Source organism: Pantherophis guttatus, chromosome 1 (assembly GCF_059756535.1).
Source record: "Pantherophis guttatus breed Tessera chromosome 1, ASM5975653v1, whole genome shotgun sequence".
NCBI lineage: Eukaryota > Metazoa > Chordata > Lepidosauria > Squamata > Colubridae > Pantherophis > Pantherophis guttatus.
This window is the reverse complement of record NC_142063.1, coordinates 46653339-46797517: the sequence shown is the minus strand read 5'-3', so window position 1 is coordinate 46797517 and position 144179 is coordinate 46653339. Positions and strand designations below refer to the sequence as shown.

The window sequence follows — 144179 nt, the reverse complement described above, 5'->3', positions numbered from 1 at the left end:
AATAGGTTTGCCTCTTAGTTCACCACTTTTTTCTTTTCATTACGTGTGTGTGTGTGTGTGTGTGAGAGAGAGAGAGAGAGAGAGAGAGAGAAACAGATTATCTACATATGTTAGAAGGAATATTCACCTGTCATTCCTGAGATTTGAAGACTTGGGGATCAGATTTTTCACGTGTCTGTTCCTCTTTATGTAGCATTTTGTTTGGTTCCTTGTTCCAAGCCTTTGTTTCTTGTTTCAGACTCTTTCCTAAGTGCTATTTTGAAGCATGCAGATAAGTCCTTTTGGGGGTTCTTCAAAACTTGTGGTAAATAAAAATTATTTTGTTGCTTATCCCATGTATTCAATGTATTCAATGTATTTCTATTTGCATTCAAATCAGTGGTGGGTTTCAAAGTTCTATGAGTATGGCTTGGTGGGCATGGTGTGGCTTAGTGGGCGTGGCATGGTGGGCATGACAGGGAAGGATACTGTAAAATCTCCATTCCCTCCCCACTCCAGGGGAAGGATACTCTAAAATCTCCATTCCCTCCCCAATCCAGGGGAAGGTTCCTGCAAAATCCCCATTTCTTCCTGATCAGCTGGGATTTGGGAGGCAGAGAATAGATGGGGGCGGGGCAAGTCAGAATTTTTACTACCGGTTCTCCAAACTACTCAAAATTTCCCCTACTGGTTCTCCAGAACTGGTCAGAACCTGCTGAAACCCACCTCTGATTCAAATGGCTTAGCTGCCTCTTTCTTGCAATAGAAATACTAAGACCTCTAGGGAATATTAAGACCTCTAAGATCTTTTCTATGGAAATATGTGTCACCACTAGAACTATTGTCTCATCCTGGAATATATCTTGGAGAATATCCCTTGACTGTTAGGCTGGCATTATAGTATTGGATGTTTCCCTTTACACTGCATTTTTAAAAACACACTAAACACATTTGCATCATTTGCAGAGATTAAATTGCTTCCATACTGCCAGCTGATATTTCTCCAGTATTTTACCATTGAAAGCCTCCTGGGCTTTCTCTGGATCTTCTTTTTCTTGGGCAATGTAGAAGAGTCTTTGGAAAATAATTCCCTTTTAGGGGACCTTCACTAAATATTCAGTTAATGTAATATTAATAAATTTTATTACAGACACAGACTGGCATTAAAAGATTCCATTCCTTCATCTCTTTCTTGTTCAGAAGTGTTGTCTGGCTCAAGGCTGATGATGAATTTTTCTATTGGCTGCTGCTGCTGCTTTGATTCTCTCCCTTTAATTGGACAACAGGTCCAGAAACTGACACTTTTGTTTGTATTTGGCTTCTCTTCTCTTTCTTCAAAGTATTCTATGCTGGAAATCTTGATAGTTTCTCTGGGGACATTAAAATTTTGTATCTTTAAATGTTCTCACATTTTATTTAATTGCCTTAGAAATATTGAACTCATATGCTTGGATACAAACAATCTGATATGGACAATATTAGGCATATGTTCTGCTTTATGTTTGCTGCCCCAGTAATTTACACTAGTGAATAGGCATGGAAGAAGAGAAAGCCAAGGGAAGCAGCACTGAGAATAGTACAATATTAACCCACATTTAAGATTAGGCATACATTTGCAAAGCTGGACCTCACTCCCAGTTGTTGCCAACTTTTAGCTTAAAGTGCTTAATACATTATCATTATCATTCAAACAGCCTCAGCTTATTCGTCTCTTGGGCCAGAGGAGATGCAGAATCCAACAATTCATCATGTCCAGAGGTATCCTGTTTGGGAGAAGTCTTCCCCTATAGCCTAAGATGACACTATCTTTTGCATATTCTCTTCCTTAAGAGACACTAAATCTCTCCCATTTATTATAAGCAGGCATGACACTATGTCATTGTATACAGGGTGTTTACTATTGTGCTTTGATAGGTAATCTGCTCTGCAAATATGAACCAATCATGAGTATTTTGCCTCAAAACTTGCTTGATGGTCCCATATCAGAAGTTTTTCATTGTCTCATTTCTGTCATGGGATAATTCTTCCTCAGTGCCAGTTTGTTTAGCTGAAGAATATATGGCACCAGAAGCTGATGCTCAGTGTGTCTTGATGGAAGTATTCTGCCATATTGTTTTCTGTATACTTACCTTTTGTTTCTCAATGCAGAATCTGAGATTTCCCCCCCCCCACAATGCATGCTAATTTTTGCATGCAGTCTTTAAACTTCACCAGCATTTGACTTTTCTCACTAATCAAGTAAGTAAATATATTCCTGGAGGTCCTCAGTAAATGTCAGCAGGCACTTCAGTAATCCTGGATTAGAGCTTCTGATTTGTTCACTTAATAACAACCACTAGAAGGCAGCAAAGAATTATTTTCTGTATCTCTGCTGCCATCTAGTGGTTTTCGAATTTTACAATCCAGATCTATTGGTACTAGTAGAGCAGGGGTGACAAGCTCAATTTCATTAAGGGCCGCATCAGGGTTGTGTTTGATCTCAGGGGGCCAGGTGGGCATGGCTAGGATAGGCGTGGCCAGCTCGATGTCACTCATGTTGGGGGTGTGCCTGTGGTGGCCCGAGTGCTCTGTCAGTGAAAATGTAGCTCAGGACGACTGCACACAGCCCTCCTGAGCTCCGTTTTTGCTGGCAGAGGGTTGCAGGAGGCCGTTGCAGCCGAAAATGGAACTCAGAAGGCCGCACACAGCCCTCCTCAGCTCCATTTTTGCTTGCAGAGGTATTGCAGGCCGGTCCTTCGCTGTTTCCAGGGTGGCTCCATAGCTCAGTTCTAAACACCCCGCGAGCCAGATCCAGCCTGCGGGCCTTGAGTTTGACACCCCTGTAATAGTGGATATTTGTAGTTCAAGGTTGTACTGTAGAGTTCTTGGTGCCTTCTGATCTTGATTTTTTTCTTGCCGATGTCTGCAAACTAAAGAAAACAATCGTCAAGGACCCTACAGGTCTACTAACCCTAATAATAATCGACAAATATTGTATTTAATCCTAAGGGAGTCACTTTCTCTCTCTCTTTCTGTCTCGCTCTTTTGCTTTCTTTTCCCCCCCTTTCTCTCTCACTCACTCACTCACTCACTCACTCTCTCTATCCCTAACACACACACACACACACACACACACACACACACACACACACACACGAGAAGCAGGTCTAATTCCCTTATAAAAATATTAATTTAGATTTTAAACTTCAGATATTTTGCTCACCACTCTTCTCAAGCTGAAATACTGATCTCATATTTTCTGACACAAGCGTTAATCCCTTTATCTGGGCACTGTTTGCAGTTTTGGCCTTTTCATTCATACAATTCTGTTTAAATAGGCTACCTGCCTTGTCTGTCCTTTTCATAACAGCAACAAAACAGTGCTGTCTTCTAAACTTAATCCTTCAGTGACATACTACTCTGACATCAAACTAGCATTTAACATTGGAATATATTATGCATCTTCCACGGCTTCCAGTTTTCAGCTGTGCTGCAGCTCCTTTGCCTTTAGCAAAGACTTGTTTTCCATCTGTTAGATAAATGGAGTCTGGCAACCCATGTCCAATTCAGTGAATCTCTCCCTTTCGTTAATCCAATTACTGATTACATCAAAACAGTGCAGATCCCTTCATAAGGCTTTTCATAATCAGTTCCTAAACCTTTTCTTTATCAATTCGATACAGTTTCTGGTGACCAATTCTGTTTCTATTGTCCCTTGATGACCTGCCCCTTTGGATTGAGGTTGGCTCCCTTTTCCCTGGGGATACCTTATCTGCATCTGCTCAAATCTTGCACGCCTGCGCCTGGCTTCAAATGCACTTTTTCATCCCTTTTTGATTTCTTTTCAGCATCTTTGCATATATTAAAATATTTTAAGTGATTTACCATAAAGTGCCAATTTATATCTTCCCTTGTGTAAAAAATTTTCTGACTACTTGTGGTTGAAGACATTTTGGTTGAAGACTGTTTATCCACATACAATTATCCACACACCCATATAAAATTTCTTTAGGTAAAGTAATTCAGTTCTAGTTGGTATGATATCTCTAGCATCTCATTACTATGCATAGTGAAATCCTTCACTTTCTATTCGCAGAGCCTCATAAAAAGATAATTTGAGTAAGAAGGGTTTTTTTTTTTTCTTACAGAGAGCCAGCAGTATTTCACACATCTCCTTGGCATTTCTCTTATTCCTTTAAAGAACCAAATCGAGTTGCTTGTCCTCATCAAGGAAATAACTTCAGTTGCTTTTTCATCTGTTCCAGTCCAATCCTTTTGCACGTCCTCATGCTAATCTCATTATTTGCAAGATGTTGCCTACTCCTTGACATCTAAAAAACATAAAGGAACCTGCCTCGAATTTGGGACCTTCAATTTTCCTAATGGCTGGACTTCTATACTGAATGCTCTATTTTTCTCTCAGACCTTATTATTCAGGCCATTTTCATTCTTTACCCCACCATTCTTTTGAAAGGGAAATGTGTTGGAGTAACCCTGTTTGGATTCATCTATTTCATTCGCCAGGTTCCCATATGAATGTGGGATGGGCTTCTTGATTAAAGATATTTATTTTTATACATGTCATTTGCCTGTTAAAAAAAAGGGTGGGACTTCAATTACACAGTCCTGGTCGCCATCTTGATTTTTTGGCACACCCACCTCCCATGATGCCTCTATTCTGAAGTTGTATCTCCAACACGGCAATAAATTATGCTTCATTTCACATGATTAGAAATCCCAGATGATGATTTCCTTTTATTATTTTCTTCAGATCCATTCATCCATTTCTGAAGGTATTTTCTTGTGCTGGACAGAACATTAAAAAAAATCAACACTGGAAAAAATGCAAGCATTTGGTAAAATTTAATTGAGAAGGGCATGCCAAAGGACATTAAGATGACAAAAAAAATCTTCAAGTACATTTGGTCCCCAAAATTTGAAAGTTGCAAAGTCGTGTCCGACCCATCACGACCCCATGGACAATGTTCCTCCCGGCCTTCTTGTCCTCTACCATCCTCTGGAGTCCATTTAAACTCACGCCTACTGCTTCAGTGACTCCATCCAGCCACCTCTTTCTCTTCTCTTCTTTTGCCCTCAGTCTTTCCCAGCATTAGGCTCTTCTCCAATGAGTCCTTCCTTCTCATTAGGTGGCCAAAGTATTTGTGTTTCATCTTCAGGTTCTGGCCTTCTAAAGAGCAGTCAGGGTTGATTTCCTCTAGGACTGACCAGTTTGATCGCCTTGCAGTCCAAGGGACTCGCAGGAGTCTTCGCCAGCACCATAGTTCAAAGGCCTCAATTCTTTGGCGCTCAGCTTTTCTTATGGTCCAATTTTCACAACCATACATTGCAACTGGGAAAACCATAGCCTTGACTATACGCACTTTTGTTGGCAGGGTGATGTCTCTGCTTTTTAGTACGCTGTCTAGATTTTCTATAGCTTTCCTCCTTAAACATCCCAATTTAAACTAAATTTCTGTATTTAAACTAAATACAGAAACAGAGGCATTGCTTTTTATTCAAACCAGCTGTACTGTTATTCCTCCCTTCAGTCCTGAAAAGCACTATTTATATTTAGTTTCTTCATTCACTATTTTAAACTTTTCAAAGAAAGGAATTCCACAATGAAAGCCAAGAGACAGACCAGGGTCAGTTCACGGAATGGTGGTTCTTAGAGCATTCATGAGCCATGGTGCTTCAGTGATTACAACAAACTATTGCAGGCTGACTCTGCCCAGGAGTTTGATCCTGAATAGTTCAAGGTTGACTCAGCCTTCCATCCTTCCAAGGTCAGTAAAATGAGGACCCAGATTGTTGGGGGAAATATGCTGACTCTGTAAACAGCTTAGAGCAGGCTGTAAAGCACTATGAAGCAGTATATAAGTCTAAGTGCTATTGCTATTCTGTCATTAAAAGTTGTGAGAGACTGGCACAGATACATATCAATACCAGAGAGCTACTGTGGTGAATATGAGTCTGTGTGTATGAAGATGAACACTGGGCTCTTCAAATACTGAACTGTTTTGAAATAAACCAAAGGCATGTCTGGCAATATGACCTGCTCTGTTGTCCTTATTTCCAGCCTTTCTTTCTGCTTTGGCTGCTCTGGGCTTCGATTTGGCAAGAGTCTCTTGCTGATCAGAGAATTTCTTTCTGTTGGTACTTGGCATCTCTTGCTAATCAGATTTCAGCAGTATTCCACTGGGATCTAGAAATCAAAGCAAGTCACATGGCTTGAGATCAGCAAATGCAAAATGAAGGTATCCTTTTCTGCCTTTTCAAGATTTCTTTCTTGAAGGCAATGCAATCTGGAAACCTAAAGCATTCCTAGTGCCTGATCAGGACACTAGAGATGCATTAAGTTTGAAAGAGTTCTCTGGGGAAATCATGGTCACCATCTCACAATCTAAATTGTCTGATGGATTATGAGGAGGGGTACAATATTATTATTATTATTATTATTATTATTATTATTATTATTATTATTAAATTTGATTTATATGCCGCCCTTCTCCGGAGACTCAGGGTGGCTTAAAATGCATTAAGCAATAGCCTTCATACTTTTGTATATTTATACAAAGTCAGCTTATTGCCCCCACAATCTGGGTCCTCATTTCCCCTACCTTTGAAAGGATGGAAGGCTGAGTCAACCTTGAGCCTGGTGAAATTCGAACTTACAGTAATTGCAGACAGCTGATGTTAATCACAATGCTTTTTTAGTTTGCTGAGCCACCAGGCCCACATTTGTCCTTATCACTCTCAGTTGGAAGGAAGGAAGGAAGGAAGGAAGGAAGGAAGGAAGGAAGGAAGGAAGGAAGGAAGGAAGGAAGTCCACAAGATAACTTATGGATTCACATTTTTCATAAAATTTATCTGCAATCTATTAATTAAAAATTGTGCTGTTACTCTTGATTTTTTTCTTAATGTCTGGGGGGGGGAACCAAGATTATAACCATGGAAAAATTATAACCATGGAAGGAGGACACTGATATGCATTTTTCTAAGTGGCACTCTTCTAATATAGTGTATAAATGTATGTACTGTACATATGCAAGTTAGAGAGGAAAAGAGAGAAATCTGTCTTCCAGACAAGCATCCATTAACCTCAATATATTTTCATGTTTATAAAAACATATGAAGAATGCAAATGACATTATTATTATTTAGCTCCATGAATGTAGCATTTTTATAGAAATAAAAGTGAAAAAATATTGCATTCTAATCACTGTGTGGTGGTGCTGTGGTTATAATACAATATTGCAGGCTGACTCTGCCCACAGACCGGAGTTGGATCCTGACCAGCTCAAGGTTGACTTCTATCCTTCCGTGGTTAGTAAAATGAGGACCCAAATTGTTGGGGGCAATATATTGACTTGGTAAACCACTTAGTGCTGTAAAACACTGAGGTGTGGTATATAAGTCTAACTGTTATTGGTATTGCTATTGCTATATAAAGCATATATAACAAGAAATAAATAAATGTATATACAGTATGAAATGGCATAGAAAAAAGAGGAAAGGGAAAAGGAAGCTGTACTGGCAAAAATACATTTTTCTTTGCGGCTACAAGGTAACTTGTAGGACTTGTACTCCAATTCCTTCAAAGTAGACCAGAAGATCAGTCTTAGTTGTAGAGCTCTAGAAGTGCAGAGATGCAAGTTCCTACAATATTAAAACATAAATTGATCACATATATTACCGTATTTTAATGTGTAAAATTAGCCTCACCTTCCAGTGAAATATAATTAGAGTGGATGATCAAAAAATGATATGGACCTCCTCTTCTGAGTACATCAAGAATGTCCTTCATACTTACACTTACCCATAATTGAAACATGTTTATTTAAAATGAGACCAACTGAGTTCAATGCAAATTTCTCACAAGTTATTAAATTGTAATCTTAATAGGAGGAGTCTCTACATTTTGTACTCAAATCTTTACAGCATAAAAGGAGCACCAGGGCACTGATACAGTTCAATTCCTGAATGAAGTGTGTGAAGGTTACAGACAGAGTGATCTTCATAGAAGGCCATCTTGAAAGGCCAATGCAAGGAGACAGGAAAACTTCACAGTTACTTTGCCATGTTTATTCACTAGAGATTTAGGGTAATTTAAATTCGTCTTATGTAAGTTGAGTGGCATAATATACTCTTACCCAGACCAGAACTGAACTATGGAAGAAATTCAGAACTCATCATTTGTTACTAAGAGATCAATGGGTTGTCTAGGCATTTTTGCTAGGTCAGATCTAATTTTTTGCAAAGATCATTTGATAACAGTGTTAGGCAGAAGTTCTCCAGTCCTAAGAAGGAAAGTCAAGAACTGAATTTGCGGATTTTTTATACAAAGTACACACCCTTGTAAAAGGGCAGTTTTAACTAATCTAAAGATGAGGCTCAAATGAACAGAGTGTCAGGGTTCCGACGGATGCCCTAATTAAATCTCAAGCCAAGCTTCAAAAGAAATCTAGAGATCATCGTTGGCCAGTGTCCTGCATTTGCACTAGTGTCTCCAATACTAAATTGGGCTGCTGTACATGATTGGAGAGAGCATATCTTTAACCCAGAATATAAGCTGCACAGTTCCTAGGGCTAACATAATAATAAATCAATAGCCTTGTCCGCTGTAACCAAGAACTAATTTACTAATGGCTCATTGCCTATGTTCTACTTTTTAATCACATAAACAAATACTTCCCTGTGCTTGGGACCTGAAAGCAAAAAAGGCAATTAAAATTCTCCACATGTATCCCTGTTTTGCCTGCAGAAAAAGAGTGGTGGAAATTTGTTTGTGCTGAGTCAAATAAAGCTGACAATGGAGGATGTCGTTGCTGTGCTCCAGTGAAGAAGGTTTGTGCCCTTGCAATAAACTGGGTGCCTTGGAGGGTTGTTGAAATATACTTGACATGGAAAGCAAGCAACGGTTGAAAGACATTTTTGAAACCTAGGTCAAGTGCTATGAAAATATCAGGTGCCACAGAACAGACTCGGCAGCGTAATAGCGCAGCCAAGCAAGTGTTGTTGATTTTCTAAGAGTTTCTGAGGTTATCTATAACCTATTTGAGAAATTCAATAGTCTCCAAGCAAAAGAGCATTCAGAAATGTTATTTAGGCAAGTATCAAGGCAGCTACAATATTCTCCAGTTGTCTACCTCTTTCATTTATCTTCTTACAGCTATGATCATATCCTGAACCAAACCAAAGAACAACCCCCAGAAAGGACTACATTTTCATTAAGCTTCTATCATACTCTTTAATATCCTTTTGTCTGGAATTTGTCTTCATGTTCCCAAAATTCCCAAATGCCTTTACAACATCCCAATTTCTACTTCTGATGCAGATGCTCAGGGAAATGTTTCTGTCATGTTTCAGCATGACAGAATAGTAAGATGGCTGCTTATGCCATACTGAAAAGGAGATGTAGATCGTAACAAATCTGATGGTCCATGCTTACAAGTATATCAGTAGTGGGTTTCAAATCCCATCGCTACTGGTTTGCTCGTGAGTGCGTGCCCTTGTACTTGTGCATTCTGTGCATGCGCAGAGATGTCTGGGCAGATGGGCGGAGCCTCCTGCCACCGCCACTACCAGTTCGCCCGATCCAGGGTGAACCGGTAGCAACTGAAGTATATGTAAATTTAGTAATAAGTAATACAAGTTAATTATAATACAATAAAATAATATCATAATAGACAAATATTATTTGTGCCTTTTCACTTTCGTGTCGAAGTTAATTAGCAGCCTTTTTAGAGTCCTCTTTTTACACAGATCTTCAAACGGAAGATGCCTTCAAATAGACAACTTTTTCTTATGGCTTTCTATGATAGGGCTCAATAAAATAAGGCATATGATCACCCTGCAGCAGGCCCTGATATCGGTTATTCTAGCCCAGTTCTTTTTATCTTCACCGTTTGCCACTTTACAGGACCCTCAGGTTTCTGTGTCATTGCTCTCTTTATGATTTCATTAATTCTTTTGCCTTAAAACTTATGTCCTCCTAAATATCAATTGCATTTCTTCACATTTTGCAATTTTTCAGGTAAAAGAAATCAAGATACTACTGGAAGCATGCAATCTATTCATTTTACCAATGTGTCATATGTGCCATACACCTAAAAGGGGATGGGGTTTGATCATAAATTGCAGCTGCCATCCTGGCTGTCTCAACTATTTATATTTTAAAATTGTAGGTTTTCGTTTCCTTTCCTTAGTCGCTAGAAGGTATTCCGCTGAGCCTGTCACTATTACTTATTTATTGCACAACCAGAATGGCCTGGAAACTCAGGGTTACCCCCTGAGCTCATGACATTAGCCTTGTCTCATCCACAGGCCACAGTTTCCTGCTTTTTTCTACACACAAAACACCAGCCAGCAGCAAAGAGAAACAGGGTAAGGCATCATTATGCCAGTATCTCTTTCTATCATTATAACAAGGATTGAATCAGCTAGGGATAGACAGGAGGAAAGGTTGTCTGAGAATCAAGCAAATCTCTGGGATAAAGTATGTAAACGCACACATATGCAAGAGATTGTATTTCACAGTCAATTCAGTCAAAGAATAAGACTAAGTAATAGTAATAATAGTAGTAGTAGTTAAAAATTCAACTAGAATAGAATAGAATAGAATAGAATAGAATAGAATAGAATAGAATAGAATAGAATAGAATAGAATAGAATAGAATAGAATAACAGAGTTGGAAGGGACCTTCTAGTCCAACCTAAGGAAACCCTATACCATTTGAGACAAGTGGTTCCCCAATCTCTTCTTAAAAACTTCCAGTGTTGGAGCATCCACAACTTCTGGAGGCAAGTTGCTCCATTGATTAATTGATCTCCGCTCCTCCTGTCGGGACCTGAAGACTTGGCTGTTCAAGCAAATAGGCTGACTCTGATTCCGGATTTTATTATTTATTATTAATTAGTTATTTGGTTTAAAATGGGATTTTATTGCACATGTTTCTTAACTTGTGTTCGCCGCCCTGAGTCCTTCGGGAGAAGGGTGGCATATAAATACATGTAATAAATAAATAAATAAATAGTTCTGTCAGGAAATTTCTCCTTAGTTCTGGGTTGCTTCTCTCCTTGATTGGTTTCCACTCATTGCTTCTTGTGGAAACTTGAACTCCTCTTGTCTCCAAATTGACTCTGGGTGGCTCCCAGTATACAATCTGATGAGAACAAAACCAACAGAGGGCAATTAGGGATGCCACAAAGGAAAAGCTGAATACAGGTGTGCCCCAGAGATTCTTATGTCTTGGCTACTTCTCGATGCACTAGCTGTTGTTCTGTTGCCTAAATCTGCTTAGCGGGATGGACTGTTGTCCTACACCTTTGGACAAGAGCTGGAGGGAGGAAGGAATGGTCTGCCCCAGAATATGAATGTGATCCAGGTGGATGGAAACATTATACCTGGAACTGATGGAAGTAGCTCCATATAGAATACTAATTTCCATATTCTTTCAGAGGGATTAGAATTTGTTGGGGGAATGTTGGAAATTCAGTTGTTTTGAATATGGTGTGGGTTGTGGGTTGTGAAAATGTTGACTCCATATAGTAGTGGCCAAAATTGTGGAAAGTTTTTGGGAAAAGTGTATTTTCTACAACTAGCTAATAACACCACTTCTTTTTGGAGTAGTACCATAAAATTATATATCAATGGAAAGATAATTTAATCAAGAATGTAATGCAATAACTTTTATGAAGGATTTGGTATAAAAATACTGTATAGAATATACAGTATAAAGAAGAAAAGTGAAACACATAGAAAAAATGAGATATACAAAAATTATCACCATAGAAAAAACAAGCTATACAAAAATTATCACGTCAATTAATACTTAGTTGGGTAACCTTTAGTATGAATTATGGCCTTACAACATCTTCCCATGGAGTGAACCAAGTCTTTTAGTTCTGCAGCTGTTATAATGTGAAACCAAGATTGAATGATTGCTTCTATTAACTGGGTTTTATTGCTGGATTGCTTCTGACCACGGGTGAAATCCAGCAGGTTCTGACAGGTTCTGGAGAACTGGTAGCAGAAATTTTGAGCAGTTTGGAGATCAGGCAGCGGAAATTTTAAGTAGTTCGGAAAACCAGCAAATACACCTCTGGCTGGCCCCAGAGTGGAGTGGGAATGGAGATTTTGCAATATCCTTCCCCCAGGAGTGGGGAGGGAATGGGGATTTTGCAGTATCCTTCCCCTGCCACGCTGACCAAGCCACACCATGCCCACCAAGCCATGCCCACAGAACCAGTAGTAAAAAAATTTGGATTTCACCACTGCTTCTGACTAACAAGTTTCTTTAGTCAGCTCCATAGATTTTCAATTGGGTTAAGGTCTGGGCTGTTCCCAGACCAATCTAGCAGTGGAATATGATTATCTTGAAACTCCCCCAAAAAAGTGGTGTTATTAGCCATCAAACCTCACTTTTCCCAAAAGATTTCCACAATTCTGGCCACTACTGTATATAGGTTGGTGTGAGGGATGACTGCTGTAGTAAAAATATCAGAAAGCTATCATTACTCTAAACAATAAAGAGTATATAAATAAATAAAATAATAATTAAAAAACACCAGTGAGGCAGAATCTCGATGTGGCTGTGGGACTTGCACGCTCCATGGAGGATAAGAGACACACACTCTGCTAGAAAGAAGTTTGCTGAGGATGGGCTTCAGCATGAGCCTGAAAACTCTGAAGACAAAATCTCTGGTCCCAGTGACCGACCCAGATTGGATCCTGCAACATTATTCTGTGACACATATATTTGCCTTCATTTGCAATGAGAGCTATGTTAGAGGTTCAACCATATTGGACAGGTCTTACCAGATGACCTGCCAATGCCTCCTTGAGGTGTTAAATAACATCCCAATCTCCAATATTTCCTTTTTGGCAGTGGTTATCGAGATGTGGTGAAAAACCACAAAGTGTCTTTTATGGAAAAAGGTTATCTAGACTCTTGTCAAAGCTCAGACTGGATATGAGACTGATGATCTCTGTCAAGATCTGGATCCTGTAAATGAACCTGTACTGAACTTTTGCAACTTTTAATATTGTATTCTTCTGGACTGATTTGAGGGTTGGGGGATTTGGTGCATTGTTTTGCGGTAAGTCTTCTTGTTCCTTGATAGCAGGTTCCAGTCATAGTGGTAGGAATAGAGAGGTTGTCCCTGTGGCTGCTTCCTTATTGGGTGCTGCAAAAGTTATATCTCTTCTCCTTCCTGTTTAATATTATATGAAGGCAATAGTTGAGGTCTCTTCTCCAGGCCATTCTAGTGAGGCAACTGAGGTCCTGCCCTAAGGTCTGGGGGCTGTAAGTGTTTAGACCAGTGGTTCCCAACCTTTTTTTGGCCATGCCCCATCTAAGCATCTTTAAAATCCTGATTCCCACCCCCCACCCCCCGGTGACATATAATTCTTACTGTTCAAAAAGTGAACTCCTACTCACACGGAGGAAGCCTAAAAGGCCATTAACTTGGTTCAAAAAAGGTTCCAAATTTCCCCCATTAAAAATCAAATTGCCTCCCCCTGTGGGGCGTGGGCCTCACGTTCGGAACCACTGGTCTAGACACTGTCTAGAGAAAACCAGCTACAATTGAATCTCACTGAATCACAAATTCTGTGGGATTGTGGTAGGATATAAATGTAATAAGTAAATTTGATGGACATAAAAGGCTGTTTGTATTAGGAAGAAAAAGATGTATTAAATGAATGTGCTTAAACCTACCATCTTTCCGGATTTTAAAGGCAGCTGCACTGCTACCGTATTGATCTAGAACTGTTACACTTAATACAGAAATGTATTCAGATATGCTGTTTAACATGTTCCTGGAATTGCTCTTGAGTAAGCAGAAAAATATTTTGAGTACTGTCCCAATGAGAAGTGTCTAAAATTTTGACTACCGTATTTTTTGGAGTATAAGATGTACTGGACTATAAGACGCACATACCTTTTTTGGTGAGGAAAACAAGAAAAAGAAATCTGCCTCTGCCTCCCAGCAATTTTGCCTCATTGCAACAAACAGCAAACAGCCTGCTTTACTTTCATTTTCGTTTTCAGCATAGCTTGATTACCACAAGAAAAAAAAAAAAATCTGCTCCCAGCAATTTACCTCCTTGCAGCAAGCAGCAGTGGTCTGCGCAAAACAGCTGAGAGCAAATCAGCTGAGAGTCGGGAGGCCGATCTAATCAACTTATGCTAATTAGGCTGTGCTGAAGCTGAAAGGAGCTGTTTCTTCTTGGTGCTTGCTGCAAGGAAATAACTGCTGGGAGGCAGAGGCCAAAGGGTGGGGGCCAGTGGGTGGGTAGGGCTACATTTGGTGTATAAGACGCACCTAAATTTTCACCTCCTTTTAGGGGGGAAAAAGTGCGTCTTATACTCCAAAAAATACAATACATTGTTTTCCTTGCCATAATAAAACTGTAAGGCACAATAGTATTAATATTCCGACTTCAGAAAAAGGAAACCTAGGATAGGCAAATGGAATTATCTATGAAAGGCAACAACAATGAGGATGTTATAAAGTAGTATTCTAAAAAATGAGGATGGTAAAATGAATCCCCAGGTACAGAGTGAGTATTGTAAAGGTCGAGAGACAGAGCAATAAAATAGGTTTTCACTTACACACCCGCCCCTACCTTCCACCACCTTTTTGATTCTCAGGACTATCAGGTGGCTGCTGTTTTAAACAAGCTGCAGAGTCTTTGGTCTGATCCCGCCAAGCAATGTTTTACTCAAGCCAGAACTCTCGTCACTATGTTCCATTGGCTTTCAAGCACAATTACATCACTTGACTTTCAACAATGAGCAAACTCCTCCAAGACATTCATGTTCAAAAAACAAAGCAGCTTCAGAACATAGTGCCTCACTTCCACAAACACTGTACATATTTCCTTTCCATGATTAATTGATAACTGACGAGCTTCTGTGTTAGACAACTGGGATACAAGTAGCAACCAGCTGCTTGGAAGAATAACATTCTTCCTGACAGGAAGAAGAAAAGGGAGCATTTGATTGAAAACCTTCGTACTGTTCCTTAAGTGTTACCAAGGACAATTTGGCTTGCAAACCCGTGGGAAAATAAAGTTTTCAAAGGAGTGTTGCAAAGGTCTCTCTGGGGCAATTAAGCCAGAAGCCTGAGATACAGAACATTTATTTGGGCAAACACCTCAGTGAATAAGTGAGATGGGGACTGTGCAAAAAAGAAGGTAAACATGTTGGCCTTTCTGAAGTTAGGCCACAATGAAGTGCAATATTTTGTCTTATATTGCCTTATTGACAATCTGGGGGAAAAAGTGAGCAACTTATGAAGTCAAACCGCCTGAGGTTACACTTGAGCTCTGAAATCCTTCTGGTTCTTTAAGAGGAGATGGTCAGGTAATGAAACTCTTTGGGAGTTGTTGGTATAAAACAGGGGTGTCAAACTTAAGGCCCATGGGTTGGATCGGGCCTGCAGGGTGCTTAGATCTGGCCCATGGGGTGACTCTGGAAACAGTGAAGGTCCTCCCCACGGTGTCTCTGCCAATGAAAATGGGCTCCTGAGTTCCGTTTTTGGCTGCGATGGCCTCCTGCAACCTTCTGCCAGTGAAAATGTAGCTCACGGCCCTCCTGGGAGCCCATTTTCATTGGCAAAGTGCTCGGGCCACCACAGGTGCTGACATGAGTGATGTTGAGCTGGCCATGCCCACCCTGGCCCCCTAAGGTCAAACACAACCCTGATGCAGCCCCCAATGAAATCGAGTTTGACACCCCTGGTATAAAACAACAGACCATGTGAAGAAACATAGATTTCATAAACTTTAAATGAAAATATCTACTGTTCTTTCATCCCTTCAAGGTCATAAGGTGGCTTATATTAAAAACAAACTGGTCAAATGCCATCTTACTGGAACTGCTTCTACCTCCCTCAACGCATGGCATTCAGCTGTATCCTGAACTTTAGAATGTGAAGAACATTAGATAATGGAATTAGTGGTGAATCAAGATGGGGTGAAGAACTGCTGTGGCTGCCAACATCCTATTTGGTGTCACAATGGATTGGAGAAGATAGTCTTAACAATACCCTTGTTCGTTGTGAAAGATGAACTCATTGGAAGTCCACTGTGGGGGCAGTATCATTCTGTCACTGCTTTGATTAATATGCTGCCACACACTTCAAAATCAATTTTCATGAAGTTGATGCAGTTATCGTTCCAAGCCCATTTCTTTGACTGCTTGAAAATATTTGAATGAATGTACCCAAGGTCAGAGAGGAAATGACTGGGGACTGATAAGCTGCCTGAGAATAAAATCTCTCTTCAAGGTTCTACTCCAGCATCTTTCAAAGTGGGAAAGATGTGGAACTCTTGGTATTGTCACTGCTTCTTCATTCATTGTTAGTCAAATATTTGGATTATCCAAGTCATTCATTCATTCATGTATGTCTGGCTTCATATTGAGTGGGCTTGGGTTGTCTGCTATATACTGTTCTTTTCTTTAAACAGCTACTGCTAAAATATTAAAGAAAGAGCTTGCCCTTAGCTTTTTACGCTTAACCATAACAGGTAAATTGTGCTCTTCAAAATATCTCTTATTTATTTATTTATTTATTTGAGCCATATCTTTCTAACATAGTTCTTATCTAAGGAGCATCAACATTGACAGGTTGTTCCATTGCTTTGTGTGATAAAAAGCCGCACAAAGCTGGATGTTCTCATATTTCAGATACAAGGCATAGTGCAGAAATGACATAGGTGGCCCCTAGGTTAAGAATGTCTGACTTATGGACAACTCATACTTATCCATTGATTGATTATTACTAAAAATGGTGGATGACGTTCTCCTTCCTCAAGCCAATGAACTCAGGGGTAGTTCTACTTACCTTTATCACTGGTTCGCATTGTGCCTATACGCGTGCGCACAAGCGAAGCATGTGCGCAAGCATGCTCTTCTGTGCATGCACAGATCACTTATGATGATGTCCAAGTCAGTAGGCGGTTCTATAGAACCGGTCCGAACTGGGGGCAACCCACTACTGAATGAACTGTTGAAGCCGCACAATAATTTCATGAACCATTGAAGTCACATAGTCTTACTGTTTTCATGAGCATCACAAAATTGCATGTGCATTTTTAATATATAGCCTGTTTTCAGTGGTTCGGGGAAACATTATGCAGCTTCAGCAGTTCATCAGCTCAAGGAAGGAGAAACACAATTTTAGTTGGGTCACATTGCTCTTTCTTAAGTGTTTTATATGTATAGAATGGTAAAATAAATATTATATACTAAGACAAACATTTGACTAACTGACACTAAATAAACTGTTCTGATTTACTGGTATATACAAATTTGACTTAAAGACAGATTTAGGAAGGATCATATTCTTAACCTAGGACTGCCTATATACAGCATGAATAATAAATTAGGACTGAATCTTTTTCTAGTTTGATTTCATTTAAGTTTGTAATAACCTGATCTGGATGGAAGTTACCAGCTCAAATAAAAACAAAATCCAATTAATGATATTTAAATCTTACAAGCATCCAGAATGTGTACTGCATGTGTCCTGTAGTTGGCGTGATGCAGCAACGGTATATTATCTCTACAGATTAGAGACCTTAGCTTGCATAGAATTGTGTGATTGTGCTCAGGGTGAAACGGTGCTCTGGTTGTGCACTGGACAAAATATGCTAAATGGATTGGCGCTGTCTTAAATGCTGCAGGTAGCATGGGTATGACAAAAGAGGTAAGCAAATCTAAACTTTATATTACTAAAAAGGGTTAAATGGAAGCCTCAAATGATCCAATACATAATGAGAAGCAGAGGCCAATATCGCTACGAAAGAAAATTACCGTATTTTTTGGAGTATAAGACGGACCTTTCCCCCCCAAAAAGAAGGTGAAAATCTGGGTGCATCTTGTATTCTGAATGTAGCCCCGCCCAGCTTCTCAAACAGAGGTTTCAGAGGCTGAAAAAAGCATCAGAAACAAACATTCAGAAAAGAAGCCCCCAAAAAGAGCTTCAGAGGCTTTTTTTCTGAAGCTCTGTTTCGGACGCTTTCAGAGGCAGGAAATTTTTTTTTTTCTGAAACAGAGTTTCAGAGGCAGAAAAAAAAAAGCAAAAAAAAGCAAGGCACAGAGCTCACAACCAAGGAACCTGTTGCTAAAATTCACCTCTGGGAACAGCTGATTGGGGGTATTCCGGGAGGCCGATCATCCCACCAATCAGCTTTTTTCTTATTTTCGTCCCCAAAAACTAAGGTGCATCTTATACTCCAGTGCGTCTTATACTCCGAAAAATAAGGTAGATTATTTTTCCACTGTTAAGCATGCTTTCTAATGGGCCCTACTAATTGCTATCTCAGAGGAAAATAGCATGGCCTATCTGAGAAGAAGACTGGTGAATAACTACTGTGCTTTTGCAGACAGGCTGAGAATCTGAGCCATTTCTGCTAACCGAAGAAATAAGAAAAGAGCTACAAACATATATACACAGCAGGCTATTTAGATAGTGATGCTCCTTTTGGCATTTCTTGGGAAAAGCAGCTGCTTTAAATTTGCCAAGATGCCACCAGACATCTGTTTCTTTCCCCCTGTGCTTTCCTTCTCCAGGTTGGCATGAGTTTAGGTAGACAACCAGCCAGCCTCTGCAAGAGCCTCCCAAACAGTAAGTACAGCAGATATAAGGGAGCAGCACTCAAGAAAGTGCTAGTCAAATATTTAGAATAAAAACTTAATGTATTTTCTTACAGTTTATTTTTTTTGTCTTTTGCTCTCTGGACTTGTAGTAGTGTTCCTGAGAACTGGATAGAGAGATTGGTAATAAATAGTTTAAAACAAACAAGAACAACTTGAAATATTGAATTAAATACCTACTCAGCTGGAAGAAGGAAACAAACTTGGTAAGAACAGGTAACAAAACAGCTATAACCCCTATATTTAACATATATTACTACAGCTTCTAGCTTAAATTTTTGAACATTCTGCATCTTCCACTCTGCTTTCTTTTGTACCATTCTGCTGAGTCCTCTGGGGAGTACTACAGATAATAGAATAACAGAGTTGCAAGGGACCTCAGAGGTCTTCTAGCCCAACTCCCTGCTTGAGCAGGAGACCCCATACCATTTCAGACAAACGGTTGTCCAATCTCTTCCTACAAACTTCCAGTGTTGGAGCATCCACAACTTCTGGAGGCAAGTCATTCCACTGATTAATTGTTCTAACTGTCAGGAAATTTCTCCTTAGTTCTAGCTGCTTCTCTCCTTAGTTTCCATCCATTGTTTCTTGTCTTGTCTTCTGGTTGGAGAATAGGTTGACTTCCTCTTCTTTGTGGCAGCTCCTCAAATATTGGAACACTGCCATCATGTCACCCTTAGTCCTTCTTTTCATTAGACTAGACATACACAGTTCCTGGAACCATTCTTCATATGTTTTAGCCTCCATAGGACAACACAACGAAGCCTGCACTACACATGCCAGCTTCCGCCTTACTGGCTCACTGTCCTCTTCTTTCTCCACCCCGTTAGTTGAGTACAACCAAATCCCTGCTTTAACATCAGCATAACATTTGCACACACATTCCACTATTTAGGAAGATACCAAACAATTGCCCAAGAAATGCCCGATCAAGGAGCTTTCCATCTAGCCTGTGGCTTCTTCAGTCAGAAATTCAGTTACAATATACCGGAGATCAAATATTATTTTATGCAAATTATCTGGGCTTCAAATATGAGGTTTATATTGGTCTATATACCTACATAATGAAGTGCATTTATGCACAGACACTCAATAGACACTATTTTAAAAGAGCAGAAAGTTTAAATTTGCTAGTTGGTTTAAAAAAAAAAATATTCTGCAAAAAATAATCTGGCTCAGTCTCTGCTCATCTCCAGTCTCTTTCTTGTCCTATTTTTTGAACATATTTCAATGTCAAAATGCTGCAGAAAGTTCATAATGACATTACTCGAAGAAAGGGGCTAGAATTCCAGTGAATTTCTGCTTTTATTGGTGGCTTACAAATACCCTTTTTCATTCTCTTTTTTTCTTATCACTTTATTTATTTTCTCCAATTCCAGAGGCTTCTTTAGGAAGTCTCCATTTAGCCCTTATGGATCTGGGCAAGCAGTTCTTCTTTCTCCCTAGACTCATGAATATAGATTGTTCTGTCTTTCTTAAAGCCCAGGAGACTTTTTATGGGTGATGACACCTTTATCCATAATGAAGGAATGGCATGAAGCAGACAAACAGGGAAAGGAACAATGACAGCTATGCCCAATGGATTTACATACCAATTCAAGGCTTAGAAATATTTGTCCTATGGGTGACTGAAAGTAGCTTGGTTTTATTAAACTTGTAGCCTGCTGATCCTTTTGCTTGACTTTTGAGGTTTTTACTGTCAGAATGGGAAGAAACTTCTTTCTATTTGGCAAGGCAGCAAGAGCCATCCTTCCCATTCCTCCAAAGGGGTAATAAATACTAGGAAAGGAACAACAATAAATAGCACTATACTTTTTACTCAGTTAGAATAGTAGTTGTTAATAAAAGTGCACCATGTTTCAAAATATTTCCTGTGCTATTGAGTGATTGTGTTTTTAAATTTATTCTTTTTAAAGTTTTTTTTAAAAAGTACTTTTGCAATCTGCTCAGAGAACTTTACATTTTGGAGGGATTAGAAGAATAAACATATTGAAAGGCTGTGAAAAAAACGTATCACAATACAATACAGGTTAAAATTTTTTTTTAAAAAAATTGCTTAAGGGAAAACGAGTTGTAAAAGCCATTGTTAGTAAAAGAATAACAAAGATGTTTATTCTACTCAAAATAACTTTGGCAGATTTAAGAGAAAGTTCTGCTTTAGGGCTTCTTCTACCAGGAATAAATCTTAAAAAGTAATGACTAGCAGCAAATCATTGTAACACTGCCTTGATAGCCAGAACTGTCAAATGATTACAATCAGATATGGTGCACTCTGTCAGGGTTCTTTCAAAATTAAAACTCTTTAGATGGGTCCATAAAATATGAAGTACATATGGAATGAAGATGTATTTGTTATTTCTTAATAGGCGGTGATAAGCTGTTAATATTGAATATACTTGCTATGGATAAAGGGGGAAGTTCCTTCTTTTTTTGTTTTTAAAAACACCCCTATACTATTAAAACTCTTTCCAGTATCTTTTAACAGGGTGAATAATAATAATAATAATAATAATAATAATAACAACAACAACAACAACAACAACAACAACTACTACTACTACTACTACTACTACTACTACTACTTTATTGTCATTGTACGTGTATACACAGTATACCCATACAACAAAATTCACTTAACACCCAAAGACCAGGTCCACACACATAACAATCCCCAAACACACTCCCACCCACCACAATTCCCCACCCCTAAACCACTCAAACATCCACACAACAGATCAAGTAATACTGTCCAACAGCTCACTGATGGTAGCCCTTTAGTTCATTGTTGAGTGCAATTATAGCTCTGGGATAAAAACTATTCAGAAAACGTGTGGTCCGAGTTTTAATTGTTCTGTATCTTCTGCCAGAAGGCAACAGCCCAAAAAGATTGTAAGCAGGATGGGAAGAGTGATGAAATGCTACACCATATGGCAACAGTTGTCGAACCAAGTATCATAAATGGACTAATTTACAGAGTCTGTCTAAAATCTGGGGCCCATGATATAGGTGGAATTGAAATTTGGCAAATTTTATAAAACACTTTATAACATAAAAATTATCATAAAACAGTTGTGATATAATAGAATGCGAGATGTGACTGAGACTTGCTCACGTGATTGCCGTTTGCCAACTTCACAGCTGGCTTCTGAAAAGCAGAGTCAGTGGAGAATTCGGCAGTGCAATCGTAGTCATGGGACTCTTATAACAAACCACACTGACTCACTTAGCAACCAAATGGGAAGTGACATTGTATGCCATGATGATGTGATGTTTTGCTTAGCGATCACGTTCTTAGCAGTTGCCGGCCCCATCTGGGGTTGCTAAGCGAAGACTACCTATAGATTAATAGGAGTTGGCCATTCTTTTGCTTGAAGGAGCACTATATATCATCTTCAAAAGTTTTTGCAAAGTACCATGTTATCTGGATTTAACAGATTAACAGAGTTGGAAGGGACTTTGTAGGTCATCTAGTCCAACCCCCTGCCCAAGCAGGAGATCCTACACCAGAGGTGAAATCCAGCAGGTTCTGGAGAACCGGTAGCAGAAATTTTGAGTAATTCGGAGAACTGGCAAATACCACCTCTGGCTGGCCCCCGAGTGGGGTGGAAATGGAGATTTTGCAATATCCTTCCCCTAGGAGTGGGGAGGGAATGGAGATTTTGCAGTATCCTTCCCCTGGAGTGGGGTGGGAATGGAGATTTTGCAGTATCCTTCCCTTGCCACACCCACAGAACCAGTAGTAAAAAAATCTGGATTTCACCACTCCCCTACACCATTTCTAACAGATGGCAGTCCAGTCTCTTCTTGAAAGTTTCCAGTGATGAAGCTCCCACAATTTCTGAAGGCAAGCTGTTCCATTGGTTGATTGTTCTCACTGTCAGAAAGTGAGAACAATCTCACTTATTATTTCTCCTTATTTCCAGTTTGAATCTCTTCTTGTTCAGTTTCCATCCGCTATTACTTATCTGGCCTTTGGGTGCTTTGGAAAATAGCTTGACCTCCTCCTCTCTGTGGCAGCCCCTCAAATATGGTACATCTTGTCAGTGTGTAAGAAATTATGAACTGGGATAGCCATAACAAGTCAGTCAATGGGAACAGTTTGGTGACTAAGAAACAGGATCTGTTGTGAGCATCATGGTTTATATTACTGTATATAAAAAAGTTTCTTTTATACATGAATCCTGCTGAATTATTTACTTGTGTGCTGGTTGGATTGCTGCAAACTCTAACATCTCTCCCCTGGTCCTTCTCACTAGATTAGCCATGCCCAGTTCTTGCAACCGTTCATTGTATCTTTTAGCCTCCAGTCCCCTAATTAGTAATATGGTGCCTATCAGTGGCATGTTGTCCATCCCCTTCTGATCTGCATATTTTCTAAAATGATTTTAAAAATGTCATTAATAACTGTTAAAACTTGTTCTTGTTGATTTCAAGTGAAAACAGGAAAATACTGGATGTTTCTCAGTGAGAACATCTGTGATTCAACACAACCTGGGTTCTGTTCAACTGTTGGCATCCTGTTTGTGTGAGACACCTGCAGTATTCTTGGGAACTGTTGCTGTAAGGGCAACATTACAATGCTATGCAGTTTTTTTTTTACACTACATTAGTTGAACTAATGAGAGAATTGGCATTAATCAAAGAAAAGAGCCAAATGAGTATTTGCATAAGGAAGTAGAAAGAAAGCATAATCAGGAACTGGGTGGTCATTTATTTAGAATACTCTTGACAGATTGAATCAGTATGTTAGTACTAAGGACTAATGATGGATCTGGCCTTTTACTTGAACCAAATATCTAACTTGCATTTTAGGATAAGAGCACATAGAAAGAAATTGTATTAAATCAGAGATGAAAGACTACAATCTTTCAAATGGCTTTTTTTGGTTGCAATTCTCTGTCTGAAAGTATTTGTCCCTGAACATAATGGCTTTTTTAATAAAAAAAAATGCATAGGATTGTGCTAGGCAATACTAAAATATATATCTACATACTTGTATTACTAATGGCACAGCAGATGACTCAAGGAATCCATTCAAATCTGTCAATGCGTTGCTATAGGAGTTGCCTAAAATTTTGAAAGCTCACCCCCCCCTTTTTTTTTGAAAGGGTTCATGCCTGGATCTGAGGGGTCTTGTATAACTATTAGCTGGAACCCAACCTTTCTTTTTGGGTGGAATGTTTTTGATTTGGCAGTGATCAATCTCCTATGCAACATTCTAGAAATGGATTATCTTGATCCCTTTTAATCAGGGAATCAGGCCCATGTGTGAGGTGAGATGGCTTTAGTCATCTTAATGAATTACCTGTGTCAGGGTATGCATTCTCCTGATTTCTTGGACCTCTTGACAGCTTTTGATATGATTGGCCATGTATCTTACTTGGCTACTTGTAGAGGTTGGGAATTGGGAACACTATTTTAGAGTTCTGCTCTTCTTAAGGGGGAAAAATTCAGTCTATATTGGGGAAGGATGAAGTTTGGCCCAGTGATTTATGACTTTAGAGGTGCCATTATGCTCTGTCCTCTTCCCCCTGCTTCCAGTTTGAGGTACAGCATAATTAATATGCTGATGATATCCAGATGTACAGGTAGTCCTCTACTTAAAACAGTTCATTTAGTGACCATTAGAAGTTACAACGGCACTAAAAAAGTGACCTATGACCATTTTTCACACTTATGACCATTGCAGCATCTCTGATGTTAGGAATAAGACTATTACCTAACTTGTTGGGTTGGCAATATATAAACCATCTATGTATGTTTGCAGCGTATTGCAATTGTATTGTATAGCTTTAAGACTGCTGTATTGCATCATACTGTGTCCTGATTGGTTAGCTGTGTTGCCAATGTCCTTAAGAGGGAGCTAGAAACATGGTTTGTCTCTTTTTGCTGTTCTTGCTCTCTGATATCTCTGAATGTTACTGTTTGCAAATCCAGAAGAACTGTTTATTGTGAATGACTACGACGACTGGTAAGAAGACTTTGTTATTGGATTATCCCTGGACTGTCGTTTTGCTATCTCCTGCTTTATATGTGTATGACCTGGACTGGTTATTGGACTGTGCCTTACTATTTCCTGAAAGTAAACACAACTCAGTGTATCTGTGTGTTGACTGTGATTATTCGTACCTACTCTCAATCGCTTTCATGTGCACACCCTTGCTATTCAAGGGTTACTCTGCGAATTCCTTAACACCCATGGTCACATGATTTACATTGGGACGCTTAACAAGTGACTCACATTTATGATGGTTGCAGTGTCCCTGGGTCATGTGATCCCCTTTGGTGACTTTCTGATAAGCAAAGTCAGTGGGGAAGCCAGATTCACTTAACCACCGTGTTACTAATTTAACAACTGCAGTGATTCACTTAACGACCATGGCAAGGAAGGTCATAAAATGGGGCAAAACTCACTTAACAAATTTCCCACTTAGCAACATAAATTTTGCACTCAATTGTGGTCGTAAGTTGAGGACTACCTGTATATCACCACTGTAGGCTATAGGGGCTGTACTGAAGTCTTATCCTGGTGCCTGCAGGCTGCAAAGTCTCAGTGTGAGATAACAGGCTGAAGTTGACTCAAGCAATATGGAGTTGCTATTTATACATGGTTGTCTATCAATGGAGTGTTAGTCTGCATGGGCCTACATTAACTGTAAAGCAGCAGGTTCATGCTTAGGGAGACCTTCTGCATTCATGGCTCTTGTTCTAGAAGCAGGAGGAAGCTGAGACTAGAAGATTCTTTGCTGATATGCCAAAGGCAGCCTTCACTGATAAAGGAAGATCTGGATTCTAGCAGGATATAAATGCGAACAAAACAAATATAGAGCTATGGTGGCGCGGTGGTTAGAATGCAGTACTGCAGGCTACTTCTGCTGACTATTGGCTGCCTGCAATTTGGCAGCTTGAATCTCACCGGGCTCAAGGTTGACTCAGCCTTCCATCCTTCCGAGGTGGGTAAAATAAGGACCCAGATTGTTGGGGGCAATAGGCTGACTTTGTAAACTGCTTAAGAGAGAGCTGTAAAGCACTGTGAAGCAATATATAAGTCTAAGTGCTATTGCTAAGTGCTATTGCCATATACATTTCAGGCAGTGAGAGAACTCCAATTAATATTGCTGATACAAAATATCCCCCCAAAACGTGAGAAATGTACACTATGTATAAATACACATTATGTCGTGATAATATAGTTAGTGAGTAAATTAATAAACACTTAATCAATATTAAGAATATAACTATTAGAATACTGTATATATTATGGTAGTGCACATATAAAAATGATTCAAAGATGTGGCTTTAGCACTATTATTCATTAAAATATGGATCTTTTTTCAGGATTCCATGACAGAACCAAATGCAACTGCTTTAAGAATTTTATCAAAAGTATTTGGCTTTAATGATTTAATCAATTAATTAGCATTAATGCATAATAAATATATAATGTACTATTGTTTAATATACTTATGCACAATAGTAATTCAACTAAGATGCACGTAATTTGGCCATGTCATGAGTCAGTTCTAATTATTTTCATCCAGCTATCAAATAAAAATGACAAGCATTATATGCATTCAAAAATCATTTTATTATTAACATAATCTTTCCATTGAGCCAAGGTAGTGTATACTTCATAAGGAATGTCGGTAAATATTCTATTTTTAGCATCTTTTTTACATATTTCCATTGATAAATAAACTCTGGATTCACATAAAAAAGTTAAACTTAAATAACTAATATTTTCATTTCTTTTTTGTTTCAACAGGCATACGCTGGTAAAATATAAATATTCTTGTACACAACCTTTCTTCTAAATACAAGAAATAACGATTAGCTACACATCACAGCTATTAACAACTCAAAACATAACCTTTCAGCTGATTTGCTGGGCTGGACTACCATAGAAGATGGAACACAGCAAATTTCACATTTTGATTCTGAGCTCCAGAGAGGTTGAAAGCCATGAAGAAAACAGGTCTTTGACAGGCTTGGTTAAAAATAGGCTTGCTCTGCCACTGAATTTTAACTTGAATCTATTATCTATCACTGATTCTATTTAGAGTTTTTACATAACACTCTGATGTCACCTAACAAAATATGGCACAATATCCATTTGAACAATAAGCATCAGGTTTCGAAATGACTATGTGGCAAAAAATGTAGACAATACATACATGGTGGCTTAAAGTGTGCATGTGTGTTTATTTCCTTCTCTTTTCCCATTTTTCTTCACTGATTTAGATCCTATATTGCTTTCCCGCGTTGACACCCGACAGAAACGAGCAGATTGCCTGCAGTTGTATTTGTTACCTCTCAGGGTGAAGAGCTGCCCCTTGGAGTCAGAAGGAAAGATTAGCTCATAGGCGTCCTCACATTCTCAAGTTCAGCTGAAGCAGGATGAGCAGTCTGCCTTTCAAAGGATTCGAGGGATGATGGTGAAAGGGACAACAGGGCTACTGGCTTCAAGCTCCAGTGCCGTCAGGAAACATTCCGTGGCTGCATCATCATTACCCTGAGCTTGCAGAACCACCCCGAGGCCATTCCAAACCTCATGGGCTGTTGAGTTCACCTGGACAGCGTCCCGAAGGATCTTCTCGGCCAAGCTGTACCGGCCAAGCTGATGAAGAATTAGAGCCTAGAGGGAAAAAAAGGAAGTAGCATTAAAAACAACCGCAACCAAATCCTAATAGGAAAAAGAAGAGTATAATTATACCGAATACAACTGGTAAGTCCACGGCAATAAGGCTAGATAGCAGGAGGGCAACCATTTCCAATCTGATCCCCTTCAGCATAAGCAACTCATTTCGAATTCTTGAAATGTGAATTATTTATTTATTTTATATTTCATGTTTATTATTATTTTTATAAATAACTCAAGATGGCGAACATGCCTAATGCAACTTCCTTCTCCTATTTTCCCCACAAAAAATTCTTATGGGTGACTTGGGCTAAGAGAGAGTGACGGACCCAAAGTCACCTAGTTAGCTTTCTTGGCTAAGGTGGGACTAGAATTTATGACCTCCCAGTTTCTAGCCTTGTGCCTTAAACACTAGCCCAAACTGGCTCTCTTATATTATTGCTTTTATTAGTTTTTTTATTATTTATTTCATGATCTTCTATATTTCATGTATTTCCTGGCTTTACTCTATATTTAAGCATACTGTTAATGATACTATATAGTCCAAAAGGAATACTTCCAACAGTTTAATGGGCTTTCTGTTACAACATTTCAATTTCAAGAGCTCTAGTGGGTCAGGAGTTACAGGCAGAAAAGATAGGAGAAACAGCTTACTTTTGCAGTGTCACAAATATTTCCCATCTACTTCGCAAATAAGTGAAGTTAGTAACTTGCCGTATTTTTACCATACCAACTACTATATTGTAATAGGCTATGAGAATCACCTTGAGACACAGAAACTGGAAGAGCTGCATCCTCGATCCATAATGGCGAACCTATGGCACGTGTGCCAGAGGTGGCATGCAGCACCCTCTCTGACGGCATGCAAGCCGTCGCCCCAGTTCAGCTCTGCTGCGCATGTGCACGCACCTCCCACCGGCCAGCTGGTGTTTGGGGCTCTGCCGTGCATGCGCAGGGGGCAAGGCGCATGCGGGGGCACATATGCATGCACAGGGGTGCATGCGGAGGGCTGTGCGTGCATGCGTGGTGTATGTGGGGCACATGCACAGGGGCTATGCGCACATTGCATTTTGGGGGTTCGGGCGTGCATGCATTTGCGCACACGTGCTTTGGGCACTCAGTCTGGAAAAGGTTAGCTATCACTGGCCTATATAATGGTCAGAAAAAAAAATCTCAGCCCACAATAAGGAATGGGGGCAGGGAAAGCATCCCAGAGGAAACTCTTCCTACCTGTCTAGAAAATAAAGGCAAGGATGGGAGAAGTATTTTCAAACTTGCAAGTCTGATATCAGCCTTTCAGGAGTGATCCAGACAAGAAACCAAAGCCGGTACTAACTATTGTAGTACTAACTAAAAATAGTACTAACACTATTTTTATTGTAAATTTACAGTGACAAAATCTTCTGGTTGGGTGTTTCTGGTTTAAAGAAAAGTAACTCTCTGTAAAGATTTTTAGTTTTCTTATTTGTTTATCATATTTATACATCCACCCATCTCACAAATGTGTCTCTGGACAGTGTACAAATAACAATTAAAATAAATTAAAACAAATATAAAACAACAAATTAAACACAATTTAAACACAAATGCAGTGGTACTTCAGTTCTCATCCTTAATTGGTTCCAGGAGGCACGACAAGTACCAAAAATGATGAGTACCAAACAAATTTTCCCTATAAGCAATAATGTAGTGAGTCACATTGACAAGTTCTAGCTTGTGTGTTGAGTACTAAACAAATGATGAGTACTGGGACAAAATTTTCATGTCAAAATGTGTTGTGTACCAAATTTGATGAGTTTCAAAGCAGTTGAGTACCAAGGTACCACTGTATAAGATTGCGGGAAATAGACCAGCATGCTACACACAATATAACCATCTTGCAGGGTCCCTATTTCCCTGGGACCCTCAAGCCTGTCAAAAGCCATATTTTGAGGATTTCCTAAATGCCAATAGGGTCAGGGCAAACCTCATCTTGGGGGGAAATGAAGCAGTAGGAAATCATTACAAACTACAATAAAGTATTTCTTAGGAAGAATGTATGAAACTAGACATTAAGTACATTACAGGTTGGCAGTTACAACAGTCACAAGGTCACAGTAGGAAAGTACTCTTCACATACTCTTCTTCCATGACTGTCCCAATGTGCCTGCAAACTGTGTGAACAGGGCAGTCATATGATCAAATTAGATATGTGTTTTCTTCATCCGATTGAAATCTTGTAGGAATTCTGCACTACTCCATTCACAATCATGCCTCATGTTTATATCAACGGGGTGTAATGAATCTCTTGAACTTTGTGTGCAATGGAATGTATTGGGAAATAGAAAGCTCTGTTGCAGAAACAGAAATTAATTTGTTTTGGTTCAGCCTGAAAACCAATTATGGCAATTTGAGGCTCCAGTTTCCTTTTGTACAGCTCCCATTTGCTGCTCTGAACTGAGCACTAAACAATGACACAGCTTCTTGTTGCTGTGCAGAAAACATGCACACTGCAATGTAAGTCTAAAACAAACGTTGCACTGTTTTTTTTATAAAAGAAAGGAAAATCTCAAAAGTATCCCCCAAGAAAACATGATTTTGCATGTTTGTCTAATACAATATAGTCCTCACCCCTACCAAAAGTTAAGGGCAGTTCTTGGTGATAAACAGTTTGCAATCAATGGCTACAGGCTATTATAGGGACGGAGAACCTAGAGGTCCTCGAGATATTTTGGACTTCAACCATGAAACAACTATCAACATCTGCTCTGTAAAGAATAAGGATGGGGCATGGTTCTAATTTAGATTGGTCCTTGTGATCACACTTCCTGGTTGTCAAAGGCTTGAAAGAGACACAGATGATCTTGTAAGAAATTTTATGACAGTGAGAACAGTTCATCAGTTGAATGGCTTGCCTCCTGAAATTGTGGATGCTCCATTGCTGGAGATTTTCAAGAAGAGATTAGATAATCATTCGGTATAAGGTCTCCTGCTCAAGCAGCAATTTGGACTAACAGGCCTGCAAGATCCCTTCCAACCCTATGATTCTATAATTCTAAGGGTAACTCACATGGTGATTTAAAATAATCAAATGCTGCATTCTTTTAACTTGCCATTCTTAATAATTCATTAGAGGTTTGGAATGGCTGATTTGTAATCTTCAAGACTCCATGTTAATCCCACATATCATTTATGTTAAAAGTCATAATCCTGACTTACACTTCTAATGTTTTCAACTTTACATATCACTTATGATCATAAATACAAAGCAGTATTCAAAAAAAAAAAAACTTTAAGGAGCTTTAGGTAGACATGTATACTCCCTTACCTCCAAATACCAGTTCATGTGGAGGCATAAACAGGAAGACACATATTCACATAAAAATGGAAATGTTTCAAACCATAACTTTAAAGGTTTCCCTTTTATGTCTGCCAAAAACAAGGATCTAACCTTTTACAGCAGGCTACTTTTGGCTCAATAATACTACACATCCCTTATCCTTCCAGACCTTGAACAGAACAGTAATCCTTGTCCTCCAGCTATCCTTTCACAATTCAAAACTAAGCTCCCTTGCTGCTTGCCAAACCAGCTCCTAGGTATTCCCTTTCACAGCAGCAAAATCTCCCGGGTAAACAGACGACCCATTCTTTGGTGGGCTGCTAGGAAAACATGTGGGGAAGCTTCTTCAACACAATAGCCTTCAACAAACCCTTCTAAATAGCTGTTTGCTGAGCTGCAGGTAAGTACAGCAACCTCTGCTTTGAATCATTGTAGCTAAGAGTCTGCCCAGTCAAACCAGAATTATATATGGCTCTATTGTCCATTGAATCCATTGAAGCAGACAGAATATTGTTTGCACACAACATATGTGTTCTCTATGCTCTTCTGTTTACTTAGCATGCCTATTCTTGCCTTTTTATCTACAATGCAGCCTCTAGTACACTGCATACATTCAGCTGTGTAAACGCATGGGATGGTTAATTTTCCATTCCTCTCCCCGCACTTCCCCCCCCCCAACGAATCTCCAAGGCAGTGAATTGCTGTTCCCTTATTAGTAAGAAGCAACATTTGTTTCGGAGGGGAAATGCTCTTTAGCTTGGTAACACGAGTTTTAAAATGTCAACCTTAATGTTGTTGCTTATTGAACTTTCTCCTGCTCCAAAAGGGTAATGAATGTGGGAAATAAATCAAGACAATTTTGGGCATTCCTAGGAGAAAAGTGATTGCTTGAAGGAAAATGAAAATCTACTTCAGAAACCTATCTACAACTTCAAATAAAATTAACATGCTTCCAGAATGCTTCTCTCTCTCCCCCACCCAACACACACCACATGAATTCCTATTCAGCTAAAATTTCTACTCATGTCAAATCAAGTGTCAGTTTAGAAAGACCTGAAAGACCTAATCAGGCGACAGCAAAGAGAATGTATGGAGGCAAAATGTTGAGACTACGTGTCATTCTAAGGCTTCCACTCCAATCCTTGGTTAAGTGAAATTTTGAGGCCAGGGGATAACTGCACATGTGGTTAAATGCAGTTCAAAGTTATGACAGCTCTAAATGAGCAGTGGTGAGGATCAGTTTTCATAATTTAGCCATCCCGGCAACCCTGTGATGACATGATCGTGATCTGGGTGTTTGGTAACCAGTTCCTGTTTATAATGGTTGCAGCGTTTCACGGTCACAATTGTGATTCGCAACCTTTCCTGTTGGCTACCTGTAAGCAATGGGAAAGCCATCAGGAAAGGTCCTTCTTTTTTCCCATCCTACTGGTTACGTGACTTAAAAAAAGAGCCATGAGAAGTCATGCCTACTCTTCATTCTCATCTTTTGCTTTTGTTGTGATGAATTATGGGTGGAATAGACCTGTAATGTTCCTTAAAGATAGAAGATGGCCTTTTTCACATGGTTTGTTTGTGCCATCAAGTTGTTTTTGATTCCTAACAACCACATAGCTAGATCTTCTCCATGAGGATGTATCCCTAACCTATTCTTTTAAGTTTTCCCAATAGTGTACTCATCACACTGTAATTGAGTCTATCCATGTTGCTGGTTGTCTTCTTCTTCTCTTTCTTTCCACCTTTCCCATCATTAGATTCTTTTCCACAGAGCTGGATTTTTGCTTGATGTGTCTGAAGTGTCATTTGTGCCTCAAGTGAGAACTGGGTTGATTTATTTGATGATTCAGTGGTTTGATTTCTTGGCTGCCATGGTATACTCAAAAGCAAAACTCAAAGGTGTCAATGCTTTTCCTATTTTGCTTTTTTATTTTCTTTGTAATAATTTTATTAAAGATTAGAAATACAAAGATTTTTTTTTTAAATTAAGAAAAATTAAAAAGCAAAAAAAAAAAAAAAAAAAAGCCAACAAAAAAACCCCCCACTGTAGAGTAAAAGAAAAAAAAAGATAAAAGAAATGACACCCTCTGTTTTCCAGATATTATAAATAACAGTATCTTCCCTAGTATCTCTTGTCAATAAACAAATTGTAAAAACTTGTCATTCAGTCCTAACTGGCATTTTAAAATCTATAATTATTTATAGATGTTGTTGTAATACTGCTTCTTGTCTCTTCTAATAATTCTCTGAAATTCTTTGTTAAGTTGCTGTCTGAGATATTTGTCTTTCTTGTGTTCTCTTCTTGGCAATTTCCATCTTGTTTGCTTTCTTTTTCTTCCTTTTCATCAGTCTCTTTTCACATTCATCCTTAACGACGTCTTTAAATCCATTTCATAATTCCTCTGGTTCTCTATCAATGAAGGTCAGGACTTGCTATATACCCTTCTAATTTTAAAAGCAATAATGTTTCTTCTGTTTTTGTCTTCAGTAATAAAACAATTTGATCTTCTGACTGAAAGTATCTCATCCCAGTCCATCTCAATTTGCTGATGCCTAAGATTGCTAATTTGTAGTTGTTTCATTTAATCTTACTATGTTGAGCTTTTGTGTGTTTGTAATTAGGTTCACTTTCCTACTGTAATTCTATTTTTGCAGCTTTGGATTTTCTTCTCCTGTATAGCAACTAGATGTCCCAAAGGCTTTAATCTAGTCACATCATAAACACCATTAGTACTTAGAAAGATCCTCAGTGCTTCCTCAGTAGTATGTTGAGTGCCATCGACCTGAGAGGCCCACTATCCAGCATCGTATCGTCGATCATTTTTTGATTTCCATATAAGGTCTCCAATTGCTAGTCCAGACCACACTATTGTAAAGTGAAAATGCTTTAAGAATGATCAGTCTTTATAATTAATGACATCTCATTCAGGCTACCCCTTCTTTCTCCACCATTTATCTGGGATTTTTTGGGGGGCGGATGTGTGGTTGTTGTTAAAACAGAATAGAAGCAGAAAATGTGAAGGGATTCATCCATCCTATTCATCTATCTTTCAAATGTACCTGTTTTTTTAGCATGCCATTATGTTACAACCCTGCAGGGAAAGTAAACAAACCTCTTGTACTATAATGTCTTCCCAGACTTTCCTTCTTCAGCCAAAAGCAGTTGAACCTAAAATGATTAGAGAGGAGGAAGTAAAGGAATCAAGCAAATTAGTCAAGAATATACTACGGCTTCCAAATCTGGGCTACAAAAAGTTCTGTATCTCTCTGCTTCCATCTAATGGTCAGCTGGGTTTTGCTTGCTGACAACTGGTAGATGTCTTTCTATTATAACTGTGACAGGAGAAAAGAAGAGCAACTTAAATTACACTGTTCTCCACAGGATCACCTGTAATGTGCCTCAGCAATGAAACCAGACAGAATTTAATGTGGGGTAGTTTCAAATCAGAAATTGGCAAACTCTCTGCCATCCTTTCTCCTTCTACCAAATGACACTGATCAGGGGCAAAACCAGCTACCAATCACTTTGCTGAATGGATGATGAGGTGGATGAATTTGAGAGACAAAAATTTGATGTTCATTATTTATTTATTTATTTATTTATTTTTAAATTTGTATACCGCCCTTCTCCCTGAGGACTCAGGGCGGTGAACAGCCAAGTAAAAACATAAACTACAAACATTAAAATACAATTAAAAAGATATATATAAATTTGGCCCCATGATTAATAACAATAACAGACAATTAAAAACATTAACAGACAATTAAAAACATTTTAAAAAGTGTTAGGCCAGCCCGGCTTGCTGGAAAAAGAAGGTTTTAAGGGCACGGCGGAAGGCACCGAGGTCCTGGATTCTCCTTATCTATGGGGGCAGCTGATTCCAGAGGGTAGGTGCCCCCACAGAGAAGGCCCTCCCCCTGGGGGTCACCAGCCTACATTGTTTGGCTGATGGCACCCCGAGGAGGCCCTCTCTGTGGGAGCGCACAGGTCGATGGGAGGCCGTCGGTGGCAGAAGATAACTAGGTCCTATGCCATGGAGCGCTTTAAAGGTGATAACCAACACCTTGAAGCGCACCCGGAAGACCACTGGGAGCCAGTGCAGCACACGCACTAATTTAATCTTAATTTTTATTATTTACCTTACACTTCTATTATATAACTTCTATATCTTACATGCTGCCATCTAAAGGTTGACCAGTTACTGCACAGTCCGATCGGATTAGAATTCTCACCAGCAGTAATCTAGAGGATTTCGACTTGGCCGAAATTGTTTCATAGGACTATCAATCTTCTAGGAAAGCAACACATTGACAGAGAAATAGGAGATTCATAAGCCTATGTCAAACAATGTTTGATAAGCCACCTGGGAAAGCCAAGGAAAATCCTCAAATCCATAAAAAAGCGAAAGTTAGAATATTTTGGACATTTGACGCAACACCCAGAAAAATATGGCATACTTCACTTAATCCTCCAAGGAAAGATTGAAGGCAAATGAGGTCCAGGCAGAAGAACATCATGGATTCAAAATCTAAGGGACTGGTTTGGACAAAACTCAACAACACTTTTTCGTGCGTCTGTTGATAAAAATAGGATCGCCAACATGATCGCCAACGTCCGATGACAGATATGGCACAACAAGATGTCAAACAATTCTCCCTTAAAAGAAAGCTGCCTTGGGATACTGGTTGGAGATACAAAATCACAAAGCTCAAACCAGAGTTTTCAATGCTATTGTATATTTGGAATGTTATTTCTTTTTTTCCCCTTTATGAAACCAATTTTCCTCCTGGTGGGGGAAGGCAAAGTGCCTCATAATAAATATGGGATGCAGCTGAGAAATGGCTGTTCCTGAATGTGTCACCTCTAAGTTCATCTTTTCTTTTTTGGAAGAAGGAAAGTGTAACTTGCAAATTGGAATAAATAAGTTGGCTTTAAGCTGCCTTAGTAGCACACAGAACATTATTTTATTTTATTTATTTATTTAATTTGATTTATATGCCGCCCTTCTCCGGAGACTCAGGGCGGCTTACAGTGCGTTAAGCAATAAGCAATAGCCTTCATACTTTTGTATATTTATACAAAGTCAGCTTATTGCCCCCACAAACTGGGTCCTCATTTAACCTACCTTAGAAAGGATGGAAGGCTGAGTCAACCTTGAGCCTTGGAGAGATTCGAACCAGCAGTAAATTGCAGGCAGCTGTGTTAATAACAGGGTGCTTTAAACCACTGTAGTACCAAGGCTCTGTTAGATGGACATCATGATGATGTGTCCCTCAAAAATAGTAAACTGATTTTCTTCCTCAGTAAACTGAACATGAGGATAAGCTCTTACTGTTAGAAGCATCTGAAAATGAATTAGTATTTGAAAATTCACATGGGTTTTCAATAGCTACTCTGAGAACCGGTTGAGGGCAAGAGTGAAGTGAATTAGGAACCTTGAATGCTTCAATTCCATGGAGGATGGAAGTGAGATGACTGAGAACGAACTAGTGAGAAACAGGTTGCAGAAAATATTAATTAATTCTGACATTACAGAAGGACTGCCATCCAATAGGAAATAAATATTTGCAAATGATAGGATATTTGGTTTTACGAATGGGATCGATTGTAGGTTTTTTTCCAAATTTAAAAATCCTAAGAAAAGACTAAATTGCATTTTTAATAGTTTGAGAACTATGCTGTACACAATCATGCGACAGTGAGTTGGGCAGCATATAAATTTAATAAATAAAATAATAATAAATATAGTGTACAACTCTGAGTGTACAAGAAGGCATTTTGTTGCCACTCAAGTGGAAAGGATTTTTCAGCAAATGTCTCTTGGTTTACCTTGGTCTACATTCCTGCAAACAGATTTTGACAGAAATTAGGACCAATGTATCCAATAATCACACCATCCAGTAAACAAAAGAGGGCAGGGCAAAATAATTGCTATACATTTAAGGAATAGGTACCAGGTGCTTACTTAATGCTTCTTTTTCTCTGCTTTTCCTTTTTTTTCAGCTGGTAATAATTGGCAAATACTGGTAGCTGTTTCCTTTGACTGCTCGTCTGACTACTACGATTAAAATGGTCTATCTCATGAAGATCATGATGTGACTGTATTACTGTATATTAATCACATTTATGGATATTTATAGGGTCTGGAAATTGAAATCTTCAGGTTTAGTCCTGAAAATAATCCCAGTTTTTGTTTAGTGACAAAATTTTATCAATTCAAGGTATATAATTACAAAGAATTCATTTTTGTCCCCTGCAGCCCTATCTTGCTAAGCTGCAAACTGATTTTTATACTTGGGGATGCTTATAAATCACAATTCAGAGAGATTATGCTATAATAAAAATGATGTGTGCATGTAATTTGCTTTGCTGATATTTTATGTTCCTATGCTAAAAGGCCTATTTGCTTATTGACCTAAGTTCTATTTCTGTTCAAATCATAACATTTCCCTCAATGTAGTTACTTCCACCTACACAACTCAGCTGCATGAGGACTGATTCATACATGCTTTAAAACACATCTCTGCAATTATCAGAAGTAGAAAACAGAAACTAGCTCCACCAAATGTCAACATTTAAAGTCCAGGTGTTCAATGAAGCTTATGTGAACTGCAACCTATCATACTTCCAAGGGCTACAAACTATCATACTTTCAAGGCTTTTATCCCTTCTGTTCTGTACAAAACTAAAAATTGCAGCCACATAGTTGGCTTTAAGTCATAGTTTATTTTCCTGGTATAGCAGCAAGCTGCTGCCATTGCTAAAAGTCCTAAAAAAAGGCTGGATTAGTTTACCTAACTAGTATGCCATAGAATGAAATTATAGATTTATAAAAGGTTTTTGCATGTCTATTTCAAGAAGCTGACTGGTGCAATGATTCTGTAACTTGTGTGGGAAAAGTAAGCTGATGACAGAAATTAAGCTCTTTTGCATACTAAGGGTAAGATTCAATGTGCATATACATATTTATGTAGAACAGCATATGGGAATGCATGTCCATCTGAGTATCTGGCAAATTTGTGTATGTTAATGGAAAACACTGGCAGGGGCTGAGGGAGATTCAGAAAATAACAGAACAGAGGTGAAAGGGACCATGGAGATCTTCTAGTCCAACACCCTGCACAAGCAGAGGACCTTATAACGTTCCAGACAAGTAGCTGTCCAATCTCTTCTTAAAAGCCTCGTGATGGACAATCCAGTTTCTGGGGACACGCTGTTCCACTAGTTAATTATTCTCACTGTTAGAAAATTTATTCTTAGTTCTAGGTTGCTTCTCTCCCTGATTAGTTTCAATCCATTGTTTCTTGTCTTGTCTTCTGGTGGTTTGGAAAATAGGTTGACCTTTTCTTCTGTGTGGCAACCCCTCAGATATTGGAACACTGCTATCATGTCACGAGACTAGACAAAAGATACTGAATTCCAATACGACATGGTCATTCTCCTCCAAAGTTCCAGCAACAACTCCCTCTTTCACTTCTTCTCTATTAGTTAGAACCAGGTCCAGTATAGCTGTCCCTCTAGTTCCCTCCTCTACCTTTTGGATGGCAAAGTTGTCAGCAGGTTGGTCAGGAACCTGTTCGATCTTCCACTTGATGCAGAGTTTGTCTCCTAGTTGATGTCAGGGTAGAAAGAAAAATATTCTTTTGCTTATATTAATTTGTTTTACTTGGGCATATTTTGTTTGGGGGACAGCTGTAGTTAGTCCAAGTTGGGATTCTCATAAATATATAGAACCCTAAAAATTTAGATAAAACGTTTGAATTGCATATTGAGCAAACCCAAAATTTTTAATAGTCATCTGTTGAGTAAATCTAGTGGTCTGAACAATATATAACATTAAGCTGTAGTAGATGAGCTTACATACTAAACAAAGGCAAAACTAAGTAAACCACATATACATACTGTATGCAAGGCCACACATAATTTTGTCAGTAGAGCTACAAGATAGAGATACATATGTAGATTTGTTATCAGTGTCTGTATCTACTGTATTAAACAAGCAATTCTTCCACAACAAGTGGAAGAATTTTGGCTAATACTTCCACTTTGAAATAATTATTAAATGTATCTTCTCAGATAAGATCAAGTGCTTGAATCTCATAATTAATTGTAAATACATATATTGTATTCACTGTATTCACATAATTCACTGTAGAAACATATAAACTCAGAGTCACTTGGGTAGTGAAAACATATACATATAATAAATAAATAAATATTAGTTGCAAACATATACTATATAAAGTAGCATCTCTGAAAATTATTTCTACAATTCATGAAAGTATGCGTTCTGTAAAATACTGACTGAAAAAAACTCGCTAATAAATACAATAATTTCATGATAGATATGAGTGACACAATTAAAAGAAATTCATATTACATGGAAGTTATTTTCCTTCCTTTTTGTTTATTTGTTATCAGTTAATAGAGAACGACAAAGCTTTTCACATAAGAAAGAAAAATGAAACATATAGATAGTGGACAGGCATTTCTAGTTTAGTAATAATTATGAAAAAGAAATTAGGAGACAGTGAGTCATAGCATTAAAGTTGGCTAGGTGGCATGGGGCCGGTTTCTCTTTCTCAACCCAACCCAACCCACCTCACAGGGTTGTTATTGTGGAGAAAACAGGAGGAGTGTGCATTATGTACTCAAACCTTGGGACGTGAAAAGTAAGGGTAGGATATAATCTAATCAATAAATGCTGTATTGGTCTTGAATACTGTGCCCAATTCTGAGCACCAAGATATAAAAAAACCCTGGAATAAGTGTGAAGAAGAAGAGGAGTCCCGAAATTCCTATGAAGGAGATGAAGGGATCAGAAAGATTTAGCTTTGAGGAAATGACAATACTTCAAATACCTGAAAAGTTCACATGGAAAATCAAGACCTGCTCCTCCTCTATTCAAGGTGCACAATAATGGATTGAAATGACAGGGAGAGAGATTTCAACTGAAGCATTAGAAAAAGCTTCCTAACTATAAGACCAATTAACTGCGGAGACTGTAAGAAGCTCTTCACTGGATATATTCCACCAGAAGCCAGAGAGCCATCTGTTTGGGTGACTTTAATTCATACACTTATAATGAGCTGGGGGTAAACTTGATGGTTTAAATGGCCTGCAATTCTAAGATACTATGACTGGATTTGCACTTCAAATAATGGCAAATGACCTGGATTAGGAAAGCACTTTAATACAATCAAATGCAGTGAAGCAAGGTGAGTGAATGGTGAGAGGTTTTTCCCTTTTCCACTTCTTTTATGTAAGAAAATGGATTCTTTCAAGTTATATATGAATTATGACGACAAATAGATAAAATATATGGGTCTGCTTACCAGGCCCGCTTAAGAATTACTGCATTGATTCCAAGCCTGTTCCCAATCTGTTCCATTAGGTGGACTACAATAATGTAACTGAAAATTATCTACCGTATGGATCGCCACATTAGCTAAGGTCAGCAACATGAGGTCTAGGATGCCATAGCAAATGTGATTTTAACATGCTGACTGCAAAATCCCCGTATTTCATTTTTTAAAAAAGTTTTAAAATAAAAAATGCCTCTAATATCTTAAGACTTTGAATGAAGAGGATCAGTATCTTCTGAGATTTTCCACTGTAGATTATTTGTAATATCCTTCTGAATTATGAGTGATCTGCCAGTTGACAGCTACTGCTACAATTAACAGAATAACTCATTACATGGCAATTTACATTTTAAGTAATAATGTTCATGCTTTGAGATTGGAAGAATGGGAGCAAAAATGTGACAGATGTAAAAGAAACTGATCTTCCTAGATCAAACAGACGAATGATGTCTCCACATAATTTTTCTGTCATACAGTTCTATTCGCTTTTTACTTCCTGCTTCCTTATTTAGTGCTCAAAAATACTTAAACAATAATTTATTTCACAGGTACTTACAGCTCCAACTCATTAGCTCTATAAAAACAAAGTTAGCTACTGTATTTATCTTTTGTTGTTCAACTATGTTTATGTATATCATGCTACACTAATTCTTAGAGTGAGCCATTCATGAATCAAAAAGTGCCTAACTCAGACATGTTTGTCTACTTCAATTTAGTGCAATTTATAAATTGGTATCAGGTAGTGTTTAAAGCGAGCCAAAATTCAGTTAGTGCAACATTGGGATTTTAAACACTAATTGTTGCTTGTGCAAAATGGAAGGTTCCATTTGAGGAAAACTCAAAAAAGAAGAGGCTTATTTTGAAGAACTGCAGCAGAATACAGGAGATTGCAGATATACTTTGGATATGGATTTGTCCTCTTATACTGTCATAAAGCACTTCATTAATAAACATACAAAAACTTAATTGCCTATTTCCATCGAGCTGGAACCAATTACCCTATTTTCCATAAACATATCACTTTGAATAGTGCAAATTTGAACAATGCAGCCATTTTGTGAGATTAATTAACTGCACTAATCAAGACTTACACACGCACACACAGTCATATATGAGTGAGTGGTTATATAAATTTGAAGAAATAGTTTAAAAAACAAAACAAAACATACATTACTGAAGAATAAAAAGCTACAAGCAGGTAACTTTTTCCTACCAGCCTATTGTGGGGCAACCTTTCCAGGAAGTGGAAAGCTGATTAAAAGTGCAGAAGTCCCTTTACATAAACAGAAGTTCGCTATCAAGAATACTGGATTGTGCTTTTAACTGTAAACATATAGTCAGAATCTTTGCCAATCTTCAGAAGGACACCAAGGAACTGTTGCAGGTCCCATCTATTAGGGATGTACATTAATGGAACCATGAAAAAAGGCCTTCCTGGTGGTGGTCTCTTCCCTGGATGAACCTTGCTGCATTTCAGAAAGGCCCTGGAGATGGTCTGGGGTTTTGTCAGTGGTCTGGGGACTCCAAATGAAGGTGGAGCCAATCAAGTGGTTTTACTGTGTTGCTGCTGCCGTGGGAATAGGGTTTTATGGTTTTTATGTTGTGAATTTTAATGTCATAAGCCTCCCAGGGTCAACTTTATGTGAGTTGGGAGGGGATATAAATTTGTTCAATGAATCAACTTGCATTATAGAGTCAAGGTGTAGGTATCAGAAGAATTAAACAAACTAATTATTTCATCCAATTTTGGATTTTGGCTGACATATAATATTGTAAAGATGGTAGCATGCTGTAGCATAGCACAAGACATAGGATAAAGATTTTACAAGGCTATCCAAATATTGCAATTGCATTCATAACAAAAGTTCAGAATGCAGCATAAGAAAATTATAAACTTTTTGAAAAGTACCACTAATGCTGTTCCTATTTATGATAAAAATAGCATCATTATCTATACTTATAAACTGTGATTACATAATTAATCCCAGATGACTAAAACTGCTTCATCAAATGATTGTATGTAACATTAAAAATGTTAAAAAGTTAAATTTGAAATGCGAAGACTGGTGCTGATATAATGAAGAAAGTATTTGCATTAAGCCACCCCAAGTCACTGTACCAGTGAGACAAACAACATAAAATGTAATAAATAAATAATAAATAAATAAATAAAATAAAAGTTAAGCATTTTTTGTATTATGTGGAATTGGTTAGATTTTTTAAATCTCTTTTTTTAGACAGCACACATCATTTAATATACTCATTATAAAACATCAAAAGTGAATTGTAATCCATAACAGAAATCAGGTAAACCTCAATAAGAGCCATTTAAGATGAGCTGACACAAAATAATATCAAATTAGAGTGAGTGGCTTTGTATTCTGAATGGCAATTATTCAATTAATTCAATATAATCCAAATAATCCAATTAATCGTTGTCCTACTTTCTATGTTATTTCATTAGTGCTGTTAATCATTTTTCATATACAGGAACAGATCAGCATAAAATTGCTTCTGTTCAAATGACCATGAAACTGATCAGCAATGCAAAATGGTTTTTCCAAAGATAACATATAATGGACACAATAAATGGAAAGGTAAATTACATGACTTGCCATGTAGCATTTTAGATTTAGGGACCATTAAAAAAAACACTACTTCCCAGATGATGGGAATCTTTTTGATTAAAAGAAGATAATAAATTCATGGTATTAGTTGAGCACTGTTGAGAAAAAGAACAGTGGGCATTAATAAGAAAGATGTTTTTATTTAGAGCAAACACCTTATCACTAAGTTAAGGGATCTGCAATGCACATTGTGTCTCCAGGTAGTTCCCCCCTCATTTTTAGATTGCTTACTTTTAACTACTGCTATTTAAAATAAGAATTGAATCATTCGTTATATAGAGAATCCAAATCTTATCAGACAAATGTGATAAACTGTATCTGTATTTACTTTAGAATGTTAAAGATTTGAGTGATTTATGTATCTATACATTCACAGGTAACATACAAACATAACCAGAGATGAAAGCTAAGTGTTACAAATTTATGCAGGTAGTCCTTGATTTACAACCATTCATTTAGTGACCATTTAAAGTTAACGGCACTGAAAAAGATGATTTATCATCATTTTTCAAACTTACGATTATTACAGCATCCCCACAGCCACATGATCAAAATTTGGGCACTTGGCAACTGGCATGTACTTATAATAGTGGCAGTGTCCCACTGCCACTATTATAAGGGTCATGTGATAACCTTTTGTGACGTTTTGACAAGCAAAATCAATGGGCAATCTAGATTTACTTAACAACCATGTGTAATTCACTTAACAACATAATTTTTCGGCTCAGTTGTGGTTGTAAATCGACGACTACTTGTACTGCATTTTCAACAGGATGGCATGCACAACTGAAAATAATTACTATGCTATTCTCAGTGAAGCAGCTTTAGATTTGATCCCAAATTCACTGAACATCATTTGGATGGTCAAGACAAGAAACTCTACTGGGTTGGAATTGTTCAGTCATTAATTCTTTTCAGCAGACTAAGAATATTGACTCAGATATTAATAAATGAAACGGACCTTGTGTATGCTTCACCCTTGCTCTTCTTCCCATATAAACCAGTTACTTAGGAAAGAGAAATTGACAAAGTGGGGAAGGATAATGAAAATGTCTCTTTATAACAGAAGTCATAAATACGAAAGGCAGTGAACTAAAAAAATGTGGTTAAAAACAGACTGTATCTGCTAAAAATTGACAAATATCCCTAACCAATCAAGATTTATTTATTTATTTTATTTATTTATTTATTTAATTTGATTTGTATGCCGCCCTATCTCCATGGGACTCAGAGCGGCTCACAACAATTAAAAAATACAATCCCAATCCAATAAAAACATGTTAAAAATACATATTAAACCCATAAAACACATTAAAAATAATCAAAACCCCATCAGTCCAGGCTGGGCAATTTGAACAGCCATGTTTTTAGTTCGCGGCAGAAAGTGCGAAGGTCAGGGGCCAACCGGAGCCCCAGGGGGAGTTGATTCCAAAGGGTGGGTGCGCCCACAGAGAAAGCTCTACCTCTGGGGGTCGCCAGCGGACATTGTCTAGCCGAAGGCACCCTGAGTAGGCCCTCCCTGTGAGAATGCACCGGGCGATGGGAAGCTGTTGCTGGTTGCAGATGGTCTGACAGATATCCTGGGCCTAAGCCATGTAGGGCTTTATAGGTCATCACCAGCACCTTGAATCTCACCCGGAGGGCAACTGGCAACCAATGCAAGTCGCGCAGGAGAGGTGTAACATGGGAGTATCGGGACCCTCCCATCACAACCCGCACGGCCGCATTCTGTACCAGCTGAAGCCTCCAAGTGGTCCTCAAGGGCAGCCCCAAATAGAGAGCATTGCAGTAGTCAATACGGGAGGTGACCAGTGCATGAGTAACTGTGCATAGGGCATCCTGGTCCAAATAGGGGCGCACTGGCGCACCTGGGCAAACGCCCCCCTGGTCATGGTTGTTATATGATCTTCTAAGCTCAACCATGAGTCCAGGAGGACACCCAAGTTGTGTGCCCTGTCTACAGGGGGTAACACCTCGCCCCCTATAGCCAAAGATGGAACCTCTCGATTGGACCGGGATGCCGGTATCCACAGCCATTCGGTCTTGGCAGGGTTGAGCCAAAGCCTGTTCCTCCCCATCCAGACCCGTAGCGCTTCCAGGCACCGGGACATCACGTCGAGGGCATCACTGGGCTGGTTCGGGGTGGATATAAAAAGCTGGGTATCATCGGCATACTGATGATACCTCACCCCGAAACCACGGATGATCTCTCCCAGCGGCTTCATATAAATGTTTTTTTTAAAAAAATTGATTTATATGCTGCCCTTCTCCGGAGACTCAGGGCGGCTTTACAATGTGCTCAGCAATAGCCTTCATCCTTTTGTATATTTATACAAAGTCAGCTTATTGCCCCCACAACTGGGTCCTCAATTTACCTACCTTAGAAAGGATGGAAGGCTGAGTCAACCTTGAGCCTTGGCGAGATTCGAACCTACAGTAATTGCAGGCAGCTGGTCTTAATAATCAGCTTAATAACAGGGTGCCTTAGACCACTGTACTACCAAGGCTTTTTTGAACAGAAGAGGCGTGGTTAATTAACACAAGAGGTGTGGTTAATTAAATTTCTTCCTTTTATCCAAAGTTGCTCTAAAACTGTTTATTAAATCTTGTGCTACTGCCAAAACAAAATGATTTCTCAATTGCATAAAATCTCCCATGCTCTGTCTGATCAGCATTTCCTAAGAGCACCACTGACTTAGCAAATTAACTCCCTGTATCTGTTGTTTTCCATCACCACCAGTAATCTGTCCATCTAAGATATGGAGTCCTAAACCAAAGATTTTTATATTTATGATAAAATAAAACAATGTCTTTGTCTGCATTAGTGAACTGATTTCATTACTTCGTTGCGACCCTGAAAATTTAATTTCTGATTCATTAGTAAATGTGTGAATTTGGTAAATATGGTAACATACTTTGAAGCTTTCTATTTGTTAAATCAAGCACAGGAAATGAAGAGTCCAACAAATTATTGAGCGAGCTAGTAGATCACAGGTTTCAAAAAAACATGGAGGCAGCCAAGTGAAAACAAGAGCAAGGACCTTTGACCTGTTTGAAGATACATTTTTGCCCAAGTGAGATTAATTGCATTTATTCAATGTATTATCAATTAAAATCATCACTTTTAATTACTACTGCAGAAGCAGTATACCTTCTCCTCCCCCCCCACCCAGACTAACAGCAGCCCAGGAGCCCCAAGGCATGTTTTCAGTGAAAAGGATAAGTTTATTCAAATAGACCAGTGATTCCCAACGTGGGGCCCACGGCCCACAGGGGGGCAATTTGATTTTTAATAGGGGCAATTTGAAAATATGTGGTATCTAGAGTCTAGACCTTAGCAACACTTTTTAATATATGCATAGACAAGACTCGAAGAATTATATGTCACGGGGGGGGGGCATCAGGATTTTAGAGATGCTTAGATGGGGCATGGCCAAAAAAAGGTTGGGAACCACCGAAATAGACAGAGAAATATGATATTCACCACAGGCCACAATAAAATATTCTACTTAACGTTATACTAGGAACTACCTACAGGATAGGTATTGATTATATAAACAATGAATGAAAGACACATTAGCATCCATTTTAATAAATTGGGAAAGCAACAGTTTTGGAATAAAACATGTTATGTGAAAATTTTGGGGGTTCTTTTGTGCATTTGTGTCAGCGCTGATTCCTGACGACTGCCTAGACAAGTCAGTTGTCAGAAAACAAAGCAGTTTGCTTGGGAAAAGTTTTGGTGATGGTTCGCCATTGCCTTCTTCCTAGGGCTGAAAGTGAGGGACTGGCTCAAGATCACCCATCCGACTCCATGTCTAAGGCAGGATAAAACTCATGGTCTTCCACTTTTTAGCCTAGGGCCTTAATCTCTACACCAAACTGCCTCTTAAGTGAAATATAAGAACTTCTTGTCCATTTCTTGCTAAAGGCATTAAGCATTTCTACAGAAAAGGTAGATAAAAGTTGAAGAAAGCCTTCATGCCCCTTCTTCAGCCCTGATTATCATTCTGTAAGTTAGGAAGCCTCGTCACTCTGTCTATCCCAGATATTTAATTACAGGAAGATTCACATAGTAGTACATAAAGATATATTTTGCTCAATGACCCCGTTCAGTCCTTAGGGCCCAGCAGTCTGCTTCATTGTCAAGAAACAATCTACATAATGGATAGATTATACAAAATCAGCTGATTTGAGAGAAATAATATTCTAGTTTCATAGTAAGAGAACTGCAGAAAGCCTCTTGATGTATAGTATTGTTTTACTATTGTTTGTGAGCCACCCAGATTATGGTGCTATACAAATCTTTTAAATGAATGAATGAATAAATGAATAAATAAATGCCTGTGAGGGATCTAGTGGTCCTGTCATGACTGGAGGCTCACTATTCCTATAGCATATGTCTTTAACATACTAAACCAAAAGATATTTATATTTATTTATTTTTATGCAATTTGACATTCAATGACTCAGTACATAAACTTAGTGTTTTTCTAAAGAACATGGATCCAAATATGTATCTGTCTGAAGGCCTTAAGTGGTGATTCTGGTTTTATTCCCACTATTCTTGCCAACTGCTCTATACAAATTTCTAGATACTCTTACACAATGGCTGCACAGAACCTTAAGCATTCAGAGAACAACTACCATGGAGTATATACTGTAAGCATGTTAAAAGAATTATTTCAATAAAATATGACCCACTACCCTCTCCTTACCAATCACTATCCCAATCATTTTTTCTGGACAGACTACAAACTAAGCACGGGACCCACTAAGCTAATGGGCTCCATCTTGGACTTAGAAGCATTTTGGAAAGTCAGGTGATATTTGGCACTGATATTTTGTTTTCATGTATGCCTGCCTTCTATTTCTTTTATTTTTAAACTCTAACAATATAGGTGGTATAGAAAATATGCCCAGTACTTCAAAAATTATCCTGGAACACTACAGTAAAGAAACTGGAAGCACCTTCAGCTTTAAGGGAATTTTTTCCTTGTCTGTTTCCTGTTGAACAAGAACTTCTACCCTTTATGAACAAGCAGAGAGCCTCTGGGGGAATGCACTGTGCGTGTAGAGGCCCTTTATTTCAAGTGAATTCAAATGGAAAAGAAAGACATTGTAATATGCAGCCTTTATTTAATGAAAGTGTACTACTTCGGGTACAACGCCTACCTTCTTTACAAGGCACCCTTTGGCATTCATCAATGTGTTCAATTATCTTGAAAAGCCAGAAAGGTAACATAAAAATACTTCCCTGTATTCTCTGTTCCTTTGTAATTTTTTGTCTTATACGTTCCCTCAGGAATGTATGAGGAAAAACCTATCTGAATAATTTATAGAAGCCTTTGAGGAAACAAGCTTTTCATTTTGAATAAAGAAGTCAGATAAAGTGGAGAATTATAATTCTTCAATTGAGCTCTATGCACTACAGGTTTAATTTGAATAAGCATTCTGAAATGAAGTTTTAACACAACGAAATTACATTGGACAGATCAATATATAATAAGTCTAATGTTATTAACTTAACTAGCAAAGGATAATTTTGTGATGAAGTACTTTTGTCTCCCACAGTAGAGAATGTGAATTATAACACAGACATGATATCTAGGATACAATCCTTACTCTAGTTCCCACACTGTTCTAATTCTATGCTTGCAGAATACTGTTTCATAAACTATAACACCGTTAAACAACTTGAAAGTGTTTGACAAAAAGAACACAAGCTTTTCCGTGATAAAATTCTGAAGATCCTGTTTTTTTCTTCAACATATCTTTGTAAAGTCCAGTTATTTTCTCTTTGTATCTTATATCTTATATATTTTATACTTATCTATATATATAAATGCAAAAACCACTCACACTGTAATCACAAAATCTCCAGAACCGTAAAGCCTACAAACGTGAAATTTGCCACATATGTTCCTCTTGGCTTCTAGGTGCTCACTAAGAAAGGATTTTTCGAAATGACCATCAGAGCATTAGTATTTCCTATGTTATGATTAACCTGCTCTGATGCTAAGGAGTTCTACTCCCCCTCCCCACCTGAAAAGAAATCTGTTCCAAATGCAAAACACAAGCAGAGGAGAAGAGTTTCACTTTCACTTTTACTTTCACAGCAGCAACCAGGGGATAGGATAGGGGAGGCATCTGTGGGGCAAGCCTAAGGGAGAGAAGTGGATAGGATAGGAGAGGCTTCTGTGGGGCAAGCCTAAGGGAGAGAAGGGGATAGGGGAGGCTTCTGTGGGGCAAGGTTGAGGGAGAGAGGATAGGATAGGGGAGGCTTCTGTGGGGCAAGACTGAGGGAGAGATGGGGATAGGATAGGGAAGGCTTCTGTGGGGAAGGCTGAGGGAGAGAAGGGGATAGGATAGGGGAGGCTTCTGTGGGGCAAGCCTGAGGGAGAGAAGAGGATAGGATACAATAGGGTTCTGTGGGGCAAGGCTGAGGGAGAGAAGGGGGTAGGATAGGATAGGGTTCTGTGGGGCAAGGCTGAGGGAGAGAAGGGGAGAGAAGAGACCAATCGTAACTACTCATTAATTTTCAAGCTGTAAGTGTCGATTTATCAAGCCTGATCAGTTTCGTAGCGAAGCATATACATATAAAGACTGTCTTTAACATCATCTACAGACTATGCAAAAGAGATAATCCATCAGCCCAAAAGGGAACAAAAAGACGAAGCACCTCTTACCAGCAATCTGCACCCAGAGCAGCATAGATTAACTCCAAGGTTAACTTCAGACCAACAATCAAGTAAACAATACCCCAATCAAGAAACTGCCAAAGAGCCAACAGTAAAAAGTCCAACCAAAGAATCTCTAAGACCGCCCCCACCAACACTGATAGGCAAGCCACCAGAATATAAACTGACAGCAAACAGCCTTCCTTAAGTGCTGTTCTTAAGAAGGGGTCAACCTATTTTTCAAAGCACCAAAAGGCAAGTCAAGAAACAATGGATGGAAACTAATTAGGGAGAAAAGCAACCTAGAACTAAGGATAAATTCTTAACAGTGAGAACAATTAACTAGTGGAACAGTTTGCCTTCAGAAATTGTAGGTGGTTCATCACTGGAGGCTTTTAAGAAAAGAATGGACAGTTGCTTGTCTGGAATGGTATAGGGCCGTGATGGTGAACCTATGGCACTCAGCACCCTCTCTGATGGCACATGAGCTGTAGCCCCAGTTCAGGTCTGCTGTGCATGCACGTGCGCCTCCCGCCAGCCAGCCGGTCTTTGGGTCTCTGCCGTGTATGCGGGGTGCCACGTGCATATGTGTAGGGGGTGTCATGTGTGCATGCAGAGGGTGGGGCTACGCACACATGCAGGGGTGGAGCGCATGCGCGGGGGCCATGCACACATTGCATTTTGGGGGTTTGGACGCTCACGCGCACATTCAAATGTGCGCGTGCACACACTTTGGGCACTCTGTCTGGAAAAGGTTAGCCATCACTGGTATAGGGTCTCCTGCTTACGCAGGGGGTTGGATTAAAAGATCTCCAAAGTCCCTTCCAACTGGGTTATTCTATTAAAAGAGGAATTTCAACATCTTCTAAAGCTAAGACAAAGGATCAAAATAGGGTGAAAGATAGAATAGACTGAATGATGGCCAAACTGTTTTTTTAAACAAATATTTCTCAACTTTAACTTTAAGCCGTGTGGATTTCAACTGCCACAATTCCCCAGGCAGCTTTCTAGGAGTCCAAGTCCACACAGCTTAAAGTTGCCAAGGTTGAGAAAGGCTGTTCTATAAATTGATGCTGTCATAGGCAAAGCTGATCTAATGGGATACCACTAAGTTTTATAACCAATGCACATAAAGAAAAATAAAAAGTATTATTAAACATTATTTTAATATTGCTTTATTTAATCAGAGATTTTTCTTGAAACTTTTAAAAAACATTATCTAAGACATTTCGTACATTCACTGAAGGTCCACCTAGAAAAGAAGTTAATAACATATTTATTGGGTTGTGCAAAGCATTTGGGAAAGACATTTCATAAAGCATTTGTACTGGCAAAGCATTTCTACCATGCTAAAGCCACCCTGAGCTTAGGACAGCTAAGGCATCTTTTTGCAAGGCTGTTCCCAATTCTGTATGTGCACAGAGACAATCTTTCTGCTGAGGCTGCCAGCAAAGAGAAAGGGCATGCATATAATAGTGCAGATATAGCTAGCTAGAAACTAGCTATTTGCAGTGAGAAAAAATCATGCAATGAGATGTCTCATCTCAGCTGTGCTGAGCAAGCAGATAAAGTAATAACTATAAGACCTCTTAATTTTTACAGTGTTTATTTGCACTATGAAAATGAACTGGCATCAAGCTAAAGCAAGAATACTCATAATGTACACTTAAAAGAAATTATAAATACATGGGAAATATAGAATATAGACAACACAGAGAATATCCAGCAATTTACAGGATTGTGAAATTAAACCCATGGTTGGCATGCTAGTATTTTATTCTAATTTCAGTTGATTGATTTCAATAAGATAAAATAAATACCCAATGAATAGAATAGAACAGAACATTACATTACACTACACTAAATGAATATATTAATGAACAATTTGAAACTGCTGCAGTTTTACAACCCTGGGCCCATTTCCTACAGAATGTTATTATTTTATTTCAAATATATAAGATATTTTCTCTTATTTTTATAGCATTAATAAAACAGATCACCATATTTAAAAAACATTTTGTTTCTCTCCTTTTCTAAATGTGGTTATTAGAACTACTGCAGATCAGATAAATACCAATGGCTCAAGAATTCATGTTAACAGAATTTATCCCACATATATTTTTACAGTTGTCGAATACATTCTAATTATTGAATTGATAAATATTCCTATAGTGTTTTAAGCAATAAATCTATCTTTTTATACATTATGCGGCATAAATTGAACTTACCAATCTTTGCATACTTTTGACATGTGTAGGACTAATAGATAAGGCCTCTTCATACCAGCGCTTGGCTTCATCAGTATTTCCCCGAAGTTCTGCTACCTGACCTCTCATGTAGAGAACATTGTGAGACATAGGAAAGAGGTTAGCAGCTTCCTGAGTACAAGCAGTGGCTTCTGCAGGTTTTCTAATTCCTATGTATACTTCAGCTGGAAACAGGAAGCAGAGAAAGAAAAAAGAATGAACAATTTCCCACAAGTATAAATGCTTTTTATCTTGCTGTCACTCAGCTTTCCAGAAAATTACTTCCAGTAAAAAAGCAGTCATAGGCAAGAAGCCATTCACGATATGGGAAAACATGTTTGCCCACTCTTTTTATGATTGATCTACCATTACTCCTTTCCTCATCAGATTATAGGGCCCCTATAATCATAAAATATGCCTGTGACTGTAAAGGAACTGTAATCTTACAATTACTATTAGTATCAAAAGTAAATTTTCTTGCAGCACTTTAAAACATGTGCTAAATAACTAAGAGTCTCAAATAACATGTTATGGGACTCCAGCATTTTGACACAGCTTGAAACTAGGAAATATTGCAAAAAGTATTGTCTAGCTTAACATCATACACTGTGGAAGGCTTTTTCCTTTAGAATATTTTACTTCTTAAGTTATTGTTCTTTTGCCAACTTCAAAGTCTTCTCTTCATATTAATTTTAAAAAGCATGCACGTTTTTTATTTCTATCATAATATATATTATCATTCATTCTTGTCTCCATGAAAATGAACTGATTATTGCCTCCATGAAAATAAATAACTGAATCCCAAATATTAGTCTTATTTTAGTTAATGTTCTTTAAATAAAATAATTTTCATCAAGTAATCTAAAAATGTACTTAATCTGTCAGACGGATGCTCCCTAGTAATGTTTTTATTAGTTTTTAAACTGTTTGGTGGAAGAAAGAGAAAATAAATATGATAGAAGTTAAAAGAAAAATAACTCCCAGACCCATAGTTTGTAACAGTCAATTACTTAGGGGGGCCCAATTAATCTATCTAGTTACTGTGTTTCCCCAAAAATAAGACCTTGTCTTATATTTTTTTTGAACCCTGAAATAAGCGCTTGGCCTTATTTTCAGGGAGATCTTATTATTTTGGGGTGCATGGAGGAAACCAGAGCAAATGGCGGGGACCGGCTACTCATGCATTTAAATATTTTTCGGGGAGGGCTTATTTTCGGGGTGGAGGGCTTATTTTAGTGCATGCACTAAAAAGTCCAATTGGGCTTATTGTCAGGGGATGTCTTATTTTAGGGGAAACAGGGTACCTGTATATATTTGATCATGTTGAAGCTATAAAAACAGAACTACAAGTTTTGGTATCTAATTTTGATTGAAGATCAGTTATTCTGGCTCTAGTATCTTTAAAAAAAAAATCATAAAAAATATTCTAGGATAAACCGGACACATTATTGCAGAGGCCAGAAATTTAATTCATTGAAATAGCAGAGTATCTGTTGTCCCTCCAAGTAGTATCAGCAGTCCTCCCACCCCAATCAAATAATGAAAGGAATAACTAAAAATAGGGAGAGGGTGATATTTTTATTTAAGATCTGATGTCAACATTTTAAAGCATTATATAACAACTGTGATTCTTTTATATCTGCAGTATTCATGTTCTGAAATCTTTAACTTTGTTTTTAGTAAAATTATTGTTTCAATGCTGTTCTTCTCTCAGGGTATAGAGATTTTTTAAAAATGGTTTGTGCTATGGAGTGGGGTATGCATGTTGATTGCTCAAAGGGAACATCACATTTTTTTAGAACTGCCATGTAATTCCTCAGATATTACTAGACTAGTTTTTTTAAGATCCCAGCTTGTAAAAATAATTTTAAAACAATGTGTGATGACCTTTTTAAACGCATATATGGAAATGGATGAAGCCTAAAACAAAAACTTATATGCAGCTATTACAATAAATACATAACATACAAATGTGCAATATAAACAGCCGAGAATTCTAAACCCAGTTTGAATTATGTCCACATTTTATTATAGTGGTGTTAATTTTTAGAGCTATTAGAAACTGTTTTATTTCCTGTCAATGTTTTCCTTCCTCAATGTAAAAAATATGTACAACACACTCGGATTTCAATACTTTATGACTGTATTTCAACAGATGTTGCTTCTGTCCCAGCACTGCTAAATTTTTGGACTCATCTTCTCTATGTTGTCTATCTAAGCAGGTGCTATAACTACTACCAACAACAACAACAACACAGCAATTATTATTGTTAATGCTTATATCTTGCCTGACTCCTGATGGGTCAAGAGTCAGACCTCATCTGGGTGGTTTACAAATTGTTAAAAACATTTAAAAGCAAGAAAGCAACACAAAGGAACAAAGATGGCGGATGTAACAAACCTGGATAGGAACAAAGAAAAAGAAGAAAAGGGCTTCACTCTTTTTCACTAACAGCCTGGCCCAAGAACCACGTTCTTCAAGGCCCTTCAAAACACCAGTAAGGTGAGGAATAATTGAATCTCAGGGGGAAACTCATTCCACAAGGCAAGTGCTGCTACAGAGAAGACACACTTTCGGAAACCCAATAGATGACATCCAAAGAGCACCATCCTGCCAGATGGGATCAACCAGACAGATATTGTGGGAAACAGGCAATCCCTGAAGTAACTAGACCCGTGATGGCGAACCTATGGCACGCGTGCCACAGGTGGCACGCGTAGCCATATTAGTGGGCACGCCAGCTCAGCTCTGGGGCGCATGTGCGCGCCGGCCAGCTGATTTTCGGGCCTTCTGGGCCCACGAGAAGTAGGGAAACAGGCTGTTTCCTGCCTCTGGAGGGCCTGGGGGTGGGGTGGGAAAGGCCCGTTTTTCTTTCTTACCTGGCTCCAGATCCTCTCTGTGTATCTGGGAAGGGCGAAAACAGCCTTTCCCACACCCTTGGAGGCCCTACGGAGGCTGAAAGGGCCCATTTCCCGACTCCCACTGGGACAGGAAGTGACGTTTTTTTCTGTCCCCAGCCTCCAGAGACACCTAGAGAGGCTCCTAGAGACTCCTAGAGAGGTTCTGGAGGCTGGGGACAGCAAAAAATGTCCTGTCCTGTCCCACCGAGAGATGGGAAATGGGCCCTTTCAGCCTCCGTAGGGCCTCCAAAGGAGTGGGAAAGGCTGTTTTCGCCCTTCCCAGATACACAGAGAGGATCTGGAACCAGGTAGGAAAGAAAAACAGGCCTACCAGGCCATCATGTGCCAGGAGCAGGGGGGAGGGGGTTGCGCACGCATGCGCCCCCCCTCTCCTGGCACGCAATGGCAAAAAGGTTAGCCATCACTGAACTAGACCATATGCCATATAAGGCTTTACAGGTAGCAACCAACAATTTGAATTGCACCTGGTAATACACTGGCAACCAGTGCACTCACAAAGCAAAATGTTATATGGACATAGCAAGGCATTCCCATTACTGCCTGCATTGCTACATTCTGGATCATTTGAAGTGTCAGGATGATCTTCAAGGTCAGCCTCACATAGATTACATTGTGGTAGTCAAGCTGTGAGGTGACGAGGGCACAAGTGACAGTCTGAACAGCTCCTGATGTAGGAAATGGTGTATCTTTGGGACACCAAATAAAGCTTCCTGGCCACCTGTTCTGCCCACCTGCCCTAAATTGCATAGTAATCTGGATTGCGAAGTTCTACCATATACAAGGCCAGAGATAAAATATTCTCAGATCTGGGTAGCCCAAACACGCACAGCATTTGGTTTTGGTTGATCAAGTTGGAGACAGATTCTCCCTGTCAAAAACTTCATAGCCTGCCTACACTGTCGAGGGGTAGAGTCTCAACAGGCTAACTTGGCTGGCCAAGAGTTGCAATATACAACTATCATTATTGGGTATCATCATCATACATTGGGCATACTGATGTTACTGAACCCAAACTGGCAGATTACCTCACCCAGCAGTTTCATTTAGATGTTGAAAAGTAGAGGAGAATAGAATCTTGAGGTATCCTACAAAAAGGGGGCCTGGGGAACAATTTCTCTCTACCCACCAATATCAATTGAAACTGTCACTGAAGAAAGAAGTGCAGTAAAATGGTCCCGCCAGATTCCCAACCCATGAAGCTGGCTTAGAAGTATTGAAATCCACCAAGAGCTCAAGAAGCACAAAGATAGATGCACTAAGATCCCTATATAGTATATATACTACCAAGAGCCTTGGTAGTACAGTGGTCTAAGGCACCCTGTTATTAAGCTGGTTATTAAGACCAGATGCCTGCAATTACTGCATGTTCGAATCTCGCCAAGGCTCAAGGTTGACTCAGCCTTCCATCCTTTCTAAGGTAGGTAAATTGAGGACCCAGTTGTGGGGGCAATAAGCTGACTTTGTATAAATATACAAAAGAATGAAGGCTATTGGTTAGCGCATTGTAAACCGCCCTGAGTCTCCGGAGAAGGGCGGCATATAAATCAAATTTTTTTTTTAAAAAAAGTATGTTATGTGGGGCATGGACATCCCCATGCTCTGCCAGTTTGTTTACAAGTGTGATCAAAGCTGTCTCAGTATTAAATCCTAATATTGAAACCTAACAGAAATGTATCTAGTTAAGCTGTTTCTTGTAGGAGTTTCACCAGCTGCAACTATCTATCTTTTCAACAACCTGCCCAGAAAGGGAAGATTGGGAACTGATTAATAGTTGATAGTTATTGAAGATTTTTGGGTCCAAGGACAGCCTCTTGAGAGTGCATCATCCCCTCTATCACAGTGATTGAAACTACAGCATGGAACCAACTGTGGGTCATCTCCTTCATTTCTTTCATGACCCAGGAGACCTGGATCCAGTAGAAGTGACTGAGCTGACAGCAGAGAACTCTGTTCACCTCCTTAGGAGTCACTGACTCAAACTTATCCAAAATCATAGTATTAAATCATGCTCAAGGTGCCTCAGCCTGCTTCACCAGAATCTAAGGTGCAGCGAATTGGATTGACCATCTGCCAGACAGCGTAAATAATCCTTACAATGGCCTAACAATAATTCCAAGGGGCACTCTCCCCCCCAATAGAGACCAAGTCACTATAAATGTAAGCAGCAGAACAGCTACTGGTATTTTGCCACTCTTATTACCACAAATAGTCCTTAATGTAGTCAGACTCACTTTCCTCTCCTTGTCCCGCCCATCCTGTCCGTCCCATCCCATCCCATCTTTTTTTTTCCTTTTCAAAGTTTAAGCCTACTAACTTTCTTGAGGTAAATAGGTATATTTTACATAACCGGAATAAATATGAAGAGTAGACAGACTTCCCACCCTTTACTCAGGCGCTAGACCGGCATCTCATGGTCTAGCGCCCCTATCACTTCGGATGGGGGGGAAGTTACTCACTCCCTCTGAAAAGGCTCACAATCTAGGCATCCTCCTGGATTCGCGGCTGTCCTTGGTCGACCATCTGACAGCTGTGACAAGGGGGGCTTTTGCACAGGTTCGCTTGGTGCACCAGTTGTGCCTTTTCCCAGACAGGGATGCCCTCCGTACAGTCACCCATGCTCTCTTCATCTCTCGTTTGGATTACTGCAATGCCCTCTACATGGGGCTGCCCTTGTGGTGCACCCGGAGGCTCCAACTGGTCCAGAATGTGGCTGCGCAGGTTGTTATGGGGGCTTCACGTTAGTCCCGTATTACACCTCTCCTGCGCGAGCTGCACTGGTTACTGGTGGTCCTTTGGATCCGCTTCAAGGTGCTGGTACTTACCTATAAAGCCCTTCATGGCATAGGCCCGGGGTACTTGCAGGATCACCTTCTGCCTGCCTCCAACCGCCCAGTGCGCTCACATAGGATTGCCCTCCTCCGGGTCCCATCGGCCAGACAATGTCGGCTGATGGCACCCAGGATGAGGCCATTCTCTGTGGGCGCACCGACCCTCTGGAATGGTTTACCCACTGGGCTCCGGATGGCCCCCGAACTCCGCTCTTTCTGCGCTGATCTGAAGACATGGCTTTTCCAACAAATTTGCTGATCTGATGGGAGTTTTAACTAATCTTTTGGGGATTTTAATTGAGTATTTTAGTCGTAATTTTATTGTTTTATTGTTTTATCTTTGTGAGCCGCCCCGAGTCCTTCGGGAGAAGGGCAGCATATAAATATAAATAAACTAAACTAAACTAAACTATTGCAGACCACAAACCTTATTTTGAATTCTGAATGATGACAAGCTAGTCTTTGTATTCTGTTTTGTCCACTTTTCTTGTGAATTAATTTGCCATGAATGGAGTCACTTCACCTGTCACCTTTTGATTCCACTGTGTAATAATAACAGCAACTGACGGTTAATTATATCTAGAATATCATATGAACTCCTGCCTAGCATGATTCCAGTATTATCAAATTCTGCTTTAAGGTAAATTTTAAACTGTTTGGAAAACAAATGACAGATCTCATATTCTATGTAATTTATCACTGAGGTATAATTGTGCTGTATCTTTAAATATGTGGTTAGACAAGAATAAACTTTCAAAGTCAAGATAAATGTGACAGGTTTTATTTATTTATTTATTTATTTGTTTGTCAAACATGTACAAGATAGCAGGTATAAATATGAACATGGACATGAATGAAGGAAATGAATACAAATAAATGGGGACAGTAGGACAGGAATGGTAGGCACGCTGTTGCGCTTATGCACGCCCCCTTTACGGACCTCTCAGGAATGGGGTGAGGTCCACGGTGGACAGTTTAAGGATACAGAAAAGCAACATATATTTGTAACTGAGTGGGAGATGAGATGAAACAATTGTCATGGAGTGGGTTTTTTAAAATGAAATCTAGGATATCAAAAGAAGATTAGTGCAGGTAGTACTCAACTTATAACAGTTCATTTAGTGACCGTTCAAAGATAACAATGGCACTGAAAAAAGTGACATGATCATTTTTCACAGTTACAACCTTTGTAGCATCCCGTTGATCCTGAGATCAAAATTCAGATGCTTGGCAACTGGTTCATACTTATGACCATTGCTGTGTCCTGGGGTCATGTGATCATCATTTGCAACCTTTTGACAAAGTCAATGGGGAAGCCTGATTCATTTAACAATTGTTACAAATTTATCAACTGCAGTGATTCACAACTGAGGTAATAAAACTGGGCAAAACTTACTTAACAAATGTCTTATTTAATAACAGAAATTTTGGGCTCAATTGTGGTCGTAATTATGTGGTAATTAATAATTATTATTATTGAATTTTCAGTAAGTCGAGGACTACTTGTACTTAAAATATTTTTAAGGAACTTTTTAAAATGATACTTGTCCTTTTACCTCTCTGCAAACAGGTTTTCTGTTTGTTTCTCTCCTGGATTAATCACTGTGGACAAAGATATAATGCAATTTTACTTGCGGGTTGGTGATTGTCAGTGACCAGAAACTGACAGTCAGTAAAGTAATTCCTGATTCATTATAAGCATAGAATCTCCCGTCTACTTCTCTGAATCTTTTGGGAAATGTTTATTTTATAAGGTGCTGGAACAAGTTGAATATTCCATGGAACTGATGATTTTTTTCAGAAGCTCTGGAGAGTTAATGCTGGAGAAAATAAGCTTTCTTACTTTCTCCTGAAAGAATCTGATCTCCTGAAAGAACTGAACACTCCTATTTCTTTTTAGCAAATTCTTCTTCTTTCAAAGAAGTAACCAAGTGCAGAGTGCCAAGGACTCCACAGTCTTCTTTTTCCTCCCAGGATTTCATAGAATATAGCAATGACTTTATGACACTACAGCAGTGGGCATGGCTTAAATATTCATACATAACCCCTATAATATATTACACACACACCCCTATTGGATATTTAATGCATTTGTTTCACTGCTCTTTTTAAAGTACCGTATTTTCCGGCGTATAAGACGACTGGGCGTATAAGACGACCCCCAACTTTTCCTGTTAAAATATAGGGTTTGGGCTATACTCGCCATATAAGACTGCCCCTCTTCCAATGCACACCAAATAAAAATTAAAAAACATCAACTGGCTCACCTACAATGTAAAAGCAGCTGTGCTAGACCCAAAATGGCCCCTGTAACAAGCAGGAACCTCACACAGCCACAAAAAGCCCCCCCAAAAAACTTTCACACTCTAAACACACACAACACAACACAACTGGCTCACCCACAATGTAAAAGCAGCTGTGCTAGATCCAAAATGGCCCCTGCAACAAGCAGGAACCTCACACAGCCACAAAAAGTCCAAAAAACCAACTTTCACACTTTACACACACAAAATTCCACATACAGCTTTGTGAGATTTTGTGTGTTTGTGTAGTTGGAGTGAAACACTACAGAAACACACTAAATCTCAGAAAGCTGCACAAATATTATTTTATTTTATTTTATTTTTATTTTTATATGAAAGCTAAATTTAAAACTTCCTAAACTTTAAATGGCTAGGTCTAAAAAAGAACAACTAAAAAAACCCCAATTGACTATTTTTTTTAAAGCTCCCAAAGAGGAAAAAAACTTACCCAATAGAACAGGGGTCTCCAACTTTGGCAACTTTAAGACTTGTAGACTTCAACTCCCAGAATTCCTCAGCCAGCGCTTTGCTGGCTGAGGAATTCTGGGAGTTGAAGTCCACAACTAACTCCTTGCTTGATTGCAGGCAGGGAGTTGCTTGCTTGCCTGAATAGATTCAGGCAAGCAAAGCAAGGCAAGCGTTGCGACTAGCAGCTGAGGTAAGCAAGCTGGAGGGGGAAAACTTTTTCCCTTTTACATGGTTCTGGCGATCCCAGCTGAGTTGCAGGGAACTCAGCTGGGATCGTCAGAGCTGGGATCCTCAGAGTAAAAGGGAAAAAACCTTTTCCCTTTTACGTGGTTTCTGGCGATCCCAGCTGAGTTGCAGGGAACTCAGCTGGGATCGTCAGAGCTGGGATCCTCAGAGTAAAAGGTAAAAAACTTTTTCCCTTTTACGTGGTTTCTGGCGATCCCAGCTGAGTTGCAGGGAACTCAGCTGGGATCGTCAGAGCAGGGATCCTCAGAGTAAAAGGGAAAAAACTTTTTTCCTTTCACATGGTTTCTGGCGATCCCAGCTGAGTTGCAGGGAACTCAGCTGGGATTGTCAGAGCTGGGATCGCCAGAGCTGGGATCGCCAGAGCCATTTAAGGCTCGTCAGAGCCTTTCGGGCTGGTCTGCCTGGTTACAGGAGAACGACACCCGGCGTATAAGACGACCCCCGACTTTTGAGAAGATTTTCATGTGTTAAAAAGTCGTCTTATACGCCGGAAAATACGGTACAAATTTAAGCCATTGTAGTTTGACAACTTACCACTGAATTTTGATGTCACAATATTGTAGGTTTCTGAGGGTGAAACATAGGTTTCCCACTCCTGTTAATCCTCTTTGACTAGTATATTTCTAGAATCTTAGCAACTATATTAGTGATCAGCTAATGAGCTTCACGGATGAGTAGTTTAAGCTCTCCTCTCCTATCTGATTGTTTCTACTATGCCACAATATTTATTCAAAGTTTATTCAAAGTTGATGCAAGAAGAATTAGACAGGGACCAAAAAGAGCTATTTGCTGCTTTGAGTTTTTGAATATTTATTATTTATTTATTTATTATTTAAATTTTTATACTGCCCTTCTCCCGAGGGACTCAGGGCGGTGTATAGCCACAATAAAACACATATATCCATAAAATTTAAAAAACAGTTTAAAACATATTAAATAATTTGGCCCTATATTAAAAACTAAAACACCCATTAAAATTCATTCTTAAGCCAGCCCAGCCTATTGAAACAGTAAAGTCTTAAGGGCACGGCAAAGATACGTAGGTCAGGGATCATACGAATCTCCGAGGGCAGTTCATTCCAGAGGGCAGGTGCCCCCACAGAGAAGTCTCTCCCCCTGGGGGTCACTAGTCGACATTGTTTGACCAATGGCATCCTGAGGAGTCCCTCTCTGTGGGAGTGTATTGGCCGGTGGGAGGCTATCGGTGGCAGAAGGCGATCTCGTAAGTACCCAGGTCCTAAGCCATGGAGCGCTTTAAAAATGGTAACCAGCACCTTGAATCGCACCCGGAAGACCACCGGGAGCCAGTGCAGCTCGCGCAGGAGTGGTGTTACATGGGTGCGTCGTGTCGCTCCCATAATCACCCACGCAGCCGCATTCTGGACCAGTTGGAGCCTCTGAGTGCTCTTCAAGGGGAGCCCCATGTAGAGAGCATGGGGCTCTCATACATACCCATTTATATGTTGGTTTACCTATCTAGATACAGACTTCTCCAATATGCAGAATCAGTTTTTTTAAAAAAAAACTGGGACTTAGAGCAGGGCTGTCAAAACTCCCAAACCACAGCCAGATGCGTCATGAACTGGCCACGCCAACACCCGGTTTAGCGAAGGGGGAAAAAGTCCCGATACATCACGTGATGCCGCCATGACAACATGAGTTTGACACCCCTGACTTAGAGGAATCACATCGTCTATTACAAAGAGAGAACTGTCACTCATGTGAGCTGCCCAGCATCAGTGAGAATTGGGCAACCTACAAGTTTATTAGATGATGATGATAATGATAGTATCTGCCCTGGTTGTTTCTTTATTGAAACAAAGCATAATGGCAGCAGAATTAAGAATTACAGTAAATAACAAATATAATAAATTTTCCTTGTTTGTTGTTATTATTAATATGCTCTCCTAAATTGATGACAATGAAGTAATAGTACAAGGATCAATATATTATATGCTAGAAAAAAATCAAATATGTTAATCTTAGAATAAGAATTTGATGCTATTTTCTTTATTAGTATCTATACCAAAGAAAGTCATGTCATTCTTTTCCTTTCTTACTTTTTTCTTTTTCTTTTTTGAGCTTTTTTCTTTTTCTGTTTATTTATTTATTAAATTTACTTGCTGTCCAACTTGATCTTTTAATCTTGTATTTTTTAAAAAAATCAGTTAGTTATATACTATATATATATAAAATAAGCTAATCCTTTTATGCTTCAGTGAAGGAAACAAATCATAGAGTGTACATGTATTCTGAAAAACATTCATGTTATAATATTGGTGTTTCAAAAGAAAAATATAGACGTTTTGATAACTCTAGGTTATATTTTCAATTATACTCCTCCCATGATTAACAGAATTTGAATGCATGAATTCAGCATTAAATCCAGAATTTACTAACATATTTTTTAATACACAAAATAATGTTAAATTTATAACACCTAACAGATGAAGAAACTTTACTGTTTACAAATCTATTTCTGGGCATAATTCAAAGGTTGGTTTTCACTGACTAGACTGCAGTTTTCCATACAAATCACCCTGTTTTAAGCTGTTTGGCAAAGGCCTTCTTTCTGATCTGCCAACCGAAATTAAGATGTTGGACTGAGAGCACAAAGGTCCAGGTTCTAGTTTATTAATGGCCATGGAAAGTCACTGGGTAACTCTAGGCCACTTACTCTCTATCAGTCCAACTTATTTTTCAGACATTTGCTGTTGTGGGAGTGGGGGACCAGGAGAGAACACTATGTGCATTGCCGTAACCTCGTATTTACAAAAGGTAGGATATAAATCAAATAAAAAATAAACATAGTAGAAACCTGGCAAGAAGGATGTCTTCTCAGCAACCCTTGTCAGAAAAGTACATCTAGTTTCCTTGTTGAAGATGTTCCAGCCACTGGTTAGCAAAGTATTTTAATTTCAACAAATGCTGGTTCATACTTGCTACCTCCATTTTAAATGAACAATATATTTAACAGAATCTTTTACTGATGTCTCTGCTCTGTTTTTATGTTTTTAACTTTGTAAAACACCATTAAGTTAAAGGCAAATGAGATTCAAGTCTCCAAGGATTACAGGTGGATAAAACGGCTATTCCACATGAAGAATTCATGGAGCATTCTGGATTGCTTGTACTACTAGGACAATACATTTAGCTTCTCAGAAATAATTAGTTATGCCCAGCAACCAGTTGGTAATGGCCGTCACAGGAAAGGCAAAAATATGTTTGCTGTCATAGGAGTGGAAGGGAATAATACTTTCATAGAAAGCATTACTATAAACCCTGTCACTCTGGAAGTATTTAAAAATAGTGTTTAACAGGATTTAAGATAGGGAAAAACTAAGAGGTCTAATTACCAAATGCTCATGGTCCTTTTAGGTCATAGAGCAGGTTTCTTTATATATTTATAAAACAAGCAGGTTTCAGCTTTTTGCCTAACTTGTGTACATAGATATAAAATGATACAAAATGTTTATATTTGATCAGCACCAGTAACTGTTTTATTACTTAGCACCCATGGTAATCTAATCAATCAATCAATCAATCAATCAATCAATCAATCAATCAATCAATTAATTTGATACAGGTAGTTGTCAAACTTACAACCATTTATTTAGTGACCGTTCAATAGCAATAGCACTTAGACTTATATACTGCTTCGCAGTGCTTCTACAGCCCTCTCTAAAAAAATTTTATGCCTAAATCTTCCCCCTTTTTAAATGTGGAAATTTTAAATTTTAAATTTTTAAATTTTAAATTCGTCTTATTTATAGGGGCATGGGTAAGGCGTTTTAAATTGGGGAGCCATTTTGGATTTAATTCTGTTTTAAATGTATTTTAATGTTTATATTGTATGTTTTTTAATTTTGGCTGTTCACCGCCCCGAGTCCTTCGGGAGAGGGAGCGGTATAAAAATCTAATAAATAAAATAAATAAATAAATAAAATGTAAAAATTACATAATATCCATAATCTATCATCCATCTATCTATCTATCATCTATGTATCTATGCATCTATCTACCTATCATCTATGTATCTATTTAGCTAGCTAGCAAGCTAGCAATAGCATTTTTACTACCTTCAAACAAGTATAAATGCTCCACTCTTCCACTTTAACAATCCTTGAAATGATATTATTATCTGAAGTGGACTAATGGGAGCTCTTACCTAGCTTCACAAAGTCCATTATTTCACATTAGCTCAACGTGAACTGCCTAATGTAAACATGCATAGATGGGCCTGCCTTTGACAGAATAGATACCTGATTAATCATCTATTGCCTTACCAGTTCCAACTGTTAATCGGGGATTGCTTTTATTTTCCCACACACTATTCTCTTTAGAAAGCTAATAAGTATTAGCTTACTAGTATTACATATCATTTCTAGCATACTATATCAAAAATAGCATTTTTGAAATTAGACTATTGGAGCTCCTGAATATATATACTGGTAGCTATTTCTCATAGGAGAGAACATTTTTGTCCTGTCTGCAGTGATCAATTTTATATAAACCTAAATTAGCCAAGCATTAAGATATGGCCAGAAACTCTTTCTAAAATTCTCAATTAAACTACTAATTTATCCCCATAAAACATATATATCCTCCCCAAAAATTCTCCCAAAATTATTTTAGTGATTCTTATCCTTTGATGCATTTTGAGAAAACACTTTAAAAGATACATTTTTCAGGTGGCATTTATCTTTTCTGCCAAAGCTGCTGCTTTCTGTCCCAACTACATATTTCTTGAGTAATGCCATTTTAAAGTTCATGAAAATAATGTCACACCTAATTTTCAGTGTGACATCTTACATTTCCATGCCTTAACGTCTTCTGGCCAGTGGCTGGGGAAAAAAGCAGGGAGAGTCAACCTTCTGACAAGCTTGTTAAATACTAAATGCTCCCTTCTTCTAATCCACAGTTTTCATAAATTAAGCATTGCTGTGTTCTTGTCTTCAAATGAATCAAAATGCCACATTCTGAAAAAGCATCCTTCTAAGCAGCGTTTTTATGCTGACATCCAATAAAACATTCTGGCCTGCCAAATGCAGCAAAGAGTTTCCTGGGGCTAATAGGGAAGAAGAAACAACTGCTCTGTCCCATTACCTGCATGAAGCCAGATCTGAGCCAAAGTCATCCAAGGATGCAGAGGACCCTGCTTTGGAGTGCTACTCTGCAAAGATGAAGCCACCTCTGATAGTGCCTGCTCCACTCTAGAGGCTGCTATTGATGTCGCATGGACCGAACCTATGAAAGGAATGACAAGTAATTGATTTCAGGAGAAAGGGACAAAGATGCAAGCTCTCACATGCAGGTTCTAAATTCTTCATTTTAACTCTGTGTAAGGTAAAACTGTTATAAATCCCCAAAACCTATACTTCAGGGCACATGTAAGACATTTTTAAAAAACTTCATTAGGAGGTTAGTGCTGGTGAACCTATGTTAAAAGGCTACTAGTGGAAATGACAAATGAGACTGGAGCAGCCATTGGGAAACACAAAGGTTTTTAGCTGTCAAATAGAAGTGAGTAAATTTGTGAGTACACAAATGCTAAGGCCCAGAGGGGGTGCAATAACACTGTATGATAATTTCGTTTACTTGCTCTTTAATACAAGTCTTTGTGATTTTTTTCCCAGCAAAATGGATAATTTGAAGGGTAAATTAAGAGTGAAAAAAAAAAAACCAACGTATTACATGGGAAGTAGCCTCAACATTTCCCTTAAAAGAAATCCAATGGCATAAATCAGTCATTCTCAACCTGTGGTCCGTGAAACCCTGGGAAGCCACAATATTGTCACAGGGGCTCCATGAAGGCTTGAAGAAATGCTATGATTTAAATCTTGGGTTAAGTCTTTCTGGTCCGGGGCTATGGTCTGGGGCCACGAAAGGTATTTAAAGGGGGTCTTTAGTGAAGAAAAGGTTGAGAACCATTGGCATAAATTATAAAGTTCACCTATCAACAACACTAGCAGCAGTTAGAAAAGTAAACAAAATGGACAGTTCATCCAAAATGAGTTGGAGTATATAAAAAAAGATGATTCAGAGCTATTAGATCTTGATATCACCTCATTTGTTACCATTTGTCAATTTTTTTTAATGACTAATCATATTTCAGTGCACAAGATAGTGCCAAATTATCATCAGCTCTCACAATGCATGTAGAATATAGCAGTTTTTGCTGCAGTTTCTAATTATGTAACAGACTTAGTACATCTCTTTAAATGTTCATGGCACTTATTAGATTCTACAAGTATAGCACATAGGCACATTCCAAAAAAGCTTAGGTTGCCAAAGAATTTAAGTGAAAAGTGAAGTAAGAAGAAAACAAAGATAAATTCCTTCTTTGTTGAGCTATGGCAATCTTATCACCTTCTCTGGTTTTCTTGATGGGAATTTTGAAACTAAATTTACCGTTTTTCTTCACAAAGTAATGGTATATGTTTACGGATAGTTGTATTAGACACCACAGATTAATATGTCTGGCTGGAGTTATTGGCTTTCTTGTCTGAGTCATACAATCAGTCATGGCAAGTGCTTTTGATTTTTGTCTTTTTAGCTATATGCAGCTGAAACTGTTCCTTACATTCATTAGGGGAAAACATTATCCATTTAGTTTCTGTTTGCTATACAATTGGTTAAGGTAGAAGAGGTCTGTAATATTCAAGACTGAAACATGCAGCTTCCAAAGAGATGCTGCAGGAATTTCATCCATACTTCATGTATTCATTTCAGGTTTTTAAAAATATATTTCACACTCCTACATCCGGATCTTACATAAATATATCTGAAAGTCAGCAACATTTATTTCAACAGAACTGACTTTAATAAATGTGGTCAGGGTTAATCTTAGAGATCAGCACTGAGGGAGGACTTTTCACATATATTCAAGAGCTTTAATTCAAAACCTGTTCTTACACAGTATATTTTCAGGACTTGATCATCTTGTTTTACTCAAGTCCTTTCTAGCTAATAACGTGATACACAAAGGGGGCATTAAAAAAAAGTCAAGATGCTGGCTTTCCTTCCTTCACATGCCTTATATTACAACTCATATAAAAAGGGAGGTAGGACTTAAACTGTACAATTGCAGCCACATTCTTGGGACACCTCCCTATGGTGAATTGCCACAAACTGCCTCCTGTATTTTGGAAAGTCTCTGGGCCTTTGAAAACTTTTTAGGCGGGCAGAGGGCATCTGTTTTCCACTTAAGCACTATGGACCTTAGTTACCACATACTTTAGGCTTTTCATATATATTGAACAGAAATATTGAAAAAGGGACAGCTAGAAAAGGAGAATGAGAAAGACTGACATATTTGTCCTGCTCAACAGCATTTGAACCTTATACTATTACCAACATTAATTCAAGTAATAAGATTTCCCTATGACTAGGTAACCCTAACCCTAGATACCCTTCTCCACATTAATATTTTATAACGCTTAACTACAATTAAGGCAAGAAAGGGTAGAAAGATGGGAATATTTGTTCTAAAGGCTCTCAAATATATTATCCCAACTCATGGCGCTCCCATGTAACACCTCTCCTGCACGAGCTGCACTGGCTTCTGGCGGTTCTCCTGGTGTGATTCAAGGTGTTGGTGACCACCTTTAGAGCGCTCCATGGCTTAGGACCTGGGTACCTACGAGACCGCCTTCTGCCACCAAGAGCCTCCCACAAGCCAGTACGCTCCCACAGAGAGGGGCTCCTCAGGGTGCCATCGGTCAAACAATGTCGATTGGCGGCCCCCAGGGGGAGAGCTTTCTCTGTGGGAGCACCTGCCCTCTGGAACGAGCTCCCCCCGGAGATATGGAGGATTCCGGATTTATGTACTTTCCGCCGGGCTGGCCTAACTTCTCCAATTGCTTAATTTTAATTTTAAAAGGGGTATTTTAATTGTTGGGCCAAAATTGTTTAATATGTTTTTTAAACTGTTCTTAAATTTTTGTATTCTGTGTGTTGGCTGTTCACCACCCTGAGTCCTTCGGGAGAAGGGCGGTATATAAATTTCAATAAATAAAAATAAATAAATAAATAATAAATTACCAACTGTATTTATAAGCCAGGACTGTTATGTTTACAATTTACACTGGTATACTGTATACTCTCAATTTCTCTAACATTGTAACCACACATTCTTGACACACAAAACATATATTGTTATTTCAATACTATACTATTCTTTTATTTTTTGACAGACATGTATATAAATTTGGCCCAATAAGCAGATTTGTACAAATTTTTACAATTGAAAATGTGTTATGTTTAAATATGCAAGATCAATAGCTGGTAAGCCACAGGTCCTATGAAGAGCCTACAAGTTCACTCCCAAACAAACAAACATACAAACAAACATTTATTTCTGGCCTCTCTTACAGAGTTGCAGTAATGAAAGAGGAAAAATCAGAATGGAACCAATTGAGGACTGATTATATAATCCAGACAGTCTGGTGTACCTGGATGCATATATCTATATATAGTTGGAAACAGTCCCAAACAGTGGTTGGATGGAAATTTATGGAAATCCAACATAGCTTGAGGTATGTCAAATCCCTAAACTTCTATTCTACACCTTAAAACGGATTTGAAGAAAAGGTTGGAGAAGAGAGTACTGGAGTATTATTTAATATTTTATCTTATATCTATTTGAGGAATTATTACTGTTACTGAGATACCACTGCATTCTCTTGGACATGGCCGTGCATCAGAATGAATGGCTTATTTTAAATTCCTTTAATTAAACAAGAATATGCCATAATTTGAAAAAATAATATGGAAGCTTGTCACTGTGAAAAGGTGAATAATACTGAAATTGTAAGAATTTGGGAAGACAGGTGGTTTTGTTTTCGAAAAGTTAGGTAGAAGGAAAAAAGAACAGTTTCTGTTCTACTGTGCCCCTGTCCTTGATGGCTTATGAGAAATAACATTGTTGTAAAATGAATTTATCACTATTTCCAGAGGCTCTTTCCTTCCTTGCTACAAGATGAAAAGTTACTTTTCAATTAAATGTCATGATAATGTTTTAGTTTAAAAGATGAAAATAATTGGAATTAAGCAAAACCATGCAATGTAAAAACATATTAAAATCCACATGCACATAAATTAAAACAGAAAGAAAAAGCAGGCTTCAAAGCATGTAGAAACACCAAAATGTGGAGCATGCAGAGATCTGTATGCCAGTGCAAGCAAATCACTGTCTAGACTAAGAGACAGTATCTTCTGCAGGACTAGATAAAATAGACATATGTACTTATGGACAAATCTGATATGACTTTATTTCAACTGCACAATTCATCTCGCACTCCCAATATATTAAAATGCTTCTGGATTTTTTTGGAAATAGGTGTAACAGAAGTGAAACTTTGGCTTTCCGCTCTATCAGTTATTAATATTATTTTGTTCCATGAAATTTTTCCATGAAACTCAACAATTAATTAGGCACAAATCGAACTCAATATAATAAATTAATAGGATCAGAAAAGGTCAAAGGTAGCTAAAAGTAACAATATATTAAAGATTTCAGATCATTTGTAAGTATCAAACAAAAATAATTTTCTTAAAGAACTGTAGTTTTAAATTTTTGGCTGCTTAAATTTTTGAATTTAGATTATTTTTTTTGATTAGCTTCGTTTATTCCTATTAGCTAAGGAGCTAGAACGTCATTCAACTTCCAACTGAGCTGGAAAAATCACTGCAATGATACATAAATATGGCTGCTTATAAAGTACATCAATGACTATCCAAGGATTAACTCCTTTATCCAAAATGTATTCATTTGGAGCCCTCCAGAAATTAATACTGCCTCTTTAATAACTGAAACCAAGTGACTACATAAGTGCATTCAGATCTCATAGGATTACAGCCTCAGGGTAACTTGAATGGGTCTAGAGCAACAGCCTTGCTTTGCACAATGTCAACTTCCATGGCGAATGGACAACATTTACATTCTGTGGTGAAGGGAGAGTGTTACTACTAAATCTTTAGAAATTTAATAATAGACCTATATAGTAAATGCTACTTACAAACTGAAAAAAGGGAGAAAAAACCATGAAAGTAAGCATCTGGAGGGTTGCCTTTAAACAACAGATCAAACCACAAATTAAAATCACAAAAAAATAACAGCTATAAAATAGAATTACACAAATGCAATTACACTTCTGATAACCTTCAAACTGTAAGCCAGTTTTCTTGTTTTCCAAAGGATTTTGAACATTGCACATATGGACTTCAAATCAGACAAAATTTTAATAGTGATATTGAAGTATTTAAGTTATTAACCCTCTTTCAGGCCACATTAATATACTGTACAAGTGCAACATAGAGAAACAATAAATACATTTATTAAAAAGCCAGAGAGGACTTGGACCATTTTTATTCATCTGAACTTAAAGGGAAAAACACTGTTGTGCTACACAAATCACATGATGGAAACTAATTAAGGAGAGAAACAAGCTAGAACTGAGGTGAAATTTCCTGACAACTAGGACAATTAATCAGTGGAACAACTTGCCTCCAGAAGTTGTGGATGCCCCAACACTGGAAGTTTTTAAGAAGAGATTGGACAACCATTTGTCTGAAGTGGTGTAGCATTTCCTGCCTAACCAGGGAGTTGGACTAGAAGACCTCTGAAATCCCTTCCAACTGTTTTTCTGTTATTCTGTTACTTTCAGGACAAGGCAGAATAGAATCTAACAAGGAGAATACACATTTAACCCTAACAGGGCATTTTTTTTTACAGAGTTCAAATGATTACTGAGAATTTCATAGGAGCTGGATAATTCGCAGTTCACTTCTAAATTAGTGTTTCTTTTTTATTATTATTATTATTGCAGAAGGACCTTGACTTATTGGCTACCCTAAATTAAAATATTTCAACCTACCTGGACTACAATTTATAATACTGTTTTGGTGTTCAATAGTGTTATGAATTCAAAACAATTATTTTGCACGTATGAAAATTCACTTCTAAATTGGTCAAAACTGTTTAAAACACAGAACAATTCATTTTAAACTTAAAAGCACTGTTTATAACTCAGAATGGCCCTTTTCTGAATTCAAAACAATTTAGATTTGAAACATTTACGTATTATTATTATTTTTTAAAAAAGAGATTTATCTACTAAATTTCTTAGTCATTAGTATTTGTTGAAATAAAAACAAATTTAATTTCTTTAGTTTTCAGGAGAAAAGTAATTCCAGAAATGTTCAATTTACACTCTTAATTTAATTAATTCTTATACATGATCACTCGTCCGATGAAGCTCAGTTCTGATATTTATACTTTACAAAAAATAGCTCTCTAATTACAGATTATAACAATATTCTGAACTATACCATTTTAGATTAGAGAGGAAAATCTGAAATCCTTCTTTTCAATGTTTCCCCATTTAAAAACTAAACACAATAACCACAATAACTGCTGCATGTGAGAAATCAGCATGATGAAAATTGACTGCATAGTATTCTTAAAGGTATGTTTTCTTTATTTTTGGACTTGTAGACTCAAGTGGTATGGTTAGAATTCTTCCATATTAGTTTATTATTTTCTTATATGTAATGCAGTATGTAATTCTTAAAACTGCAAAATATTTTAATGAAGAAAATGCATGAACAAAATGTACTAATAGCCCTAAACAGGCAAATGGGAATAGCAAAAGCATTGATATAAGTGCACAAAAACTAATAATTCAAAGTTCATTTGAATACAACAACATGATTTATATACATCTGCTAACCATTTACTAACCTCTGTCATTTATTTCTATCCTAGAGATGATTTCTTCATGTTTCTTCAGTCAAATGAACAGATTAAATCAATTTTAATAGCTCATCCTCAAATCATGCCAGGATAACATGGATGAAATATCCAGGAATGAAAATTATTACCAATTATATTTAAAATCTTCAATCAGTTTTATTATTTCGAATAAGAAACTATCAAATAGTAAAGCTACTAAAAATGTAGCATCTAAAAGCAATTTAAAGGAAACCTCTGTGTTCGTAATCATGCAGGAGATACTCCACTTTATGAAAAGATGCAGCATAAAAAAACAACAAAACAATGCTGTCCCTCTCTGCCAATTACATCAAACAAAACTGACACATTTGGAACAAGCAAATTTAAAATTTGCTTCCCATTGTAGCACACTGGGTTTTTGACACGGTGCATCCCTTAAATCTTAATCCCTAATATATCCCATATTTATATTTTGCATGTTTTGAGTCACAGCAAAAATATTGTGTCTTTCTATCTAAGCTTTTATTAACAAAATGGCCCTCAGATCTATCAGTTGGAATTAGATGCAGTGTTTTCATAATGGGCACAACAATTTCTCTTTTTGCATGCCATTAGATCTGAGAACCAACCCTAATAAAGCAGATGGTTAGAAATGCTGTGCTAGCAGGTGCCACTGGCCAGAGCAATAGCTTATGCCAACACTTGCTCTATCTTATCAAGAAGACAATGGAGCCCCCTAGTGGATTCTTTAAAGTAAAGCCTTCCTAGCTGCTAGATGGGAAAGCCAATTTGAGAGGGTATCTAGTTGAATCCACTCAATGCTCTCAAATGCCTTGGTGATAAGCCTTTTTTTAAAAACTTCTTTTTTTAAAAAAGTCAAATATGTAATCCATAAGTTGTATTTATGCCAAATTGCAAATTTCAGTGCAATTTGTGCTTAGCAGTTAGAGATTATCAGAAGCACCAAAAGAGCAAGCTAACACCTATCATCAGAAAGAGGAAATCTGTTTACAGAATGAAGGTTCGCAGGGCCCAGGAACGTGGTCACAAGATGGATTGGCTGCATGGGGCCAGACAAAGGAATCAGTTTTGGGAGGTGAGTGAGGAGACTGAGGAGACATAAACAGGTGGAGGAGAGATTCTGTCCTTGAGAGAGATGAAGATGTAGAGGAATCAGAAGCTAAAAAGTGAAAGAGAAAAATTATAAAGAAAATGCCAAGAATAAAATATGAATGGATAAATTAATGGAGGCCAGGAAAGAAAGAAATGTATAGCCCACTTAGCTATTATTAAATGGAGATGGAAATATTTCCACACAGAAAACACTATTATTACAGAATTATAGCAAGTCAGAGATAAAATTAAAAATATATATTGAAAGGAGCAAGGAAGGGGGAAAAAAACAAATCAATTTACTTTAGCAAGACAAATGAAAATATTTCTTAGCTATGCTATTTAATGAGAGATAGAAACACACATTCAATCCTGAAGTTAATACATCTCTTTCTCACTGGGTAACTGTCTGCAAGGTTTTTTAAATTACTATTATATTTGACTGACAGCAGACATAATAAGACTATTTCATAAATGTCCTAAAGAACAAGATAATAATAATATATCAGCTGAAAAGTGTTTTTGTTGATATACTTCAATTTATGTCACCTACTTTTTTCTCAGAAATCTGTCTCCGATTCTGCACAACATCAACTTAAAACTAGCTTTTCTGTTTTAATCCTTTGGTTCTGCCCAGCAACTTAGAAAAAAAAGCAGTCAAACAATTGCTTCATTTTGTCTAAATTAACCAGACAACACTATTGCCTTTAAGCAATTAACATTCGCTTATAATTCAGATGTTATGATTGAGTATGACTTCCCCTAATTTATTTGTGCCAGTATTTATTTATTAACAAAGGCTTATATGCCAGTCAATTCATTCAGACCTCTTATCGTTTATATTTCCTTCTTTTTGTAAGAGTTAAAATAAAGAAATGGTATACATATACCAGGCTACAGGATAAAATAATAATAACAACAAAAGTTACTAAGAAAGAGTCCACTGAAGACTAAGTATCCAAACCTTACGTTGCAAAGTATGTGGGAAACTTTTCATAGTTAATTTATCTGGATTCATTAAAGTACATACCACCAAGACTCGCCCTGTCCAATGGTAATTTGCAGATGCTATAGACCAGGGGTGTCAAACTGGTGGCCCGCGGGCCGGATGCATCACACATAGGCCACACCACCCCAGTTCCGCAATCGGGAAAAATGTCACGAAATGTCACGTAACGACAACGTGACGCAGCAAGTTTGACACCTGTGCTATAGTCTAACATCACTATTATTTGCAGCCACCATTTATTTCTCAATGCAACAACTGTCTGTAAAATAGTATCATTCATGTAATTTTACTATATGTAATAAAATATAAATTGTAATCAATTCAATTATCTAGATAAACTGAACCAAGCTGTGCCCTACTGTAATCTATAGGGTTTATAAATATTCCAATTGGTGCCAACCCGGCTCCTTAACCTCCTGAGATTTTACTTTTAAAAAAATAACAAATTTGCAGCAGATATGCTGCAAAACAAAATAAGAGTGCTTTTATGCCCCCAATGTGTTGAAAAAGCTATATTCAAAAATAAACAAAAGAAAATGAAAATCAATAGGCAGTTTGGAAGTACGCCCATCTTTTCAGGAAAAAATTCCCAATAAAAAAATATGATAAGAAGTAGCCTAAAGGAATGACAGCTAGAGATAATGAAAAACAACAACAGCAGCAACATGGCAATAATTTTACAAAGAATATGCACGGTATATTCTCAACATTTGAAAATTTGTACCATTCTACAAAGGATTAAGAATCCTTGTACTAATAAAATGCTACTATTAAATGAAATCTGGCTCCTTTTAGATCTGTAGGGGATTAAAAATTCCCTGGAACAATTTTGAAGAAGTAAATGCACACAGGGGCATATACATATAAAGAGCTCAATATACATCTGAAAGGCTATTTGTATGATCCTGCATAAAGTCCCTTGGAAATTAACCTTTCAACAAAAAGAAAACTTAAAGCCAAAATATGCAACATTCTATATTTTACTCTAACAACTTAGAATTAACTTGTGAAACAAAAAAAAATAAATAAATCATATTTTGAACCATCTTGTAACTAAATATTTAGACATAACCTAATACTTCAAATCTTTTTGATACAAAATTTAATATAAAAAGGTAATGAAGTGTCTTATTTCAAGGCTTATCTTCTATAAATCCGTGTATATGTCACAGCATTTACGAAGATTGGGGTAAATATCCCTGAGTTCCTAAGTTAAAACTTAGGTCCTAAGTTTTCTTGAGACGTGCATGTTGAAGATCTAATTACATGACAACATTCAAACAACTTCAATTAAATAGAGAGTAGAACACATAGCTATCACATAGATAAACAGCACTGGTAGTTATTTTATCACTCTGTCTATCTATCTTTCAAATTTATATAGTTTCTCAATTCATAAAAAGCAACTCTGTGGCATACAACAAAGGACTACAAACAATAAATATATAAAAACAAGTCATTGTTAAAATATAAAACAGATATTAAAAATAACATTAAAAAACAAACAGCACAGCCCCAATGAAGTTGTAAGTTTTTATTGATCTTTTGGGACTCCAGATCTGGTGACAAAGCCAGGTCTTGAGGGACCTCCTGAACATCAACGGGGATGAAACTAGCCCCACTTCAGGGAGGGAGGGAGAATGATCCATTAGACAGGCACCATGGTAGAGAAGGTCTGACACCAGGGACCCACCAAGCAAAGATCCCTGGCAAATAAAACCCACAGCATACCTATTTTATCAAATCTGATGGCATGGGCAGAGGTAATTGGGAAGAGGCCATCCCTAGATAATCAAGGTCGCGTATCAAGAAGGGATTTAAAGGTGAGAACCAGCACCTTCAATTAGATCAGAAGTAAACTGACAACTAATGCAGCTTGGGAACAGAGGTATACTGTGTGCTTTTTTGGAAGGACATATACCTGGGCCGTTGCATTCTGCAACAGCTGAAACTTCTGGATACTCCTCAAGGACAGCATTATATAGTCCAATCAGGACATGACTAAGGCATGAGTGACTCTGAGCAGAGCTTCTTGATCTGGGAATGAGTACAAGTGAAGCACAATACAAGCTATGAAAAGGTCCCCATAGCCATGACTGTCATCTGATCTTCAAGGAGTCACGAATCCAGTAGGATCCCAGATTATGCAGTACATGGGGCAGTACAACTCCATCCAGCCTAGTTTTCAAAGTGGCAGGCTCCAAACCCAAAGCTACTCGGTCTTGCCAAGCTGAAGCCTGTTCTTCCGTATCCAGACCTTTACGATTTCCAGGCATAGGGATAAGATGTTCACAGATGTTCACAGTAGCACTAGCAATAGCACTTAGACTTATATACGACTTTACAGTGCTTTATAGCCCTCTCTAAGCGGTTTACTGTCAGCATATTGCCCCTAACAATCTGGATGCTCATTTTACCCACCTCGGAAGGATGAAAGGCTGAGTCAACCTTGAGCCTGTTGAGATTTGAACTGCTAAATTGCAGGCATCCGGCAGGCAGCAGTTCAAACCACTGCACCGCCACTACTGATTATCAGTATCAGTTAATTTAGCACGGGCAGAGACATAAAATTATATACTGATGATACCTCACCCCATGGCAGTGGATGAGATACCCATATAAATTTTAAATAAGGGAGGAGCACCATATCCTGCAGTATCCCACATAGTAGGGAGCTGAGTATTACTACTGTCTGGAATTGGTCATGGACAAAGGATAAACTAGCATAAAAATGGCATCTCCTGCCAATTTTCTGTGTGCTCTGCATTTCGGATGCTTAATGTCTTGTTTTTATGAACAACTGCAGTCAGGTGATTAGAGGGAGAGGGAGAGAGGGAGGGAGGGAGAGGTATCTATATGTGAACATAATGCAGAAAGTGATTTTATTTTTGAAATCTAAGGATTCATCTTCTATTCCATATAATATTACTATTTCAATCATTTATATTTATGTGGGTAGAAAGATTACTTCCTAAACCTATGGCAAATAAATTATTACATTGAAATAACAAATTTTTACGGGTATTTTGCTAGCAGAACACAAACAATATGAAAAAATAAAATCTTCAAAGAATGGGAGAGTTGTTAGAACAAATAATGTAGGATACATAGGGTTAGGGTTATTAAAAGAATGGAACTTGGAAGTGTGATCCTGCCAAAATCCTTATCTGAAATGCAGAAATGGTTACATTGGATTTGGCCAAGAGGCATTTAATAACAACAGTATTTCTGTTTTCATCCTACCAAACCTTGCTTGGTAGATTCTGAAATTAAATGACTTTATAGCAACAACAATTTTGCTTCAAAATGAAATTTATCACCCAGATTACCTAGAAAGATTTAAGTGGAGATTTAAAAATGAAGAACAAGTAACCTGATACACTCAAATGGATTGTTTCTTCTAAGAATATATGTAAACAAACTGAAAATTTACTGTGTAACTGTTTACATCCTATCTTGCAAAGAAAACAAATAATTGTGTCTGACATTTTGATGACAACAGAATGAATATTCACCTGTTTCAGGATCACTGAAATCTGGGAGAGTGATTGTATTGAGCTGTCGCCTGTCAGCAATGGCCCTGTCCAATAAACTGCTGCCACGTCCAGAATCACTGTAGGAAATAATGCAATATATTAATACTTTAATTCATTACAAAAGAATAATGAGGTCTGTACATCATGTCTTTGTGTATGTGTATTATATACTCTATGTGTGTATGTGTGTGTGTAGCTATGCTGTTTGAAAGCATTTGAAACCAACATTGTCTTTTACATATTCACCTTTCCATTTCTGAGACTTCTGAAGTAGTTGAAATTCAGCCGTTATAAAATGTGTTGTTTTTATTTGACTGTTAACGCACACACTCTCTCTAACACATATTTTTCTATAGGAAAGCAAGGCTACTTAGTGCTGCTAATGCAGCAACAATGCTATTGACAAATGATAAACGCTAAAAAAGTATGACAAATTCTGGTTTCTTCGTGCCTGCTTTAAACTGTAAAAAGGACATCCTAATTTTTCATCCTGGCAATTTCCTCTTAGTGAAATTTCTACATCCATTTTCAAGTAACGCCTTCTATGCAGAGAATAAAACTATTTCCTTTCTTTGTTCAGCTGCTATAAAAGAGGTATAAAACATTCTGCAAGACACTGAAGTAGGGTTGCTGGACACCTAATTCCATGTGCAATGAATGATGCAATTACAATAATCCACAGGAAACAGAAGGGAAACCTTTCTTGGTCCATTTCATCAAGCAATAAGTATTTTATTAATCAGCACACATTTCCTAGAAACTGCTGCATTAGTCAGCTCCTTGTTACATGTGCCCAATATTAATAATGAAAATAATGAAGCTAACAGTTATTCATCTCTTTTGGATACTTGGCTGCATGGTGCAGGGAGATCTGCTTGCTTTGTTTTTTCTAATTTGATACTCCTCACATGAGTGATAGGAAGGAAGAGATATTATTAGCCAGAAACATATGCTAGACCTGTTTCAAACATAGTCCATTCTGAATATGTATACCTGGTATATAAAATCATTACAATAAAGTTAAGAAGGCTATGTAAATAATTTTTATTGTCTAATGGCATCCACAACTGACTTTCCTAAGGTATAAAAGCGTGTTTGTTCTGGGCAGATCTTTGTTTTCATACCTACAGTATGTCCCTCTAAAAAGGGTAGCCCAGTTATCCTTAGTAACAACTTAGCTGCTCTAGTGTACAAAGCATGTAGTGAATGACATTGACTTGGTTTTCTATTTTTAAAACATGAGTGATGATCCATTAATGAGGAAGCCTTTTATTATGTAATGCATGTTTTATGGGACTGTCATGTCGATTTATTTACAAATTTCAACTCATAGCTAATCTGCTTACAGGTGGAGAGTATAATCCATCTATTGAATGAATGGGGCCATACATTTTTATCTTTCCAATGTTGCAATATCAGTCTTTTGGATATAGTAAGGGCACAAATAACCCAGTTATATTGTCCAGTTGTCATATTTCATGTAATAGGTATGTAATTCAAGAGAATACTATCCTTCAAAAATATTAGTTTTTGTCACACTGTCATAATCCACTACTTTCTCCCAAATTAAGTCTAGGACATGGTGAAAACATGTGTTTTAACAAAATATTATCTTTATTACAGCTCCAACAGAATGCTGTCTTAGACAGACCTTTTACATTCAAATATAGAGGACTCCAATAAATTCTAAGTTATTAGAATAGAATAGAATAGAATAGAATAGAATAGAATAGAATAGAATAGAATAGAATAGAATAGAATTTTTATTGGCCAAGTGCGACTGGACACACAAGGAATTTGTCTTGGTGCATATGCTCTCAGTGTACAAAAAATAAATAAATAAAATTATCTTTTGTTGTACAAGTTAAAGTTTAAGGTCCATTGACAGTCTTGGTATAAAAATGAAGTCACTATCCCATTGTCTAGACAAGATAGGAGCATCTAATTCTTTATTCCACTCATTTCTTAGTATCTGTAAAATTCTACACTCCCATATAAATTTCCCTCACTAATATGGTTTTTTTTTTAATGATGGTGTATTTCTATTAAATTCAGGATGCAGTATTTCATTGAAATCTATTACCACCTTTATCATTCAAATATTTAAAACTTTCTCAAAACATAATAGGACAATTTAAATTAGGTGCATAGGCATTAACCATCGCTATTGCAGTCCCTTCAATTAATACAAGTGACCTCTATTCTGCAAGAGTCACTGAATCTCTCTTTTCATTGCCAGAAGTTCCTCAGTAAAGCAACAGCATATAATTGGGCTCTAATCTATAACCTGATTCATCTCTGAATCCTAGAGATTCATAAACGCTTCAGGCGAGTTGCCTATCAATTGCCAATAAAATCTGCAAAGCAGCCAGGAATCTCTCTGAATCCATCAATCTTTACAAGGAGATCGACTTTAATGTACTGAGTAATCTCTGCAATTGCACTGAGCTTCCACTATTGTTACCTTGATGGGCAGTTATAGTGCATAGTAAATTTACTTATACCTGCAGATAAATTTGCTGTATCTTAATCCAGTATTCCCCAATTGGGTGATCTAAATGTGTTGGGATTATAATTCCCATGATTCCTAGCCAGTAAAATGGAGAAGGCCAGAATCTCTCTTAATTTTTTTCCACAGATTTCTTTATAAATATTCTAACAATGCCTACCTTCATCACTTAAAACAAAACATTTTGTAAATTAAAACATTAATTTACAAAAATAAGATTTATATTTTAAAATGCAAATCTAGCTCAATGATTCAGATTTTTCCAATTAAAATGAAGAAAGCAATCCTAAACCACTCATATGTACCATATGTTAAAATAAAATCAATATTAAAAAGCTATTTGCAAAATAAGAACAATAGAACATCTCAATAATAAATTATATTTTATAATTTTTAAAATTATGTATTATTTTGTTCATCAGATGATCCATAATTCACATTACTGAATCCATAATTCTTACCTGGGATTAGTAAGATTGTAACAAGATTTCCAGATCTGCAACATATGTTTACAAGTAAGAAGTGCCTCATCGGGGCCCCTGCAGAGTGATTCCAATTTGACTTTGGAAAACAACAATCTAAGAGAAAACAAATATTAAAGCTTCTTTATACTTTTATACAGTGCCATTATTTTGTACTTCCAATGGAAATAATACCGTTTTAAAGTAAATTCATGAAAAGGTAGAACAAGGAGAAATAGAATTGCATTTATTTTTATTATAAAACAATTGCATTTAGACATTTGTTTCAGTATGTCTAAATAATATATAATGTAATGTGTAGAAAGACAGCTGTGGGGTATCTACAGAACAAAGAAGAAGCTGGGAAGCAGAAAATCACATTCTTACTCATCAAGAGTGAAGATTATAGGATACCATCAGGAAAAATGAAAAACGAATTTAGAACCTCTCCCAACATCACAGCTGGATTAGTTCAATGTCATGTTGAGCATGTGTAGAAGCAGAAATAATTATTACTCACATAAAATTTTCTGGGTATTCACTCAAGGCCATGTCAATGATATTCAGAGCATCATGGTAGTGTTTCTGAGCTGACAGCAAGAGGGCAAGGAGATGTAAAGAATTAGCATCATCACCTTGAAGCTGCAGAGCCTGACGAACGTAACCCAAAGCTTCTGGTATCTAGTTAAGATAAAAACTGAAAGGAATTATTACCACAATACGTATTTTTAGAATAATTCTATTACCCATATGGATAATAACAACAGCAAGAAGGAATGGAAAGTAGTCCTAAACACATGTTTACACATGTAAGTTTTGGAGGAAACATTTCACTAGAGAGCTTGCTTACAGATACTAATGATTTTGTTATCCATTAAGCTATAAGAAGTATGTACCCAGTCTTGCTAAAATCAGATTTAAAAATAAACTTTCCCTTAGCATTGTAAATTCAAGGTACATCAATATTACTTAAATACATGAAATGAACCTGTTTCAGGTTTCAAAATTCTGCAATTTAATTTTTTAAAGATCTTTCATTGTTTATTTTCTCAGAATGCATTTGGCTTGGGCCCTTCCCATGTTCTAGTACTATTCAAAAGGAAAATAGTCTTAACAAAGACAAAGCAACATCCAAATGTCATGATTTTGGGATAGGGGCATTAAAGGTAGAATAAAAAGATGCATGGACTGAAGACTTTGTACTTTGTACTCTAGTCTTTACTAGAAAATGAATTATTTTATGTAATATATACAAATAAAATACAAAACTTGAAAATTGAATCCTATATGCAATATAATGGTATTTTTCTACCCTAACACTGAATCAGCAAGAAGGAATGTAGGCATACAAAAGTGATCGATAAAATATTCCTGATATTTTGTACAGCAATTTTGAAATGTATAAATAATTTCATTTGGAAATAGGAACATAGTGGATATTAAAAGCACTTCAATTAACAATTGTATTTACTGCCAATCAATGTTAACAATGTTACTGATTTTTAAACCTACCTGTCGAGAAATAGCAAACTGTAAAGCTAAATAAAAGGCTGCCAGATGATCAGTTGGAGACAAAGTATGTGCCCTGAAAATAATTAAGATATATTAGATTTATTGGTATTACATTTATCTAGATCATTTGTATTGCATCCTGGAAAACTGTCTTCAGTTGTAATGTGACATTGGATGGATTTTCAATGTTACTTCCTTTCTTCCTTTATTGATAGTTTAACACACTAGAAGTTTGTTGTTTCTGACACCCAGGCAGTTGTACTTCCTAATCAAATGAGCCCTCCCTCCCTCTCTTCCTTCCTGTCAGTTATTATTTTTTTACCTATTTTCCCTGGTTGTTTCAAGATGTCAGGGCCTTAATTATGAAATCCAGTTGAGTGATTATGAGCCAGTCACTCCCTCTCAGCCTAATCTACCTCACAGGGTTGTTGTGGAGAAAAAAGGAGGAAGAAGGTATGTTGGATATGTTTGTCACCTTGAGTTATTTGTAAAAATAAAAGGTGGGATACAACCAACCAACCAACCAACCAACCAACCAACCAACCAACCAACCAACCAACTGTCTAACATTCTCCAATGTCAGAGGGATTCTTATGTTTCATAATTAAGTAATAAAGGGTGTTTTAATATTTTGTTCAGATTTTTAAAAGTGAATTAAAAATCTGATAAACAGACTGCTCACAGAATTAATAACATAATACAGAGATTTTCTTTTATAGATTACTGTTTCAGAAATCTAACTAAATCTAGCAATGAAAGAAGGGTGATTACCATCTGGCAGCTACCCAGTATTATATCATCATCATCAGTTTAAAATCTCAAGAAATAATCCAGATTAAATATTACTTGCATAAATGGTTGCTGACATCTATGCCAGATGATTACAACGATATATTTATAGGAAGTTGGGCATACATGACACAGCCTGTACTGATACAAATTCATGATTCACGTTTCAAAGGATGTTCTCCCAACCTCTTTTCTTTGGTAAAGACAAAGTAAAAAATTATCCATAAGGAATTCTGTATATTGGAATTAATTATATAAGAACAGTACTAATATAATGTTTTTATATAATTAATTCTATAATGCAATGAGATAATACCTGCTCTGCCTCAGAGTTCTTATAACAAAAATATTATGTACTGATATTCATCACCACTGTGTTTGTCTTTATGTGGGTGTGTTACTTCCCATCAAGCAAAGCCAAAGGTGCATACAGTTAATGACCACCACATCTGTTTAACAACTGTGGCAAAAGAGTGCGACTCACTTACTTAGCACTAGAAAATCTGTCCCAATTGTGAGTTAAAGTCAAGGAATAGCTATATCTCAGTCCCAATTGCCATTGTAATCTGAAGACTACCTATATGGATACTGAGTTTAAATGGGAAGAGTAGTGGGACCAAGCCTACATTTTACAAATAATTATCCCCTCTCCTACTATTCACTTCCTTCACATGTTACAGACATGTAACATGTAAAACTTTATCTGGAATATCCAGGAAACATGAAAGAAAAACTTTTGCTGAATACGTCTCTTCTTAATATCATAAGAAACATACTTAAGACTCTTAATGTTGATTAAAATGGGATATTGTGCATCTTGCAAATAACTGATATCCCCATTAGGAATACATTTTTAACTGTTTATAGCTTAAAACATTTACCTGATTCTAACCTTACCTTTAATGCAGGAAATATTATTTTTAACAGAATAATCACATTTGCCGCCCTGAGTCTTCGGAGAGGGGCGGCATATAAATTGAATTAATTAAATTAAATTAAATTAAATTTTTGTTCAATATACTAAGAATAAAATAAACTTTATTTAAGAATAAAAGCATATATTCTACTAATTCCCCACTGTGCTGCTCCAGAGCTATGCTTTGTTTAAAAAGAAAAAAAATCTGATACAAGAATTGTTCTTTAAACAAAGGTTGAGCAAATGTTATTTTCTATTAGCTGATAACAAAAATATCTTTAATGAAATAAGAGGTAATCTGTTGGAATCAGATTGGATTTGCCCGCTCTACTTGATGAACCAAATTCTAATACAATATGCTCTCTACTCCCAGAGATTAATCCATATTATATAATCGTTTATAAACATATTCATTTCAAAAATACAGTTTTCATTACCTACAGCTTAGCAAAAAGTTTACCATCCACTAACCTTTGAAATGCTAGAAGAGCCTTTCGCTGCAGGACCTCTTGGATTCCTCTCAAAGAAGCTAAAGACATAATTCATTAGTGATATTTAAATGGACATTTAATTAGTGATATTTAATTATCAAACCAATTTTAATAATCTCATAAATAGATACATGAAATTTACTTACCATCTGTAGCTTGTAGGCTGTAGGTCAATCCTAGGGCTAAAAAACCTTTGGCTTTGAATTCTGATGTTTTGTCCCCCACATCAACCACCATTCTGGCAAATCTTTCTGCCTCTTCTAACTAAAAACAGATTGTCATAGGAAAAATGGCAGAATTCATTAATTCAGAATTCACTGTTTAAATCAGGTTGACTAATATCTACTAGAATTCAAATTATTCTAATTTAAAACCAAGATCCCCAAACCATATCACAAGTGCCAAAGGTAGCAAAGAGTATAGAAATAAACATGGTTATCAACACCATTCCCTTTCTTATACATGCAACATTTCACAAGTTGAAGAACAGACCAAGATGATGCCAAGAAATGTGGGAACAATTTCAATGTTCCTACACATTTCTGAATGGCATCATCTCAGTATCCTAACATGAAGACTTATAGAGAGAAAAAGTACTCAGATGGCTTAGAAGGTTCAAGTCAATCCCCACAAAAGAATGAACTAAATTAGTCCAAAAATCAGGAGCTCAAAAGACAATGAAGGGACTAGGTAAAAATTTGCCTGAGGTGCACATAGGAATCAAGTTATCCAAGTAAATAGTATGAATGAAATGTAAGGCTACCCGTTACCAATTTTGTATTGTAGGAAATCGATTAACTTTCTATGTGAACTTTGATGTGTCTGTTGACTAAATTCCTCCCAGTTTCAGTAAGCACTTGTTACCAATTTTTCCAATCAAGGCATGATAATACAGGCAACTATTATCAACTGACTAAATAGAGGAACTAAAGTGTTACCTTTAAATCTAAGGTAACAGATCAGTTTAAAATAATAAATTCCAGGTTTTCTTTTCATAGCCAAATTACTCACTTTCTGTTACTACACATATTACACACATGCCATCACAAATATGCATTCTAAAAGGACTTCCAAAGATGCAGTATTTATAAGCCAGGTTAGAACTCTTTATGAAGTATAATTATAAAAGCATTCCCCAAACCTCATGGATGTGTGAACCATAATATTAATCATGTTTGAAACTGAGCCACAGCGTTTTGAATATAGAACCAAGTACCAAAATAGTCTGGAGCCTTAAGGTTTAAAATGTTTGTTAAAAAGCATATTCTTTCCAACCTTACATGGTTTTGAAGATATAATACACTGACCAGTAATACACTAAAACTAATGCACTTAATAGAACAATGCAGAATTTTAAAAACCCCAAAACAAAGCAGGATATATACATATGTCCTTAAATACTTAATTCTTCATTTTTCAGATGACTAACAAAAAAACTTACCCAATGAAGAGTTCCCATACATAATTTAGCAGCAAGAAGTGGAATCGTAGGATCATCTGGCTTCAACCGAATACATTCTTTTAAGACTTTCACAGCTCGAGCAGACTATATAAAAAGGGTGTTAGAAAATAAGACAGTGAAGAAGTAGCAAAATGTGCTATTTCAATTTGCTACTTTAAACCATTCCAAGATATAATTAAAAAAAGATGCAATGCATTTTATTCAAAAAGGAATTGGTTTGATTTTGATTGCTGTCCAGCAACTACTAATCAGATTTGAATTTTTACACAAAGTAGCATTGAGTAGCTTATAAAAATGCCAAGAATTTAGACTTATTCTAATGAAAATTTTAAAAAATGTTTGAGAAGTAAATGAAAAAGGCTAAATAAGGATTCTCTTATATAGAAAAAATGAGCCTAGTGGCTCAGCAGACTGATAGCATTGTGATTAACACCAGCTGTCTGCAATTACTGTAAGTTCGAATCTCACCAGGCTCAAGGTTGACTCAGCCTTCCATCCTTTCTAAGGTAGGTAAATTGAGAACCCAGTTTGTGGGGGCAATAAATTGACTTTGTATAAATATACAAAAGTATGAAGGCTATTGCTTAAAGCATTGTAAGCTGCCCTGAGTTCCCGGAGAAGGGCGGCATATAAATCAAATTTAAAAAATAAAAATAAAAAATAAAATGAAATGAAAAGCAAGTTATAAATGATGTGAAAAGATTGAAACATTTTAAGGAAGAAATTGTTACAGATTAACAGAGTTGGAAGGGACCTTGCAGGTCATTTAGTCCAACTCCCTGCCCAAGCAGGAGATCCTACATTTGCCTCTACCTAGGACGAACTCACAACCTCCTGATTGTGAGGCAAGAGCTCCACCTCTAGTAGATAGTGTAACTTGGAAAACAGTAAAGTACAGATGTGATTAATGTGAGCATAAGCATGAGGCCTGTATTTGTGTCTGATAGTTGGGGAAAAAAAGTTGCTCCCTTATACCAGGGAGCAAGAGTTGCAAAATTATAGAGGGGAGGGATGCATCTAGTACTGTGTTTGACAAAATATTAAATGAAAGGGCTTTTGGATAGGCAGGGAGAATGAAGACCACATTTTTGCTCTTCAGTAGCCATCAAGATACATATGAATTATGAAAATGTGTATTATGTTCATTTAGGAAAAGCTTATGATAATTGAATTATGGAGTATTTTACACACATGTGGAGTTGAAGGTTGGCTGTTGAATGTGGTAAAAACAGCATAACATATAATAAAGCATGTATGAGAATAAATGCAATGTTTAACAAATGTCCCAACATTGAGTAAGGCAAAAAGACGATTGATGTGTGATATCATCTTGATTTTTAATGCTGGGTTAAGCTGACAAGCCAAATGATTTGCAGTGAATGTTAGACTGTATGATGCAGTGAGGAGTATAGATCTAAATACTATATACAGATCAAGAAGTTTGTTTCTGAGAAGAGAAATGGAATGAATGATTGCAATTTATACATATATGGCAAAAAATTCCAGTAAGTGGTATCTTGGTATATAGAATGTTTAAACATGCAGAAATGGAGAATGTTTTACAATGGCTAGATGTGCTTCACAGATTAAATGTAAAGATGTAAAGCACCCTTTCCGAGCCACTGGTCGTAATTTGAGGACTACCTGTATTTAGGAGCAATGAAACACAATATTTCAAAGAAGGAAAAAAAGAAACACAAAGAAATTTGTGCTACATCTACTTTTCTACTCTAACCAGTAGATGACTACAGTTTGTTGGTGTTAGGATATGGTTTGAGCCTAACAAGTTGTCCAGGCAATATGTGTTCTGTGACTTTAATATGAATATATATTGTGTGACTTTAAAGTTTTACTGCTGATTCATTGTAATGCTGAGTCATGCTGTAATTAGTTGTGAATGTATTTAAGAAAGGTACTGTAACATATTCAGTTGATGATAAGATACCATTGTGCGAGGAGTGCTATCCATTGTGCTATCATCGTTGGATGGATCTGCTACCATCGTGGTTTGTGAACCAGAGTGAGTTTGTTATTCTAACCAACTACTGTTTGTGTGGTAAGAAGATTTTTGTATCACTGGACTGATTTAACTGGCAAAGACTTGGATTGATTTAAAAACTATGAGATTGTTTTTTCACTATAAAGTAAACTTTTGATAAACCAGTTTGCACATCTCTTATTCATTGCTCTCAGCAACGTTTCTCTGTGCTCTACACTCTGCTGGTTGGTAACACAACAACAATATCCTTAACAGTTGGCTCAACAGGTAAACAGAGCTAGAGCTGCCATTCTGTACACAGTTATGAAAATGAAGGCTTATATAACGCAAAGAGTGTATGCAGGATTATAGCCTACTTTGTTGCCATTAGCAGCCAGTAATAAAACAAAATTTGCAAAGAAACTTACTTTTCCTGCTGCCATTAATGAAAGTGCAAATTGATACCAAAGATGGAATTCTTCAAAGGCAAATTTCATAGCCCGTTCCAAACACTGCAATAAAATTGAGAATACAGATCATTAATAGGTATAAATTATTCAAACTAACACTACTCATATTTCTACACTGACTATATTAGCTGGTAATTACACTTACTGGCAAACAAAACAATGCTTGCAATTTTTGTTACAGAATATAAATATCATGCCAAGGTGCGTGATGCAAATGACTGAAGACTTTGTTGTTGTCATATGCAAGTAAGAATGAAAGCCTGGGTTATTTTATGTGAGTGTAATGCAAGCAATAGACGAGAGAAGAGCAGGGGTATACTATAAAACTCATCTTTTGTCTTTAGGAAGTTTATTCAACTTTTTGACTCCATTTTCTCTCTCCATGTCTTTCTCTCAATTCATAAAATATTATTTATGTTACTTTATAGTGGAATTTCATGATGAAATTAACAACAGGAAAGGAAAATTCTCAAAAAACTTTACATTCAAAAATGAATTCCTTTTAGCTCAGCTTTAAATGTCCTAACAAACTAAACTTCTGAATCAACAGCTAACAGGGAGGCAATATATAAACCTATTCTATGGAACCAATGAAAACAGTTAACATAAAGGAAATGTTCATGAAATACATATAAAAAAGGGAGTTTCAACGCAAATGTCAGGTCACAACGGTAAGAAAGTGAGAAATGATAACAAACACAGCAATTCCCTAACAAGCACCTCAAACATTTTGATTGGATTCTTCTTCTTCTTGTGCCATATCCGTCATCAGATGCTGGAGATCATGTTGGCGATTCTATTTTTATCAATAGCCGCATGAAAAAGTGCTGCCGAGTTTTGTCCAAACCAGTCCCTTAGATTTTGAAGCAATGATGTTTTTCTTCTGCCAGGACCTTGTTTGCCTTCAATCTTTCCCTGGAGGATTAAATGAAGTATGCCATATTTTTCCGGGTGTTGCATCACATGTCCGAAATATTCTAACTTTTGCTTTTTAATGGTTTTGATGATTTCCCTTGGCTTTCCTAGGTGGCTTATCACCTCATTTCTGATTTTGTCAACCCAGCTTATACGTAACAGCCATCTGTAAATCTACATTTCAAATACTTCTAGTCTCTTCAAGTGGCTTTCTGTCAGAGACCAACGCTCTACTCTGTAGAGCAGAATAGAAAAGATGTAACATCTGACAAGCTGTTACATGTCGTAGCTGCAGAAGATCTTTTTTCATTTTGAAGAATGCTGTTTGAGCTTTCTCTATCCTTGTCTTTACTGTGGTGGTCATGTCCCAGCTTTCATGTAAATTAGAACCGAGGTAGGTGATCCTTTCAACTTTTTCTAGTGGTATTCTTTTCGAATTTATCAGTGGTAAATTAATGGGTTATTTGCTGATGACCATGATCTTGGTTTTTGAGGTGTTAAGCTTTAAGCCGTATTTTTCAGATATTTCTGTCACTCTGTTGATGAGGAGCTGAAGGTCTTCATGTTTACTGGCAAGCAGAACTGTATCATCAGCATATCTTAAACTGTTGATCGAACACTGTTTACTTTTAGGCCAGCATCAATGTTTTCCAGTGCTTCGTTGAAAATTGACTCAGAGTAGATATTAAACAACAGTGGAGACAGGATACACCCCTGTCTGACCCCTCATCATATTTCTGCATCATCTGAATATTTTCGGCCTAGTCTCACATTTGCTACCTGATGCGAATATATTCTTTATGATTTGGGTGTTTTTGTCATCTAGTACCACTTGTTTCAGGATTTGATTGGATAGCATTTTTAAATTCAATGTTAGTTGACTTACTCAAATTCCTGATTAATGCTTTTGCAACATTTTCAGCAACTATTTTATGGTAACATATTGTGAGCCATCCAGAGTTAGTTGGAACCAGGCGGTGCCTAAATTTAATTAAGGAAGCATCTAAATTCTATTTATGAATTCAATTATCTATATTTCAGCAGGAAAGAAATTTACCATACAAATTGAATGGATTTAGTAATTTGATAAGTTAAATTTCATCATGAGGGAAATAGAACTTGGAAGAGCAAGAAGGGCTCTTTCAAAGAAAGGGAAGCCATGAAAAATGGAAGCAGAGAAGCATGGATCAGCTATCCAGGAAAAAAGTTATGAAACAAAAATGACTACTACATTTATATTTTTCAATTCCTTTTCAGAACTAATTCTGATGACGATCCATAATGCTTACTTCCAGGGTAGGCACAGAATTTAGTTTCCAATTGGTAGCAGTAAAAGCAATAAAGAATTGATAGTTCTTAAAGAGAAATGTATTTACTACACAGAGGCCCCATTACCCTTTCCAAGGACTTCTGACATGGGAGCATATTTCTCACAATCCACATTCAAAATATTATAAACTCATGTAAAATAAGAGCCACATATAGAATGGTTGAATTGGTGCATTCCAGAAGAAAAATGCTGCGAATACTGGAATATTCTGTGACCAGCACACAGTTTCAGTGTCCACAGTATGCATGCTATTTTATAAAATTTAAAATTTAACTTTTAAAATTATTTCTACAGTTCCTTAATGCAATTGTATAGTTATTTACTCTGAAATAAACCCCATTATATTCAGGATTTCCAGCTTTTATAAAGCTGCTCTCACAAAAATATTTTTTTTAAACATAGAGATCTTTATTAGCCAAATAGCACCCAATTCTGCTTTTATCGTAAGAAGAAACAAAAAAAACCCTTCCCCTAAAGTACATAGCAATAAAGGCACAACTAATCTTCAAGCTTGTGATGGTGAAAGAAACCTTCAGTATAGGTAAGTCCTTGATTTACAATTAAGCCCAAAATTTCTGTTTGCTAAGCAAGTTACTTGTTAAGTGAAATTTGCCCGATTTTACACCCTTTCTTGCCATAGTTTTGGCACAATTAAGTGATCACTACAGTTGTTGTTAAGTTAGCAATGCAGTTGTTAAATGAATCTGGCTTCCCCACTGACTTTGTCAGAAGGTTGCAGAAAGTGATCAGATGGTGCTAGAACACTGCAGCCTTCATAAATCCATGCAAAATGCCAAGCATTTGAATTTTGATCACATGACCATGGTGATGCTGCAACAGTCGTAAGTGTGAAAAATGATCATAAATCACTTCTATCCCACTTTTCTTCCTTTCTTTAAATGAAGCTCATAAGTCATGCCTGTGCTAAATTTAACGTCCTCTGACAATGAGAGTGATGATTCAATAAGAAAGCAAATCTTTATTATATACATCAACATTAAGAAGTTAAGATGACAATTGAAAGCTGAAAGGAAAAAAGGGGAAGAAAAATGAGACTACATATCTCATCCAGCAAAAGGGGGGGGGGAATTTATTCCAAACAGTCTAGATTTGATCTGCAAATCAGATTTATGTTTGCCTTTAACTCTTTCATGTCAATACCTTTTGAGATGAGATTTTTATTCAATCATTCAAGCATGTTGATAAAAGTATGGTTTTATATGTCGAGTGTCAAAAGCCCCTCAACAACACATCATCTTGATGGATGGTATTGAAGACCATGAAGGGGATACGGAGAATACTGACGGATTCCAGCAACAAAACACGGTGGAGGGGGGTGTTGCATTAGGACACCATGTACACTAATAGTGAGTGATGGACTGAAGGCAAGAAGGGGGGGGGGTGGAATGGGAACGTAAATCAGCTGCTGAAGAGATAATAGTGCGGAGGGGAATGACGTCCTATATCCTGCGACGAGCATGAACGGAGCAAGCGGCAGCTTTGATTGTGACAGCTGTGAGAAATCACTGCCTGCCTAATGATAGTTAACTGTATCCATGCCCTATAAAACAGTACGGGCGGAGAGCTAGGGCGTCCTGTGTTGCCTCCATTAAACTGGGTTTTGGAACGAATCCTTGTTTTACTGTTGTCCTTGTGAAATGCCCAGTGCCATTGTTAAAAAGTAAGTCTTTAAAATAAAATGAGTAAAATACTATTTTTCAAGTGACAATCCCTTTAGCTATCACATAAATTACATTCAATCCTTTGCATTCTTATCATACTAAATTCTGTCAGGTTCTATTTCTCTTATATCCATCAATATCAGTGAACATTCAACTGAACAACAGATAATCTGTTAAATGGTACACTGAATTGGTGAATTCTTTTTTTTAATTTATTGTTCAACAGGAATATTGCATAAGTCCAGAATGAGCTCATTTAGAATTTTGAAACCATGATATGAGTACCACCCCAAAATGTATTTATTTCTCAAATTTCTAGCTTATAAGAAGTAACTTTAGGCAGCATACAGCAATCAAATAAAACAATAAAAACATTAAAAAATAATAAAAATATAAAACAATCATCATTAAACATTAAAATACTATTGAAAATTAAAATATGTACAAACTACAAGGCACAGAGAGAGTAAATGTATCAGCCACAATAATGGAACCATCTAAGAATGATAACCAGTTCCCTGGGATCCCAAGCCTGATGACATAATCAGGTTTTCAGGGATTTCCAGAACACTAACAGAAATGGAGTTTACCTGACTTTGGGTAGGAGAATATTTCATAAGGCGGGTGCCATGACAGAGAAGGCCCACCTCCTGGGACCCACCAAATGTAGGTGCCTAGCAGATGGTACCCACATCATGTCTTCTTTGCCAGATTTAAGAGCACAGGCTGAAGTAATTAGGGAGAAATGGTCCCTTAGATAACCTGGTTCTATGCCATAAACGTCTTTAAAGGATAAAACCAGCACGTTGAATTGAATTTATCCAAAAGAATAAAATAAAACCGGGGGGGGAGGGGGAGGATGCCTGACAGACATGGAGGAAGAGCTTCCAGTTATACATGTACACAAACCATGCAGCATGCATCTAGCTTCATATGGATGCCAGGCCTTATTTTACAACTTACCTCTGAGAGCATTTCATATTGACCTCTTCTTCCCAAGGCAATGGTAAGCAAATCGTACACTACAGATGCACTTTGCAAACTGATAATACGGTCATTTTTGTGTTCCGGTATTCTGCTCAATACAGCATCACGATTAGCCTGAAAAACCATACCAAACAAGAAAAGTTGTGATGAGTATATAGGTGGCCCTTGTTTAACAACCACTCATTCAGCAACTGTTCAAACTTACTATGGTGCTGACTGAGTGGTAATTACAACTGAACCTCATGCTTATAACATTGTAATATCCCACAGTCACATGATTGTGATTTCCAACCTTCCCTGTCAGCTTCCCAGAAGCAAAGTCAAAAGGGAAATGGACAGGAAGTCAGATATCCCAATCACATAAGGATCTTGCTTAATGACCTATGTGGTCCTTGCTTAACTACAGCAACTGGAACTGTTGCTGAGCAGCGCAGTCATGTGATTTTTCAACCTGTGATTGTATCATTTAACAACATAATTGCCAATTAGTGTTGTTAAACGAGGTAACAACCTGCAACAACCTGCAAAAGACCATAAAGGAAAAAGAAGCATTATCTTCTTAGTATTGTCAGAAATGGGATACCTTATTCAGAAATGGAGAGTCATTAGTAATGAAATGGGATCAAAGACCTGAATATAGGCAGAGATAAAAAAAAACAGCATACCTATTACGTGAGAGGGAAGGTAAAAGGTTTGAGAACTATTTTTGTGAAAACCTGCTGCAAAAAGATAGTAAATATCCATGCAGAATATTCTGACAAGGATAATAGTTTAAATCTTGACATGTATCCAGTGTCTTGTAGGTTAGCGCATCTATTCTACTGGTATAAGCCAAAGCTAGTCGAGTTGTTACAGATAGTCCACAATTTACAACCCGCCACTTAGCAACATCTGAAGTTAGGATGGATCTCCCTGGGTTTACCTGCAGCATGGTTCTGAAGTCTTGATAGCCAGGTCTCTTCCTTGTGGTCACATGACTACATTTGGGTGCTCAGCAACTGACCTCCTGAAGTCATGTGACTGTGTTTTAAAATGTTTTTGCCAAAAACTGTAATCTACTTCTGGTTTTCGGCAAAACCAATCCATAGCTGATCACTGGTTTGCTTAACGACTGCAGCATTTGCTTAACAACCACCACAATAAAGATCATAAAATTGGGTCAATCACAAGGATGACTCTTTTTTTATGACTGTCACAACTTATGGCCATGATAGATAGGCTCTATTAAAGTCATAAGTTGAGGATTACTTGTACAAGTATGGAAGATGCAAGTGGTGCAGATAATTGGTTGAGACCACATGTGTGCTTACGAGTACATTTATACACACACATACATCCACACAAGCATAAATACTGAAAGAAATGCAGAGGAAGCACATGGAGTACGTGTACCCAGAGGAAATCGTACCATGTTGTTTTCTTGCTTTGAATCCACATACTGCACACATGGTAGCCTATCTATGTAGATACACACTTAACTTTTGCTCTTGTTACAGCAAGTTACAATTTGTGAAGTATTAAACAGTAAAATGCAACAGAAATAATATAAAAGGTGCTCATTTATAAAGAAATATAACTCACCATGGATTCACTGATTAGTAGCAGCAACAAAGCTTCTTCAGTATTCTCTTGAGGACAAAAAATGCTGTTAAAAATTGAGCATTCATTATATTAGTCAACAAAATTGATTTACATGTAATAGTTAACAGTTGTGTCACATCTGCATATTCATGATGATCCAACTTGATATTTTGTTTTTGTAAAAGCAACTCAAATTATGGAAATGAAGCCATTTTTGAAACAGGTGTTTCAAAGTGTAACAATTTAGAATAGCTCAAACAAATATGCTACTTTGGCAACTAAAACTACTCATATTTAAAATGCTAATGTCATATTTTTATAATATTTAAATATTCATATATAGAGCTGTTCAGTGGTCTGAAGAGTACATTTTTCCTATAAATTTCTTTTATAGGATAATTTCCTATAAATATTCTAATCAGAATATCTTGTATTTTTTTTGTTTTTAACCCTCTTAAATGACATTAAACCTGACCAAATTATAATTAACCACTCTACATTTTTTTTATTATTTATAATATTTGAAACTCAAGACCATTTAATAGGGACCTTTAGCAAGACTGGGAATGCAGGAGGCAGGCACCAATCTGTGATGTTCTCTGACAATGGATACATTTTCAAGAAATATCTATAAAGAAACCAAGGAGCTCTGAAATGATTATATGGCGTCCATCGTATTCATCGTAGTGATCAGAGAAAAACGTGATAAAATGTCAGCTCCTTAATAGTGACCCATCAGCCCTGCAGAACAGACCAGATCAGGAAAGAGACTTCATAAGACTACTGAAACTGAGAGAAAATGATGTTGGATTTGAACCTAGATATCTCCAGTCCTAGCTGAACATTTGAACTACTGACTATGGTATCTTAACCAGTTCTCCATACTGGCAACACATTCCACATCAATATTTTAGAGAATGCATAATTCAGAATATTAAGAAATTTGAGAAAAAAGTTTATTTACTTAATGAAAACATAGGCAGTGAATAGCAAGCATACTGAAATAAAATCTGATCACCTATAGGAAATACTTAGAATTTTTCCTAATAAATTTTAAATCCTGCATTCAACCTGATTTGCTTTATACTTAAGAGATTTATTAAGAGACGAATTCTTGGCATCACCTGACAGGACAAAGTTCCAAATAGCGCAGTCTTGGAACATGCTGGAATTTCTAGCATGTATACACTATTGAAACAGCGATGTCTACACTGGCTGGGACATGTCGTGAGAATGGCTGATGGTCGGATTCTGAAAGATCTCCTGTATGGAGAATTAGTGCAGGGAAAGTGCCTCAGAGGGAGACCACAGTTGTGATATAAGGATATCTGCAAGAGGGACCTAAAGGCCCTGGGAATGGACATTAACAACTGGGAAACCTTGACCTCCGATCGTTCAGTTTGGAGGCTAAAGACGCAGCATGGCCTTCTCCAATTCGAAGAGACACTTGTTGGGCAGGCTGAGGCAAAGAGGCAGTCCCGGAACCAGTGAAATCTGGGGGCTGGGCAGGGGACAGAATTTATCTGCCCTCAGTGTGGAAAGGATTGCCACCCGCGAATTGGCCTTTTTAGTCACACTAGATGCTGTTTTAGGACCTCTTTCCAGAGCGCACGATACCATAGTCTCTTGAGACTGAAGGATGCCAATGAAGAGATGTACAAAATATTTAAGTTTTGAACTCTAATCCTATTTAGAACTCAAAACAATTGTTTTAAGTTCACAACAAACAGTTTTGAATTATAAGATGATTAATATTTGCTGCTGCGTATAACTTACAAATAAACATTCAGACATCCAGCCATGCACATTTTAGATAGATTTAGTTATTGTAACAGCTCTGTTAATTCTAAAACAGCTCTGAAAATTCTTTAATTTTCAACATGGCTAAGATAAAGGCAATCCCCAGTGATCTCACATATAATCAGTGTGTTTTAATCTGCCAGGAAAAGGGAAAAGACCTTTTTGAGAGGCTTTGAAAACTGCACTGCGGACCCAAACAGAATGGTAACTGAAACGTATCGCTAATAAATCTGCTTTGTTACATAGCCGAATGAGTCTTAATGCCAATTTCTACCATAGGAAGCATACTTTAAAAACAGATGTGTCTGTCCTTATCATTCAAACATTTCATGTTTTACCTAAAAAAGCTTTTAATTCTGTTTTCCATTTCTACTTTTCTCCACAGTAACTTATCCTTTGCACTCTTCTTTCATCTTTTCTACTTGCCCTGTGTACACACAGTAATACAGTTAAGGGACTGTGCCCATACACTGTGTTAATCTTATTTAAATAGCACAAATCATATGAACTTATTATATTCTAACATACTTTTCTCCTGAATACACGCGAGGTCTTCTGCTAAGAGCATAACTTTTAGTGTTTCCAGCTTTCCAGAGTGGATCATTTAAGGGTGACTGTTGAGGAGGGTCATCCAGAGGGTGCCAGTAACTCTGTTCACACATGCCTCGTAGCAAAATTTCAGCTAACTGCCTTGCTATTGTCTGTTAGGAAGAAAAAAGAAATCACCACCACCACAATGCTTAGAATAAACAAAAGCAGGATGCAGAACTTGTGTATAACAGGAAACAACTTCCTCCTTGAAGTCCTTGTGCACTGTACAACTTTATTCAATAATCGATGGTATACAAATGGGGTGTATGTAGAATATATCATACTTTTCGGAGTACAAGCCACACTTCCCCCCCCCCAAAAGTGGGTGGAAATGTCTGTGCGTCTTATACAGCGAATGTTGCAGAAGCCCTGCCCACCTGCTGGGCCCCACCCTTCGGCCTCTGCCTCCCAGCAATTTATCTCCTTGCAGCAAACAGCATGGTCAGCTTCAGCACAGCCTGATTTAGCACAAGCAGCTAATTGGCAGTTAGATTGGCCTCCCAGAATACTGCCTATCAGTTGTTCCAGGCTGCAGGGATTGCTGCCACACATTGGCGCCGTTGCCACCCATCGCCACTGCCACCTATCGCCGCCTCTGCGGCAAATTTTTGTCCTCCGTGCATCCCATTTTTGGCCTCCGTGTGCCCCATTTTTGCCCGTTCCAGGAGACAGATAGGTGGCACCTGCAGCCTGGAACAGGCCAAAAATGGGGTACTATGAGGCTGGAAATGTGATGCGCGGAGGCCAAAAATGGGGCTGGCAGAGGCAGTGATAGCACCAATGGGCGGCGACAGTGCCAATGGCCGGAGGCGATCCCCGCAGCCTGGAACAGCTGATAGGAGGTATTCCAGGAGACAGATTTAACCTCCAATCAGCTGCTCGTGCTAAATCAGGCTGTCCTGAACCTGACCACACTGTTTGGTATTTGCTGCAATGAGGCAAATTGCTGCGATGCAGGGGCAGATTTTTTTTTCTTGTTTTCCTCCCCAAAAGCTAGGTGCGTCTTATACTTCAGAGCATCTTATAGTCCAAAAAATACAGTAATGTCCAGAATAAAATATAGCCTAAAGAACAAACTCACCAATGTAACCATTAAAAGTTTCAAAAAGCAATCAATTATATCATATGTACAAATAATTCGTTCTTCACATTCTTATTTTTAAGCAGCCAAAAAATTACCATCTATATATCAGAGAATATCAATAAGCTTGGGGAAAGCTATTAATTTGCAGAATTTTTTAAAAAGATGTTAGCCAAGTCAGAAACCAAAAAGAGATCTGAATTTTAAAAAAACAGTGGGGAGAGAGAAATGATTTGAAATCAAGTATTTTATACTAGAATGGTTCTAATCTATTCATCAAAGTAACACCTTTTTTTATATGAAGCCATGTTTGCTACATAGGAGAAAGGCTTGGTTTGTCTTCTAAAAAATATAACTTCATATACCTGGCTTGTTTAATGAATTAGAATTTGTTTTCAAAGTATGAGTACATAAATATCACAGGGAAGCCAGTCAGGAACTATTTTCCTTTGGCACTAAAGATAAAACCAGGACCAGGACCACTTTATATAGATACTGAACTTTTCCAAATATGTTTATTTTTCTGCACGTATTATATTATATTATATTATATTATATTATATTATATTATATTATATTATATTATATTATATTATATTATATTATATTATATTAATTATATTAATTATATTATATTATATTATATTATATTATATTATATTATATTATTTATTAATTAAATTTATATCCCGCCCTTCTCCCCGAAGGGACTCAGGGCGGTGAACAGCCGAGAATTAAAATAACATACAATATAAAAGTTAAAATAATTAAAAATAAATTAAATTAAATGGCCGCTCCAATTTAAAATCCCTAGCAATACAATTAAAAAACTAACCCATAAAACCTATTCAGGCCAGGCCGGCTTGCTGAAATAAAAATGTCTTCAGGGCCTTACGGAAAGTGCGGAGATCCGGAATCAGCCGTATTCCGGGAGGTAGCTTGTTCCAGAGGGCGGGTGCTCCCACAGAGAAGGCTCTCCCCCTGGGGGCCGCCAGCCGACATTGCTTGACCGACGGCACCCTGAGGAGGCCCTCTCTGTGAGAGCGTATTGGCCGGTGGGAGGTTATCGGTAGCAGCAGGCGGTCTCGTAAATACCCTGGCCCTAAGCCATGGAGCGCTTTAAAGGTGAGAATCAACACCTTGAAGCGCACCAATAACCAATAATTATGCTATAATATTTTAATAGTCTAATGATATCAATAATCACTGCATTAAAATCAACACTGTTACAAATAAACCTATGTATTCTTATTCTTAGTTGAATTTTATTGTATTCAAGCATTAATTTACCACAGCTATAAAAACTTACCATGCGTAGATTCTGTGTAGTTCTTGTTTCAACAGCTCTTAGAATCTCTCTAAATCTGCCAACTCCTCTTGTCAAATTTCTGTATAAGTACATAGAATATAATAAAAATTGTAATATAATAATATAAAATTATTCCAAGCTGTTATTTAAATACTGCATCCTTTCTTATTAATTCTATAAGTACATTAGTAGCGTTTTCCATTTATTGAAGTTCATTTAAAATATTTCACACCTTATCCCCTTTTATAAAAATAAAACAATTTTAAATCTGTAAAATGGATTGATTCCAGGATAGAATTCCATTCACAGCACCATGCAAATGGAAGATGATTGAAAATTATTCCTTCTCCCAAAAATAAAGAGGGGGGGAGAGAGGGAGGGAGGGGGAGGTAAGGGATTTTTATAAACAAAAAACAATCATGAAGTTAAATGTCATAAAATGCAGTAAAGTGAAAAACTGGAAAGTATAATCCATGAATTTATATTTGTATTTTTTAAATAAATTCAACAGTAAAGGTAAAGGGGATAATGAGAAAGACTCACATCATTTAATTAAGTTTCTTTTACTGATAAATAATTTTTTGTTATTCCTTCATTCAAAGATAATAATATTCCCAGTATTGGTAGTAGAGGGATCAAACAAGTCCAGGAAATGTATGTTTCCAATTTGCATATCAATTTGCTTATGGTCATGGGGGATTTTAACCTGCCATCCGTCAATGAGGTGTCTGAAGTGGCTCGGGAGTTCATGGCTTCCATGACGGCCATGGACCTGACCCAGTTAGTTCATGGCCCTACTCACACGGGGGGAAACACGCTAGACCTGGTTTTTGTCTCTGGTCAGTGGTTGAGTGATCTTGAGATAGGGGATATAGTGATCGAGCCCTTGTCATGTTCAGATCACTCCCTCCTTCGCTTTGACCTTCGAACCGCCGCACCCCGCCGCAGGGAGGCGGAACCATTGAGGTGGTACCGCCCCAGGCGCCTGATGGATCCTGATAGGTTCCAGACGGAGCTTGGGCCATTTCCTGAGGCTCTGGCACACGGCTCAACTGAGGAGCTGGTGGCCGCCTGGGATAGGGCGGCCGCTGGAGCTTTGGATCGGGTCGTGCCTTTGCGGCCTCTGACCCGGCGTCGATCTCGCCTGGCTCCTTGGTTCACCGAGGAGCTGAGGGAGATGAAGTGCCAGAAAAGACGCCTGGAGAGTGGTTGGAGGGCCAGCCATTCTGAATCTGACCGAACACTGGTAAGGTCTCATATTAAGACCTACCTGGTGGCGATAAAAGTGGCGAAGTATAACTATTTTGGCACTCTTATTGTGTCATCAGATAATCGCCCGGCCGCCCTGTTTAGGGTGACCCGCTCCCTGCTCCACCAGGAAGCGCGGGAGGACCCCTTGGAGGGCAGAGCCAAGGATTTTGTACAGTATCTGTATGACAAAATCGCTCAGATTCGGGAACACCTGGACTCTGACTGGGTAGATTCAGCAGGGAGGACAGAGGCAGGTCTTGTGAGTATTATCTGGGAAGAGTTTGATTCTGTGACGCCCGAAGACGTGGACAGGATACTGGGCAGACTGAGTGAAGCCACATGTTTACTGGACCCGTGTCCCTCCTGGTTGGTGCTGGCCTCTCGGGAGGTTACACGAGGCTGGCTCCAGGGGATTATAAATGCTTCCCTGAGTGAGGGTGTCTTCCCTGCCGCCTTGAAAGAGGCAGCCTCTCCTCAAGAAGCCTTCCCTGGACCCGGCAGTGTTGGTAAATTATCGTCCAGTCTCCAACCTTCGCTTCGTTGCGAAGGTTGTTGAGAGTGTGGTAGCGCGGCAGCTCCCCCAGTACCTGGATGAATCATCGTATCTGGATCCGTTCCAGTCGGGCTTCAGGCCCGGGTACAGCACAGAAACAGCATTGGTCGTGTTGGTTGATGATCTCTGGAGGGCTCGGGACAGAGGTTGTTCCTCTGTCCTGGTCCTATTAGACCTCTCAGCGGCTTTTGATACCATCGACCATGGTATCATGCTGCACCGGCTAGAGGAGTTAGGGGTGGGGGGCACCGTCCTACGGTGGTTCTCCTCCTTTCTCTCTGACCGGTCGCAGTCCGTGTTGACAGGGGGGCAGAGGTCGACCCCGAGGCCCCTTGTATGTGGGGTGCCACAAGGGTCGGTCCTCTCGCCCCTTCTGTTCAACATTTATGTGAAGCCGCTGGGTGAGATCATCCGTGGTTTCGGGGTGAAGTACCATCAGTACGCTGATGATACTCAGCTGTACATCTCCACCCTGGACCACCCCAATGATGCCCTTGAAGTGATGTCCCGGTGCCTGGAGGCCGTGCGGATCTGGATGGGGAGAAACAGACTCAGGCTCAACCCATCCAAGACTGAGTGGCTGTGGTTTCCGACATCCCGATATAGTCAGTTGGTGCCATCACTGACTATTGGGGGCGAGTCATTGGCCCCCACGGAGAGGGTTCGCAACTTGGGTGTCCTACTGGACTCACGGCTGTCTTTAGAAGAGCACATGACGGCCGTGGCCAGGGGGACTTTTTATCAGGTCTGCCTGATTCGCCAGTTGCGTCCCTTTCTGGATCGGGACTCGTTAAATACGGTCACTCATGCTCTCGTTACTTCCCGCTTGGACTACTGCAATGCTCTCTACATGGGGCTCCCCTTGAGGAGCACCCGGAGGCTCCAGCTAGTCCAGAATGCGGCCGCGCGGGTGGTTATGGGAGCGACGTGGCGCTCCCATGTGACCCCCCTCCTGCGTGAGCTGCATTGGCTCCTGGTGGTCTTCCGGGTGCGCTTCAAGGTTTTGGTTACCACCTTTAGAGCGCTCCATGGCATCGGACCAGGGTATTTACGAGACCGCCTTCTGCTACCAATAGCCTCTCACCGACCAGTACGCTCCCACAGAGAGGGGCTCCTCAGGGTGCCGTCGGCCAAACAGTGTCGACTGGCGGCCCCCAGGGGAAGAGCCTTCTCTGTGGGGGCACCTATCATCTGGAACGAGCTCCCCCCAGAGATACGGAGGATCCTGGACCTGCGCACGTTTCGCCGTGCTCTCAAAACTTTTCTATTTCAGCAGGCTGGCCTGGCCTAACACTCCTCTTTTAAATTTTTTAATTCGTGATTTTATAAATTGGGTGTTTTAATCTGTGTTTCGGCCAAAATATTTAATAATTTTAAGGGATTTTTGTATTATCTGTATTTTATCTTGGCTGTTCACCGCCCTGAGTCCTTCGGGAGTAGGGCGGTATAGAAATTTTATTATTATTATTATTATTATTATTATTATTATTATTATTATTAATAATAATAATAACCATTTTGAAAACTTGAATGAGCCTGAGAAACAGTACTATAACATGTAAGTGGAGTTTAGGAACGAGAAGATGTGAACCACAGATCATGCATGGAAGCTGCAATAAGAAAATTTCAAATGTTTTTCTTCCAACTTAACAGAATGTGATGTCTATTTTGCAGAAGTCCAAAAATTTCAACATAATGCATAATAAAGGAAGGAATGTTTTGTATTTGTATATATTATTTCCCAATAATATATTTTTCTCATCATTTTTTCTTAACACATAATTAACAATATTAATCCATTATTTTTATAATGCAGCATTTTGTACTATATTACACTTATTATAATGCAGTTAATTTCAAACCGAGGACTAGCATTTTACCAGTACTAGAACTATAAATAAAACTCAACTCAGAATCATCTGTATTTTTATATCTTCTAATTACTCATGGGTTATGTTTTCTGTTGAAGTTTCTGCTTGAGATCTGACAAATGAAACAATATTAACAATTGTCCTTTTCAGTTAATTAGGAAACACATTTTACTAATTAGTATTGTTTTCAGAAAGTTTTCAGCACTTGCTACTTAAACCTATGAATTTTTATTTATTACATTTTTATCCCACCATAACTACTTTACAAGTAACTCAAGGTGGCAAATATACATAATACTCCTTTCTCCTCTATTTTCTGATTCTGTGAGGTGAGTTAAGCTGAGAGAGAGTGATTGGCTCAGTATTGATCCAGCTGGCTTTTATGCCTAAGGCAGGACTAGAACCTAGGAAGTTGAAATCCACACATCTTAAAGTAATCAAGCTTGAGAAATACTGTATTAGATGATTGATTCTGGTTGAGAGCAAGTGAAGCTCAGGAAGTGCTTCCTGAAATGCATTTCCTCAGAGAAAACGGAACATTGACCCAGTCCTTAACAATTATTCAGTGGGAAAGATGACAAAAACACTGTAACCAAGTTTTTGTTTTTTACTCCAGTGCTAAAGGGCTAATGAAGTGGAAGAAAATACATTCAGCTGCTCCCTAATGCCCTCTCCCCAACAAAATGATTTCAAAGACTGTATAGTAATTCAGAAATGATTTTCCCATATTATATTATTCAGATTGCAGAAAAAACTTGGAATAATTAACTTCTCATTTTCCAACACAACATGCAACAATTTAAAAAACTGAAAATATTATGCTCCGAACTGTATATAAAGTCTCTGATTATAGTCTCTATTTTATCGAAACTTAGAAATATGCATGTACATTACAGAAACATACGATGTGTAAAACAAATGCATTAGAATTGATTTTAAGTTATAAAGAAGGTATTTCTTAAGAAATTTTTAGAGTCTTAAAATAAACCTAAACACTGGTAAAGTCGCATATTAAGGCCTACCTAGTGGCAATAAAGACGGCAAAGTCTAACTACTTTTCCGCCTCTATTGCATCATCAGGGAATCGTCCGGCCTCCCTGTTTAGGGTGACCTGCTCCACCTGGGAGTGCGGGAGGATCCCTTAGAAGGCAGGGTGGAGGATTTCGGACAATACCTGTATGACAAAATCGCTCAGATCCGAGGGGATTTGGACTCTGACTGGGTAGATCAGGGCAGGGTGACGAGGAACAGTCTTGAGAATGTTATCTGGGAGGAGTTTGATGCTGTGACTCCTGATGATGTGGACAGGATTTTGGGGAGACTTAGTGCGGCCACATGTTTACTGGACCCGTGTCCCTCCTGGTTGGTACTGGCTTCCCGGGAGGTTACACGAGGCTGGCTCCAGGGCGTCATTAATGCTTTGTTGAGTGAGGGTCACTTCCCCGCTGCCCTGAAAGAGGCGGTGGTGAGGCCTCTCCTCAAGAAGCCGTCCCTGGATCCGGCAATATTGGCTAACTATTGTCCTGTCTCCAACCTTCGCTTCATTGCGAAGGTTGTTGAGAGTGTGGTCGCGCAACAGTTTCCGCAATTCCTGGAGGAAACATCCTATCTAGATCCGTTCCAGTCAGGTTTCAGGTCTGGGCACAGCACGGAAACGGCATTGGTCGCATTGGTGGATGATCTCTGGAGAGCTCGGGACAGGGGTTGTTCCTCTGTTCTGGTCCTATTAGACATCTCAGCGGCTTTTGATACCATCGACCATGGTATCATGCTGCACCGGCTGGAAGAGTTGGGAGTGGGAGGCACTGTGTTGCGGTGGTTCTCCTCCTTTCTCTCCGACCGGTCGCAGTTTGTGTTGGCAGGGGGGCAGAGGTCGACCTCGAGGCTTCTCATTTGTGGAGTGCCGCAGGGATCGGTCCTCTCACCCCTTCTGTTCAACATTTATGTGAAGCCGCTGGGTGAGATCATCCGTGGCTTTGGGGTGAGATACCATCAGTACGCTGATGACACCCAGCTGTACATCTCCACCCCAGGCCACCCCAACAATGCCCTTGAAGTGATGTCCCAGTGCCTGGAGGCTGTGCGGATCTGGATGGGGAGGAACAGGCTCAAGCTCAACCCTTCCAAGACTGAGTGGCTGTGGCTCCCGGCATCCCGATATAGTCAGTTGACTCCATCACTGACTATTGGGGGCGAGTCTTTGGCCCCCACTGAAAGGGCTCGCAATCTGGGAGTCCTCCTGGATAGGCAGCTGTCTTTGGAGGAACATCTGACGGCTGTTACCAGGGGGACCTTTTATCAGGTTCGCCTGATTCGCCAGTTGTGGCCCTTTCTCGATCGGGATTCCTTGTGCACAGTCACTCACGCCCTCGTCACCTCTCGCCTTGACTACTGCAATGCTCTCTACATGGGGCTCCCCTTGAAGAGCACCCGGAGGCTCCAGCTGGTCCAGAATGCAGCAGCGCGGGTAGTGATGGGAGCAACATGGCGCTCCCATGTAACACCGCCCCTGCGCGAGCTGCACTGGCTCCCGGTGGTCTTCCGGGTGCGCTTCAAAGTGTTGGTTATCACCTTTAAAGCGCTCCATGGCATAGGGCCTAGCTATCTGCGAGACCGCCTGCTGCAACCGACGACCTCCCATTGACCCGTGCGCTCCCACAGAGAGGGCCTCCTCAGGGTGCCATCAGCCAAACAATGTAGGCTGGTGGCCCCCAGGGGGAGAGCCTTCTCTGTGGGGGCTCCCACCCTCTGGAATCAGTTGCCCCCGGAGATAAGGAGAATCCATGACCTCAATGCCTTCCGTCGTTCCCTGAAAACCCATCTTTTCCAGCAAGCCGGGTTGGCTTAAGAAGAAATTTTTAAATTCTTTTAATCAGTCTGTGATTTTTTAACTTTCGGGCCAAAATTTATATATATTTTTAAATGTTTTAATATTTGTATTCTATGTTTTTATCTTGGCTGTATACCGCCCTGAGTCCTCAGGGAGAAGGGCGGTATATAAATTGGAAATTAAATTAAATTAAATTAAATTAAACGAGTTTTCTCTTTAAGGTTAAAGAACTTGAAAGAGTATAGAGATTTTTGTTAATACAGATGATTATATTTAGAAAGATTAATGAATGGAAATGGAAATATCTATCATTTCCCACAACATGAGAAAAATGGATTTGCTTAAGGTATAAACTGCTCTAGACAGAGATTTTATTAGATCTCCTTCTATTAAAAGACTATTTCTGGTTTTTATGCTTGAAAGAGAAAAAAAATGAAATTTAGAATTTAGTTTGAAGATTTAATAATCGTGCAGTTATAGAACTGGCTTGTAATAATTATAAGTAATGTAAAAAGTTGAGATCATTAAAGGATTACTATTTCATTATGTTGGAAAGTATCAGAAGTCAACATTTTTTTTCCTCTCCTCTTTTTTTAATCCTGTATTATATTTTATGCTATAATAAACCTTAGTAAAACTTTAAAAAAGATTTTAAGCTGCCTTACTCTAAAAATGACTTTGAGTAGCTTCACAAAATTAAAAACAGGAAAAAAATAACACAGCATAAAAATGTATAATCACCTTGAGGGAAACAATGAAAAAAAACAATCTCTCCCATTACCCTCAACCAAGTCAGCTGGACACCCAAGGCCTGAGGACACCAAAGGCAAGAGGAAGTGTTTAAAGCTCATTTGAAGGTGCCAAGAGGGAAGGCTGAAGATATCTACAGAAGGGTGGTGTTCAAGAAAGCAGGTGCTACAGTAGAAAAAAATCCATTTCCTGGGTCCCCACTAGAAACATTGCTTAGGTGACAGAACTTGATTATATAGAATGGGAGACTAGCACTAGCACTAAGACTTATATACCGCTTCATAGTGCTTTATGGTCCTCTCTAAGCGGTTTAGAATCAGCATATTGCCCCCAACAATCTGGGTCCTCATTTTACCTACTTCAGAAGGATGGAAGGCTGAATCAACCTTGAGCCTGGTGACATGTGAACTGCCAAATTGCAGGCAGCCAGCAGTCAGCAGAAGTAGCCTGCAGTACTGCACTCTAACCACTGAGCCCCACAGCTCTTAGATAACTACATCAGATAAAATTGCATAGGTATTAACCAGCATCTTGAACTGTACCCAGAAGCTTATTGGTAATCACTGAGAGTCACAAATCAAGGTGTTACATGAGCACAGTAAGGCCTGACTATCGCTCTGTTGCATTCAGGACTAGCTATACCTTTTCAGTTGTCTTCAAGATCAGCCCCAAGATAGCATGTTGTCGTTGCCTGCTTGTCTGATAACCAAGGCATGAAGGATTGCAAGAAAGGTCTCTCGGTTGAGGAACAGGCCCACAAGTTGGATTTGTGCAAAAGCCTTCTGGGCACACTTACCATCTGCTCTTCAAGTTGGAGCTGAAAGTTGATGAAATCCTCCAGATTATGCATTGATCCTGAATAAAGAGTACTACTTCGCTTAACCAAGGTTGAAAAATTCCCATAATTGAGAATTCCAAGTCCCTATAGCCATGTAAGTCTTTTGGGCCCAAGCTTGTTGCTCCTCAACCAGACTTCAACAGACTCCAGGATCTGAGACAAGACCTTTTTAGTATTGCTTGTCCAGACAAAGATTGAGATATACAACTGAGAATCATCCAAACTGTTATCTATCTTAAACTGATAACCTTCATTATAAGCTACAGGATCAATTTTTTCTCATTTTACCAGGAAGATTCGTGCCTCCATCATCTCAACCAGCCCTAACCAGTCAGTCTAATTCCAAGTGGATCCATATGTTGCGACTCTTACAAGCCTAGCAAACTGCTAGGAACACTCCTGCCCCACAAATTGCTACAATCAACCATCAGATAATCCAAAAGGCCAAACTAAATAAAAAACCGGCAGTGCTTTCTGATGGACTTGTAGAATCTTTGAAGTCATTACTTTGGCTATCAACACTATCTGTATGAATATGATAAAGTAATAAAATGAAAATGAAATATTTTAAGACAAATTGTTATATTTGTAAAGGTTGGCTACCTAAGTTGGCCTCTAATAAAACGTGTGCAAAGCGAACAAAGACAGATAATTCTGAATCTGAAAATCTGACTCTGAAAACAATGCATGAGAAAACGAAATGTAGTGTACATATTTGCAATTTAAGCATAGTAGCATTGCTTGGAATTATTAAAAATAAATCTATTTATAATATATGTTGTTGCTAAATAAAAAGATCCATAGTGAAAAAATGATCTATGTTGATTATGCAAGCAAGAGAGTTATCTATAAATAGAATTCAGGGAAGGTGGTGGATAGTTGTATGTAGTTACTAGTGCAACACTCTTCTTTTTGGCTGAAGCAAGTACATTTCTGCATAATGAATTATTTATATTACTCTAGGACACCTATGACCCAGACACACTGTGATATGAGGCCTGGCCTGAATAGGTTTTATGGGTTAGTTTTTTAATTGTATTGCTAGGGGTTTTAAATTGGGGCGGCCGTTTAATTTAATTTATTTTTAATTATTTTAACTTTTATATTGTATGTTATTTTAATTCTCGGCTGTTCACCGCCCTGAGTCCCTTCGGGGAGAAGGGTGGGATATAAATTTAATAAATAAATAAATAAATAATAAATATGAGGTTAAAATTCATTATAAACTGGCTAATCAGCACTCTTAAAAGAGTTTAAAAATGCAATGCCATACACTTTGGCATGATATCAGGGGACCACATTAATATTTTTTCCATAGACCTCAGCTTTAGGTCTAAAATAAAGCTTTAGCACAGATTTATTTTAAAATTTTCTCAAGTTTAAATGTTTGTAAAACATTCTTAATATTTTTATTAACTCATTCATTTCAGTATTTATAATCTGCCTCATCTTGGGGGAGAAAAAGCTTGTAAATTGGAAGTTTAACCCAGATAAGCAGGGGTCATGAAACATCTTTTCTTGGTTCTTCCTATTTTTAGAGTATTCTCCTTCACATCACATTCACCATGATTTAACATTCCATGCACCCATTAATTCCTAATAAATGTAAACCAAGTTCCTTAAGAATCAGAAACTTGCAAACAGATCCATAATTAAGTTGCAACTATAGTTTCAAGAAGACAGAGTTTGGGATAACAAAAAACAAACAAAAAAAAAAACGACAATTTCAAGAACAGAAGAGAAGAAATAGTATTCTTTAGAGGAAAGATGGAGTATCTTCTAAGGATGCTTCTCATCTGAAATTTGTACTTTACCTGCACAAGTGCATACAATTCAGCTTTCCAAGACGTTCAAGTATTTGTCTCTAATGATCACACTGGAGTAGACAGTGTTGTAATTCAGCACATTACATTACAATAAACTTTTTTGAGATTATAGTCCACCATCTCTACAGTCCTAATTGCCACAAACTCTCCTTGCAATATGCATTTGCCTGAAATTATTTTACCTAAAGTAACAGGAAAATGCTTTTTCAATTATCCTTTGATTTGGCTGACGAAGCATCCATATTCCTGACAAACTGAAGTCTATATTCTCAACTAATCTAAAGCTAGCATTCTAGTAAAATAGAAATCAATAGATGACAGGCAAAAAATAAAGATTGTAAATATTAACCATGCCAACTTTTAGAACTCATTTAAACACTGACATTTTTAAAGAAGCTAGATGGAAAACCACAAAAGTGGTAAAAGGATTTGGGGTAATTTTATAGCAAAATTACAAAACAATACAATCAGTGGTGTGTTGCCCCCGGTTCGCACCAGTTCTATAGAACCGGTAGTAAAACCAGCGAGAGGCTCCACCACCAACCCCCGACTTCATTAAAATGCTTCTGCGCTTGTGCAGAAGAGCGCGCACGCGGCCCCACTGCGAACTGGTAAAGGTAACTAGAACCCACCCCTGAATACAATACAATGCAATACAATACAATACAATACCCAATACAATAAAACAAAGCAACCAAAGTACAGAACCGGTTTCCAAAATTTAAAACTTAAAAACAATCTCGAAAAGCAGTAACTGTTAGTCTACAAATGCTAGTCTTTAAAAAAAAATCCGTAAGGTTTATTAGTCTTTTATTTTGTACAGCATCAACAGGTGTTTAATAATTGCCATTTAGAGAGGGAAAAAAAACAGAGTTCTATTAATGAACTGGTCTGCAATAGTTAATTGACAATCTTTGTTTGGTTTATAGGTGTTTTCCCAGTTTACCTAAACATATTGTACTGCAAAGTTTCAATGAATAAACTAGCAGCATTTTTGTTTGAAGAAACACTAATAGAAATACTGAATAATAGTTTATATTAACTGGACAACATGATCCAATTTACAGTGAGTTTGCTCAATAAATAACAGTGTACTTACATATACCTGTGTTAATCCTATTATTTCTCTCTCTCTGTTTTTCAAACAGTTAATTACCAAAACAGGAAGAGTACAATATAAATTGATTATTAGAGTACTTGAAAATCATGCCATGAGTAGACACTTAAATAATCTAATTATTATGATTATACCAAATCATTTTGAGAAAAATAATTATGTGAGCAATCTGATACTTTTCCGATCTAAGAAAACCCACCCATTTAATACTTTAAAAGAACTTCCTGTATACATTGTATTTCTGGTTGAGTGCGCTGATAAAGTAATAAAAATAAAAAAAATTAAAATAGGTTTTTTTTTTATATTGTATTCTGGAAGATTATTCTTTCCAATCTCTAACTACACGGCTTAATCAATGTCCAATCCTGACCCATGTGCCTTCTTCTTGTACACTATCAGAGAAACAAAGGTGCCAAAAATGTGCCAGCACTAGAGGGGTACACTCAGGGAAGTGACCGAGACATAACTATGGACCATCTGCAAGCAATACCAGCATCCAGCAGCATCAAGAGATGGTCACAAGCAATCAGCAGGCAGCACTAGAGTTAGCAACTAATGCAGTTGAAAAACAGGTGTCACTTTCCAGAAATGCCTGTCACTTGCTGTATTTTCTACCAAAGGAATTTCATAGTCATTTTTGAAGCAAGCCCCATAAAATCATATGGTTTGGAATGGGAAATTGCCACTCCATGTTTCTTCTAAGGCAGTGGTTCTCAACCTGTGGGTCGCGACCCCTTTGGGGGTTGAACGACCCTTTCACAGGGGTCGCCTAAGACCATCGGAAAACACATATTTTCAATGGTTTTAGGAATAATTTTATGGTTGGGGGTCACCACCACATGAGGAACTGTATTAAAGGGTCGCGGCATTAGGAAGGTTGAGAACCACTGGTCTAAGGCTTCCCCCCCTCCCACTTACCTAGGAAATACTGCATTTTCAAGGTTTTAGTGGGTTGTTTAACAATATTGAGACGCGTAATCAGAAACAAGCAGGTCTTAAAACATATTCTCAACACTAATATCTAGTGGAGCCACAAGTTGCTATAAACAGCAGCACTGACATCCAACAATCAAGACATCCCTCCCCCCCCCCGCTGAGACTGTGACAAGCCAGGATAAGCCAAAAACTATTGAGAGCTGACTTAACTGAGTCAAGAGGAAGAGCAAATGTCGATATGTTGAACTCTTATCTTTTAAAAATTGTACCTTACTCATTAGGCCTGTCATGTTACAGTTCTTAAAGTAACAAAAACCACACCAGTATTATGGTGTTTATTGTGTATATTTTCCAATTGTTGTGTATACACAGAATTTGTGTATATTGCTAATTGCTAGCAATAACATTTAGACTTATATACCGCTTCATAGTGCTTTACAGTCTGTGAAATGCTTTACAGCCCACTCCAAGCGGTTTTTTACAACCACAAAAATATTTTTATTATAATTAAAAGAGTTTAAAAGTTGGGCTCATAAGATGTCTCTGCAAATTTACTAATGAATGAATGCATGCAAGGTTTCAAATGGTTGTACTTAAGTCAGCACCTATAGAAGATAAAGAAAAAAAAATACAGTAAACCCTCGATTTTATAGGTTACCTGGTAGGATGGATGTTGGCTAAAGCTGAATGTCCATTAAATTTGATTTTTTAAAATACCCCAAATGTGTGTATGTGAGAAAACTTACCTTACTGGTGGCTGTTTGCTGCAGATGTGCTGGGTTTCAGGGATGATATAGGATGACTGATTGATTTCAAGAAAGTATCCAATTTTAACTGAGTCTTGGAAGTTGCTGCTTCTGTATGATTATATTCCTAAAAGTATGGAAGTGGGGGTAATAAGGCTGGACTTCAAGATCAGATAAGGAATCAATAAAAGTTATTACATTGAGAGGTGGGATCTTTTTTTTCTCCTTGCCTCCCTTTGCAGCCATCATTGATTAAATAAAGCAATTACCAAATATTTACAAAAAAACTTACAGAACCTTATAAAAAGCAGTATCCCAAACATTAGCACATATGAAAGACATGAAGAATGCCACTAATATCATGAAGTATAATGCTTGTTTGCACATGCACAGAAGCAGCAACCATTGACTTTATCAGGGAAGGGTTTGAATTCAGATTTTGTTCGCTTCATATGAAATCTACTAAATGAAGACTTGTAAAATCGAGGGTTTACCATACTTCTAAAAGTGCCGAAAATCAACTGAAAATTTTTAGTAACATTAAACTGTAAATGGTGTTTAGTTAGTCCTAGTAATAAGTCACTGAAATAAAGCCCATTTGTGCTTTTTTAAAAGTTCATATCATTCTTGTATAGTAGCAGCTATCTATATTTTTGATTAGTATAAATCCTGTTCATTAACTTCCTTACAGTCATAATATTAGTTTTAAATACTGGAAGGTTTTGGAAAGTAAGATTTTACTATTATTTTGTATGTCCACTTACAGCTGCCTTGGATCAAAGGTTTTTATTTGCCAGTGGAGGGGGAGGTAAGGTAATAGAGACATTGCTTGTTTATTTATCTATTCACAAACATTTCAATATGGTGCAATTCCCACAATTCTGACCAGCTTACAATAACAATTGTATTACTATTATATTATTACATTTAATTTTACACTAATTAAAATATCATAAACATATAAATCAACACAATATACTGTATCAAAATAATCATGTATCACTACATTGAACCTGGCATATTAGTAACAATCAACTTGATCAACAATCAAGTTCACTCTAATGAACTCTGAAACAGAGGGGGGGAGAGGAAGGGAGGGAGGGGGGAGGGAGGGAGGGAGAGAGAGAGAGAGAGAGAGAGAGAGAGAGAGAGAGAGAGATGGAGAGAGAGAAGAGAAGAGATGGATAAGTGAACTATACAGGAAACAAGATGAAAGCAACCCTTCTCTTAGAACTCTTAATTATCTATAAAAGTTTTTTTAGCCAAGTCTAATTCAACTAATATTTCTCTTTAGACATAAGCATATGCCTAGTGAGGGATCTTATTCTATTTTCATATATCTAAATAATTTGGGGGCTTCTAGTTGGTTATCACCTATGGAATCCTGTCCCTTTCTCCAATATTCATAAAAAAAATGGCAATATTTTGTCTTTTTAAGTCCCATATGTACTTTATTTATTTATTTATTTTTATTTATTTGTTCCTATTTCTATACCGCCCTTCTCCAAATAGGACTCAGGGCGGTGAACAGCCAAAGTAAAAAAACAGAACATACAAAATTTAAAAACAGTTTAAAATAATTAAATATTTTGGCCGTAAATTAAAACAACCCAATTTAAAATCAATTTAAAATTTAACTCAAGCCAGTCACTTGTGGAAGTCACACTGAACTCAGCAGGGATCTAGTTCAGGACATTCTAGTTCAGATATATGAAAGCTTGCAATATTAGCATTTTTATTTTTTTAAATTTTCACTAGAATTTGTCCTTTTACTCCGTGTCTGTTTAAACATATAAGCATTTACAAATTATCTTCAATATTTTCCCCATTTATTCTTGGGAAACTTCAACAACTCAATTTCTATTTCCCTATATGTATATATTAAAATTTGATTTCTGAAAAACTAATATCTAATAATTCCTTAGCATGAGTAATCTATTACACTTGGTCAAACAATCCAAAGTTCTTCTTGCTTAAAACACTTGAACTATATTTTGAGTACTACTCCAGTTTTACCAGATCAGACTAAAAAGCGTCTATTTTCTGAGATATTAGTCAGAGATATAGCAGGAAAAGAGTTCCCATAAAACACCCAAACTAAACATCTCCTGGTTATTCATTTTCCAGAAAAGCTTATTCAAGTGAAAATAGAGAAGCAGTCTGCAGATATATTTAGAGATACATGACATGATCCAAATATAAGCAATGTCAACAGGGATTGTGACTTCATTCTCATGAAGTTAGCTATTACCTTAATTTTTCAGGCATCACTAATGATGCCATGATGCCAAAAAAGATATAAATTTGATGTTATGTTATGCCCACAACAAAGCTAAACTTTGTTAAATTTCATCCTTAACACACAATTCTAATATTACTGTATTAACACTTGTTCACTGTGACAAAAACAGACCTTTTTTATGATGTATCTGTGCAATTAAATCATCTTTTCTTCTTCAATTCTGGATTCCTGCACAGCCTTACTGTACCGTTTAACTTACCAAACCTAATCTTGTACTACATTACACTATCATTTAAATAAGCTAATATTGTATGCAATCTGGATTTAAGTTTGATGAGTTAAACAATTACAATCATTTATTTTTACTATGCAAAATTCTATTGATTCTACCTATACTTTCCTTTAAAAACATAGAATACTGTATGAGCACACTCCCTCCCTTTCACCCCACTTTACCACTGTGATATTGGAAAAATAAAATTTTATTATTCTCTTTTTCATCTGATTAAATAATGACAGTAGAGTTAAAGACACTGCGTTAAAAGACTAATAAAGGAGTCTATAAAATCAGATAAACAATTAACTGTAAAAGATGACTGGGCTGAGCCCAAGTCAGGGGTGAAATGCATCATCAATCTATTGAATATTTAATATAAAACACAATGTTAAAATAAGTGCCAGATGAAAAGTTTGGAAAAACTTAAAAATAACAGGGCTATGTGACTAGGACTCTTTATTATTAAAGCTTCAACACAATGCTGAGAAAAGTTAAAATACAATTTATAACATACTCCCAGAAAATATATTGAATAATAAATTATTAAGTACAAGATAGTACGTACAAAAACATATGTATTTTGCAAAGGTATGCAACATTCTGATTTAAAGTGGAAACAGTGGTTTAGATTTGGGATAGGTTCATTCACTATACCTGTCAGCAACTTCTCTAAACAGTTGCACCTTTTCTTCTCTTTCCTAAGTAGCCACACAGGCTCAGGAAAATACCTGTTTAAATTAAGGAATGATTAAGGTATTCCTGACTTTATGGGGCTACTAATAGATAAAAGGTACACCAACATCAGATCCGAAACACATTTTTCTCTCTTTGGATTAGAATATTGCACTATTGCTAATTCGTGTGTATTCTTACAACAAAACCCAAGGTTTTTCTAAATCATTTTGGTTAATACTCTTAAAATTATATCGGAAGAATATACAATTAAATCTTACCCATTTTTGAAGTATAAGACATGGGCCCTCTGAAGTCCAGTTTCTAAAAAATATCCAAGTTCTTGTTCATGTATTCCAGGCCCAGGCTTAGGACTTCTGTTCTGCATATTGGCCATTATTACCTAGGAGATCACAGAAATAAATGAATAAATTCCCCCAAATGATCTCTTCCTTCACCAGTGGGAGGCAGAGACAGAACATTCTCTACATTGCCGCACTGAATAGAAGGGCTATCATGTAAGCAAGCTTTCTTTATCAACACAAGCAATCTTCATGCCCATCTTGTACATTAAGAAATACAGGTGGGTACACAGTTTATAATAACGTTGGTTTATTTGTGGAGCATAAATATATTTCTCAGTGGTTGGCAATATGTAGCCTATGTGAAGACCTCCAGTAACTATTTTGTAGCACCTAAAATTAGCTCTTGATTGTCAGGCATTTTTTGACTTTTATCTTGATTATGGCTTTTTGGTTTTGCTAAAATAAAGGACTAAAATGGCATATTAAAAACTTTCAAGGACCACTGTACAAATTTCACCTTTTCAATCATCTCAAACCATCAAAAACTGAGTGAGTGTTTTTGGCATCCATTCACTTATACAATCATACCACTGCCAATTTTATCCCAATTTTTTAATGAAAATTCATCCCACAAATGCTAATAAACCTTGATCATTCCAAAATAAATAGTTTTTTTGTGGGTAAAGAGGCTCTGTTCCTTCAATTATCCCTGTTTAGTTTTACAAATAATTGCTGTGTTTTTGCAGAGAAATATGATATACAAATGCGGTAAATAAATAAACTTCAAACTCTTTAACAATATTGTCCACTATTGCTTTTCACCTAGAATCAGTTAAATATCAAATAACCTTTAAAGGAAGATAGGTAACTACTAACCACAATTTATTAATTTTTAGCTCTATCATGAAAATTGTAAAGTTTTCCTGAAATGAAACTCAAACCTAAATAAACATATTAGAATGGGAAACTATGACTAAAAATGGTAAGAAAATCTGGCTGGTTTTGTTGGTTTTGTTTATAATGCTCGTGATGTTATATGTTTCATTATAATCTATTATTTTATTATAATTTATTATTGCATTTCATTGGTTTGTAAAAAAGTTGCCTTATTTGGATATAGACAAATATTATGAATGGAAATAACAATCCCCCCATCATTAAATGTTCATATTTGGCAAGTTCCAAATAATTGGCAAATTTGAATCTCATCAGACTCAAGGTTGACTCAGCCTTCCATCCTTCCGAGGTGGGTAAAATGAGGACCCAGATTGTTGGGGGCAATATGCTGAACTCTGTAAACCGCTTAGAGAGGGCTGTAATAGCACCAAGTGTTATTGCTATATAAGTTGCAACTGCTATGGCAAAAGCTGAGAAAAAAAATGATTTAATGCTTCTTGTAGCAGCAATCTGAATTTTTAGTAACAAATTAGTATAATAAATTTCATTACGAACAAAGTTAGCACATTACCAAAGAAAACTTGAGAATATCATAGGGAAAACTGTTTTTATCATGTGAATTCTATTTAGAGAAGTTTTTCTGCATTTTGTGCAGAAAAGTTATTTTCTTAAAACAGGGATAAAGAGTCATACAATTCTCAATAGCAAGTGATGGACTATTTTCATCTAGAATGCCTGAAATCAGCCATTCATGGGGGCTATTCAGTTCAAAGAAATAACGGGTACCCTATTATGGCATGTAAAACATTAGAACAGATAAAAAAAATTGATGTTTCTGTTTTTTAACTGGGATTAGTTAAAATAATCTATATATAGAATGGGTTATTTAAACCAAATAATAAATTGTTGAATCTTTAAAAAAAAAATTAAAGCCATATATAGTAGATGGGAATAATCCCAGGAAAGAGAAAAAGTAAAATAAAAAATAAAAATTAGTTATTTTGTTGAGATTACCTATCCCATCTTACCCTTTCTATTTCCTGGAGATACAGAAGGGCTATATCCCCAGCCTTTTCATAGCACATTATAATTTCCTGTTCACGGTCTGCATGGAGGTTGCTTGTTGAAGAGGATATTGGTAATTTTTCTAGACAAAGACCTAAAGGAAAGACAATTTAAGAAAATAACTTGGGACTAAATCAATCTCTTTTCATTCATCAAATACTGAAAACAGTACAACAACTAAATGTGCATTATATCTGAAAATTCTGTTGTATGTAACTGAGAAGCCATAATTGTAAATGTGGTGAGAAAATATGTAGTGAGATTCATGAATACACAGATCACATCTAAAAATACAATTAAATAGGTCTATGGTAAATTCTATCACACAATATTTATTAGCTTCAAAGGAGAGATTAGAAGAAAGAAAAGAAAACAATGAAAGAAGTCCAGAACTGGCAACCCAATCAGGATTTTACATATAATTTTAATCCTCTTATGCTAACAGATTTGCAAAACATTCCTACAACTGCTTAAAATATTTGGGATACTTTTTAAGAAGAATAAGAAAGTGTTCATATCACCTTCTTCAGTTATAGGTTTAGAGATATTTCAAAGGATTTTTGTTTCCTCTTTTTTATTTATTTCAAGTAAGTTTAACTTAATAAACTATTTTGGATCCCCTACTAAAATGGATTCCTTTCATGGATCATTGCCTTGTTGTGCAAAAATGGCTTTAGTAGCTCAAAGAAACTATGAGCTAAGAGACACAGGGCCACCTAAGATAGAGAAGGAAATGACAACCCACTCCAGTACCTTGCCAAAGAAACACCATGGACAGTACTAAAGGATAAAAGTTAGAAAGGTATGGCTGTGAGAGTTGGACCATAAGGAAGGCTGAGTGCAGAAGAATTTATCCTTCTGAATTGTGCTGTTGAAGATTCTTTAGAGTCCATTGGACTGCAAGGAGATCAAATCAATCAATTCTAAAGGAAATCACCCCTTTACTTTCAGTATCTGAAGAACAGATACTGAAGCTGAAGCTCCAATACTTTGGCTGCCAAATGAGAAGAGAGGATTCAGTGGAAAAGAGCCTGATGTTTGAAAAGATTAAAGGCAATAGGAGAAGGGAATGGCATAGGATGAGACAGTTAGACAGTGTCATCGACACAGTGGACATGAGTTTGGGCAGACTCCAATAGACAGTGGAGGATGAGGGGGGCTGGCATGCTTTGGCCCAATGGGGTCGCAAAGGGTTGGGCATGACTTAGTAACTGAACAACAATAATTAAAATGGACAAAAGATAATCAAATGCTAAAGCTAATTAAGGGCTATTTTATGTTACAAATTCTCATAAATAGGTTAAGAATCAAACACCTACATATATAACAAATTATTTCAACAGATGCAGGGGTACATTTGTTCTCAGGAATTTAAGGGGGCCAGCTGGATTCCAACAACACATTAAGATGTTACCAAGAATGGTACAAGATGTTTTAGGAATATTTTTTTTCTTTTTTTTTCTTTCTTTTCTTCCCCCCTCCCCCTTGTATGTCACACTTTTTTCCCTCCTTTATCTCCCCTTAATTTTCTATTTCTATTTTTTCTTTGTATTTTATATAATTAAACAAATAAAAAATTTGTACGCTTAAGATGTTTTAGGAAGAACATTTGGGTATATAAATAAATGTTTGTTAAGAAAATAAGTTTTTTTAAAAATATCACAGCAACACTTTTAAATGAAATGAGAGAAGTAACTGACATCAGTGTATTTAAATTATAAAATAATATGCAACGAGACGTTGGTGGCATCTTAAATTTGGAAGAACAATGGAGAAAAACAGCTCAAGCAGAGCAATTATGATGTTATTCCAGTTATTAGTACCAATAAGAAAATACATTAAATACAATCTTATTAGCAGTAGCTAATAAAGTTGCTAAACTGCTAAAAAACCGCTTTAAAAAAAGTCGAGAGTGCCACTATAAAAGAAAAGCACAGAAGCAGGATAGACAGATTTGCTCCTGACATATGGAATGGTGCAACAGATATCAAGGTTTTTGGCACAGGTCTCTAGAGGAAGCACAGGCAGCTCCTAAACCAACACAAGCACAGTTACAGCAAAAACCTATGAATGAACAAAAAGGTGTTGAGGAAACCACTTCTGTCACATCTTCATGATGTCATGGATCCCCCACCACATTCATTGGTTCTCACTCACTAGTTCTACATTCACCACATCCATTAGTCTAAATCCTAATTATATTAAGAAAATGGGTCTCAATTACTTTATAAAATCTTGAAAGATTTAGAAAACTTTTCTAAATTTGGCTGGAAGAATGAATCCATCCATTCTTTATCTAACCTGAATAATTATTTCAAGAAAAAAAATGTCTTATGAATTTAAAATCAGAGAGATATTTTTTAAAAAGGAAAATAATTTTATTTTCCACCTGCCTACTTAAACTGTCACCACCACAATATGCTTATCATAATGCATGTTTTTCTGCAACAAATGTAACTTCTGGAAGTTTACAACTTCTGTATATTGTAGAAAAAACAATGTAACATCTGCCATACAATTATTCTTCTAGAATCAACTATGCCATTTGTCAGTAAAACTTCCAAGTGTATTCTATATTCTAATGAGTATAAAGGGCTGCATTTTCAGAATATTGCACATAAAGTCCAAAGAATAATCTTGATCCTTAATCAACACTGCCACCTATAGAAACTACACAAACATTGCACATTTCATGATCAAGGCAAAACTACGGTAACTAAACCTAGTATTTGACCTTGTTTATCTTGTAAATATTGTTCATATTAATAAAATACATCCATAAGAAAGCAGAAACTAATATTCGGATAACGCAGTACTGCAGTATTCCAAAATATCATTATCTAATTTCACATTTTGAAATCCCTAAAGATATGTATTAAGTATAGAAGAATCAACTCTCTTTGAATATTTTTCCTGGGATGTGGCTATGAAAATTTGATCAGTTCTATTTCTCAGGACGCGGTGGCTTAGTGGCTAAGACACTGAGCTTGTTGATTGAAAGGTCAGCAGTTCGAATCCCTAGTGTCGCGTAATGGGGTGAGCTCCCATTACTTATCCCAGCTTCTGCCAACCTAGCAGTTTGAAAGCACGTAAAAAATGCAAGTAGAGGCGAAAGATTTATACGATCTGAAGAGAAACCAGAGTAGGAGGAAAATTAGAATCGATTGTGTAAGTGATGCCCAAGATTTCCTAGAACAACTAAGGGGAGGTGAAGAGGAACAAACCAGTAAGGAGGAAAACGAAGTACTAAATACGGAAGAAGAGACATCGCAAGAACAAATCACAAGAGAAGACATATAAGAGGAGAAGAAAAAGGAAGACACAGAAGAAAGAGGGAAAAAATCTAGACCAGTGAGAGCGGTAACACTAAAAGGTAAATAAAAACCAGAGACTAGAGGATAGCTACAGAAATGAACGATACCAAGATCTTATCGCTCAATGTGAACGGCTTAAATGATTACAAAAAAAGGAGGATAATATTGTCGAAACTGACGAAACAAAATCCTGATATAATCTGTATCCAAGAGGTCCATATAAAAAAGGACGAAGCCAACTATCTAAATTTTACTAAATTTGGTAAAGTATTCTTCTCATTAGCCGAGAAAAGAAAAAGGGGGGTGGCTATCTATGTTAAGAAAGGAATAGAGGCAGAATGTAAATATAAAGATGAAAAAGGGAGAATACTGATAGTAGAGATAACGAGAGGCAATTCTAAGGTGTTAGTGGTGGGGGTTTATGCCCCGAATAAAAAACAAGGGAAATTTTATCGGAAATTGCATGAACAGCTGGCAAAATGGGCAAACAATGAAATTTGTATGGTTGGGGATTTTAATGGAATTATAGACCCTAAATATGATTATAAATGTGATATAACTAAAAAGAATAAAAGATCTCCCTTACCAAAGACTTTTTTTGATTTAGTGGAAGAGATTAACCTAATTGACATGTGGCGCACTTTACACCCCCATGATAGACAATTTACCTTCTATTCAATGCCACACAACTCCTGGTCCAGAATAGATATGGTCTGGGCTACCAGAAAACTGGGCCTAGAAATTAAAAAGGTTAACATGTGCACAAATGTTTGGGCAGACCATAAGTTTCTCGAAATTAGCTGGCACCACGATACAAAGAAAATACAACAGAGATGGAGTCTAAGGACTAAGTTGCTATACGAAGAAGAGTTTATACGGAAATTGAATGAAGAAGTCAAACGCTTCTTCACAGAAAATGGAAATCGAGAGACAGCCAAAGAAATTGTGTGGGATACTATAAAGGCCTACGTGAGAGGGGTAGCCATATCATATACTGCCTTCAAAAACAAGGAAAAAAGAAAGATCACAGAAGAGCTCACTAATAAGTTATTGCAAGCAGAAGATAAACTCCAGCAATGCCCGGGAGATGAGGCGTCCAAACGACAGTGGTTGATGACGAGACATAGATTGAATTTATTGGACCAGGAGGAAATGGCACAGAAAATAAAAAGATCCAAGCACTATTGTTTTGAAAACGCTAACAAGTCGGGGAGATGGCTGGCGTATAAACTAAAAAAAGAGAAGGAAAAAAACCAAATACTAGTATTAGAAGACTCTCAGGGCAACTTGCTGACGAAGGAAGAAGATAAATTAGAGAATATAAGAAAGTTTTACGAAGATTTATACAAAAATGAAGGAATAGCGACATGCAAGGTAGAACAGTATTTGTGGGAAGCTAAACTACCGCTAATTTCTGAAGAAGAAAAGGAAAGGTTAAATGAAAAGATTACTATAGAGGAACTAAAAATGGCCCTTTCTAAAATAAAGAAGAATAAAACTCCAGGCCCAGATGGTCTCCCCGGGGAAATATACCAAAAATTTGATGATACCTTAAAATTAGAGCTGTTAGAAATATTAAACGAGGCCCTGGCGGGTATCACAATCCCAGATTCGTGGAGGGAAGCGTATTTGACGCTTATACTGAAAGAAGGTGCCGATCCGAAACAGATATCCAACTACAGACCTATCTCATTGCTGAACGCAGATTATAAACTGTTCATGAATATAATTGCGGAGAGGTTCAAAAAATTTTTAAATCTGTGGATTCATAAAGACCAAAATGGCTTTCTCCCAGGGAGACAGATCAGAGACAACTTGAGGATAGTCTTAAACACCTTTGAATATTACGAACAACATCCCGAAAAACAGCTGGCTTTAATGTTTGTTGATGCCCAAAAGGCATTTGACAACTTGAATTGGACCTTTATGATAAATCAAATTGATCTAATGGGATTCGGTACCAACTTTAGGAAGATGATTGAGAACATATATAAAAACCAGAGGGCAAACATACTAGTGAATGGAGATAGAACCCAGCTGTTTCAGATTCAAAAAGGAGTGAGGCAGGGATGCCCTTTATCTCCCTTACTATATATCTTGGCGCTAGAGGTGCTACTTAGAAAGATAAGAGCCAACAAAGAGATTAAAGGATTAAAGATTAGGAACGAAACCTTTAAAACCCAAGCTTTCGCGGACGACGTAGCCCTCATAATGGAAGACCCACTAGAATCCGGTGTAAAATTATTGCAGGAAATCCAGGAGTATGGAGAAGTGGCGGGCCTAAAACTTAATAAGAACAAAACTAAAATGATAGTGAAAAACATGACAGATCTACAAAAGGAAGAATTGGAAGAATCATTAGGCCTCCAGACAGTTAGGAAAATAAAATACCTGGGAATATGGATTACCGCGAGATTCTCCTCACTAAAAGAGGATAATTATATTCCCCTTCTACAGAAAACACACCAAGACCTAGAAAGATGGAAAAAGCTCAAATTGTCTCTGATGGGTAAAATTGCAGCGATCAAAATGAACATCTTACCAAAAATTCTGTTTCTATTTCAAAATATTCCGCTATCACTAGACAAAAAATTCTTTTTGGACCTGAACAAATACATCAGGAATTTTTTGTGGGAGGGTAAGAAATCAAGGATTTCTTTTAAGATACTCCAAGGGAAAAGGAATTTGGGAGGCTTTGGGCTCCCTGACTGGGAACTATATCAAAAGGCCGCAAAATTAATTTGGATCAAGGAGTGGATCAAGTTACAGGATAGGAGAACCCTGATCTTGGAAGGACATGACCTCCTAGAAGGATGGCACTCCCATCTCTGGGATATAAAGAATAAGAAAAAATCCTATTTCCATAAGCACAAAATCAGAGAGACCCTCATTCGTACGTGGGACGAAATTAGACAGAAGATCTATACTAAGGTACCCATTTGGCTTTCTATTATGGAATCGTTGGCGACTCCAAACAGGAGAGATGATTATAAATGGGGTACATATAAGGACATCCTCGATGAAGAAGGGAAACTTAAATCGCTGGAGCTATTGAGGGATCAGGGCTTTAGTGTGGATTGGTGGAACTATATTCGGATCAACTCAAGATTCCAAAAAGACAGAGATAAATTCGGAATAGCAGCGAAACATGGAAACTTTGACAAAATTATTTGGGGACCAGAAAAAAAAATGTTAACCAAAATTTATCACTTTTTATTAGATGAAGATAAGGCAGAGTCCATAGCAAAAAGACAACTGAACATCTGGGAAAAAAATCTAGGACATAGACTAAATTTCAATGACTGGGAGATAGCTTGGAATAGAAACTACAAAATAACCAAATCCACAACGTTTAGGGAAAATCACTATAAATTGCTACATAGGTGGTATCTAGCCCCAGCGAGGCTAGCTAAGATGTTCCCAAATCTCTCTCCCATATGTTGGAAATGTGGAAAATCGGTCGGCACCTTTTATCACCTATGGTGGACCTGCCCTGAGACTAAAAAGTACTGGTCCAAAATCCAACATTGGCTCTGTGAAATAACAGGACAGGAGGTAGCCCTAGTTCCGGAACTTTTCCTCCTAGGCATAACTGAAGAGGGCTTAAACAACAACAAAACCCAACTGATAATTCAGATTATAACAGCGGCTAGATTAGCCTTCGCAAAATGGTGGAAAAACAAACTTATACCCTCAGAAGAAACTCTAATAAATAAGATCTTAGAGTGCACAGAAATGGCGAAACTGTCAGGCGAGTTAAAAAATGAGGACAACTTAAGATATTATGATGTATGGGGTATCTGGTACCACTGGCTTAAAAATAAGACGAAAACATGACTTTAGAATTTTGACCTGGCACATCTACTATAGCCATATTGTATAGTATCATGTATAGTTAAGATTGAAGCCTTATTTTTCCCAATTTTTGTTTTATTATATTGTAAATACACTGTACCTTCGAAAGCAGAGATGGATTGTACATTCTCTTTTTTGTTTTGGAAAAATCAATAAAAAATTTAAAAAAAAATGCAAGTAGAAAAATAGGAACCACTTTGGTGGGAAGGTAACAGCGTTCCGTGTGCCTTTGGCAGTTAGTCATGCCTGCCACATGACCATGGAGACGTCTTTGGACAGCGCTGGGCTCTTTGGCTTTGAAACAGAGATAAGCACCGCCCCCTAGAGTTGGAAATGACTAGCACATATGTGCGAGGGGAACCTTTACCTTTACCTTATTTCTGTGAGCACTGTGAGCAATGCATCCATGTTTATTTCAAGAGCTAACTGAAATATAAATAACATGCAACTAAAAACTGATCAATATTGTAAAAACTCCTTTGAGTCAGGCTCATTCGTGAATTTTTTTTAAATAACTCTGTTCGTCAGTGTCTTCTTCCAAGACTTGTCTTCTTTCAAGATTTCCACAGTATTCAAATACTTAGCAGTAGGAAAGCTTCAGGACATTATTAAAATATTTTAAAATAAAAACTTATTCAATAAGAATACTTCCACTTGAAGATTCTAAACACTCTGAAAACAAGTTTGGACCACAGAATTTCCACATCAATATGTGTTAGGTAATATGGCAACTTCTAGCTTGGCTGCAGCACAAGAGGAATTATAAAAAAAAAAATCCATTCACAAGTATGAGACATCAGAATTCTGCAAGACTTTGGAGACAATTAAAAACTTCCTGTTACAGTAGCTCACATTTTGACGGAAAAAGCCAAATGCATAAAGTGGAGAAAGCAAACTGTACAATTTATGTGACAGGAATTATTTCATCATAATTTGTAACTCTAACATGATACTTTTCACATAAACAATATCTCTGCATAGAAACAATTGTAGGTGTATTTTGAATTAATATGGACCGTATAGGCCAAATTAAAAAAGCATTTGTTCTTGATTGTGCATTTTTAAAACAAATTTGCTAGCCTTATCTTAACTAATAATGCACTCCTTTCTTTTCTGCATGCCTTTTGCTCTACGTCACAGAATTAACAACACATTTGCTATCAAGTTTCAGTATGGTGAGAAATGAAATAAATAAATAAAAGGAGAGAGCAACTCAAAACTACACTGAAAGCCACCTTACCTTTGGTTGAATATGCTTCAGCAATCATTCTTAAGCGATAAGGAGGTACAGCAGCAAGCTGCAAGTCATCAATTCCCACTTTAGCGTATGTATTAAGAGCTTCTTTGTAATCACCTTCCATATAATTTAATTTGGCCATAACTAAATGGGCTTCTTGTAAGAACTCTGGCTAGAAAAAAGAAGAGGGCAAGCAGCAGGTATCAGATACAAGGCAATATCATACATGGGATTTTAAAAGTATTTTAGGCCACAGAACCTATTCGTTAAAAAGAAACATTCCTAGAACTCCTAATCGACAGGCAAAATTCTAGTGTTAGAAAATTGATCGTATTCAAAACTCCATCTAGTTCTCATGGCAACCTAGGACCTAGAAAAGAATTTCAAACACCCTGATATACTAATCTAACATTCTTTATTCCTTAAATTGATTTATGTTATATTTATATCTCTTAAGACTAAAGATGGTTTAAACTGCACTCCCATTATCAGTTTTATTTCTACAAAAAGCCTATGAGAAAGAAAAATGACTAGTATAATTTAAGATCATAATTTCTAAAACAACATTTTTTAAAGTAGCACTTAAATATTAACATATAACTTTATAGTTTTAAAAATAGATGGCTTATAGCTAAAAAGAAGAGAAGTAACATCTTTGCAACATAAAAATTGTATTTTGCTTTTGTTTTTTGAAATAAGAATCTGCGTAAAAAGCTGGATAAATTTTAATATTTCAACAAAGTCGCAGTCAAATATCTGTTAACGTAAGGAATCAAATTAGCATTATTTTTCTTGGACTTAAAATGGACATTAGCAAGACTAGTATTGCAGTCTAATAAAAATAAGCACCAAGTAATGGGGTCATGAAGCTAATAATTTTGTTATTTATTAAATCATTCATATACTGCTCAACCATGTAACCCTGGGCAGTGTATAAAGAAAACAAATACCATACTATACCATAATCTCATAATGTTCCTGGTGATGCAGTAGTTAGAATGTAGTATTACAGGCAAAATCTGCCCACAACCTGGAGTTCAACCCTGATGGGGCTCTTGACTCAGCCTTCCATCCCTCCAAGGTCGGTAAAATAAGGACCCAGATTGTTGGGGGAAAATATACTGACATTGTAAAGCACCCAGAGAGTGCTGTAAAGAACTGTGGGGCGGTATCTAAGTCTATATGCTATCAAAAAGATGGTGAGACTTGGACCTTAATTTTTTTTTAAAGTGAAATTAATTAAATCCCATCAAAAACTGAGCTTCAGATTAATTTATTTCAGTTCCAAATATCTGAGGAAACTCAAACATCATTATGAATTCATTGCTGGTATTTAATTTACGTATCTTTGAAAATGCCAGCCTTTAAAAAATGAAACCATTTCATTTTCATAGCTTTATCCTTGATTTTATTTCTTGAGCTTTTGTCCCTTACCTGTCACAGCCATAAAAAAAATAAAATTTAATAAAATAAATATGTTTTAGCCTGTTATCTCCAATGACAATTTATCCTGCTAAATAGAATCAAATCATATGGAATCCCAGAAGACAGGGATATATACTTAATGTGTTGTAAAACTGGAAGAACAAAAACTGGGAACTCTTGATACACAAAATAGATCTGTATTGCAATTATATAAATGATTAATCTAAATATTTTAAAAGCAACATTATTTATTCTTATATTGCTCAAACATCAAATTCTCAACAATCACTGTGGAAGGACAAATACCTTTAAATTTCCACGATCAAGTGCTGCGGTGAGATGCTTCCTGACTTCAATTAATTTTGGTCGGGGTCCACAGGGACTTGCCCCCTGTTTTAGAGGGTTCACTTTCAGAAAAAGCTCTAGCTTGGATTCTCCAAGGAGAAGTTCTGCCATATCATCTATAGAGAGAGGCAAAATTATTATATAAATAGCTGTTACTGTATATTCTATTAACACTAAGCATCACTATGAGATAACACAAAACCATCAATCATAAAAATGTACTAAGATGAGTAATTTTTAAGCAGCTTCACAGCACATCTTCTGGAGTGGGCACTCATCTTTAACATAAAATAAATGTCACTTTTTAATAGAGCTTAAAAGACCATGTGTGTGTGTGTGTGTGTGTGTGTGTTACACTTATGGTCTAAGAAAATTTATGTTCAGATGTTCACATATGGTACTAACTGTATAATATGGTCTTTACAGGCAGTCTTCACTTAATAATCCTAAGTGGGATTGGAAACTCCTTTACTAACCACTGAAGTTAAGTGAAACATCACATGACTACTGGTTAGCAACAGCAGTTCCAGAATGCAATTGCTGAATCCCATGTGATCATTAGGTGAGGATACCACCACCTCTTGAATCCAATTACACCCAATTAAAAGAAAAACTTTGTCACTTCCCCCCAGTCTTCAGTCACATGGTCCAATCAGCATACAGTCCAGTTGCTAGGTGACCTCAGTCTCCATCTTTCGAATACCTATACCAACATCCTTGATTCCCAGGGTAAAGGATTTTATTTAGGCTACAACATCCCAGCTATCTCTACAGCCCCTTCCCTGGCCCCTTCGCTCCAGGCTGTATCAACCCTGAAGCCATGAGAAGAGAAACCTCCCAAGACAAAACTATCAAAATAAAATGGCCACAGTTCAGTCAACTTCAGGGTTGATACCCATCTCTGCCCTTTTGACTGCCCACTGAGGCCAGCTGCCCCTGCCACCAAGTCCTATGCAATGCTTGCTGCTCTACACATCACTACTGCACTATCCAGGCAGGGCCTTCTTCAGCACTGTTGCGGCCAGGGCCTTCTCTCTCACATCAGCCAGGGCTTTTCTGATGCACTAGCTAGGGTTTCTAAGCCCTGTGTTGATTAGGGCCTTCTTTCAAGGAAGAAAGAATGGCCCTGGAAGCACCAGCACAAAAGAAGGACCCTTGCAGCAGGGCCTTCTTTCTCAAAGGGCCTTCTGGCTGGCACAGAAATAGAGGACCTGTCCAGTGTGCAACCTGAGAGCCTGGCCGGTGTGAGAGAAGGCCCTTGCTGCACCAGTGTGAAAGAAGGCAGAGTGAAAGAAGACTCCATCCGGTATTGTAGTGGTATATGGTGTGGCAGGCAGGACCAGGTGGCAGCAACAGCTGGTGGCAGCAGATACATAGGCAGGCAGCCAGCCAAAAGGTGGTCATAAATGTAGGTGGACCTTACATTGTTCATATCAGTGGTGGGTTGCTACTGGTTCGCCCCGGATTGGGCAAAGTGGTAGCAGCAGCGGCAGGAGGCTCCACCCACCCGCTTGGACGTCTCTGTGCATGCACAAAAGTGTTGCGTGTGTGTGTGAGCGCATCTACGAGCGAACTGGTAGCGACGGGATTTGAAACCCACTACAGGTTCACATAACTGCTGTGATAGCCTAACCGTTGAGGACTGGGAGTTCCTTCATTCAGCACTGCTATAATTTTGAACTGTCAGTGAACAAATGGATGTTAAGCAAGTACTACCTGTATTTAGCAAGTACTACTGTACGTAGCCTTTCTAGTTTATGGCCTAGCATTGTGATTTAGTCAATAAACAGTTACAACATTCCATAGCCTAGCACTAGGATGCCAGTACTGCTTTTTGGCTATGTATTTCTATTTGCCCCATTACCAGAATACTTTTTCATCATAATATATCAAAATTAAGGATTAGCAGTTTCCATAATATACACAGATTAACAAATTATCTTTTTAATATATGCATAAATACCACACACATAATTTGATTTCTAAATCTGGTAGTAGTAACAGAATAACCGAATTGGAAGGAACATTTATTTTATTTATTTATTTTATTTATTACATTTTTATACCGCCCTTCTCCCGAAGGACTCAGGGTGGTGAACAGCGAGGGTTAAAATACATACAGTATGAAAATTAAAATAATTTTAAAAATAGTTAAATCCATTTGGCTTCCCAATTTTAAAACCCTTTACCCATAAAATTAATCAATTAAAATCTTAAGCCAGCCCGGCTCGCTGAAACAAGAAAGTCTTCAGAGCCCGGCGGAAAGTATGGAGGTCTGGGATCAGTTGTATCCCTGGGGGTAACTTGTTCCAGAGGGCGGGTGCCCCCACAGAGAAGGCTCTCCCCCTGGGGGTCGCCAGTCGACATTGCTTGACTGACGGCACCCTGAAGACACCCTCTCTGTGGGAGCATATTGGCCGGTGGGAAGTTATCGGTGGCAGAAGGTGGTCTCGTAGATATCCAGGCCCTAAGCCATGGAGCGCTTTAAAGGTGAGAACCAAAACCTTGAAGTGCACCCGGAAGACCACCGGAAGCCAGTGCAGCTCGTGCAGGAGAGGTGTTACATGGGAGCGCCATGTCGCCCCCATAATCACCCGCGCGGCTGCATTCTGGATCAGTTGGAGCCTCTGGGTGCTCCTCAAGGGGAGCCCCATGTAGAAAGCATTACAGTAGTCCAGGTGGGAAGTAACGAGGGCATGACCATGCATAAGGAGTCCCGATCCAGAAAGGGGCGCAACTGGCGTATCAGGCGAACCTGATAAAAAGCCCCCCTGGCCATGGCCGTCATATGCTCTCTAAAGACAGCCATGCATCCAGGAGGACGCCCAAGTTACGAGCCCTCTCCGTGGGGGCCAATGACTCGCTCCCAATAACCAGCGATGGCACCAGCTGGCTATATCGGGACGCCGGCAACCACAGCCATTTGGTCTTGGAAAGGTTGAGTCGGAGCCTGTTCCTCCCCATCCAGACCTGCACGGCTTCCAGGCACCGGGACATCACTTCAAGGGCATCATTGGGGTGATCTGGGGTGGAGATGTACAGCTGAGTGTTGTCAGCGTACAGATGGCAACGCACCCTAAAACCACGGATGATCTCACCCAGCAGCTTCACATGAATGTTGAACAGGAGAGGCGAGAGGACCAACCCTTGCAGCACCCCACAAACAAGGTGCCTTGAGGTCGACTTCTGCCCCTCTGCCAATACGGACTGCGACCGGTCAGAGAGATAGGAGAAACACAGTAACACGATGCCTCCCACTCCTAATCCCTCCAGCCGGCACAGCATGATACCATGGTCGATGGTATCAAAAGCCGCTGAGAGATTTAATAGGACTAGGACAGAGGAGCACCCCCTGTCCCGAGCCCTCTAAAGATCATCCACCAATGCGACCAATGCCGTTTCTGTGCTGTACCCAGGCCTGAAGCCAGACTGGAACGGATCTAGATAGACAGTTTCATCCAGGTACTGCGGGGGCTGTCGCGCAACCACACTCTCAACAACCTTCACCACAAAGCGAAGGTTGGAAATTGGACGGTAGTTTGCCAAAACAGCTGGGTCCAGAGAGGGCTTCTTGAGGAGGGGCCTCACCACCACCTCTTTCAAGGCAGGGGGCAGGAAACCCTCACTCAAAGAAGCGTTAATAATCCTCTGGAGCCAGCCTCGTGTAACCTCCTGGGTAGCCAGCACCAGCCAGGAGGGACACGGGTCCAATAAACATGTGGTTGCGTTCAACCTCCCCAGCAACCTGTCCATGTCCTCGGGAGTCACAGGGTCAAACTCATCCCAGATAACATTCTCAAGACCCACCTCAGACATCCCGCCTAAACCCCAGTCAGAGTCCAAGCCTTCCCAAATTTGAGCAATTTTATTGTGCAGATAACACGCAAAATCCTCAGCTCGCCCTTGCAAGGGGTCTTCCGCGCTCCCAGGTGGAGAAGGGAGCGGGTCACCCTAAACAGGGCAGCTGGGTGGTTATCTGCTGACGCGATAAGAGCGGAAAAGTAGTTACACTTTGCCGCTTTTATCGCTACTAAGTAGGTCTTGATATAAGACCTCACTAGTGTTCGGTCGAATTCAGAACGACTAGCTCTCCAACTACTCTCTAGGCGTCTTTTCTGGCGCTTCATCTCCCTCAGCTCCTCGGAGAACCAAGAAGCTGGGCAGGTTTGGCGCCGGGTCAGAGGCCGCAAAGGCACGACTCGATCTAAAGCACCAGCGGCCGCCCTATCCCAGGCAGCCACCAGGTCTTCTGTCGAGTCGTGAGCCAGAGTCTCAGGAAATGGCCCAAGCTCCATTTGGAACCTATCAGGATCAATCAGGCACCTGGGGCGGAACCACCTGGTCGGTTCCGCCTCCCTGCGGTGGAGTGTAGCGGTCAGAAAGTCAAGCCTAAGGAGAGAATGGTCTGACCATGACAAGGGTTCAATGGCTATATCCCCTGTATCTAGACCATTCAACCACTGACCAGAGACAAAAACCAAGTCCAGAGTGTGTCCTCCTGTGTGAGTAGGACCATGAATTAACTGGGTCAGGTCCATGGCTGTCATGGAAGCCATGAACTCCCGAGCCACCTCAGACGTTTCACCGATGGACGTTGGAGGTCTTCTAGTCCAACCCCCTAATCTTTCTCATTTTTATTGTCCCCATTACTGTAGTTTGCAATCTTATAGTAAAATCTTTTAATCTCTCTGTTCTGCATATATATTTGAGTATGGATGTGTATAGATGAATGAAATAATTAATACCGTGTTTCCCCGAAAATAAGACCCTGTCTTATATTTTTTTGAACCCTGAAATAAGCGCTTGGCCTTATTTTTAGGGAGGTCTTATTATTTTGGGGTGCGTGGAGCAAGACGGGGCTCCTCTTGCTGTTTTACCTAATTTCCAGCTCTGTCTCCCTAACACTTTAAATATTTTTGAGGAGGGCTTATTTTCAGGGGAGGTTTATTTTAGCACATGCACTCAAAAGCCCAATTGGGTTTATTATCAGGGGATATCTTATTTTTGGGAAAACAGAGTAATATTAGCAGCCTTAGTGAAGTAAGCATAACATAATAAGTAATAAATAGGGGGAGAGGTTGCTTTCATGATAAAAATGCTTCCTACATTATTTAATTATTTAAATAATGTATTAAATAATTAAATAATTATTTAATGTGAAAGTGCTTGGTACATCTATTATACAGCACACAAACAAACGAATCTGTAATCACATACTGTTTTGATGCTTTGACCACTAATAATCTACCTATTTGCCTAATGAAAAGTGCAACAGAAGGAAGTTTTATGCTTTAGCTTGCTTGCCAGGAATCTGGGACAGCCACATTCAAGAAGCTCTTGCCTGATTTACGGGTAAACAAGACCTTAAATCCACCTCTTGTTAACGATTTGCATCATAGTCTTGAGTCGGTCTTGTGTACAATTGGTCAAGTAACATGTATGGTTGCTCATATGTTACTCAAATGAAAGTGCAAGTAGTATTCCATGAATTTCTTGGCCCTATCTTTCTGATTCTTTGACACACAGGGAACTTTTATATTTTGAATGATCACTTTGTTGAAGCTGGAATTAAGATAATTTCACTCAGCAACTGGGACATTTGGCTCAAGGAGTGAATTGGAGAGCTAGCATTGAAGGTGAGGACACATCTAGCAATAAATCATTCTGATATATAGGAACTCTTGAAACACAAACTAAGTGCTACAATGCAACTGACTGTAACATTAATCCAACAGCTGCTTCTCCTTTGCAAAACAACTTCAGAAAAGAACTGTACAGTTAATGGAGGCAGGAGCAAATGACACTTGATCCTTTCCCAGCATGCCTATTTTTCTCTCTTAAATAGTCCCTAAAATTTGTAGACCAATTGCTTTTATTTATTTTAAAACAACTCACAAACACACTACAATACAGTACGATAAATAATTAATTTAAAATGCCATGCATTTTATTCATAAAATACATTCAAAGATAATTCATTTGTTATCTTGAATTCTAGGAAGGACTAAAATGACTTGGAGGAGTTTCAAATGAAAATGGGCTACCAAAAGAAGAGTTAGTATCCCAGATTGCTCCCTTCTAAACTATGCATTTGCAATACTCCAAAAGCACTCTGCAAAAGAGAAATATCTTAGGCTATCATTATATGAGGTTGCATTATAAATATTTAATTTAAGCTTTACTTGAAGAGCAATTTCCATTTTGAGGCAAAAAAAAATTACTTTTATAACAGCTTTAACATTTTTTGTAAAAAGTTTTCATATCAAACACAAGCAGCTATTCACAGGTGAATCACACAATGGTTGCTAAAAATCAATTTTACTTTGCACTTCAATCTATATCACAGAAATTCTAAAAGACTTCTAAAAAGAGAGTGGAGTTCTGTAATATATTGTTAGCAATACACTGAAAAATTGTCATTTCCCCTTCTTTTCAAACCCTGGACTATTTTGGGTCTGTTCAAAGCTGACATTTGACAGGAGGCATATTAATATTTTCATTAATATTATCTTTGAAAGCATTCTTCTTTTCAACCAATTAGAAAGGCAGATTTTAAAATATTCATGTTGTGAGTCTTCCAAAGTACATTCAAAGTGAACATAATTTTTCTTGCCTTGACTTTGAAGTGACTGATCTATGATGCCATATGATCAGATATTTTGACCATGTAGCACCAAGGTATTTCTTCACAATCTCTGATAGACTGGAATACTGACACCATTAAAAAAAGATCAGAATAGAATGAAAATATTAGTTATTAATGGGATTAAAATAAAGCAATTTTGACAATGTTTTACTATTAATGTTAATATTCAATATATGATATTAGATGACAATAAATTTATTTTGAACAACTGCAGTTCAAAACTATTTTTTTTAAAGTCACAAATACCATTATTGAAAGAACACTAGATAGGCTTTCATAGAACACAGCTCAAGACTTGTAAGAGTTATTAACATTTCACTATTTATTTGTTTAAAAAGTTTTTTCATTCCATCAGTCACAAACATACACCATTTTGGAAAAAAGTAATTCCTACGTAACTACTGAATAGTGCTTTCACAAGCCTTTCTAAATCTATTGTTTGCAGGACAGGAAGCCAGTAAGTTAAGGAGGCTTCTAATAGTAGCATCATCCCTTGAAACATTCAAGAACCTGCCAACATTCAAATTTTATCAGTTCCTAAAATGTTCCAGTGGCAGTCTCAGTGACACACTTCCTGTTTACATTTCTATAGATCTAACAATAGGGTCAGATATTCAACATTTGATATTCAGGCACTGCATATTCCAAATATAAATAACAGATACTTCTACTTAAATATGTCTACTTTTATGCCATAACACAACAGTTTGCTTATAATAAGAAAACAAAATAAGTGACAAGCAAAATACATACAATGGCATAGACATAGATAGAAAAAATACTGAAGAAGCAGTAAGGAAATGCAGTTCTGTCCCAGAAAGAATAATTGTTACAACTAGAAAGGAGTAATTTGCATCAGTGTGGTCCCGCACAGATGTGATTAAATTAATTATCTATATAAAATTTAATTATGGGAAACAGACTTATAGTAGTCTTTGTTTGCAATGGAGCGTTTTTGCAAAAACTGGAAGTAAAGGCCAGTTTTTGGCAAAAACGCTGTAAATTGCAGCCAACTGCCAAGCACTCAAATGCAGCCATATGACTGTGGGGGAGGACAACCATCATAACTTCAGAATTGGGTCGTAAATATATTTGAAGGAGGGCTATCGTAACCAAGTTGAGGACTATCTGTAAGAACCAATCCATGACTTCAACATGCTAATAAATCAATTGCTTGATTAGGTTTTCCAATGGTGCATTATTACTATAAAAAAATGATGGTCAACCTCATACCTTTTCCCAGCATTATAGATTTCTCCAGAGGTAGATATTTGCATAGTTTTCTTAAATTATAACTTAAGCCTGATGATTTCTGCCTCAAAAGAGAATTCCAGGTTGATCTTTTTTTTAATTTATTAAAAGAAAATTTTACAAAGTTTTAAAAAATTAACAGAAACTTAGAAGAAGAAATAGAAAAAGATTCTAAAAGGGTAAAAGAAAAAGTGAAGAAAAAGTAAAAATAAAAGAAAGATATCTGAAGAAGTGGCTTTCAATCTTCTTTGAATTGGTTACAAACATAGCAATTACCATCTTCACCCTTTCATATTGCATATCATAACTAAATCCTGAAATCAGCACTTAATTTTTACCCATTTTCAGCAAAAAGTCTATAAAGGTTTCTAGTCTTGTCTTTTCTACTTGAGTGTGTATGTCCTAATAACAAAGGTTATGGTTTCACAGAGTGCTAATTTTTGAAACTCTGCATCACAATGATGTATTTGTATCCAGTACCTTTTCATTTTTTCCTAAGTCCACTATGAATGATAAAATATCCCTTCATGTTTTTCACATTGTCAACAGTGATTAGAAGTATCTTTATACATTTTAGACCATTTCTCTGGTGTCACATATTTTTTTAAAAAAATATTTTAAATTGTAACACATGAGCTTGATTAGTTTAATGATCCTTTTATTTGTTTTTATGGATATCCATGGTAAAAGAATCAATCTTTTTTCAAGTGTGCATCTTTAAAATCCAAGTTTTGTTTTAATAGTTTCATATGGAAAAACACTGCCTGTACAATTCTAATCTTTGTCACATCTGACTATCTTTTCCAAGGCCTTCACTGCTACTCTACTAAGTGTTAAATTACAGCACATTTCTTGACTTCTGAGTTTCTTTATTGCTAATATAGATAAGACCTTGACTTATAATCAGTTCCTCATTGACAGTTCAAAGTTACAACGGAGTGAAAAAACTACTAACAACCCAGATTTGAAATTCCAACGTCTACCCCTCCCACAGTCTCATGACCGCATTTTGGGCACTCAGCAACCAGCCCACATTTACGAACATTTGCAATGGCCATAATTTACAATGGTTTTGCCAGAAACCAACATTTACTTTTGGTTTCTGGCAAAAACTGCCCTACAGCAAACAATGAGTTTGCTTAATGACCCTGGCATTTGTTTAACAACTTTGGCATTCACTTTACAACCTGCGTGTTCGCTTAATGATTGCCATAAAAATGGTCGTAAAAATGTGATGGCCCAGTTTTCTATAATCAATGAAGATCTAACTTCTTTCTGGTATTCTTTAGCTTTCTCAATTATCCACCAGGGATCCATAATAATGTATTCAGGCTTTTCTAAAGTCAGCTTCAAAGGATCTCCATTTCCATATAGGGCTCTAATCTGTTGGATAATCCTAAATGTTCTTTTCCTAGAGTATGAAAGGCTATTATATGAGTCTCTTAAGTCTCCTTTCTTTGGTATTGGTAAGTAGATTGACCTCTTCCAATCTGTTGGTTATTGTATTTTTTTTCCAGATTTGCTGGCATAGCTTGGTTTGAATCTTCACTGAATTTTCTTCTGTTGCTTGCAGGGTGGATTTGATTTAAATCAAGTTGATTTAAATCACAATTTAAATCATGATTTAAATCACTAGTAAAAAGGCTTGATTTAAATCAACTCGATTTAAATCATAATTTTTTAAGAGCAACTGTCATCTCTGCTACTTTGACCCACTGTTGACTCACTGATAGTCCCAGTGTTGCAGAATATACAGCCTCATGCTACATAACTAAGCTCCATTTCATGCTGAATAAACTAAATTATTTATGTATCTTAAATAGAAAACTATCTTATGATAGATTTTTACCCCAAGTTTTTTATTAAAATAAATTCGATAAAAATCAAAAAAATCTGATTTAAATTAAAAAAAATCTGATTTTTTTGATTTTTTAAAAAAATCATTGATTTTTTTGATTTTTTAAAAAAATCATTGATTTTTTTGATTTTTTAAAAAAAATCATTGATTTTTATCCACCCTGGTTGCTTGCCATATGAGGTTTTTAACTTTGGGGATTTTAGATTCGGATTGGTTTTTAGTATTTTATTGTTGTGATTTTATTGTGTGAGCCGCCCTGAGTCCTACAGGAGAAGGGCGGCATATAAATTTTAATAATAAATAAATAAATAAATATTCCTATAGATATTCCATAAATTCCTATAGCCTTCTGATTTGATAATGACTAAAGTGCTGATCTAACTTCATCTTCTAAATGCCAGAGATTTTTGTAAGTAGGGAATATTTTCTCAGGTAATTTGGATTTTGACATCTATACTGTACTGAAGTTCTGCATGTTTCATCTTTGTTTGAGCTTCTTTGCATTATTATTTATTCACTGGCATCCTTTAGCTTTCCCACTTCTTTCTCAAGAGCATCTGTATATTTCTCTACAGTTAGTTGCATCTGTATGTTAGAAGGAGTTCTGGATAATGGTACTATTTAACTGAAGCCTAACCTATTATCTTAATACTTCTAATTACTAAAGAATGAACATATGCCATTAAACTAAAGATTTATATAATCAGTTCCTCTCTGGGCTACAGAAGACCTGATTTACATTAATTTAATATTACATAAATGTTTTCTTAAGACATCTCCTCTCCTCCCTCATTTAGCAATCATCACCATCTGCCATCAAAATGCTGACTTCAGATAATGTACATGTATGTTGATTTGAAAAATAGTTGGCCCAATACTACATTATATAATAATCAAGTAATGCAAAGTTTTCCAGAGTGGAAAAGCTAATATGTATAATCAATTCTACTCATAAAGCTATATAATTAAGAATAAAAATGAACAATTTTATCATTTGATCATATAAATCAGTGTTTCTCAACCTTAGCAACTTTTAGATATGTCAAATTACATTAGGGAAGGACATGAATGCCGTAATAACAAAGGATATTGCACAATGTTAGTTTCATAAATAAAACAAATATACATTGTATATAAGTCTGGATTTCAAATGCATATATTTAAAACTGTTTGTCTTTAAGATTCATTGTAGTCTACTACAATCATTGTAGTTTTTAAACATACTACAGTCTATAATTAAATACATCTCCTGTTATTTCAAAACATAAATAAGAAAGCTTAATTAAAAGTATGCCTGGTGGGATAGCCAAAGGGCAATGGTGGAATACCTCAGAGTGTTCTGCTACAGAATGTGGAATTTCAGATGATCTCTAACATGCTAAAATCCTTTAAAGCCTTTAGTTATGAGAATCATGGATGACGGAAAAGCTTTTGAAAAACCATTACAAACAGTCCTGCTGATAATGAACAGTTTGATATGATTTCACTAAAAAAATATGTGACTAAACCATATTAACATCCAACCTACCACATTCATACAATCAGGAACGCTCACAAATTCACATACCTTGTGTTGTTGATCTTGTATGACATTCAGTATTTTTCTTTTTTAAAGAGTGAAGTGTATATAGTAAAGAAGAACCTCATGCTGGAGGAGAGAGCAGGGAGCCAGCATGAATATAGCATGGAATTTGCTAATTGTTTGATGGCAAATTATGAAAACCCTGACCACTGTTTATTCTTTTTTTCAACATAAAGTTTTTCAATGAAGGAATTCTTGAATGGTTCACTTAATGCAAGATAAAAAACTAATGGAATATAATTACCGTTACAGCCTAAATCTTTCAATATTAATCAATGCATTTCTTAATAATTGGCTGAATTTGTATAATTGGCAGATATTACATTTGTACTGATTTTAAAAAATCCCATACCTTCTGAATACATTTGCTTTGTGTTTATAATGTCTTGTTTATAGGTAGATTTCATTTTCAGACGTTCACTACATTTTACATTTTTTAAAATAAACCTTTACACATTTTAACATTTTTAGAAAAAGGAGAGATAAAGCTCAGGGCACATATTATGGTATGTGATATATTATCTAATCAGTCTCACTTCCTGAATTTGAAGTATTATCATCACTATCAGCAATATCAACTTCTTTTGATTCTTTTTCAAATCATGATACCAATTTATACTAACATCTGAAAATTATGGGTGGCCTATATTGAAACAAACTTTGTACATTTCACATATGCTTCTTTCTTAATTTGGTGCATTTCTTACCATAGATAAATTTCTTGCATATCTTGACCATTTGATAAACTATTTAAAATGAAAGCAAGGTAAAAAGGTAAAAGTTTCCCTGTCAGTCATGTCCGACTCTAGAGCATGGTGCTCATCTCCGTTTCTCCGAAGACAATTTCCGTGATCATGTGGCCATCATGGAACGCTGTTACCTTCCCATCGAAGTGGTCCCTATTAATCTACTTGTATCTGCATGCTTTTGAACTGCTAGAAGGCAAAAGCTGGGGCAAGTAATGGGAGCTCACCCCATTGCATGGAGCTCAAGTCTTAAACCCGGGCTGTCAGCTCTCCAGCTGACAAGCTCAGCGTCTTTAACTGCTGAACCATTGAGCCCCAAATGAAACTACTAACTAGAAGTTTCTTCACTTCTTTCTCAACTTTTTCATAAATACAAAGACATAAACGTCTTCATAAAAATTGGGAAATGCTATGCAAACCCAGCTACTGTGCATTATAATCCATAATAATGGCAAGTCCATAAATATTAGGCCTTCAAAAGCAAAGCCTTCAAAAGAAGTATTTTTACAACTCATGGAAGTTCCTCTTTACAAAACATACATCATACAAGCAACAGTGTGGTTTGTGAGGATTACAAGATGATTTTAGAAGCTGATATTGGCTGTCTCTGTATGTTTTGTGAAATGGTTATATACAACTCTAAAACTTTTTCATTCTAGAAGTTGACTGCCAGCTGTGAGTTGGGTGCTGTGCTTGCCTGCACAGGCATACATCTATACATGAAAACATTTGTATATACATATTCCCACCCTACAACTGCTCACAAACATGCATTCACTTTCAAAATCATGAGGAGGGAAGTAAAAGTTAAAATCTCACTTTCTCAACAGCTATTTTCTTCTATGCCACCATCAGTCTGCATATATTATTATCTCCTCTATTACCTCCTTATCTCACTCATAATTCTTGCACACTTATTTCCCCTAAATTTAGGCTACTTTCCTAAACTTAACTGGGAATCATATTACTAATTTTATTATCTTTTAAAAGGCATGGGTATCCGTGATCTTCAGATGCTATTGAAGTATAATTTCCAATATCTACCATACACCCATTTTCTGGCCACTTGTTTGATCAATCAAATGGCCAGCTCTACTGTCCTGTGACTCATTCACAGAAACATATACCAAGATATACAGCTTAGCTCAATGTCCACAAAACAGTACAATCGGAGCATTCTGCTTTCAATCTCTTTAAGTCTAGGAGCCTGAGTGGCGTAGGAGGCTAATGCCTCCTACTAAGGCAGCATTTAACATCCAGCTGCCTGCAATTACTGCGAGTTCAATTCTCACCAGGCTCAAGGTCGACTCAGCTTTCCATCCTTTCTAAGGTGGGTAAAATGAGGACCCGGTTTGTGGGGGTAATAAGCTGACTTTGTATAAAATATACAAAAAAGTATGAAGGCTATTGCTTAACGCATTGTAAGCCGCCCTGAGTCTCCGGAGAAGGGCGGCATATATATATATATAAAGTCCAAATTATAATAATTATTGATAATTATTGATAATAAGATGGGCAGCACATAAATTTAATAAATAAATAATAATAAGTCGTAGTAAACAATCTTCAACAATGTAGTCATTGTTTTCTGTTTGGTTTTTACTTGATGTACGCCATCAACAGCTGCAATTATATGAATTGGGCAGCTCTATACATCTTTTAAATAAATGTTAAGCAGGAAGTGAACCTTGTCTTTTTCTTGCTAACAGAAGAGAACTGTAACATGGCAGTGACTAAGACAATTATCCTTACTTCTGACAGCATAATCTGATGTTTTAATTTAAAAATATAGATTTGTGTAGCTTGGAATATATGTATTCTTATCCCAAATCTTAAATGTTTATATTTCTGTAATGTGATATCTCCTCAAATATAAATATTTCTACATATTTTGAAAACAATATGTTTTCAGATTTAAAAAAAAAAAGAAAATTGATTGAAGTCCAAATTAACAGAAATGTCTTCACTCAGACCCATGTTTCTATAATATGAAAATTAGTAAAGATAAACACATGAAAATATACTTGGACAATATACTTTAAGCAATCCATTGTTTGAATAAAATTACTTGTGCTGATCCTATCTGTTCCCTCCCCTCTTCCCTCTATTTTGCCATTTAGACTAGCAGTGCTCCTATATACATTTAAAATAAATCTTCCATCTGGCAATGCCATAGAATGCAAATTTACCCCAAAATTCAGCTTACAACACTAACTTGATCAGGAAAAATAGATACTGTATCTATTAAATACGTATTTGCAGTATGCTCATAAATCTACAATTTCTAAATTACAGAGTAGTACTGGATGAGCTGACAAATTCACATTGTAGAATGGCTAACACTTTAATATTAGATATAGTATTAAGGGTGATGGGTGATTAAGAAATATGAAGCATAAATGGATAAAAAATTGGCCTTTATTGTTATACAATGATGCAAGGGACACCTTTTTCCTATGATGTTTTGTTACAGCCAGAGTTCTAGCATCAAACATAAAGGCCAAACATAAGTTCTATCTCATACTAAATCCAACAAGCATGTACTCTCTTTGCAACCTTATCCCAAACCTTGGAGGGTGATTTCCATGTTGATCTCACGAATCAGAGATCGGAATACTCCTGCCAGATATTGATTACAGTTTAATTTAGAAAAGATACATTAAACATTTGGGTTTTTCTTGACATTTGATTGTGTACTGTCAGAGTATGCAAGTAATATTACAGTTAGTTAGTGAGGGCAGGAAACATTGGAGAAATTAAAATAAGCCCTTCCAAAAGTGCTCTTTGCACAATGTTTTCATTCTTCAGTGATAGCTAAGCCCTAACATGTGACAAGAGTTCCTACAATCTGATTAAGTTTTTAAAGCTACAAACACAGAAGCCATTTCAGCAACACCCTTTGATGGGGGAAAAAACTGCACCAGAAGGGGAAAACTGCACCACCCCCTTCCCCTAGGTTGCTATGCAATTCTAATTTCACAGTTTATTACAGCTTACCACTGAATTCCTATGGCTTTTTTTTTTTTTTAATGTAATGGCAAGAATGAGTTTTGGGCACATACAAGATATTCGATGGTCAATAGTGGGCTTATGTAGACTGCTACGTAATTCTGTTGGTACCTAAGGTCCTAGGTTAGTTCCTCTCCAGCCTCCCAGGAAAGGCCTGTTAAAATAGAGGGGAGCTTTAGCATGGAAAGCTTTAGAATTAAGTGTTTTTGACCGGCAGAAACAGCACCAGCCCTTTGCCCTGGCCGTCTCCCTCCAAGGGGTCCCTAGCCTGTTGCCTTCCAGATGTAATGGACTACAACTCCCAGCGTTCCCTGCCGAGCATGACCGAGAAGAGCATCAGGTTGCCTGAGCTTTAGATCCAACGGGGAAAAGGCTGCGTGTCTGTTCCTTTGCACGTGCCCAGAGGGCTCGCTTGTTTAGCTTCGTCGCGCGCCTGTAAACACCCGGGCAGGGCTAATTATTATGAGGCCACCTCATCACCTCCTCTCCACGAGCGCGCTTAAAAGCAGCCGCCTCATCCCGCCCCCGCTGCACCTGCAGCCCTGGCTGTCGGCGTTAAGGTTGACGAACCGGCTTCCTCTTGACTCAACCCCCCCCCCCCACACACACACCCGAGTCCCTTCCCACCCAGCGGGCCGCACCGTTAGCTATGAGCTTGGCGGAAAGCTGCTTGACGAGTTCGGGGATCCTTTCCCACTGGCACTCGGACCGGCACCTCTCGATCTCCGTCTCCAGCCGCGAGCCCCCTTTCTTCGTCGCCATGGCGGGAGCAGGCCCAACGGGCAAACCCCGCAAAGCGGGGACCGGCCGAAGGGAGGGGGCGCGGCAGCTGCGGCACCGTGGCAGCGGGCGCCTTTTCGGCGGCGGAACGAGCCGGGCTGCGGCCCCGGAACGGGAACCGGAGGGGCGCTGAATGCGGTTCGCTGTAGCGCCATCTACCGGCAGCCAGAAGGATGAGGCGGGGGGGGGGGAGGAGTGGGCGGAGCAAAAGAGGATGCGCGGCTCCCGGCATTGTTTGGCGGGAAAGGAGAAAGGCTGGTGGCTTTCGGGCGATTCCGCAGCCATTCAGCTCTTCTTTTGCAGTTGCGTCCCCGGCATATCCAGGGGGAAATACGGATAAACAGGTTCCACATAGAGATTATTTACACGACTGTACTGCCAAACTTCAAGGATTCTTCCCGGAGTGGAAAAACAACTGATTATTATTCTTGCA

General features: G+C 37.7%; 1 protein-coding gene across 8 annotated transcripts; it reads right to left on the bottom strand.

Annotated features, from left to right (window-relative positions):
* Positions 1 to 26195: 26195 nt before the first annotated feature.
* On the bottom strand, positions 26196 to 143915 carry TTC7B (tetratricopeptide repeat domain 7B). Of its 8 annotated transcripts, none has more exons than XM_034418313.3 (22): positions 143608 to 143915; positions 127836 to 127990; positions 126108 to 126276; positions 117662 to 117792; positions 115713 to 115834; positions 99523 to 99601; positions 97070 to 97242; positions 94742 to 94805; positions 93137 to 93274; positions 88205 to 88288; positions 85778 to 85882; positions 84483 to 84600; positions 84317 to 84374; positions 82141 to 82213; positions 81149 to 81309; positions 80629 to 80745; positions 77638 to 77735; positions 73013 to 73180; positions 70286 to 70336; positions 65373 to 65513; positions 51482 to 51684; positions 26196 to 27261 (listed from the first exon to the last, which is right to left on the bottom strand). In XM_034418313.3, the coding sequence occupies exons 1-22, from the start codon at positions 143726 to 143728 to the stop codon at positions 27040 to 27042; spliced, it is 2751 nt and encodes a 916-aa protein (XP_034274204.2). In that variant the 5' UTR covers positions 143729 to 143915; the 3' UTR covers positions 26196 to 27039. The 8 variants fall into 8 exon arrangements, with proteins under 8 accessions (XP_034274204.2, XP_087729106.1, XP_034274206.2 ...); XM_087872980.1 differs by having other exon boundaries at positions 126108 to 126272; positions 143608 to 143893; XM_034418315.3 differs by lacking the exon at positions 70286 to 70336.
* Positions 143916 to 144179: the final 264 nt, after the last annotated feature.

Excerpts from the sequence above, each read along its gene's own strand:
- TTC7B (XM_034418313.3), bottom strand. The coding sequence starts at position 143,728 with ATGGCGACGAAGAAAGGGGGCTCGCGGCTGGAGACGGAGATCGAGAGG. Across the intron at positions 82,214-84,316 it reads GCTCTTCTAGCATTTCAAAG|GGCACATACTTTGTCTCCAA; the intron begins GTTAGTGGATGG and ends AATTATTTTCAG. Across the intron at positions 51,685-65,372 it reads TCAGATCTGGCTTCATGCAG|CTGAAGTATACATAGGAATT; the intron begins GTAATGGGACAG and ends TCCTGTTTCCAG.